Here is a 144179-nt window from a genome sequence, read left to right on the forward strand (position 1 = left end):
AGCCGGACAGGGGCAAAGGGATCCACAGGATCCCTCATCGCAACCTGGCCCTCCTTCCCATTTCAAAAGAGCGGGTTGCGATCCCGGAGCAGGAGCATTCACCATCTGAAGATGGCGAATGCTTCCGCAGTCAAGCTCAATGAATTCTGTCCCCATACTAGTATATGGGGACAGTGGGCCATTCCACAAAAGGAAGGTAAGTAGGAGATATCTGTGATATCTCCTGCTTTACCTTCTTGATGAATGGCCCGATAACTTAATTCCTACAATTGCAGGTGAAAATGTGCATTTTCCCCTGCTTTTGTAAAAATTAAGTGATGATGAATAGGCCCCTATATCACCAAAATCATGCTGTCTCCAACAAATCAGAACAACTGAGCAATATTGCTGAGACACTGAATAGTTCTGCTGGTTGGTGGATGGTTGACGGTTGTTAAAAAAGAAATCTTAGGGGAGAATTAGCCTTTATAGTACAATACATAATTGTATATGTGCACACATACTTTTATTTGGTTGGTTCCTTATGTATTTGAGACATGAGTGGAACATATATAAAATAGACTATCATGAGATAACATAGATGTCTACAGGTAAATTTACAGCACAGTGTGTTGCCTTTGTACTCTATATTCAACCTGAATGGACCATGCATATTTGTTAAATAATTATCTATCTGAATAAACATATTATGTTACTTTATGAAACATAGCAACATGCAGGGGCATAGAGAGCCACGCGGGGCCCCTGTAAAGAGGGGGCGTGGCCTAATTTCAGAAGGCGTGGCCACGCCCCCTTGAAAAAAAACAGTGTTTTGCAGCACCGCGAAGCGTGCTGTGAGCCCCTCAGCCCGGCGCAAAGCCAGTGGGGGGCGCGATCACTGTGATCGCTCCCCCCTCTGTGGCTGCTACTTAGCAGCCACAAGCAATCTCCCGCTGCAGCCCAGCACACGCTGTGTGCTGGGCTGCTGCAGAGGGAGGGAGGAAGTGAGGGGGGGGCGGCACCAGACCCCGGCCCCCGCAGGGACCCTCTGGAAGCCCGGGCCCGGGTAAACTGTATCCGCTCCCCCCCCCCTCTTGGCGCCCCTGGCAACATGCACTAGAAGATACTATACTCACAGAAATGAATCTGAACGGTTGGTTTAGGTGAACAAGGTGGGCAGTGTGAAAGATGGGAGTCAAATAAGCAGATCATATAGCACCACACCAGCCTCCACATGGCACTAATATACACCCATTTTCTTTTTTGAAGATGTACAAGAAGTAATCTGAGTGTCCAGCAGGATAGAAGAAGCTTTATTCTGCCCATTGGAATGCAGATAAATGTTTAAACTTTTCATTTGACTGAATATTCATTCTATGCCATGTGAATACAGATACTTATTTATACATATATTGTGTTATTATTGCAGTTATTTTTATTGTTACAGAATAAAATAATATAGTACATCTGGTGCCTTGATATTTCCATGCACATTTTAATATGGACTATTTCATTCATATTATTAGGTATTTGTACACTGTGTACATTATGAAGTTTTTTATTTCATTTGAATGGTATCCATGTGATAGTTATTCCTAAATTGTGACTGTCTCCTAGATCACTATTGAAAATATCACAATAAGGTTCCTGGAGACCAGCTCCTTCCTATGGGGTAGCTGCGCACATGCGTGAACTCAGGTCATGCATGCACAATTGCCGGGATCAGGCAGTGGTGTCACTGCTACTTCTGTACCATCGTTAGGCATTGTGGGGACAGCTGCTTTTCAAGGCATCTGCCCCCACACTGATGCAATACTGAAATGCTCCAGTAGTTAAGTTTCAACCACTGCAACTTGTGGCAAGTTGGATACTTAATTATCGGGCTCCCCTTTGCCCCCACAATGAATAAGCCCTTATGTGTCTTAGAGCTCTATTTACTGTAATGCAGATTGTAGTGTGATATTAACGACTGAATTCGCATTGCGAATAGAGGTAATATCACAGGGATAAAGCTCTGTCCCTGCGAATCCCCTTCAGAGCCTTATCACGGTATTTTCGCAATACCCCCCTCCGGCGCTAAGCCCCGCCCCCGCGATCGCGGCCCCCCCGTGACCCAAAGCGACCACCCTCTCCCTTACTTACACTTACCTTCATGCTCCAGGTCTCCGGTGATGTTCTCCATTCCTCCGGTCAGGTGATCTCCCATACTGCACTGGGGCCGGATCACCTGATGACCGGGCAGCAGTGCACTGTGGGAGACCAGCTGACCAAAGGGGAGACATCACCGGAGGCCCGAACACCGGTCCCTGGAGTCAGGTAAGTAATTTTTTTTTTTACTATTTTTTTTTCTTTTTTTTACAGTATTCAGCTTGCGGTCTGTTTAGACCACACAGCTGATTACAGGGACCGACTCCCAGCTCTGCTCTCCCCGTTAGAGCAGGCCAGCAGTCCGGTAACCGGGGAAGACCCTGGATAACGCCACCTCCAGGTGGCGTTATTATCACAGGGCTTTCTCCGATATTTTTTTCATATTTATTTTTAGTAACTATGGTCGGATCACATTTCCCATTACAGTTATGGGAAATGCGATCTGCTTTACTAAAAATAAGTGATACTTAGGGGTTGGAGTAGAATTTTTCTAATTCTACTCCAATTGCCCTGTAATAACTATAGATGATACTAAAATAATGTGAAAAGGGTGTGAAAACACCCCTTTTCACTTTATTTTAGTAAAAATAATGTTAATAAATAGAGCCCTAAATGTTGAACATGCCCTCTTCAACCATTGTATTTCCTAAACCCAATACATTTCAAGGTTAATATCAACATTTTGGCCCCCTATATACTATTAGGGGGCAAAAATACAGATTGTCTTTTGCAGCTCACCACATACAATATCAGATACCTCCACATTTATGAATCATCCAATTTATGGATATAATATCACCAAAGCAGCCCAGTGATGCTGGCTGGCAGCGGTAAGAGCACTGTTACAGCTTCACCAGTCAGTCCTGATACATCTACAAATTAACTGACCACTTTCAATTCAACTATTATTGTGCTTATTTGGGTACAATCACAAGAGGAAGTGCTTACTTATGACATTGCATAACAAGAAACAGGAAGTGAGTTATCACACAGAATACAGTTTGGAGTGTACTAGGTGAGTTCCTTTGATTGCGATTTTAAAGATTTTCTAGCTGCCATAAGAAGAACTGAAGGAATGACATGTGACTGAGGTGGGCTAAACCCCAAGGCTGAGGACTGGCTTGTGTATCTGTCATGTGTATTTTCATATTTGGGGGTGTGGTTTTGGGTGAGGTTATTTAAAGCTGTGGCTTAAAGGCCCAAGCCTCTCTGATTGCTGTTTTTCTCATAATACCTCTTCTTTTATTGTCGCTGTGTTTTTTTTTCATGTGTGGCTATTTTAGGGGGGAAAGATCAACAGATATAGTAATCAGTCCAGGTGCAGTAATGTAATATTGGTTGCACTCACCTTTGCTGACTGGGTAGTTGGCTTTACCACCCTAACAAGGCAGTGTCATTACCCTACCTGGTAAAACACAAAGTTGTGTTGGATACTCTGGAGTTTGTGTTATTGATTGTGTAAGGCACCCTGGGCAGTTTCCTGCAATGTATGATGTTAGTTTGTGCTGCATTGATGGGCTGTACTGATGCTGGCTGTCCTATCACTGCCACTACACAGATCTTATTTATTAAATAAGAATAGCTAACCTTTTCTGCCAAAATGTATGGACCCCCGCAGTGGGAGTATATTAGTCCTCTACCGGTATACAAACAAAGGGTAATCCGTACAGGACTCACCTGATAATGAGCATTGTGATCTCATTGCCGTATAATATATCAGGGCCGTAACTAGGGTAGTGCGACCAGCGCCATGGCACAGGGCACCACAGGGCAGGGGGCGCTGTTTGGGCCTGTCAATTTTCCTGTTTATTATAAATTCTCACTTGTAGCTTCCTCTTCTTTTATCCCCAGCATCTCCTGGCCGCCCCCACGAGGCCATGGCCATTATTAAGGTGCACAATCTTATGTCCCTATTTAAAAAATCGAGGGGGGGCGCCAATGCTCTCTCTGGCACAGGGCACCAAAAAGTCTAGTTATGGCTCTGTAATATATTAGTAAACAGTTTCCCACTATAACAGTGCCACAAATTCTTTTTAGCACCCTCACACGGCTGCAATTTTGTAGACTTGCAAACAACACACAGTGGGCCTGATTCAGAGCCGGATGCTCTGTCAGAGCGCTCGCTCTGAATCAGGGCCGGTCTTCTGTTTTTTTAGAGCGGCCTCCTGGCCACTCCAATAGCTGTGGGTGACCACCCACAGCTATAACGAGCGGCCAGGAAGATGGTCGCGATGGTCAAGACCATCGCGACCATCGGGCTTGCGACGAGACCCTTGTGGTAGGGTCTCGTTGCCGCAAGCCCTATGGTGCTTTCAGCTCGAACAGAGCCGAAAGCACTCCCACTGACATCACTTGTGATGTCAGTGGGGCCGGCCCCATGGGAACACCTCCGTTTGGGCAGCCACTCCCCCGGCCTGCCCACCAAAGGGGGCGTGCTGTCACTCAACATCGACATCACGCCCCCTTTGATACGAGACCCGGAGCGACGGTTTGCCCGTCGCTATCCTGGTCTCGCGCATGCGCACGACGGAGCGCTCAGGGCTCGCAAGCGGGTCTGAATCAGGCCCAGAGTTTATACTCACACACATAGACACATCCAGCATATACCCTTCTTCCCAACCCCTCCCCCTCTGACATATACCACATTTGCTGTGCTGTATCAGCCCCTATACACATCTTTATGTATACTATTTATTGCTATGTTTGACTTTATGACATGTACACATGACAGCTTTTCAGCCAATAGAGAATTTAGTGGCGTGTTTTCACCATTACATACAATATTATTGTTATTTTATATCCTGATGGCAAAACCGCCACAAATCAGCATATTTGAAAATCAGCAGCTTAGTAAATACAGTCCAAAGACTCAAACAAATCATCACAAAAAAGTGTCTATAGCCGTCTTTATTGGGACAAGTTTTAATTGCTTTGTTCTGAAACCTAATTTCTAGAGGGGAGACACCTACTACAAATTCTACGTATGCCCCCGGCACCTGGAGGGAGGTAGGCTGAAGCCTTGCCTAGGGTGCTGAGAAACTTTGCACCGGTCCTGCATATTCAAACTTAAATCTAAATTGCAGTCCGTCATTTCTGGGCTACATGCAAAAGTAGACAGTATTTAACCTGCACGCAAGAAAAAAAAAATTATTTGCACCCTTAGCATTGCAACATGGTTTATTCAGATGCAAAGTTACCTTTTATTTATTATTTTTGCTGCTTTGCTCCAAAATCAGAAACAGCCCTAAATGTTATACAGAATCCATTAATGCAATTTTGTACAGTAAAGTTATTAGTTTGGGCTTGTGCTTTTTGTCTTACTACTTGTTTTGCTATTATGTTAATAATGTATTAACCTTGTTTTAAATATATAAAAATTGTGTAAGCAGACTTAAGTGTAATTCAGGACTAAAGCTGCGTACACACTAAACAACGTGAGTACCCAGCGATACGATGGATGACCCCCCCGCCAATGGGCCGACATATTGGGCGGCTCGCAGACACTGGACAATCCAGTGCCCAATCGCCTGATATGTTGGACCCTGCCGCATCTATCTGCATGGGGTCATCAGCCGCAGTGATCGCGGTGAGTGACAAAATATGTGGGTCCCAGGGACCCACCACTTTAAAAAAATGAGGTCCTACCTGACCATTTCTTGGTCCCATCATAATTTATGCTTTAGAGGTCCCCATATGCCTCTCAGACCTCCCCACATTCCACCACACATCCCCACATACCCCTAAAATGCCCATCTGATACCCCCAACAGCATCAGATATCCCCACATGCCCCTTAAATGCATGTTTTAATGCCTCCATGATCTTTCAGGTAATATGACTTGTCTGTTCACAAAACCCATAGTGAATAAGTAGGCTTACCATATCATCCCTTTAAACTGCGACACTCATCGATTACACAGGTTCTGTGGCTCATTAAAACCAGGTGAAATCCAGGCATGAAGTCAGCCAGTCACAGAACTTTTGTAATTAATTCATGAGTGTCCCGTTTTAAAGTGATAGTATGGTTAGCCCATGAATAACGCTTTAGGTAATAATAGGCATATTTATCAAAGAATAAATGCCCGGTCTTTATACATTATACCGCACATTACAGTGGCAAACGCAGGATTTTGAAAGGGGGGTTTCCAAATCCTTGGCTGCTGAGTCAATGGAATAACATCTACCCACAAATATACACATATATATATATATATATATATACACACACACATATATATATATATATATATATATATATATATATATACCATGCATGCAGGCGGCACCTTGTCTCCAATAAATCAGCACAGGTAATAGTGAATGAATCACCGACGTTTCGGAGCGTTTAATATAGCTCCTTCATCAAGGTACAAAAACTGTTTGTACCTTGATGAAGGAGCTATATTAAACGCTCCGAAACGTCGGTGATTCATTCACTATTACCTGTGCTGATTTATTGGAGACAGGGTGCCGCCTGCATGCATGGTAGATTTTGGGTCAGCTGGTGCTGACTTACTTTGGAGGGTACTTGCACGCTGTATGATTAGTATTGGGAGTGCCACCCTTGAGGACTTATATATATACACACAGGCATAAATGGACGGCACTCTTGAGACTCACAAACTTCAAAAAACGACCAAGTCACCAGTCGTAATGGTAATCACCATTACCATTACGACTGGTGTCATGGTCGTTTTTTGAATTTTGTGAGTCTCAAGAGTGCCGTCCATTTATGCCAGTATGTCTATTTTTTGGAAAGGCACCAGAGTTGCTGTGTTTCATTTAGGGGTGCCGGTTATCCTGGATCTATATATAACCTATGTGTCTCTTTTTGAATATGATATTTTTAAATTTACCTTTTCAACAAAAATGTAATGACCCCACCCTTACTAAATCAAATTACCCTCCCCCTTACTAATTGCAACACAGACCCCATTCCAATCACAAACAGCAGCTACACTTGACAGTCACTATAACTTACCTTATAGCTTAGTCAGTGCACCCTCTCCTCCCCTCCAGGGTCCAGGTCAGACAGCTCATCTCTACCCTGGTCTTCAAGAGTAACTGAGGCCTCACCAAAGTGTGTATCTCAGCTGACGATTCGGCCGAGGTGTTATGCTCCTGGTCCAGCATGCTGCAGCTGCTGCGTTGTCACTCACTGGTGCTCCTCGGTGCTGCTTCTCCATACCCTCCACAGGCAGGCACATACAGAGATTGTGTGCGGCGTGATGTCGTCACGTCACGTCGAGCAAGTTCACAGTGTAAGGCCATTGATAGAGGCAACAAGCGCGGCGGAGGAGGGGAAGTACTCCTCCTAGTAGTGTCCTCAGCTCCCAGTCCTTACTGACGGGCCACGAGCCGCGGCTGAGGACACGGGAGATAAACGAGTAAGTACAGAGTAGGCACCTGCCGCGCGGCACAGTTGCCTGATCTCTGGTATTTCGCGGGGGGGGGGTTTCTGGGTACTCAGAAACCCCCCCTGCGTGCGCGTATGCATTAATGCCCTTTACACATTATGCCACACAGCAATGCCCGGCCTTTACACATTATGCCGCACATTCATGCCCTTTACACATTATGCCACACAGCAATGCCCGGCCTTTACACATTATGCCACACATTAATGCCCTTTACACATTATGCCACATATTAATGCCCGGCCTTTACACATTTTGCCACACAGCCATGCCTGGCTTTTACACATTATGCCGCACATTCATGCCCTTTACACATTATGCCACACAGTAATGCCCGGCCTTTACACATTATGCCGCACATTAATGCCCTTTACACATTATGCAACATATTAATGCTCGGCCTTTACACATTTTGCCACACAGCCATGCCCGGCCTTTACACATTATGCCATGCAGTAATATCCTATGCCCTTTAGTCCCCCTATGCATTGCCGCCAGTAATAGTCCCCCTATGCATTGTCCCCAGTAGTAGTTCCCCTATGCATTGACCCCAGTAGTCCCCCCTATGCATTGCCCCCAGTAATAGTCCCCCCCTATTCATTGCCCCTAGTAATAGTCCCCCCTATGCAGTGCCCAGAGTAATAGTCCCCCCTATGCAGTGCCCCCAGTATTAATCCCCCTATGCAGTGCCCCCAGTAATAATCCCCCTATGCAGTTCCCCCAGTATTAATCCCCCCCATGCAGTGCCCCCAGTATTAATCCCCCCATATGCATTGCCCCCAGTATTAATCCCCCCTATGCAGTGCCCCCAGTATTTGATCCCCTATGCATTGCCCCTAGTAGTGGCCCACCTATTTGCCCTTTAGTGACCTGGGCCTAATGCCGATACCTTCAATTGGGCCTAATGCCCCCTATGTAGCCCGGGCCTTGAGCCCGTCTATATACCCACAGGCCTATTGCCTGAATTTATCCCACGGACCTAGTGTTCGACAACCCTGGTGGTCTAGGGAGGGGCTAAATACCCGTGGCTGAAGGCCGCCTACCGGTACGGTGGAAGAGGCTGCGGGGGAAGCTTTGTTAGCTCTTTTTCTTTCTATCCCCGTAGTCATCTCCAGCCCTCAGCTTCATTCTTCTGCCGCTGGCCCGTCCTGGCATCTTCCTTGATTACGCCGTCTTCTGGCCTCTTGCGCGCCCGCCGGAACTGTTGCCATGGCTCTCTCCTCTTCGGTCTTCACTCCTCCCCTCTGCCACCGTACTAAAGTTTCCCGCTCAGCAGCGTCTAATACAAGATGCTGCGAGTGGGCGGGGCTATGACATGGCGAGCCACAATTGGCTCGTCGCGTCTGCCTCCTATTGGCTGCTGGACCGCGAGCCGTGTTTGGCTCTCGGACAGTGCCAAACAACCACCACCGCTTCTTGGCTTCCGGGCAGCGAGCACTGCTTAGCTTGCTCCCAGAGCCAAGCTTCTCCCGCTGCCACTTTATCGCCGATGCTGGTGGAAGGGACCAGGTGGTTCCTTCACCAGGTACCCGCCACGGCTGCTTTCCCGGCACTGGGAACAAACACACTGTCCCAGTGTCGGGCATGGATGTGTCCCGCAGGGGACACATCTCCTCTGCCTGCCTCTGCAGCTGTGCCGAAGCTGGGATCAGACACTTGATACCAGCATGGCTTTCCACAGCAGCAGCCAATGAGAGTATGTCTGACTCTCATTGGCTGCTATAACAGACAGTGTTGTGTCTTTCTCTGCAGGGGGGACATGCTGTGCTGCAGCCAGCTGTCAGGGATTGGCCACAGCACAGCGCGTCCCCGGGGACCCGGCTACTTTACAAAAGTGAGTCCCCAGTGCTCAATTCCAGGTAAAATACACACTATAGCGTGTATTTGCGAACACTGAGCTGCATCGTCTGATTGGACTGCATGTAGGGAAGATCAGACGATGCAACCGACAACCCCATTGGAGTGGGTATCGCACAGTATAGTGCATACACACTGGACGATTTTAATGATTTGTCGTTCCAATGCATAGGAATCAGGCAAATAGTTTAAAAAATCGTCTAGTGTGTACGGGCCTTTATAATGCATTAATATAAGCTTAAACAATTTTAAAAAAGCTTTACTTAGAAGAACATACTTTTTAAAGTAGTCACAAGCAGTACTTTCAGTGGTCATATTACACCAATTAGTTCTTATCTACAGTACAGGACTATTACCAGAAGAGGGCTGGGCCAGGGGGCAGGGTGGCAACTGCCCCCTGGCTGATACACTTTTAAGGACTTAGGGGCACGCCCATGTAAGGCTTGTGATGTCGGGATTTTGACTGGAGGCATCCCATCCGCCGGTCTCCTAACTACATCCCGTCTATCGGCACCTGTCCTGTCCGGACTCCAGTCCACAGTCTGTTAGACTGTCACTCTAAGCACACACAGCGAATCAGAGATGCAGCCTGAGCAGCCGCCGGCTGACTGCACTGTAAGCTGCTAGCATTAATGATTGGTGGACGGTGCTAGCCATCCACCAATCAAAGTTGTGGGAGTATCTAAACTAGGGGTGTGCACCGGCCACTTTTCGTGTTTTGAGTTTTGGTTTTGGATCTGGATCTTTCTTCGTGTTTTGGATCTGGATTGGTTTTGCTAAAACCACCCTTCCGTGTTTTGGGTTCTGGGTTTTGTTCTTTGGATCTGTATTTTTTTGAAAAAAGAATAAAAACAGCTAAAATCACAGAATTTGTGGGTTTTTCTGCTCCTATGCTATTATTAACATCAATACCCTTAATTTCCACTAATTTCCAGTCTATTCTGAACACCTCACAATAGTGTTTTTATGTTCAGAAGGTTGCACCGAGGTAGCTGGATGACTATGCTAAGAGATACGAGTGGGTGGCACAAACACATGGCCCATCTAGGAGTGACACTGCAGTGGCAGACAGGATGGCAGTTTGCAAAAAATAGGCCCCAAACAGTACATAATGCAAAGAAAAAAAAGAGGTGCAAAATGGAATTGTCCTTAGGCCCTCCCACCCACCCTTATGTTGTATAAACAGGACATGCACACTTTAACAAACCAATCATTTCAGCATCAGGGTGTGCCACACTACAGTGGCTGAAATGATTGGTTCATTTGGGCTCCCACAAAACAAGCTGGCAATTAATCTGTCCCTGCACAAACTGGCTCTACGGAGGCAAGATGTCGTCCTCATCCTCCTCATCCACCGATTCTTCACCCTCTTCACTGTTGTGTACATCCTCATCCTCACAGAGTATTAATTCGTCCCCAATGGAATTCACCACCACAGGTCCCTCTGTACGTTCTGGAGGCTGGTCTCCCTGGAAGAGTTGATCATTCATTTTTATGAACATCATCTTCTCCACATTTTGTGGAAGCAACCTCCTACGCCTTTCGCTGACAAGCTTCCTGGCTGCACTAAACACGCTTTCGGAGTACACACTGGAGGGGGGGGCAACTCAGGTAAAATAGAGCCAGTTTGTACAGGGGTCTCCAAATTGCCTCTTTTTCCTGCCAGTACAGGTATGGACTGTCTGACATCCCTACTTGGATGCTGTCACCAATGTAATCCTCCACCATTCTGTCAGTGGTGACAGAATGATATGCAGTGACAGTAGACATGTCAGAAATTGTTGGCACGTCCTTCAGTCCGGACCAGATGTTCAAACCGGCCCTTGACTTATGACACAAGTGCACGCGCGGCGCTGCTGCTGTGTTGATGCATGTGCGGCTACTGCGCATACATTTTGCACACAAACACAGAAAAAAAAAATTGTTTATTTTTTGTGGAGCGCACTTTGGGGGTTACACCACCCTTTAACAGACTTAAGGGACAAAGGCGCACGCTTGGCGCTGCTTCTTTGTTAATGCACGTACAGTGTACACAGGGCTTGATTCTGACTCGCTCGCGAGCGCTGGACGCTCGCAAGCGGGTCGATGGTGCCGAAGTGCACATAGGCATGACGGAGGGAGCTCCGTCGTACGCATGCGTGAGACCCGGCGCGCGATGGGGAATCTGTCGCTCCGGGTCTCGCTACAAAGGGGGCGTGCTGCTAATGGTGAGTGACAGCACGCCCCCTTTGGTGGGTGTGCCGGGGGCGTGGCTGCCAGACGGAGGCGTTCCCATGGGAACGCCTACCGTCTGAGTCCGGCCCCACTGACATCAGTAGTGATGTCAGTGGGAGTGATTTTGGCTCTGATAGAGCCAAAATCACTCCAGGGCTTGCGGCAGCGAGACCCTACTGCAGGATCTCGTCGCAAGCCCGATGGTCGCGATGGTCTTGACCATCGCGACCATCATCATGGACGCTAGCTATAGTTGTGGGTGGTAACCCACAGCTATGCGAGCTTCCATGAGGCCGTTCCAAAATGAGGTAGGAGGGCCCTGACTCAGAGCGAGTGCTCTGGTCAGAGCTTCCGTCTCTGAATCAGGCCCTCAATTCACAAATACAGAAAAAAAAGAATTTTCTATTTTTTGTTGAGCGCACTTTGGAGGTTACACCACCCTTTAACAGACAGACACGTGCTTGGTGCTACTGCTTTGAGGATGCAGGTGCGGCTACTGCGCATACATTTCACACACAAACACAGAAAAGAAGATTATTTTATTTTGTAGGAGCGCACTTTGGGGGTTACACCACCCTTTAACAGACAGACGCACGCTTGGCGCTGCTGCTTTGAGGATGCAGGTGCGGCTACAGCCCACACAATTCACAAAGACAGAAAAAAAAGAATTTTTTATTTTTTGTGGAGTGCACTTTGGGGGTTACACCACCCTTTAACAGATAGACGCACACTTGGCGCTGCTGCTTTGAGGTTGCAGGTGCGGCTACTGCCCATACATATCACACACAAACACACAAAAAAAGATTATTTTATTTTGTTGGAGCGCACTTTGGGGGTAACACCACCCTTTAACAGACAGACGCACGCTTGTTGCTGCTGCTTTGAGGATGCAAGTGCGGCTACAGCCCACACAATTCACAAAGACAGAAACAAAAAGAATTTTTAATTTTTTGTGGAGCACACTTTGGGGGTTATACCACCTTTAACAGACAGATGCACGCTTGTCGCTGCTGCTTTGAGGACAGTATCATATGCAGTGACAGTAGACTTGTCAGAAATTGTTGGCACGTCCTTCAGTCCGGACCAGATGTCCAAACCGGCCCTTGACTTATGACACAGGCGCACGCTTGGCGCTGCTACTGTGTTGATGCACGTGCGGCTACATCGCACACAAGTCACAAACAGATAAAAAATAGTTTTTTATTTTTTGGAGCACTTTGGGGGTTACACCACCCTTTAACAGACTTATGGGACACAGGCGCATGCTTGGCACTGCTCCTTTGTTGATGCACATGCAGCTACAGTGCACACAATTCACAAAGACAGAAAAAAAATATATATATTTTTTGTGGAGCGCACTTTGAGGCATACACCACCCTTTAACAGACAGACGCACGCTTGTCGCTGCTACTTTGAGGATGGAGGTGCGGCTACTGCGCATACATTTCACACACAAACACAGAAAAAAAGATTATTTTATTTTTGTTGGAGCGCACTTTCGGGGTTACAGCACCCTTTAATGGACAAGCCAGCCGGCCCTTTACTTATGACACAGGCGCACGCTTGGCGCTGCTCCTTTGTTGATGCACGTGTAGCCACAGTGCACACAATTCACAAACACAGAAAATAATTTTTTATTTTGTTTGGAGTGCACTTTGGGGGTTACAGCACCCTTTAACGGTCAAGCCAGCCGGCCCTTTACTTATGACACAGGCGCACGCTTGGCGCTACTTTGTTGATGCACGTGCGGCTACTGCGCACACAATTCACAAACACAGAAAAAATAAAAAATATTATTTGGAGTGCACTTTGGGGGTTAGAGCACCCTTTAACGGATGAGCCAGCCGGCCCTTTACTTATGACACAGGAGCACGCTTGGTGCTACTTTGTTGATGCACGTGTGGCTACTGCGCACACAATTCACAAACACAGAAAAAATATTTATTTTTTTTGCACTTGGGGGAGCACCCCTGATGGACAGAGCACCCCCTGGACAACACTACAGCACCCCTTTAGGACTGGGACACTGCACAGGACTTTGGAGTGGACACAGCCCCTATGGACAACTGACTGCACAACACAGTCCAGCCAGCACCTATGGACTTTGGAGGAGTGGACATAGCCCCTATGGACAACAGCAGCACAGCACAACACAGCCAGCCCCTATGGACTTTGGAGGAGTGGATACAGCCCCTATGGACAACAGCAGCACAGCGCAGCACAGCACAGCACTACACTGCACTACACTACACAGCCCAGCCAGCCCTAACTCCCACCCTCCCTCTTCATTGTCCATAGCCAAGTGAGAAAATGGCGCCGACACGGGTAACTTATATAGAATCCAAAACCCGCGAGACCCGGAAGGCGGGATAATGACGTTTTGCCTCGATTTCAGATCCGAGTCAGGTGGGAAAAGTCGAGCCTGACTCAGATCGGCCTCGGATCGGGGGGGCTCGGGGGGGTTTGGATTTCAGAAATCCGAACCCGCTCACCCCTAATCTAAACGCTGATTAGTGGATAGCTCCAGCCATTCACCAATCAATGGAAACTACAGTGCAAGTGGCCAATCAGGTTCAGGTTGAGAGCCAGAGACAGAAGAACACAGAAGAGACTGCAGCAGCTGGAGCCTGGACTAGGGTATGTAGATGTATTGGGCAGTCTCCATAGAACTGAGGTCTCATTTAAAATTGATCTTTTATCAGCAATTGGGGCATGATTTTGATTGAGGGAGAAGAGGGGTTGTCAGGTATAGGTGTGGTTATTAACAGGATTGAAATAGACAGAGAAGGGGGAGGTTGTTAGGTCTGCGGTGGGTGGGGGGACTGTTCTAGAATATGATTGTAATTCTAGGGGAAGGGGTTGTTAAGATTTAGGGGCAGTTCTGGGACATGATTTTAATTGAGGTAAAAGGAGGGGTTGTCAGTTTTAGGAGAGGCAGTTTTTTTACATGGACCTAACTTGGGGCAGCTCTGGAGTATTATTTACATTGAGGTAGTTGTCAAGTTTGAGACTGACTATAAAGTTATTGAGGAAGGAGGGGGGATTGTTAGGTACAGGGTATGTTTGCAATTGAGGGAGGAGGGTTGTCAAGTTTGGGGTATGATTATAATTGGAGGAGTGGGGGAGGTTATCAGGTATGGGGTATGATCATAATTGAAGGAGTCTGTGTGATCTGGAGTCTGACTTTAAACTAGAGAGGAAGGGGAACTGACCTGTCAGATATGGGAACTAATTTTTAATGAGGAAGGGTGGTGTCAGATTTGGGATCTACTTGTTGATGTATAAAAAATTGGGAATGATCATTTATTTCTTTTACCAATATAAAGTAGTCACTGTTTTGCTTGTGTTGTTGTTGTATATGTAGCAAATTGTTTGTTTTAAGGGTTAAATAAATGTATGTTTTAATATCAAGTCAGTAATATTCTTATTTATTTTTACCTATAGGGGTCGATTCAATTAGCCATGAGGTGGCTTGCCCCGCGAGTAAGTGTAGCTATATAATGCAATTTTGGTGGCTCTGAACACGCAGCTTTTTGTTTGCAGCGCTGTGTACAAAAAAATTGAAGTCTGGGGCGGTATTGAGCCGGGACTGGGCAAGTTCAGCTGCCATTGCTGACGTTTCTACACCATTTCAACTGAAGCTTTCTTCACTTGCAACTAATTGAATTGATCCCATAGAGTGGCACTTTACTAACTCCATGTATTAGTTGTACTATTAATTATTTATGATTTGTCCTGGTTTGTGTCAGTGCCAGCGCTCACATTTGTATGTTGTACATCTTGTGGTACACCTGACCACTAAGCATATGTTTAGCTTTTGCTAATTATCATCATCGTACATCAGACTACACTTGTTGCAGAAGATGCACCAGGCGTATTTACACTTAGGACAACTCAGTGGCTGCAGTTCCATCAATACGCCCTCACTGAACATTATCTACATGAAATTGCTCATTACAGCCCAGTTACGCCTCCTCAGCCATTAGTGGAGATTCATTTGAAATGCGTACTACCTTGTGTGAGTTACACTTGCATATGCCTGGTTTGTGCCTAATTTCTTTTGCCGTACGCTGGTAGAAAGCCAGGGCCACTTGCTTGTATTTTTCCTCCAGGCTAAACGCTGCCAGACCCTGACTATTACCATTCACCAAATAATGTAACAAGCAATCCCAGACCAAACATTTTTTTGTAATTGCCATTCTGTAGGACTTCCATAATGCAGATTACTTGCAAATGTACATGAATTAGTAACACAGATATGAAACATAATACACAAGAAAAATAAAAGAATTGTCTAATATTGGTGAACACTTGAATGGAAAAAAGGAGAGAAATTCCTCTTAAAATATAACCTTTATTGGTACAGTATAAAACATTATATACATTAAAATATAAAAAATATATAAACACGTAAAAAAGTGATACAAAGTTGGAAATGTGAGGTAATAAAATGTCACATTGAATGCTGCTATTTTTGTATTAAATTATACAGTACTGTACTAAATTGTTTGAGTAACCATGACTATAAATAGAGAATAGTGTTAGTAAGGTAAGTCCATATAACCCATAGAGAGGGAAATCCCCAATAAAGTATATAATAAAAAAAAAAGAAAACATATATATAATTATAGAGAGATAGAGATCATATATGGTTTATATACTGGAAATAACACATTTTAAACTTTTAGTTAATAATAAAATGGTCCCCATTCATGACCTATTCATCTTCCTCCTCAACATCACTAAAACCTGGCATTCTCCCACAGCTCTCTACTATGGTGACCTCTTTTCTACTCACTCAACCAGGTGATGGTGTGTTCTTCAAGGATTTCATCTCCTCCAAATCCTCCAACTACCAGTGTCTCATCACCACCTTCTCTGCCCTCCCCCACTCCTATATCTCCTTCCCTATCTGCCTATATCTCCTCCCCTATCTGCCTCTGACTTTGTCATCTATTCACCTCCAACATAGAATCTATCAGATAGGAAATCTGTACCTGCCACTTTCTAACCCTGTCTCCTATCCTACTTCTTTTCCCTCTAGCTATTACTCCTTTTACTCCATCATAGGGAACAAATCCAAGTTGTTCTCTCTTCTCCCTTGGTCCCCCTAACTCATCTCTCTCCTATTCAATCTACCCTTAACATTAGGTCATATTTCTTGCATATGCTAACAATAATATTTGCAATAATAATAGTAATAACAATAATGACAGTAACAGAGATATGTACTGTAAATTTTTTTTGTAAATAACTAAAACACAAACTGTAGGTTTTATTTTTATATGGACACATCTGTACCATGTTTTAGTTAAAACCCGGCCTCCACCACCCCTAAATAGCCGGCCAGTCACACGCCTTTGAAATTTATTATTATTATAGTTATTAGTTTAAATAATCTCTATTCTCCCCATGACACCCTAACTTCTCTCTGCCCTATTCACTCTCCCTTTAAACCCTCTCTTCAGCAATAATAGCATTAGTGGTAGTAATAATAATAATAATAATAATAAAACCCGGCCACCACCTCCCCTAAATAGCCGGCCTGTCACACTCCTTTGATGTTTATTATTATTATAATTATTGTTATTAGTTTAAATAATCTCTCTTCTCCCCTGGTCTCCCATAACTCCTCTCTCCCCTATTCACTCTACCCTTAACCCCTCCCTTCAGCAATAATAGCAGTAGTAATAGTAATAATAATAAAACCCGGCCTCCACCTCCACTAAATAGCCGGCCAGTCACACTCCTTTGAAGTTTATTATTATTATAATCATTGATATTAGTTTAAATAATCTATCTTCTCCCCTGCCCCCCCTAACTCCTCTCTCCCCTATTCACTCTCCTCTTAAACCCTTCCTTCAGCAATAATAGCAGTAGTAGTAGTAATAATAAAAATAATAACAATAATAAAACCCGGCCTCCACCACCCCTATATAGCCGGCCAGTCACACTCCTTTAATGTTTACTATTATTATTAGTTTAAATAATCTCTCTTCTCCTGTGGTCCCCCATTTCTCCTCTCTCCCTTATTAACTCTACCCTTAAGCCCTCCCTTTAGCAATAATAGCCATAGTAGTAGAAGTAATGATATCAATAATAATAATAATAATAATAAAACCCAGCCTCCACCTCCCCTAAATAGCCGGCCTGTCACACTCCTTTGATGTTTATCATTATTATAATTATTGTTATTAGTTTAAATAATCTATCTTCTCCCCTGGTCCCCCCTAACTCCTCTCTCCCCTATTCACTCTCCCCTTAAACCCTTCCTTCAGCAATAGTAGCAGTAGTAGTAGTAATAATTAAAATAATAACAATAATAAAACTTGGCCTCCACCACCCCTATATAGCCCTCCCTTTAGCAAAAATAGCCATAGTAGTAGAAGTAATGATAATAATAATAATAATAATAATAAAACCCGGCCTCCACCTCCCCTAAATAGTGGGCCTGTCAAACTCCTTTGAAGTTTATTATTATTATAATCATTGATATTAGTTTAAATAATCTCTCTTCTCCCCTGGCTCCCCCTAACTCCTTTCTCCCCTATTAACTCTCCCCTTAAGCCCTCCCTTTAGCAATGATAGCCATAGTAGTAGAAGTAATGATAAAAATAATAATAAAATTAATAATAATAATAATAATAAAACCTGGCCTCCACCTCCCCTAAATATTCAGCCTGTCAAACTCCTTTGAAGTTTATTATTATTATAATCATTGATATTAGTTTAAATAATCTCTCTTCTCCCCTGGTCCCCCCTAACTCCTCTCTCCACTATTCACTCTCTCCTTAAACCCTTCCTTCAGCAAAAATAGCAGTAGTAGTAGTAGTAATAATAAAAATAATAACAATAATAAAACCCGGCCTCCACCACCCCTATATAGCTGGCCAGTCACACTCCTTTGATGTTTATTATTATTATTATAATTATTGTTATTAGTTTAATAATCTCTCTTCTCCCCTGGTCCCCCCTAACTCCTCTCTCCCCTATTCACTCTCCCCTTAACCCGTTCCTATAGCAAAAATAGCAGTAGTAATAATAATAATAATAAAACCCGGCCTCCACCGCCCCTAAATAGCCGGCCTGTCACACTCCTTTGATGTTTATTATTATTATAATTATTGTTATTAGTTTAAATAATCTCTCTTCTCCCCTGGTCTCCCCTAACTCCTCTCTCCCCTATTAACTCTCCCCTTAAGCCCTCCCTTTAGCAATAATAGCCATAGTAGTAGAAGTAATAATAATAATAATAATAATAATAAAACCCGGCCTCCACCTCCCCTAAATAGCCGGCCAGTCACACACCTTTGATGTTTCTTTTTTTTTATTATTATTATTAATATTAGTTCCCTCCTAACGCATCTATCCCCGATTAAATCTCCCCTTGACCCTTCCCTTAGCAATAATAATAATAGTCGTAATAATAGTTAAAATGATAATAAAAATAATAGGAATAATAATAGTAATAACAATGAAATAATAATAATAGTAATAACATCTAATATATCTAAATTATTTGTAGAAAATTAAAAAATTCTAAAAACATAAACATGTTCTTCTTTTCTTCATCATGGCTCTGAAGTGCTGTATAATAACAAAAAAAAAAGTAAGACTTTAATGTGTGTTTTCTATGGTAAAAAACACACACACTACAGTATCTTATTCTGTTTGTTGCTGTGTGAACCTGCACTATGGATGCAGAAGGCCTCCAACATGCATTGTCATCTCCTGCCAATATGTCTTATTTCTATACCCAGCACCTTCATCATTAGATCTCTCATATTGTGACTATTCATGATATTAATTATCAGGGTTCAGACCCTGATAATTAAGATTCTAACTCGATGCAAGCACCGGAGCAATTCATCATTGCTCCAGCATGGAGACAGCTGATCCAAAAATCAGCTGTCTCCCCGAACTGTTTCACTGTTCCTTTCAAAGCAGTGAAACATGTGCACATGTGTAACCTACAGGTCACGCATGCACACAAGAGCCCCACCGTCTGGAGAAAGGAGTCGGACAGGGGTGGAGGAATCCGAAAGAACCCTCTTCGCTATCCGGGAAGGAGTAGGTTGTGAGCCTGGAGCCGGAGCACTTGTCATCTAAAGATGGCGAATGCTCCCGCACTCAAGCCCCGAAAATATTGTATTTTCGGAGCTTGATTAATTCTGACCCCATACTAGTGTATGGGGACAGTGGCCCATTCAGCGAGAGGAAGGTAAGCAGGAGATATCACAGATACCTTCTTGATGAATGGCCCGATAACTTAATTTCTACAATTGCAGGTGAAAATGTTAATTTTCCCCTGCTTTTATAGAAATTAAGTGATGAAGAATAGGCCCCTATATGATGAAACAAGGGATGCACAGGATGTTATTGTTCATTTACTCATTTAATCAGTATGTGAGGTAATATATTCCCTATCCTGCATTACCTGTTATCACATAGACAGCAGGCGCGTAACCAAATGGGATAGGCCATCCCCTTCCCCAAGTTCAGTCATACATTGTGTGGCTGCACAGTGACTGGGTATGAGATCTTCTTACACAGTAGCAAACTGATTGGTGGATGGTGCTGGTCATTCACAAGATGGAGTAGCTGGAGGTCTCCATACTTTAATTAGTGAATGTCTGAAACTATCCACTAATCAGAGTGCAGGCTGCTGTCACATGGCCTGTACAGTGCACAGACAGACAGCAAGACACCACAGTTATTTAATTGTTTCACCCTACAGATATGTGATCTAAGGCCCTCATTCAGAGCCGTATGCTCTGAGCAGAGCGCATGCTCTGAATGAGGGCCGCGCTCCATGAAAATGGAGCGTCCTCCTGGACGCTCGTATAGCTGTGGGTCACCACCCACAGGCTATACGAGCGTGCATTGTGATGGTCGTGACCATCGTGACCATCGAAATTGTGAGCCGGAGCCTGCGGTTGAGGTTTTCAACCGCAAGCTCCGGAGTGATTTTGGCTCTATCAGAGCCAAAATCACTCCCACTGATATCACTAGTGATGTCAGTGGGCCGGCTTTTGACGGGAGGCGTTCCCGTGGGAACGCCCCCGTCAGGGAGGCACGCCCCCGGCACGCCCACCAAAGGGGGCGTGCTGTCAATCAACATTGACAGCACGCCCCCTTTGATCGGACACAACGAGCGAAGGTCTTTCCTTCGCTCGTAGCGTCTGGCGCATGCGCACGACGGAGCTCCCTCCGTCGTGCGCATGCTCAGTCCATAACATCGACCCACTTGCGACCGGACAGCCGCTCGCGAGTGGGTCTGAATCAGGCCCTAATTCCATAATAATTATACAAATAAACTTTTGGGAGTGGGCTCAGTCCAGGTGCGTATCTATAATGGGTGCAGGGTGTGCGGGGAACATGGGCCCCTAGGTCCAAGGGGGCCACGCACCACACACCCTGCACCCATAATATTACGTAACTCTCCGGAGTCCCACGTCTGTGCGGGGGTCCTGCGCTGTAAAACGACTGGAAAATGGCCACGGTGGCCATTTTCCCATTGTTTGCGCATGCGCAATACAGGGAAAATGGCCGCCGCTGCAGTGCCCAAAGTCTATAACTCCAGCGCTGGCTGCGCACAGCTCAGTGCGCTGCCGGCCGCCGGGTGGAGAGGAGGGGGCCCGTGTCGGAGACTGCACATGGACCCCCTCCTCTCTAAAAATGGCCCTGGCTCAGTCTCATAATTACTTCAGAGATCTGATTTTATATTATATTATATAGAAGGTAGATTTAAATTATATTATGCTGTATTATATTATGTATATTATATTGTGCTGCTAGAGATCTACGGTCTCATTTAACATTATTGCAGAGATTGGTAAGGAGGGGAATATTCTACATTATATTGTCATCAGAGATATGGGGCCTGATTTTGAATTACACAGATTGAAGTATGGGGTACTCTATACTAAAATGCCAACAGAGATCTCATGAACAAACATGGCTGTGTATGAATCTAATAATTAAGACACTTTCATAGAGGAGCTGACTATAAAAACTCAAGGTTCAATATTATCATCAGCATTAATCAACTGATTTGCTGAGTGACAGACATGAGCCCTTAGATGTATAAGTCACCCTCTTAGAATTTACCTTCTTCATCCAGCGAGAAGTCTAAACTATTCCTGCTGGGAGGTGGTGACATAATCTGTAGAGCACATCCTCAGAGGTGACCTCAGAAGAATAGAAAAGAAAATGTGTTAAAATTATACTCTTAACTTATATAGAGAATATACACATAAAATATAAACATGAATACGAAAACCATCAGCTTAAAACCATCTCTTCGTTCCATAACCATCTTCCAGGTGTTAGGCCATCTCGCTCCATGCAGTTGCAAGGCTGGTGTTCTGGGGAAGGTCCTCCAGTTGGAGCCCACATATGAGAACCCTCTGAACAGCTCCTGGTCCATTGAGCTCAGTGGTGTTATCTGAGCCTCTGCTGCTTCCATCTCCTCGATGTTACATCCTCGGGAGCTGTGTTCAATGGTGGGCTACAGGAAGAAGAGACAAATAAACATCCATGTACTAAAATCTGATTTCAAATTCATAAAAGCTAAAAGTGTTAGAAAAAAGTAAGATGTGACATGTATCTATGGATCCGCTGATAGCAAAGACTAGTGTAGTGTGATTCTGCTAAGCCTGTCTATAAAGGGTGCGGGGTGTGCGGTGCATATATTGTAGGCTGCAAAGTCTACTGGGGCCCAAACCATACCAGGGCCAAAACTAGGATTTTTCTCACCTGCGGCAAGGCAGTAATTTGGCCCCTCCCCCCAAAAAAACAACAAAGAAGACATTTTTTTACGTCCAATGCATGTGCACTCCTGAAAAGGGTGTGTGATTTCATGTATTACATTACGCAACTCAGTAATGCCCACAACACATTATACCACAGTAATGTCCCTTACACATTATGCCAAAGTAATGCCCCTTAAACATTAAGCCACCTTAATACCCCTTACACATTATGCCACAGTAATGCCCCTTAAACATTATGCCATAATAATGCTCTCTTACACATTATGCCACAGTAATACCCTTTACACATTAACCCACCATAATGCACCTTACACATTTATGTCTTCCTTCCTTCCCCGAAGTCTCTCACCTTGTTCCCAGGATTTGAAGCCCCTCACCCTAAAATTTGGAGCTGCACGCCGCATTGGCAAGCTTGCTTTCCAACTAAGCATGTGGGGCCACATGCCTGCATTGGCAGGCAACCGTCCGCAGCCCTTGAGAGACAAACACCACCATCATTCTAATGTGACACCGGTCACGGGCCAATCAGAACTTGCAGACTGGCAGCCGCTGCTGATTTGCAGATGGTCCACAAGCTCTGATTGGCTCTCGATTGGCACTACATGAGAATGATTGCAGCTCTGTGTCTCTGCAGGGCAGCGGGCGGCTGCCTGCCAGTCCCGGCGTGCGGCTCCAAACAAACAGCCAGGTACCTAGGCCCCCGCTCAGCAGCCTGTTCTCAGTGCCCCCAAGACCTGCGTCAAGGGCACGTGCCCCCCTAGTAGCTGCCCTGACCATACACCCTGCACCCTTGTTCAATACCTAGCTCTCCGGAGTTCCATGTTGGCAGTGGCTGGACTCAATATAATAATGTACATAAAATCACTTACTACATATGGGTGCAATGTGATTGCAGCTATTTCACTAGCTAAATAAAGCAGGTAATGCCACAGTGATCACCATGTGGATAGGCTGAGCGATGTCCTCTCATCATAAATTGATAGTTGACCTTCATCTTTTTATTATATTTGTAAATGACCCTTATTATCTTTAAATGCACTAATTGTGCAAAACTGCTTTTTTTCCTATACTTACTGGGTCAGGGACATGTGGTGGTGGGAGTCTAAGGGCTTCCAGCGAGACCCAATCCATACGCTGGAACAAAGGATGCTGGCGGATGTTTCCGTTGACTCCCAAACGCCTGGATGGATTTTTACACAGGAGCTGCTTAATGATGTCTTTAGCCACAGCTTCTGCCTCGTGGAACCGTCTGGGATGGAAGCGACGGGTTCCGGTAATCATTTCATTAATGATGACACCAAATGAATACCAATCCACTCCAGCGTTGTACTCCTCTCCTGCCAGCATCTACCATAAGAGAGATATTATAGCACATTGTTACTCTATCATTATCTACTATACGCCATGTGTCTGTGTCTCATTGGCACTAGTTCTTTGCTATTATCATCCCACCTCTTTCAGTAGGTAACACTTTGGGCAGCATTCTATTAGCTGAGTCTTTGCCGCAAATTGCTTGAAGTGGCTAAAAACGTCACAACCATGACTAGGAATGGTCATATAGGGCTTTCTATTGATGGTCACCTTCCATAATGCCATCGATGATAACCATCGATGGTGCAAAACAAAACATCTATGGAAAACCATTGATGGTTTGCACTACTTGATGGCCACTGCTGCCTAGTAAATAGTGGGTCGCGGGCCAATATAAAACATTGGGTGGGACTTAGCAGGCTACCAGGGGGCGCAGCTAAACTCCTTGTCTCTCTGTAGAAGAAAAAGACATTGAGCTCCATTGGCTCTCTGCAATCGATAGCAAAACCATCGCCCATCAGTAGTAAACCTTTAATGCTTGTTAAATATCGATGGTCGATGGCCATCCTTAGCCATGACTTCCACGGACAGAACTCACAGTGAATCTGCCACTCAGTGATGTCATTAGGGAAGTGTGAGCAGTGTCATTGTGCAGGGCCCTTGGTAAGGCACTGTCTCTGTCCCAGGCTCCTGTATTTGGCTTGCAGGGTGCCTGGTCACTACAAACACACACCCTGCAGCCTGTAGAGCTGCCTGCAGTGTCGTAACACGATGAAGTCACATATTCAGGGGCAGGGCTGGCACAGGGTGCCACAGAGTAATTCCCCAGCACTGCTGTCACACATGCTTGCTCCTGGGTAGGCAGGTCAGTGACACTCTTATTAAGAGTACAATAAAGGTGTGATGGCACAGCTATGAACAGATGGAGGCCAGAATTATTATTTGGGGTAGGTCAGGGACATGTGCACATTCACTGATGATGATGATCACCAGCACTAGCGACCCACTTGTCAATGAATGATGGCGAATGCACCACTTATGCTGACAGGACATATAGGGCCTGATTCTAAATTGGACGCAATGCCGATGGTCACAGAGTTGGGCAATGTTTTTCTACTGCGCTTACCCGAAAATCCCTAAAACTCCTACGGCGCAGTGTTACACAGTGTGTGCGCACAAAGACACTGATGAGCCGCACACCATCAGACATGTCTAGGAGAAGTGCTTGGCATTCCTGGGTGGTGACTGGGAGGTGGCTAAACAGATGCACAGAGATGGTCTGTCTTATGGGCATGTCAGTAGCGTGTTTGTGTACATGGGTGCTCAATCACTCACAGTGAGGCCATACTTGTATAATCTGCACCTGCCATAGGGCTGGTATAAGTTTCTATGGTGTGACCGATGGTGGTGACTACAGATGCACCAGGCAGTATTACAGCATCTACATATGCCCATAGTGATGTCTCAGTCCTTGCACACACAGATGTACACCAGGGAAGGGCTGTGTAGTGGCATTACATAGTATCACATACGGGTGATCATCAAAGACACAGTCACGTCTGCTCCCACCTCTGACTTAGGCCCATAATGTTTTATTTGTGTGTGGTGTAACCATTTTTTTCTCCATATGGAGAGTTTTTTCTATGTTTTAGAAAAGATTTTTACATTTTATGCCTAAAAGTGATGTATACACTGTATTTTGCAAAAAACATTGATTAATAATGTAATAAGTGTATGTGACATCTGCCAGGCGTAAGCCGGAGCATATGCTGCTGATAGTAATAATATATTATACCCCTCACCTCTGGTGCCATATATCCAGGGGTTCCAGCGTAGGCTATGGCTGTCTGGTCACCAAAGATGTTATCGATTGCCAGGCCGAAATCAGCAATTTTCAGATGACCAGACTCTGCCATCAGGATGTTATCTGGCTTTAGGTCTCTAAATAGAAAGATTTATAATAAATGAGAACTGTTTTGTCTAGTGACAAATATATACTGTACATGAATTACTAGTAGTATTACAGGAGTCACATTTTGCAGACAGCACCACCTAGTGATTACAGTGATTTCAGTTCTTACTTTAAGCGTAATAAGAAAGTGCACATCACTGTGACCTGATTATGTATGAAATTGGAATTATTAGTATAATTACCGATGGATGACACCCTTAGAGTGCAGGTGTTGTACACCACATGTGATCTCAGCTGCGTAGAACCTTAAAGAGAGGAAATGACTGTAACTTGTTGACATTAGAAAAAGGTAGAAAACCTGATATCCCCACTTACCCCCTCATGTCATAACACTGCCCCTGTCACATGACACCCTGTTATCACTGACACATTCTCACAACTATGCCCCCACATGATCAGCACATTGACATATATGCAAGACATTCCATGATCTAATAGGCCATATGTTAGCAGGGCTATAAAGACAATGGTGGGACCAGGAGATATATAGGGGGTGTGGTCAAACCCCCCTGCAAAAAATTAGTGGAAAATACTATGTGCACCTGCAAAGGGGGGTGTTTATCCCCCCCAACAGCTGGCCCAGGTACCCTGCCAAGCCCCTCAAACAAGTCCAGGCCCCGGTAATTAGTATCTGCTCCCCCTTCTCTCTGTGCCCCTGCATGTTATTCTATCCAGGGGTAGAACTATGGGAGACAATGGAGGTGCCTGCCGCCGGGCTCCAGCTCTGAAGGGGCACCTCCTCCATTGTCCACAACATATTCACCCCACTTGAGTGGAGTGTACTGTCATGGCCCTTCCCAGCACCTGAGAAGCCACCATACACTATGGAGAGCTCCATGTCAGACCATCAGCTGCTGCCTTCGTCTATCTATAGCCTGTCTGCATGCAAATTGCTACATTACAGTGTCAGCGGCTGTGATTGGGGGGGGGGGCACCAAATTATAACTTGCCTATGGGCGTATGGGATAAACTTACACCACTGATTCTATCCATACTCACATTCCACATAAAGACCAAATTAAGGTGATCAGACCGTACCTTAATGAAAAGATTACATTGAACATTTGCCATTCCCTGGAGAGGATGGCCCAGGTATATGGGATGGGGGCATGTACATTAAAGTCTGCATTTTATTTAAGTCTAACTCCTTTCAATGCAGATGTAATGCAGCTCAAAACTGAGTATTAGTATCTTAAACAAGCTCTATTGATAAGGACAAAGTACCCCAGTAATGTTAGCTGCTGGGCCATCTAGCATCCCAGCTTTGGGTAAAGGTGTAGGGGTAGGAAATATTAAGGGGAATTTACAAAAGGAGTACAACCCTTATACTGTCCCTATCTGTGCACACCCTGTTACAGTTCATTTCAGTACATGTCTGTTGTATTTGAGGTGCTTACGTTGCGCTGGTGATGTCCAAGCGGCCTTTCCTCTGCAGGAACTGGTATAAGTCCCCGCCACTCGCATATTCCAGACCCAGAAATAGATGGTTCTGTTTCATTGGACACACACAATAGTCATATAATACATTTTATTAGGAGAACATGGCAACAACTCCAAGTGAGCGAACCGGCTCATAGTAACATTATTACCCAAGAAGAGATGAATCCTGTATATGTTAAATGTGTAAATATAAATAAAGAATCCCAACTAATGATCCTTGTCTAATAAGAAATACACTGTACCGTGGTCTGGAAGGCAAGGTGACCATGGATGAGGAAGGCACTACCAGACGCAACCTCTAGCACCCTGCGCTCCACAAACACCAGCTTCGGGTCCTTCAATAGCAGATTTCTCTTCTTGATGACCTTCACTGCCAGTCGCTGACCAGTCAAAGAGTCCTCAGCCAGCAGGACCTACAGGTGATAGAGGCATACACACACAATCATATTTCTACTTACATTTTATTACCTCCATACGTATCCAGGTAGCTCCATATCTTTAGAGGTTAGCGGTATATTGTATTTCCAGTGTCATTAAAGTAAATTTTTTTTTTAATTTTTAGATATTATTTGATTCTATAACAGAGTAGACTGTGGTTGACGTTTCTGTAAATGACAATAGTAATATGCAGTCAGCCAGCACAGGAGTAAGGCCTACCCGGCTACTTTCCTGGAATGAGACTCCAGAATATTCCCAGATTAATGATGTGACTGAGGGGAATAGTGCCATTAAGTCCTGCCCCCACTGCAGGGCCTGATTAAGGGGCGGGCGACAGGGGCGGTCGTCCCTGGGCCCTACACATGGAGGGGCCCCCACACAGGATCAGTGTGACCCTGCCGAGAACAGGTGTCCAGTGACAGTGCCGCTGCATACAGCTCAGAGCGGCTCCCGAGTCTTCTTCTCACTGGCGCCACGTGACACATTACGTCCGTGACGCTGATTGGAGGACCAGGCAGCAGCTCTGCCGGGAGGAGGTCATGCCCACACGCCGTCACTCAGGTAAGTCAGCGGCAGAGTCTTTGGGGGTGGGAGGGCAGAAGGCTTAGGGGGAAGGGGGGAAGCTCCGTGTGGCTTGAAAGGGCCCCTGCAATTTATGAGGCCCCCACAAGCCTTAATCTGGCCCTGCCCCACTGCTTTATAGTGATGCTTAATGATGTACATGGAGTGACAATGATAATATATTCATGATGCCTCTTTTACTACAATGTCTGAGTCACACAGTTGTTACCTGAATTATGTAACCACAGTCACATGACTTACCTTCCCAAAGCTGCCCTGGCCCAGTAGATGGCAGAAGGACAGCCTCTTGATGTATGTAGAGACTGTTTCTCCAGGAGCAGCTTCCTGAACAACACTTCCTCCTTATAGGGATAAAAAAGTGAACAATGTAACATTTACTATTCAGAGTTAGGGCTCTATTTATTAACATTAGTTTTACTAAAATTAAGTGAAAAAGGGTGTTTTCACACCCTTTTCACATTATTTCAGTTTCACCTAAAGTTACTACAGGGCAATTGGAGTAGAATTCGTAAAATTCTACTCCAACCCCTACGTATCACTTATTTTTAGTAATCAGATCGCATTTCCCATCATTGGAATGGGAAATGCGATCTGTGTGCAAGTTACTAAAAATAAATTGTGAAAAATATACCTGGGGAGGCCCTGTGATAATAACGCCACCTGGAGGTGGCGTTATCCAGGGTTTCCCCTGGTTACCAGACTCCTGCTCCGCTCTAACATGCAGAGCAGAGCCCGGAGTCGGCCCCAGTGATCAGCTGTGCGGTCTAAACAGACCACACGCTGATACACTGCAAAAAAAAAAGTAAAAAAAAAAATTTACTTACCTGAGTCCAGGGAACGGAGTTCGGGGCTCCGGTGATGTCCTCCCTCCAGTCAGCTGGTCTCCCTTACTGCACTGCGGCCCGGTCATCTGGTGACCGGGTCCCAGTGCAGTATGGGATGTCAGCTGACCGGAGTAATATCACACTACAATCTGCATTCACAATGCGGATTGTAGTAAATAGAGCTCTTAGAGGCACATGTAAAATGCATGTACATTATTGTATTGTATTACACCATTATGTAACTGTAATGCAGTCAGAATACTGTTGTGTACAGAAGGCCTGATTCAGAGCCGCTCGTAAGCGGCCGCTCGTTCGTTCCGAGCGATGTTTGCACAACTGCGCATGCGTACGGATCCATGCGCGAACCAGTCAGTGCGGCCGAAAATCGTTTGTTCGCTAAATAGCGAATGCCTGCTATTTTGAGTGACAGGAGGAGGCGTATGTGGGTGGTAAACAGGGGAAGGTGCTTGAAAACGGGGAGTGGAGATCAGAACGCAGGCGTGCTTAAAGGTCAAAATGGGCGTTTTATGGGTGTGCATAATTAAAACAGCAGCGTCATTGACCACGTCACTGGGTTATTTTATAGTCAGAACTGCTCGCATGATTGCGGTAGGAAAAACCAACCACAAGAATAGCAAGCAGTTCATACGCTGGTCGATGTAGTCGATTAATCTAATAAATAGCGGACATGACGTAGGATGCGAGCGGCCAGGGGGCGTAGTTTTCCAAAAAATGATCGCAAGTTTTGTTCGCACATTCAGTCCTAGAGGCGTGAACAGACCGCAAAGAGCGAACGGTTCATTTGAATAGCCACCCCTTTTTTCTGAACGAGCGAGCGCAAATAGCGTCCCAGAGAGAGCACATAAACTCAGCCATACAGAGGAAAGTGGGTCATCCATTGCTACTGTTGGAAAAATGGTCAGGGATGGGCTGTAGAGGGGTATTTGCACCTCAGGCTGGTGTCATATTGCATCACCTTGTGTCGGTCAGTTGCTTAATATTATTTGTATAATAGCTGGATGGACTGACCATCAGTGTATCTGGGATATCCTCAGTGGGCCCCATTGCTTAACCATTTAATTGGCTAATATTTTCCAAAAATGACCCCAAAATTGTTGATTTTTTTAAATGATCAAATTATGTAAATAACTATTTACACCTGATTTGGTAAAACACAATTAATAAACATGTAGATTATTAATGACATTATATTGAATAAGGGTAATTGTTCTTATTTACATAATTTGATTATTTAATAAATCAATAATTTTTGGACCAATTTAAAAGAAGAGTTTTATACAGGTAAAAAAAACTTTATAGTGATATATAGTGTGTGTGTATATATATGTATATATATATATACCATTTTTATAACTGTATAAAACATAATTTTACTTACACTTATCAGCCCTGCAAAAATCCAGCAACAGCAGTGAGTGGGCAATCCTGCGGGGCTGGCCAGGTGAGCAGTGCATGTAAATGGGGAGAGACCAGAATACACAGCATCCCTGAGCCCCTTGAGCTCAGGCTGCAGGAAGACTTTTTAAAGCAGGAGACTGAGCTATTAATTTTATTATTATTATGTGGGTTAGTAATTTAATGTTATTGGATAGAGGACTTGGCTATTTATTAGTGTGGAGATATTATTATTTAATGTAATGGGGATGTGGGCTGGGCTATTAATTTATTGTTCATTTAATGATGAGGGATATTAATATAATAGTGGCATCTTGGCAATGTCTATTCATTTAAGGTGGGGATGAGGGTTATTTACTAAATATTGATGTTATTATGGGCATTATAGGATGGAAGGTATATTTATTTATTGGGGATGGCTACATGGGATCAACAGGGGTTATGTTTATTATGTTGATCCCAGAATGGGAGATGTGAAATGACTGAGCAGTGAGCGCTGTATACCGTGATCACTCGCACCGCCGGTATTCTGTACTGACTGCCCCAAGTCCTGACAATGCGCCTGTGCTGCTGCGCAGTGTGTAACTTCCCGTATCCCCATACAACTGCATGCCTGAAAACTCTCTGTAACCCTGGTTGTCTCTAGAATATGTGTTATTTATTAATGGCAATGTGAAGGCACAATAGTCCCCTGTGGGCTATATTGCACTTTATACATTATATTGTGTAGGAATAATGTACTATAACTGTGAGGGGGGAGTGCTAGTCCCTTATTTTGCCAGGGGCCTTCACCATATTAACTGTAGGTGGTGCCTGGGTTGTAACTAGGTATTTGAAGACCCCACAGCAAAAGTTTGAGAAGACCCCTATGTAGCACTCAATGGCAGTGTAGGACTGGCCCACAGGGGTACAGGGGAAACCCCTGGTGGGCCCCACTGCCAAAGGGCCTAGCTTCTTCTCTAGTGCTCAGGTTCCAGACTGTACACTTGAATTATTAATTATACATATGTTAAATTATACTGCACAGGACTATGATGTATTTTCTACAATGCATTGCTGTTATTAATCTTGTACATTATCTTGCATGTATTAGCCAGTATTTACTATATAGATTCTTTAAGGGACCCAGACCATGCACTCTTAATGGTTAGCCAAGCCTCTATGGAGGCTGGCCACAACCCCAAATATGGGCCCCTATCACTGCATTCCCCCGGTGGGCCCTTCATGCTCCAGTCCGAGACTGCCCAATGGTAAAAAATATAACACATAACTTTGACAAGGTAGATCAGCCCCCCTCAGCACTGGGCCCTAAAGCAGGTGTACCCCTTGCACCTATTGTAGTTAGTAGGGATTAGGGATTAGCACAAGATGAGAAGTCAAGGCTAAAGCAACATACAGGGCCGGCACGAGGCATGTTCAACCATTGCAGTTGAACAGGGGCACCATCCCATTGAGGGCGCACCCCTGCCAACCTTCCCTGATTTTCAGCGGGACAGTCAAGTTTTTTGGGCACTGCCCTGCTGTTCCACCCGCGGACCGAAGTGTCTCACTGGTGGTCGGGAGGTTGGGCACTCCCACCACCACATCTGTGCCGGCCCATAGAAAAGTAATGGACAATTCAGTGTAGGAAGAGGGCTGGGGGCAGCCCAGCTACTGAAGGAGTGCTGGGCTTGCCCCCAGCCTGACGTTAAATGGGAGACGTGCCATACAGGCACGTCCCCAATTAGCGTCACTTAGGGGGCATGTTCTACGATAATTAGGCCACGCCTCCTTTTTGGGCGCTCACGACTTCACCGAGCGCAGGGTGAGGGGCATCGTATTCCCTCTCCACACAGGGGGCATGACTCCTCCTCGAGCCGGCCCTGGTAACATGCAATAGTATGTGGAGTTGCAGCAACTCAAGGGGGAGCATATTACAGTAAACAGACCTAAATACATAAAAAACGCTATAAAGTATTCAGTTATACCCCATGTATTTCATTAATGTAGAGGTCAGATTGTATGCTGTGCTCCATTTTGTTGTGGCTAAAGGGTATTGACATTTAAAATACTCCCTGGAACTACAATGAAACATCTTACAATGGAATTGTTTCCTCTATGAGTAACAAGTAGATATAGCTTATTAGGAGCATCTCCACATAATTGTGGGCTATGCAGGGATTGTGCATATGTGTAAATACACCTGTATATTCAGGAGGATCTCTTGCACCAGGGAAAGGGCTGACACAAGTGAGAACTGAAAATAATGACATCTATGACGCCAAGCATACAGATTGTAGCAGTCCCGTCACAAGGATGCATACAACTCAGCATGTGGGTGATATCTGTATTTAGGGCCTGATTCATTACAGATCACTATTGCGATCACAGCTGTGATAATGCATGCAGTTCTGCTGCGAAATATGCTAATGTTTGCAACCACTCAGCCAGCATAGAGACGCCCACTACCGCTTTCTCACATCCGTAATACCTCTCAGTCCTGCGTATAAATCGGTAACAATGGGTAACATCGGCCCCTCACACAGAATTACAGCAGGTCTGACCTGTCTCAGGAATTGAAACAAACAGATCACAGGTGCACAACCCTAAATTACTAATTATACATAAATACATTTGCAATCAAATTTTGCAATTGATAGAGCTTTTAGCATAATCATGGCCAAGGTTATGGGCCTACCCACCATATCCAGGTAACCTCTTTAGGGTAGGACTAGGGGTCAAATCCAGAGCGCAGGACACCCCCAAACTAGCCCAGCTAAGCCACCCTAGGGCACTGCCATAATAGGAAAAGTGAAGTGTAAAAGAAATAGTTAAGAGCAGCCACAGCTGCATATTATATATATATTCAGGGTGTGCAGTCCAGGAATCTTTCCTATATACTGAATCTTTCCTGTCTCAGGAATTGCAGGTTCCGTTGCATGCAGTGAGTACTCAGGCTGCATATGTCATCACAGTAGCTAATGTATGCACACCCATGTAATGGCGTTCAAACGGACAGGCACGCCTGGGTGTCTCCTACCACTCCCTCGTCACCACCCCCAAACACTGACATCCCATCACTCACTCTGCGATGGCTTTCTATCTGCGTGTGTAAATGCAATGCTAACCTTCACATGCCCACTGCGGTGCATACACATGCGCTGTATGCACCATTGACCGATATGCGTATGCAGTTGCAATTGCGATCCATGCTGTTTCAGGCCCTTAGTTCCATATATATACAATGCTGGAGCTATTATGGCCAACTCGCATTGCACTCTGCATTTAAAACCAGACACATGATCATTACCCAGCTGCATGCAGTCAGCTGTTATCATGCTTGTAATTAACCAGTTTATTTAAGGTGGTAAAAGATTATGGTTTTACAGATGCAGCAAAGTTTGTTGCAGCAAACAGAATGTATTATGTACTTATTCATATAACCCGGGTTACTGACAGCTTAACTCAGACCCTCCAACGCATACTTGTCTACTCTCCCGGAACTCACACGATAATCGGGTGCTGCTCCTGGCACCCCGCAAGACTAGGCAAGTCCCCGGGAATGGCCTCCGGCACCTCGCAAACCCGCAAAAGTGGGTGGTCCAGGGGTGCGATGACGCTGAATCTCGTCATCGTAGCCCCGCCCCCTGCCTTATAATGGCAGTAATATTGGCATTCTAAAGCGAGGGGTGGGGCCACTATGATGCGATCGTGTCGGCATGCCCCCGCTCCGCCTACCTGAACCACCGCCACCCTCCCTGCTGGACAGACCTGGCAGCCCCCTCCCGAAGCCCCCTGCAGAAAAGTCGGTAAGTATGCTCCAACGTGACCATTCCATTAGGAATAAAATGCTCTGCTCCTGGACTTCCCTCTTAATTTATGATTGCAGACACCTGTGCTGAAACACCTGTCTCATCAATTACCTAGTTCAGCACAGGTGACTGCAATCATACATTAGGTGGGACCCCAGGAGCAGAGCATTTTGTATCTAATGGAATGGGTCATGTTAACTGATTCAAGATATCAGAGGTTTAGTTGTGACAAACCATTTACTGCACTAAATCCTGCCCCATATGTAAATAACTGGATAAAACCACATACTCTTCAGTAGTAAACATATACCTATTGTAGTCAGCTGTAAGGTGCCCATGCAGGAGAGCACAATCTCTTTCTCATAGTAATTATGCCTGCTGCCCCTTTACATTAAGCATCCTATTTCCATAGCCATGTAACAGCACTGGGTGTGGTTATCATCATCTAGTCCCCTATGTCCGATATCCCCTAACAATGCATAATAAAAGGGAAATGCTGCATTTTCCATCTAGAAGGAGTAATCACCCCCTCCCCCGGACATATAGTGATTGCATTATGGCTGGTGGGGCAATTTAAGGCTAGGTGGTGCTAGGCAGCTGCAGAGGTGAGAGGACTGCAGATGAATAACATAGGGATAAATCACATACCTACAGTATAACCTAAGGCCATCAGGCTGAGGGGGAGGATATACAGATTAGGGGGACATGACAGCAGAAAAGAAGCTACAGAAGGTCACTAAGGGTATATCTTCAGTTGAGCCATGGGCAGGGCCGCCAACAGAAATCTTGGGGCCTGGTACACTGATATCTCTGGGGGCCCCCCTCGACCACACATATCTCCCCTGCATTTGCCAAAACATAAGTTACAGCTATACATTGAACAGAGATACCCCCATACATATTACAGAGACAATCAGCCTTTGTCACCCCTGTATTGCCACATAATGCCAACACCACTACTGCAAGTCATGTGTTGCAGAAGTAAACACATTATCATCTATAACTTGCCCAGGACACCACGATAGATAGATAGATAGATAGATAGATAGATAGATAGATAGATAGATAGATATGAGATAGAGAGATAGATATGATATAGGAGATAGATAGATAGATAGATAGATAGATAGATAGATAGATAGATAGATAGATATACATAGATAGATAGATAGATAGATGTGACATAGATAGAGAGATAAATATGATATCGGAGACATAGATAAATAGATGAAACAGATATGAGATAGATAGATCAATCGATAGATGTGACATAGATAGATAGATGCATACCTCCCAACATTCTAACTTAGCTAGGTGTCTATGGAAAATGGGAAACAGCCTTGCGACTTCCCCCATTTTCGTCACTTTGGAGGTTGTGCTTGGGGAGAGCGGTTTGTGCTCTCCCCAACTTCCCCCCCCACCGCGGGACACTGCGGCCCGCGGGTGGGACAGCGGGACAGTCCCAGAAAAACGGGATGTCCCGCATCCAGTTGGGAAGTATGTAGATGTGATATAGATAGATATGAGATAGATAGATAAATATGAGATCGATAGATCGATCGATAGATAGATACTGTAGATAGATAAATATGAGATAGATAGATAGAGTAGATACTGTAGATAGATAGCTATGAGATAGACAGATAGATATTAGATAGATAGATATTAGATAGATAGATAGATATGAGATAGATAGATAGATATGAGATAGATAGATAGATATGAGATAGATAGATATGAGATAGATAGATAGATAGATAGATAGATAGATAGATAGATAGAGTAGATAGATATGAGATAGATAGATATGAGATAGATAGATAGATAGATATGAGATAGATAGATAGATAGATAGGAGTAGATACTGTAGATAGATAGATAGATATTAGATAGATAGATAGATAGATAGATAGATAGATATGAGATAGATAGATAGATAGATAGATAGATATGAGATAGATAGATAGATAAATATTAGATAGATAGATATGAGATAGATAGATAGATAGATAGATAGATAGATAAATAGATATTAGATAGATAGATATGAGATAGATAGATAGACCATTTTAAAGCCACCCTCTGCTTATACCCATTTTTTTTATATGATATATATTTGGCAGTAGCAGCACAGCGTTTTTGTTTTAAATAATATCCCATAATATTCTATATGTAAATCCAATGCAAAACTAATTAAATAAATTGATTTTGCTTACCGCATCTCACAGTTAGTGCGTGTTTCAGTTAGCTGCTGCGCTGCCATTCAGTAACTGTCAGATGCTATGGACTGGTTGGGACTGCCAGCCAGGGAGGGTCAGGTGTCATAGATAAGTGTCATAGATAGGATTCTGTAGTGTGGAGGGACTGGAGCGGTGGTGCTGCAGGGCTGCATATGGACAGTGCATATGGATTAGTTTTGCATTGGACACCATTACTACTGGGGGCACCATTACTGGGGGGGGCTACTACTGGGGGGGGCTACTACTGGGGGCACCATTACTGGGGGGGGGGCTACTACTGGGGGCACCATTACTGGGGGGAGCCACTACTACTGGGGACACCATTACTGGGGGGAACTACTACTACTGGGGATACCATTACTGGGGGGGCTACTACTACTGGGGACACCATTACTGGGGGGAGCTACTACTACTGGGGGCACCATTACTGGGGGGGGACCTACTACTACTGGGGGCACCATTACTGGGGGGAGCTACTACTACTGGGGGCACCATTACTGGGGGGGAGCTACTACTGGGGATACCATTACTGGGGGGAGCTACTACTACTGGGGACACCATTACTGGGGGGGGAGCTACTACTACTGCGGACACCATTACTGGGGGGGAGCTACTACTACTGGGGACACCATTACTGGGGGGGAGCTACTACTGGGGGCACCATTACTGTTGGGCTACTACTGGGGGCACTGCATCAGGAGGGGGAACCTCTACTGGGGACTACTACTGGGGGGAAACTACTACTGGGGGCACTATATAAGGGGCTTACTACTAGGGGACCACTACTGGGGGCACTAAATAGGGAGAACCACTACAGGGGCACTGGATAGGGGGGATCGCTGCTGGGGGCCTGCATAAGGGGGACCATTACTGGGGCACTGAATAAGGGGAACTAATAAGGGGGACCACTACTGGGGGCATTGCATACTGGGGGTACTGTATAAGGGGAACTAATGGGCTGCTTAAGGGGGACCACTATTGGGGGTACTGTAAAAGGGGCACTACTATGGGCCTGCATAAGAGGGACCACAACTGGGGACATTGTATACTGGGGTACTGTATAAGGGGCACTACTGGGGTTAAGGTGCATATGGAAAGGAATGGTCAGAGTGACGATAAAGGGGTGGGTCATGTTGAAATGCCCCATTTTTAAGTGACCATGCCCATTGTTCCGACATTTTTAGCCTTCCCAGTGCTTCTCTGGCTTGAATACATACTGCTTACCTTCCCAACATGCTCCTCCGTCTCCAAATTGGAGTTTCTATAGAGGAGTGTATAAGGAGGCGCAATATGAAAAAGCTCAGGGATGGGCTATATATATATATATATATATAAATATATATATATATATATATATATATATGCATTTTTTACAAATCTGTGTCATTATACTGCTGGGAATGGCTAGAGGGACTGACTGTACAAGATCCCTCTATCCTGGTTGATTTCAGGCTGAAAGAGGGATTTTTCTTCATATGAGGCTATTCTGAGATGACATTATATAAAATAAGCGTCTACACCTTTATTTAATGTTTTGATGCTTGATGAGTTGCAAAAATGTTAAGAGCTATAGGGAGCAATGGCTTCCGCTCTACAGTGTGATACTGTGCGAGCTGGTATTAATGGAGAAGATAATTGCGTTATCTTCTCTGGTAACACTTTGCTGTATATTGGGAATAGTACTGAAAAATGTGGTAACACTCATATCCGCATTGTTTAGTAGAAATGTGTTTGCTGAATAGAGCCCCAACTGTGATATTTTTTATTAAAAGCAACAGAGATCATTATCTGCGTAAAAAAAAGACTAATAACAGACAGTCCCAGGTAGTCCCTTGAACAGCAAAGTACATTTTTTGTATTTATTAATGCATATGTTTATCCATATAAATAAAGGTTGTTTATTGATTAATGCACATTTCATCACTGTAGTTCGTTTTCATAGAATATATGAAACTCTTTTTCTTTATATACTACACTTAAGCAAGTTCTCGTTGGAATTACCACAGCCCCACTAATGGCAGTATAGCACCTCACTAGTGGTTGGCCTTAAACCTAAGTGGGACCCATGATTACATTCCCTTTAGGGGCAGTAGATGTAGTCTTGGACCATGCTAACTTGAGCAAATAGTTAGAGACCCAAGAGATGGAAAATAACAGATAAAGAAAACTTATAGCCAAATTAAACACATATTTCTAATTATATTCATAATTTCAGCTGCAAATCCTGATATTGTTATACTGCATGTGATGGCCATAAATGATTACCTCAGATAATATTGAATAAATACTTCATAAAGGTTATCATATTTACCATCAGTTCCACTTTTTATATGGCAAAAGGTACATAATTTGTCGGATGTGTGATTCTCATAGGAAATGGGTGTGGTAATTGTGGATAATGGGAGTGATCTAAACTGTCCAGATTGTTTTTGTTGTTTTCGTGTAAGGTTTGTATTATTCCAAGTCTACTGGTTGTCATGTCTTATATATTGATACGGCCATACCTGCTCGTTCCTGTCTCCTTCTAGAGTCACCAAAGCGAATGACCTCCCCAGATGTTTTCCTTCTCTTCCTGTCTGCAATCATTCCACTGTCTATGCCAATTTCTTCTATCTGATCCTCTCTCTTCCTCCTCTTATCACTCTTTTGGTTGGTATAACTATAATCCATAGAAAAAAATTCCTGGCTCCCATCATCAGAGCTGTTTTCCACATGCAGGCACTTCTTCCTTCCTTTCTTGCGAGACTCGGTGGAAATCCTCTTTCTGGCCTTCTTGATGGCCCAAGACTCCTCCAAACTGTCAGATATCTTTCTTTTCTTCAAAGCCATCATCTTCTTTCTTCTCTTGTAAAAAGAAAACTCCTCATCCTCTGAGCTCCTGGCTTCCTCCAGATGTGACGCCATCCTGCCAACAGTCCAACTGTCTCTGACTCCCAACTGCCACTCAGAGTTTTGAAAGTAAACAGCAGCAGGTGATCATGTGACAGCAGCATGGCAGCTGATGATGGCACCAGCTATGCTTTACCAGACAGCCCACCACCATAGATGATGCCCATCTCATGTAGCTACCTTGTAGCTGATACTGTTACTTACATCCTATTACAATCAATTGATGTTGACAAATGCTTGAAGTTACAAATCAGGGTAATTAAAAAAAAACCTTCATTCATATACATTTTTGAGCTTTGAAGAGGGCCTCTGTGGCATCACTGACAAATCTCCTTGCTGGACTGACGCAGATGGTGTATCGCTTGTATCTTTTATCATGGATGCTGTTTCATGCTGATTAACTATAGAAGGCTAGCTTGTATAGTAAGGAATTTAACCTTTCAGACCTAGAAATTGAATAAATTATAGAGGCTTAACTATAGAAGGCTAGCTTGTATAGTAAGGAATTTAACCTTTCAGACCTAGAAATTGAATAAATTATAGAGGCTTAAGTAGAAGTACGTATCAGCAACAGCATGACGCACAGTCACAGTGTCACTTTAGGGCCATATTCAATTTGAAGAGAAAAGTCTGAGGTCGGACTTTTCGCCATCATAGCCGTTTTTTGCAGGGATAAAGTATTGGGCGTGTGCCCGCTTATCCCCATATTCAATTTGGATCCGGCGAAAACTGGACCCGGCGGAAAGGTAAGTATCGAAAAGTGCTGTTTGGGGAAATCATGCTGTCACCCCCCAAAAGATGTTCTGACATGGGAGATCACTTTGGGTACCCCCGATTTGGCCTGCTGAAGATAGTCGGGGTTTTTACATAGCCGCGGCAGGTGCATAAACGCGCCTGTGAAGAACTAGTGAAGAATAGCACTTAGCTTTTTTTGGGGAGTAAAAATACAATGCCTGTCAAATTTGGGGCACATGAAAATGGGTATAAGCATATTTTTAAGTCCCTAAAGTTATTTTTTAAACTTCTTCAAAAATGCACCTACCGCTACCAGCCGCATATGTGTGAAACCCCCCTGAATCATTTTCGGTAGTTTAAAACTTTTTCCCCAATATTTTTTTTTTCGCCCCCAAAATGAAAGTACATTTTTTGGGGTGTCCTGAGGATTTTTTAAAAATGTTTTTTGACACAGATTACTTTTAGGGGACATTAAAAAGGCTGCAGGCTATTTTCTTTTATTCTGCACCCCAAAACCCCAATTCTGCACTTTTTTTCATCATGTATTACATGGAGAAAACTTATACCCATTTTTTTTACAAAGACTTTTCGCACCGGCGAAAAGTCTTTGAAATTGGATATTGGGATAATTGAACCAGGCGAAAATGACGTCATCAGCGATAAATTATCACCGATGACAGACTTTTCGCCCCATATTGAATATGGCCCATAGTTGTTGTTGGTGGTGGAGTTTTACAACTATTCTCTTGGTTGCACCTGAAAAACTCTTGAACACAAAGGGTTACCCGGCAGTCATTTTTCATCCCAAGGGTCTTTTTCCTCTAATATCGATGACAACAGTTTATTTTTTAAATAGCCTATTCAGTAGTTATTATATTACTCATAAACATTTGACTTTCAGTTACCAGTGGTGCACGCAGGGTGGTGCTTATGAGCACCCAAAACTGTAAGATGCGAGAGCGGGTATCTTATTATTAAGCCCTGGACCAATATGATGTGATTCCTTTCCTGCTAGGGAGAGGAGCCTAATGACATGGTGCCTGGACCTGTCTTCATCTACAACCCACAGCTGCTGCAAGGTATGTGTGTGTGTGTGTTTGTAATGCATATGCATATTTGTGTTTAGATATATATGTGTGTATGTGTAATACACTGTACACGTGTGTGTATACACATATGTATGTTTGTATATATATATATATATATATATTTCTAAAAAAGGAGGTGAGAAAAGGCGCTCTCTGGTGTAGTATTTCTAAAATACTACACCAGAGAGCGCCTTTTCTCACCTCCTATTTTAGAACTCTACTACCATTTGAGACGATACAACAACAGTCTCTCAGGAGAAAATTGGCGGCCACCTGTCATACGGGGAGAGTATTTTTTGAAGACTTCAATATAAAGGACATATACGCAGATATTTTTTGGTGTAGCGCTATATACAGTACCCTTGTTTTGCATATATATATACATATGTCTGTGTATGAATATATATATATATGTATGTGTGTATATATAACTATATGTGTGTGTCTATGTGTAATATATACTGTACATGTATGTGTGTATATATGTATATATGTCTGTGTATGAATATTCATATGTATGTGTGTGTATATATACAGTATATATATATATATATTTATATATGTTATATGTATATATATATATATATATATATATATATATACAGACAACTCAGGCTAGGCACTCCCAATAAGTCAAACAAACTCGTGCCGGTGCCCTCACTAATGGAGATACAAACAACGTGGTGGTGTGGCACTCAAGGCAGCATATAAATGATATAGACATAGGCTCCAAGAAATGGCTTCAACATTTCAGTTGTAATCAACTGTCGTCAGTCGATTACAACTGAAACGTTGAAGCCATTTCTTGGAGCCTGTGTCTATATCATTTATATGCTGCCTTGAGTGCCACACCACCACGTTGTTTATATATATATATATATATATATATATATATATATTTATATAGAGCACAATAATAGCGGATGGCACTCCAGAGACTTGAAAAAAATAGAGGCAGACTGTGTCCTTAAAGGTCAACGTTTCAGAGCTCTGGGCTCTTTTATCAAGACAATACAAAGATTACAATAAACATAACTTACTTAAATACATACCTATGTTCATACACCACTGTGCTCAATCCCACGCTGTCCCTCAGGAGTCCCAATGACATCATAGGCGTGCACCATGCTGGCGCTCGGTGACTCACTAGGGGGCATGTACCTGCTGTGAACCATCACCATAGCAACTGTGCCTGAAAACAAACAGCATGGAAATCAGCAGATAATCAAAATATTGCAACACCGCTGGGATCTAACAGGAGTATTTGTATACAATATACCATGCCTAACAAAAAAGAAGAATGGCATATAGATATAAACTGACAATCGCTGTGAAAATCCGCATAAGATAACTATATCTATTAAATATGAAACAAGGCTTATTCTAAGCTATCACCTCATTGGGATAACACATATAAGTACAATCTGCATGTGTAAATTAGCTGGACTGTAAAAATGCTGCAGAGGATAATCACCAATGTAACTCTTATAACTCTTAGAAGAGAGAATATATAGGGCTCACTGTCATCTAAACTAATAATAATCATATCACTAAACAGAATATGCTAACAGTTAGAATGAGCTAACAAAGTCCATATGCAAAAAACTACAAGAAACAATTTAGAGACAACATTTCATTGAGACCCACTGGCTGTACGGTTTGTAAAGTGTAGATCCATAGGGCTTCTCTCTGCAATAGCACACGATCCCTGTCACCTCCTCTATGACTGGGGGGAACCCAGTCAATCATTTTGTATTTTATCGTGAATACACTATGATGGAAATCTCTAAAATGTTTAGCCACAGGTTGGTCTGAACCTCAGCCCTCAATGGCTGCTCTAATATTCGAACGATGTAAGGCCATTCTCTCCTTCATTTGCCTAGAAGTTTTGCCCACATAATACATGCCGCACGGGCATCGGATAAAATACACTACATAGCGGCTTGTACATGTCATGGGATATTTGATCAAAAACTTTTTGCCTGATCTAGGATGAAGAAATGTATTCCCTGCCTCTAAAAAACTGCAGGTAATACATCCCAGGCACTTATAATTGCCTACTGGGTGGCTTAAAAAATGTGTAGTTTGGGGTCTAGCATATTGGCTAATGTCATTGTGCACAACCATATCTTTGATATTCCGGCCTCTCTTGAAGGAACGCTAGCTGTAGTGTATTGTGGAGTCCATACAACTCTATTAGACTTCTGTTTAGGTCCTGATCCGGTAAGTGCTTGGGTTCTTGAAAGTGCCAACACTCTGTCTTTAGCTTGCTTCAAGGTGCTATAATGGTAGCCACGTTTCAGAAATTTCTCAGACATTTTGTCAATTTGACTGACAACATCGCTGGGGTCACTACAGATCCTGAGGATTCTTAAGAGCTGTGAATAGGGTAATCCGCCCTTCAGCGATGACAGGTGATGACTACCGGCTTGTAGAATTGTGTTCCGATCAGTCGGCTTAAAATACATAGAGGTCTGTAATTCATAATGCTCATTTTGTTTGACAGTAACATCCAAGAAATGAACCGATTGGTAACTGCATTCATATGTTACTTTAATCGGATGGTTTCTGTTATTAACCTCCGACATCAGCTGTACAAAGGCTTCTTGTGGGCCAGACCATAACAAGAAAATATCGTCTATGTACCTTGTGTATCCAACAATATTTTGGGAGATACTGAGATCTTTAAAGAAAAAATCTTCTTCCACACCGAATAGTGCTGCATATAGAGTTTTTCCTCTTGGAGAGGCACCCGGGCATGCTGTTCCCACTAGGTTTCTGAGTGCCGGTCTACACTTGTCTTGTTTTATATATATATATATAGTGTAAACTGTGTATGGAACGGCCCAATTCAGGATCAGACCTACTTATTAGAAAAGACCACTCTTCTCTCTATTCTGAAAACATCAGCTGAACCAATATAAATAATAGCATCGGGGTCTATGGCACAGAAATGAGTTTGATAAGTGAAGCTGATTCAAGCGACTAGAGTGTCTTATGTATAATGGCGTTTTATAACCCACTGGGTTAAGAATGAAGTGCAGTAGTGTTCATATATATATATATATATCCAACAAATAGCCGGCACTCCTCCGCTGCTTAAAAGATAACTTGCGCCCGGTGCCCTCTGTATTACCTCACCTATGAGGGCGAGGATTAAATATGTCTCCAAATCAGCGGCACTCGTGGCGACTTGATAAATGACACAAACCCCGTTGTAATGTCAACGTTTCAGGGTCTTTAATGGCCCTTTCGTCAGGATATTAAGAATACATACAAAGTGTCCTACCTTAAATGTGCAAACCCACGAGTGAGCAGACGCCGGGAGCCCGTCGCAGACGCGGCTAACCTCTGACGTCATCTACAACATGTGACCACCCATCACCATGGTGATGATACAAACAAATATATGGAAGCCTGGAAGGTACAAGCAGGTATGGTAAATGCAATATCAAAGCTAACATTGAGTGATTCCTATCTCAATGATGTCCATTATTGACCAAACAGACAAATCTATACAGTTCCTAGGTAATGACCAGCTTATTCAAAAGTTAATACAGTCACCTACAAACACATTAGTTACAAACAAATTTTGCAAACATAACGTATGTCATGTTAAAGTTGATGTCAAAATAATAAACAATAACACACAGATCACCTGCTGGTTCGACAACAGGCAAAGTACCATCTAAGTGCTTGTTCTATCTTATAAATAGCATTGTAAGCCCAGTTGCTCGTTCAAGCCTTTTGGGGATAAAGTATCGAGTCTAAATATCCATTTAGACTCTAATTTTAACAGTTGTTTAGATCGATCTCCCCCTCTCAACATGCGCGGCACATGATCAATTATTTTATATCTTATTGATGCCAAATTGTGTTTGGCATCCAAAAAATGTTTGGCCACCGGTTGTTCACTGTGACCCCTCTCCAGGGCTAATCGGATGGCACTCCTATGCAGGGCCATCCGCTCCTTAAACATTCTGTCGGTCTTGCCGACATAGTTTTTACTGCAAGGACATGTAATGATATAAATAACATATTTGGTTGTACATGTTAAAAAATGCCTAATAGTATATACTTTGCCTGTCAGAGGATGATTAAAGGTCGTACCACTATTCATGTATCTGCATGTGATGCAACTGGCACACTTAAAGCAGCCCTGTTTTTTTATTCCCAAGAAATTCCCTGAAATATTTTGTATTTCAGCTGTGACATCCATTTTCACCAGCATATCTTTTAAGTTTTTGCCCCTAGTATAGCACGGCATGATTCTCTTATTGTTTAAGCTCGTCAGATTTTTATCACTCGCAATAATGGGCCAAAGACGTGTAGTTTGTTTCTTAATGTTTGTACTCTCAGGGTTAAAATGATTAACCCAAGTGATCCTGTCCTCATGTTTTTTGTTTATTTTCATGTTTGTTTTAAGAAGCTGTTCGCGTGTCAGCCTTAAGGCTTTTTCTTTCTGCTTCTTAAGGTCATTTAATTTATATCCCCTTTGTACAAATTTCTGCAGCATTAAATCAAGTTGGATTTCTACTTCATCCCTATTACTAATGATCCTACACGCTCGTAGGAACTGGGAGTAGGGAAGTCCCTGTTTAAGTCCATACGGATGAAAACTTTTAAAGTGCAAATAATTATTTCTATCCGTTTGTTTCGTAAATAAACTGGTCTTAATTGTATTGCCAACTCTCTGAATGGTAACATCTAAGTAATTAATTGAGTGTGTATGATATTCATAAGTGAATTTGATTGGATGATCACAATTATTATGTTCACTTATCACACTACAAAATTTTTCAAGTGGACCATTCCAGAAAATCAAGAGGTCATCTATATAACGTAGATATAGAAATATATGTTGACTAATATCTTGATCAGTAAAAAACAAGTCATTCTCCACTGTAAACATGTAACAATTCGCGAAGGCAGGTGCTACTGATGAACCCATTGCACACCCTGCCAATTGGAGGTAATAACTCCCGTCAAAATAAAAATAGTTCCGCGTAAGAGTTAATTCCAGTAGATTGATGATCAATTATTTGCACTTTAAAAGTTTTCATCCGTATGGACTTAAACAGGGACTTCCCTACTCCCAGTTCCTATGAGTGTGTAGGATCATTAGTAATAGGGATGAAGTAGAAATCCAACTTGATTTAATGCTGCAGAAATTTGTACAAAGGGGATATAAATTAAATGACCTTAAGAAGCAGAAAGAAAAAGCCTTAAGGCTGACACGCGAACAGCTTCTTAAAACGAACATGAAAATAAACAAAAAACATGAGGACAGGATCACTTGGGTTAATCATTTTAACCCTGAGAGTACAAACATTAAGAAACAAACTACACGTCTTTGGCCCATTATTGCGAGTGATAAAAATCTGACGAGCTTAAACAATAAGAGAATCATGCCGTGCTATACTAGGGGCAAAAACTTAAAAGATATGCTGGTGAAAACGGATGTCACAGCTGAAATACAAAATATTTCAGGGAATTTCTTGGGAATAAAAAAACAGGGCTGCTTTAAGTGTGCCAGTTGCATCACATGCAGGTACATGAATAGTGGTACGACCTTTAATCATCCTCTGACAGGCAAAGTATATACTATTAGGCATTTTTTAACATGTACAACCAAATATGTTATTTATATCATTACATGTCCTTGCAGTAAAAACTATGTCAGCAAGACCGACAGAATGTTTAAGGAGCGGATGGCCCTGCATAGGAGAGCCATCCGATTAGCCCTGGAGAGGGGTCACAGTGAACAACCGGTGGCCAAACATTTTTTGGATGCCTAACACAATTTGACATCAATAAGATATAAAATAATTGATCATGTGCCGCGCATGTTGCGAGGGGGAGATCGATCTAAACAACTGTTAAAATTAGAGTCTAAATGGATATTTAGACTCGATATTTTATCCCCAAAAGGCTTGAACGAGCAACTGGGCTTACAATGCTATTTATAAGATAGAACAAGCACTTAGATGGTACTTTGCCTGTTGTCGAACCAGCAGGTGATCTGTGTGTTATTGTTTATTATTTTGACATCAACTTTAACATGACATACGTTATGTTTGCAAAATTTGTTTGTAACTAATGTGTTTGTAGGTGACTGTATTAACTTTTGAATAAGCTGATCATTACCTAGGAACTGTATAGATTTGTCTGTTTGGTCAATAATGGACATCATTGAGATAGGAATCACTCAATGTTAGCTTTGATATTGCATTTACCATACCTGCTTGAACCTTCCAGGCTTCCGTATATTTGTTTGTATCATCACCATGGTGATGGGTGGTCACATGTTGTAGATGACGTCAGAGGTTAGCCGCGTCTGCGACGGGCTCCTGGCTTCTGCTCACTCGTGGGTTTGCACATTTAAGGTAGGACACTTTGTATGTATTCTTAATATCCTGACGAAAGGGCCATTAAAGACCCTGAAACGTTGACATTACAACGGGGTTTGTGTCATTTATCAAGTCGCCACGAGTGCCGCTGATTTGGAGACATATATATATATATATATAAATCTTGTAGCAAAGTGTAGTAAATTGCTTTGTGAAAAAAGTGCAGTGTGTGCAAAGTGTGCTACTAAAGTGCTGAAATAGACCAATAATTTAACCATTTAAAATGACCCCATCAAAATGGGGATGGTAAAGTGCTTCATAAATACCAAAAGATATACCAGTGATATGAACAGAGGGCCTGATTCAGAGCCGGACGCTCTGACAGAGCGCTCGCTCTGAATCAGGGCCGGCCTTCTTGTTTTTTAGAGCGGTCTCCTGGCCGCTCACATAGCTGTGGGTGACCACCCACAGCTATAGTGAGCTGCCAGGAAGATGGTTGCGATGGTCAAGACCATCAAGACCATCGGGCTTGCGATGAGACCCTTGTAGTAGGGTCTCATTGCCGCAAGCCCCAGAGAAATTTCGGCTCTAACAGAGCCGAAATCTCTCCCACTGACATCACTCGTGATGTCAGTGGAGCCGTCCCCAAACGGAGGCATTCACATGGGAACGCCTCCGTTTGGGCAGCCACTCCCCCAGCCCGCCCACCAAAGGGGCCGTGCTGTCACTCAACATTGACAGCACGCCCCCTTTGATACGAGACCCAGGGCGATGGTTTGCCCGTCGCTATCCGGGTCTCTCGCATGCGCACGACGGAGCCGGCTCTGTCGTGCGCATGCGCACTGGGCCACCATCGACCCGCTTGCGAGCGCATAGCGCTCGCGTGCGGGTCTGAATCAGGCCCAGAGTGCAATAAAGATATATATAGCAATTTATTTATACATGAGCAAAAATCCAAAACACAGCTAGCAATGATCACAACCTCTAATCAACCTTTAATGGGTTACCAGGTGGATACATTGCACTTTATTATGCACGACATTTCGGGGTCCGTAACCCCGTCCTCAGGTGAAAATACAATTGTATTTTCACCTGAGGACGGGGTTACGGACCCCGAAATGTCGTGGTAATAAAGATTTTTTTCTTAAGACCTGTAGTGCCGTGCAGTGCTCTTCATCCCTGGAGGGAGAACACATCTTTGTGTATATATATATATATATATATATATATATATATATAATATTTTGTGGATTTAGGCGCCAGTACAAGATGTTTAAACCAAGTGATCAATACCAACTTTGGTATAATATGCGGATATGCCCATAGGCTAGTAGGTGGGCGTCAGTTCCCTGTCAATATTGAGTAGTATTGGTGATATACTACCTAGTACATAAAAAACAAATGGGGGAATTGACCATGAGTGACAAATCCGCTGGTAAGTGCAAAAAATGCAATAAAGTGCAATGTGATATATAAAGTGCTAATACTAGAGTGCAATTGTGCTAAACAGTGTGAAACATGAAGCAGTACAATAAATATAAATATACCAATAAGTAAAGTTAAAAAACAATATACAATTTATTTCAGAGAATTTAAACAAGAGATAAATGGATAACATGTAAAAAATGGGGATGCTCAATTAAGAGATTGAAACATAGCCATTGCAATTAAATAGAATAAAAATTGCAAATTTCAAAAAAAGTATTAGCTTATCTGAGTCATGAAACAACGGAAAAACACTTTTGCTAGGACAAGAGATGTGGTTTTCAACGTGTTTCGTCTTATGGACTTCTTCATGGGGATCTTAATTGAGCATCCCCATTTTTTACATGTTATCCATTTATCTCTTGTTTTAATTCTCTGAAATAAATTGTATATCGTTTTTTAACTTTACTTATTGGCATATTTATATTTATTGCACTGCTTCATGTTTCACACTGTTTAGCACTGTTTAGCACAATTGCACTCTAATATTAGCACTTTATATATTATATTGCACTTTATTGCATTTTCTGCACTTACCAGCAGATTTGTCGCTCATGGTCAATTCCCCCATATATATATATTTATGTGTATGTTCCTGATGACGGGGCTGTGTCCCTGAAAACGTTTGAACGTTTATACACGGATTTATGTACCTGTCGTTGTCTCTGAGTGCCCTTCTTTCTGTTGGATTATATATATTATATATATATAAAACCATGTTCTCCCAAGGCTCTATTTAAAGGGCGGACCGTTAGGCAATTATCTTGCCGCCCGGGACCTGCAGGATGTGCTGTTTGCGCAGCACCGCAAAAACCAATTACAGCTGGTGGCGTCTTCTCAACCAATCGCCGCCGGCAGATTCTCTTCACTACAGCTCCCAGAATCACCCTGGCGCTTGCGGCTCCTCCTCCCTCTGTGTGCGCCTTCTGCAGCTGCCGCCCACTTGTCGCTCTCTGTTCCTGGCTTACTCAGCCTCACTCCGGTCCCTCTCCATCACACGCTGCTCCCGCCAAAGCCACTCTCCATTCACTGTGCCTCAGTGGGGATGTCGGACCCGGGCTGGGGAGGTGTGCATACCAGTTGCCCATGTGTAAACGGTGTTGGTAGAGGAGCACCCTGAAAGGTAAGGACCCCTGTCATTGGTGTTACTGGCTGGCTTTGTGGCTCCTGTCACTCCCCAGTTGTGGCCCCTTTGCCTGGTATTAATTCCCATTTACCCTGACTGCTGTGTGCACCCCCGTCCTTACCCCTAGCACTGCCTGTCCCTAACCACCTCCTTGTCCACAATACTGCCCTAGCTATCTACCCTTGTCCCCTCCCAACACCCAAGCCAGGCATAGTGTGCAATAAGGGGCCATACTGTGTGGGCATAATGTGCAATAAAGGGACATACTGTGTATATATTGGGCAATAAGGGGGCATACTGTGTACATCATGGGCAATAAAGGGGCCATATTGTGTGGGCTTAATGTGAATTGGTATTATTGTGTGGCCACACCCCCTCCATGGAAAGCTACGCCCCTTTTTGCAAGAAAGCTGCCACCCTGCTGCTACTTGATGCAACCTGGCTGCCAAAATATTCTGGGGAGAACACTGTATGAAGACTACTGCACTTCATTCTTGACCCAGTGGGTTATAACACGCCATTATACTTAAGTCATGCTAGTCGCTTGAACCAGTTTCGCTTATCAAACATATATATATATAAAACACAAATAGCGGTATACGGCGCTAGTCTTTTTCTCTAATTGATTAGTTCAATTACTTAATCATAGAGAACAGTCCATTCGATGTATATAGAGGTAAGGAAAGTGCGGCTCTCAGAGGATTTGGTATCCAAAAAAGGATTTTACTCCTGTGGTCAACGTTTCAATGAGTCAACATTTTCGTCAGGACAAAGTATACAACATAAGCTCACCTTTCCTTACTTCTATTATTGTGGGTCTGGAGTCCGGACGTACATGTGCAGGCAACGGGGTGCAGTTTGTATCTTTTCAGTGAGTGCGGGATCCCTTTGGAATATATATATATATAAATATATATATATTTGTATATATATGTGTATATATATATATATATATATATATATGTAGATATATACAGCGCTATTTTTCAGCAGGAACAAGCAGGAACTCAGGAGCTGATTCAGACCCGGACGTTAAGAAGCGTTCGCTCGTAGCTGGCCGATGTTTGCATTGTGTGCATGCATATGCATCGCAGTGCGCGTGCGCAAACCAGTGCGAAAGATCAAGAAGCGTTCGCTCGCCTAGCATAGACAGCCCAGCAGAGTGAGTGACAAGAGAAGCCGTTTGTGGGTGGTAACAGGGGCAGGCCACTAGAAACGGGGAAGTGTAGATGCGAACGCAGTCGTGTCTGACCGAAATATCGCCGTTTCAGAGGCGCGCATAATTAACAGGCAGCGTCATAGTACACGTCACCTGGTTGTATTTCACACTGAAGTGATCGTAGTGCTTGAGGTAGGGTACAGTCTACCTCAAGCGCTGCATTCGCTTCCGATGGTACACGATGTACCCATGCTTGCATACACTTCCTGAAGATGACGTGCATTAGTGGGCGGCTTAAGACAGGCTGGTGGGCGTCTACATACACAAAGTGATCACACGCCAGAACATAGTGGGCATGCTTAAGCCTTGCCGTGCGATTGCCTGCCGTGCCATCACTTGGCCAAATTTGCATACGCTGGGAGCGAAAGAACGCATCTAGCGAGTTGGTCTGAATGAGCTCCTTAGATCCTGATCCTCTCATTGACTATGACGTAATGTCCTGGGGCCAAAATGTATTTTCCATTAGAGGAGCCTAATAACATGGTCATGTCTTCATCTATAACCTGCAGCTGCTGCAAGGTAAGTGTGTGTGTGTGTGTGTGTGTGTGTGTGTGTGTGTGTGTGTGTGTGTGTGTGTGTGTGTGTGTGTGATGAATGTATGACATACATATGTTTGTGTGTAGCTATAGATATACAATATACGTATGTATGTGCAATATGCATATATATATATATATATATATATATGTATGTATATCTCCCAACTGTCCCATATTCATAGGGCCAGTCCCATTTTTCTGGGGTGTGACGGGGTCAAAGGGGGCGGGCCCGGCAGCTGACGTGGTGTTGGGGGCGGAGCATGAAGGTGTGGTAGCACAATCGCATCAACATGGCTCCGCCCCCTCTTCACAATGCCGTGATTAATGGCATTGTGCAGCCGGGGGCGGAACCACGATGATGCAAATCGCGTCACCGGCCCCACTGCTTCCGGGGTTTTTCCTTACAAGGGTGGGGGGGTGCGGACACATCGCCGGGGGCCAGGAGGATTGACTGCCTTCCCGGGAGGTCGGGAGCGGCACCCGATTTTCGGGTGGCTCCCGACCAAATCGGGAGGGTAGGCAAGTATGCATACATACATACATAATTACATACATACACACATACATACACACATACATACATGCATACATACATACACACATACATACATACACACATATATACATACATACATACACACATAAATACATACAGATACACATACATACATACATACATACATACACACATACATAGATACATGCATACATACACATATGAATTCTCACCAAGAAGACATTGGGCAGCAGCTCCTCATGTAGTGTAGAGGGGCGGAGCTTCTTTTGTGATTGACAGGCTGGGAATCCAAGGGTAGGAGGAGAGGACTTCAGGAGAGGGAAGGGGTGGCCCCCACACTGCCTGCATGTTCCATGTCAGTGAATGCATATACCTGACAGCCAGGAAGGTTATTCTGATAACCCTCCAAATCTCCCCCTGACACGACACTGAACTGCTCTGCACTCTGCATTCAAAGACATGGAACATGCAGGCAGTGTGGTGGCCACCTCTTCCTTATCCTTAGCACACAGCAGCACAGCACACATCAGAGCTGAGGCTGACAGCCTGGGTGGCCACGGCAGAGACTTGCTGGCAGCCTGGAGTGAAAAGGTCATACAGGAGTTGGGGCAGATAGAGGCGGCTAATTAGACCAGCAGCCGTCACCAGAAGGTTGTATATTTCAGAGACATCCTTTTTTTGTTTGGTGGACTCAGCAGCACCCTCCAGGGGTTGGCACTTTTAGGCAGCTGCCTAAGGCAGGGTACACATCAGAACGACCTGGGCATTATAGTGAGAGCCTGTATGTAATAGTGCAGCAAGCTGGGGATATGGGGCTTATATACTGTATGTATAGGACTGTACCTGACTTGCACTGCTGAGATATCTCTGGGACTTAGCAGCAATTATCTGTCTACTTGTTCTAGATGGGATAGGCCTAGCATTATTTTTGCCTTTGTGGAACTACAGGTTCCAGCATTACCTTTAGAAACTAGAACAGAACCACACAATCACTAATACATTGTTCTTGTGTATAATTTCCTATTGACTGTACCTACTATACATCTTGTATGCAGGGTCGGCAACAGAAATCTTGGGGCCAAGTACACTGATGTCTCTGGGGAGCCCCCCTCGAACACGCAGACACCACCACCCCTGAACCCACCACACTTGACCCAGCACCAACACATCCCTCCCCTGTGTGTGAGGGAGGCAGGGACAGAATTGCCGGGGGAGGGGCAGCATTGCGTGTAATGTCACCGCTACATCATTCATTAATAGGCACAGACGAACCAGGTGATGAGGGTACTCAGAGGGGGGCTGAGAGATGGTGCCATGGCTCATACCTTTTGTGTTCCACAGAGAGGGACACTTCGCGCGCCTAAGGCACGTGCGTGAAAAGTGGGTGAAGCTCCGAGATGCTGGGCAGCCCCCTACACAGGTGAACAGATGCGGCATCTGTTCACCTTCTGCACACCCGCTGCTATTCAGAGCATCGGTATGTGCTCTCCCCAACTTCCCCCCCACCGCAGGACACTGCGGCCCACGAGTGAGACAGCGGGACAGTCCCAGAAAAATGGGACTGTCCCGCTGAATGCGGGACAGTTGGGAGGTATGCATGGCTGGCTATAATTTGTTTAGTTGTGCAGCCGGCCAGTGTGGTCAGTCTGTATATCAAATTTAGTTGCTGCAGTGGCCCCATCATTTTCTGCACCTCTGAACCTCAGGGCACGGTACGGGTGTACCCTTAGTACCTGTTGCCGGACCTGCTTCTATGTATGTATATTGAGTCTGAATATGGTGTCATGTGTGCACATGATTATAGAATGGTCAAATAGAAATGTATTATTGGGGGACAATGTGGTAGTTTTTATAACTGTATAGGATCTAACATTTCGTGAAGGTTCATATTCTTGAAGTTCTGTAACAGGAGATTGAGTTTAGTATGAGCTATGACATTTGGGTATATGCCAATGACATAGTATGGTAATTTAGGTGTTGTATGTAGTGTTCAGCCTATCTGAGAAACACATATTGATGCTTAAACTATTATTTAGAAGCATTACCACTACCAGTGCGCAGATGAGTCACATCTTCTGTTTGGAAGTTCGATGGTTTCGCAGACTTGCCAAGTATTACGGATGTGTGTAAGGTAAAGTGAGCATCCTAATGTTTGGCTGTGATGGCATGACGATTGCAATCATTAGCATATTTTCGCAGTGAGACTGCGTGCGTAATCACAACTGCAATCGCAATAGCGATCCGTAATGAATCAGGCCCATAGTGCATACACACTGTGCAATCTACCAAACAACTGAATGATATTTTTAATTGTCTGGTGGTTAGATCATTAATTATATGATGTTAACATATCGCCTGGTCATCCGGTAGTGCATACACACTGTATAATATGCGGGGAATCGAGATTGTCAGATTGAGCTGCACGTAGGGGTGACCTGAAGATGTGACGGCCGCCGCCACAGGAGCGAGCATAGTGCATATACAGTTGACGATTTGAACAATTTGTCGTTCTGATCCATCGGAATCAGCCAAATCGTTTAAAAAAATCATCTAATGTGTACCCAGCTTTACTTTGTCATGCAGAAACGCTGGTCTTCACTTCAAGTCCCTGCAGGAAGACCGTTATAAATAAATAGAGCATCTAGTGTTAGTTCGCTGGTGGCACTAGGACTCATGTGATGCAATACAGTGCATGGATGCAGGGGCGGATTGGGATGGAAAACCAGCCTGGGAAATTTATGGAAGCAGCCCTAATAGGGACGGGGTCTGTTGAGGAGGAGGGGTCTGTCGAGGGGTGCGGGATCCATTCTCATAGGGCCCATAGCAACCAATCAGATTCTACTTAACATTTGACTAGCACCTTCTAGAAGATAATAGCTCGAATCTGATTGGTTGCTATGGGCAACATCACTTCTAAAACTCACTTCTAAAAACTCTCACTTTAGTAAATTTACCCCTGAGTTGGACACAGTTGCAGTTGTCCTTGTGTCTTTTGCTGCCGTTGCATCTGTGACTTTAGGCTAATGACATTACAATGCCCTTCCCTGGTGTACACTCATGCATCTGAATATGCAAGTACTAAGATGCCCACTGTCAGTGTCTAAGAGGTCTATTTATCAAGCAGTGAAAAGTGTGGAGAAGCGGACCAGTGGAGAAGTTGCCCATAGTAACCAATCAGCTTTTAAGTAGCATTTATCAAGTACAGTCTATAAAATAATAGGTAGGACCTGATTGGTTGCTATGGGCAACTTCTCTACTAGTTCACTTCTCCACACTTTTCACTGCTTGATAAATAGACCCCTACGTCTTTAGACACCACCATTGGTTTCACTGTTGGAACTTTCACCAACCCTATGCTAGGTGCAGATCATCCGTATTGCCTCCAATGTGAGCAATTCAGTTTCTCTATAGCCAACCCCATGTGACATACTTACCTACCCTCCTGATTTGGCCGGGAGCCTCCCAAAAATCAGGTGCCACTCCCGGCCCCCCTGGAAAGGCAGGCAAGTCTCCCGGGCCCCAGCGGCCCACCTGCGTAAACCCCGGGGCCAGTGACATGATTCGCACTGATTCGCGTCATCGTAGGCCTGCCCCCTGCATCACAATGCCATTAATCTCGCCCCCAACGACATGTCATTATCCAAGCCACACCCCCTTTTCTCCCACGACATGCCCCCTTTTTGCCGCAAGACTCCCCCAGTGTGGTTGCCTGACAGCTCCCTCCCGGAATGAGGGAGCTAAATGTCGGCAACCCTGCCATGTGACCACCTAGGAATACCCAACACATTTCTAATACACTTTGTGGTGCATGCATCTAAATCCGCACTGCAGCTCAGACACATGTGCAGATGAAAAAGAATGCACAAGCAAAAAAATAAGACACTTAGGCCCCCACATGAAAAAAATTGGTCCCCATGAAAAAATATAAAACACATTTACCTCCACAGACACATTGATACCTGACAGGAAAAAATTAAACACATTGGCACCCACAAGAAAAACACACATTAGCCTCAACAAGAAAAAAAATAAAACACACCCCGGCCTCCACAGAAAAAAATATGTACATTGGCCCCCACTGGAAAAAAATCCAAACACATTGGCCCCCACAGAAAAAAACATACACATTGGCCCCACAGGAAAAAAATACAAACACATTGGCCCCCACAAAAAAAAAAAACACATAGGCCCAAACAGAAGACAAACAGAGTGATTGAATAAGATCGGCGTGGGTTAAACTTCGAGTCTGGGGGCTGGCTTGGGTAACACCATGTGACCTAGTTGCCCTATAGGATAGGTATGTGTGTTTTAACTAGGGGTGAGCGGGTTCGGATTTCTGAAATCCGAACCCCCCCGAGCCCCCCCGATCCGAGTCCGATCCGAGTCAGGCTCGACTTTTCCCGCCTGACTCGGATCTGAAATTGAGGCAAAACGTCATCTTCCCGCCTTCCGAGTCTCACGGGTTTTGGATCCTATATAAGGTACCCGCGTCGGCGCCATTTTCTCACTCGGCTGTGGACAGTGAAGAGGGAGGGTGGGAGTTAGGGCTGGCTGGGCTGTGTAGTGTAGTGTAGTGTAGTGTAGTGTAGTGCAGAGTAGTGTTGTGTTGTGCTGTGCTGTCCTGCGCTGTGCTGCTGTTGTCCACTACTTCAAAGTCCATAGGGGCTGGCTGTGTTGTGCTGTGCTGCTGTTGTTAATAGGGGCTGTGTCCACTACTTCAAAGTCCATAGGGGCTGGCTGGACTGTGTTGTGCAGTCAGTTGTCCATAGAGGCTGTGTCCACTCCAAAGTCCTGTGCAGTGTCCCAGTCCTAAAGGGGTGCTGTAGTGTTGTCCAGGGGGTGCTCTGTCCATCAGGGGTGCTCCCCCCAAGTGCTAAGAAAATAATATTTTTTTTGTGTTTGTGAATTGTGTGCGCAGTAGCCGCACGTGCATCAACAAAGTAGTGCCAAGCGTGCGCCTGTGTCATAAGTAAAGGGCCGGCTGGCTTGACCGTTAAAGGGTGCTGTAACCCCCAAAGTACACTCCAGTCCAAACCAAAAAAAAAATTATTTTCTGTGTTTGTGAATTGTGTGCGCAGTAACCGCACGTGCATCAACAAAGCAGTGCCAAGCGTGCGCCTGTGTCATAAGTAAAGGGCCGGCTGGCTTGACCATTAAAGGGTGCTGTAACCCCCAAAGTACACTCCAGTCCAAACAAAAAAATAATTATTTTCTGTGTTTGTGAATTGTGTGCGCAGTAGCCGCACGTGCATCAACAAAGGAGTGCCAAGCGTGTGCCTGTGTCATAAGTAAAGGGCCGGCTGGCTTGACCGTTAAAGGGTGCTGTAACCCCCAAAGTACACTCCAGTCCAAACCAAAAAAAAATTATTTTCTGTGTTTGTGAATTGTGTGCGCAGTAGCCGCACGTGCATCAACAAAGTAGTGCCAAGCGTGCACCTGTGTCATAAGTAAAGGGCCGGCTGGCTTGACCGTTAAAGGGTGCTGTAACCCCCAAAGTACACTCCAGTCCAAACCAAAAAAAAAAATATTTTCTGTGTTTGTGAATTGTGTGCGCAGTAGCCGCACGTGCATCAACAAAGTAGTGCCAAGCGTGCGCCTGTGTCATAAGTAAAGGGCCGGCTGGCTTGACCGTTAAAGGGTGCTGTAACCCCCAAAGTACACTCCAGTCCAAACCAAAAAAAAAATAATTTTCTGTGTTTGTGAATTGTGTGCGCAGTAGCCGCACGTGCATCAACAAAGTAGTGCCAAGCGTGCGCCTGTGTCATAAGTAAAGGGCCGGCTGGCTTGACCGTTAAAGGGTGCTGTAACCCCCAAAGTACACTCCAGTCCAAACCAAAAAAAAAATTATTTTCTGTGTTTGTGAATTGTGTGCGCAGTAGCTGCACGTGCATCAACAAAGTAGTGCCAAGCGTGCGCCTGTGTCATAAGTAAAGGGCCGGCTGGCTTGACCGTTAAAGGGTGCTGTAACCCCCAAAGTACACTCCAGTCCAAACCAAAAAAAAAATAATTTTCTGTGTTTGTGAATTGTGTGCGCAGTAGCTGCACGTGCATCAACAAAGGAGTGCCAAGCGTGCGCCTGTGTCATAAGTAAAGGGCCGGCTGGCTTGACCGTTAAAGGGTGCTGTAACCCCCAAAGTACACTCTAGTCCAAACCAATAAAAAAAATATTTTCTGTGTTTGTGAATTGTGTGCGCAGTAGTCGCACGTGCATCAACAAAGTAGTGCCAAGCGTGCGCCTGTGTCATAAGTAAAGGGCCGGCTGGCTTGACCGTTAAAGGGTGCTGTAACCCCCAAAGTACACTCCAGTCCAAACCAAAAAAATAATTATTTTCTGTGTTTGTGAATTGTGTGCGCAGTAGCCGCACGTGCATCAACAAAGTAGTGCCAAGCGTGCGCCTGTGTCATAAGTAAAGGGCCGGCTGGCTTGACCGTTAAAGGGTGCTGTAACTCCCAAAGTACACTCCAGTCCAAACAAAAAAAATAATTATTTTATGTGTTTGTGAATTGTGTGCGCAGTAGCCGCACGTGCATCAACAACGTAGTGCCAAGCGTGCGCCTGTGTCATAAGTAAGGGCCGGCTGGCTTGACCGTTAAAGGGTGCTGTAACCCCCAAAGTACACTCCAGTCCAAACCAAAAAAAAAATTATTTTCTGTGTTTGTGAATTGTGTGCGCAGTAGCTGCACGTGCATCAACAAAGTAGTGCCAAGAGTGCGCCTGTCTCTTAAGTAAAGGGCTGGCTGGCTTGACCGTTAAAGGGTGCTGTAACCCCCAAAGTACACTCCAGTCCAAACCAAAAAAAAAATTATTTTCTGTGTTTGTGAATTGTGTGCGCTGTAGCCGCACGTGCATCAACAAAGTAGTGCCAAGCGTGCGCCTGTGTCATAAGTAAAGGGCCGGCTGGCTTGACTGTTAAAGGGTACTGTAACCCCCAAAGTACACTCCAGTCCAAACCAAAAAAAAATTATTTTCTGTGTTTGTGAATTGTGTGCGCAGTAGCCGCATGTGCATCAACAAAGTAGTGCCAAGCGTGCGCCTGTGTCATAAGTAAAGGGCCGGCTGGCTTGACCGTTAAATGGTGCTGTAACCCCCAAAGTACACTCCAGTCCAAACCAAAAAAATAATTATTTTCTGTGTTTGTGAATTGTGTGCGCAGTAGCCGCACGTGCATCAACAAAGTAGTGCCAAGCGTGTGCCTGTGTCATAAGTAAAGGGCCGGCTGGCTTGACCGTTAAAGGGTGCTGTAACCCCCAAAGTACACTCCAGTCCAAACCAAAAAAAAAATTATTTTCTGTGTTTGTGAATTGTGTGCGCAGTAGCCGCACGTGCATCAACAAAGTAGTGCCAAGCGTGCGCCTGTGTCATAAGTAAAGGGCCGGCTGGCTTGACCATTAAAGGGTGCTGTAACCCCCAAAGTACACTCCAGTCCAAACCCCCAAAAAAATTATTTTCTGTGTTTGTGAATTGTGTGCGCAGTAGCCGCACGTACATCAACAAAGTAGTGCCAAGCGTGCGCCTGTGTCATAAGTAAAGGGCCGGCTGGCTTGACCGTTAAAGGGTGCTGTAACCCCCAAAGTACACTCCAGTCCAAACCAAAAAAAAAATTATTTTCTGTGTTTGTGAATTGTGTGCGCAGTAGCCGCACGTGCATCAACAAAGTAGTGCCAAGCGTGCGCCTGTGTCATAAGTAAAGGGCCGGCTGGCTTGACAGTTAAAGGGTACTGTAACCCCCAAAGTACACTCCAGTCCAAACCAAAAAAAAAATTATTTTCTGTGTTTGTGAATTGTGTGCGCAGTAGCCGCACGTGCATCAACAAAGTAGTGCCAAGCGTGCGCCTGTGTCATAAGTAAAGGGCCGGCTGGCTTGACCGTTAAAGGGTACTGTAACCCCCAAAGTACACTCCAGTCCAAACCAAAAAAAAATTATTTTCTGTGTTTGTGAATTGTGTGCGCAGTAGCCGCACGTGCATCAACAAAGTAGTGCCAAGCGTGCGCCTGTGTCATAAGTAAAGGGCCGGCTGGCTTGACCGTTAAAGGGTGCTGTAACCCCCAAAGTACACTCCAGTCCAAACCAAAAAAATAATTATTTTCTGTGTTTGTGAATTGTGTGCGCAGTAGCCGCACGTGCATCAACAAAGTAGTGCCAAGCGTGCGCCTGTGTCATAAGTAAAGGGCCGGCTGGCTTGACCGTTAAAGGGTGCTGTAACCCCCAAAGTACACTCCAGTCCAAACCAAAAAAAAAAATATTTTCTGTGTTTGTGAATTGTGTGCGCAGTAGCTGCACGTACATCAACAAAGTAGTGCCAAGCGTGCGCTTGTGTCATAAGTAAAGGGCCGGCTGGCTTGACCGTTAAAGGGTGCTGTAACCCCCAAAGTACACTCCAGTCCAAACCAAAAAAAAAATAATTTTCTGTGTTTGTGAATTGTGTGCGCAGTAGCTGCACGTGCATCAACAAAGGAGTGCCAAGCGTGCGCCTGTGTCATAAGTAAAGGGCCGGCTGGCTTGACCGTTAAAGGGTGCTGTAACCCCCAAAGTACATTCTAGTCCAAACCAATAAAAAAAATATTTTCTGTGTTTGTGAATTGTGTGCGCAGTAGCCGCACGTGCATCAACAAAGTAGTGCCAAGCGTGCGCCTGTGTCATAAGTAAAGGGCCGGCTGGCTTGACCGTTAAAGGGTGCTGTAACCCCCAAAGTACACTCCAGTCCAAACCAAAAAAATAATTATTTTCTGTGTTTGTGAATTGTGTGTGCAGTAGCCGCACGTGCATCAACAAAGTAGTGCCAAGCGTGCGCCTGTGTCATAAGTAAAGGGCCGGCTGGCTTGACCGTTAAAGGGTGCTGTAACTCCCAAAGTACACTCCAGTCCAAACAAAAAAAATAATTATTTTATGTGTTTGTGAATTGTGTGCGCAGTAGCCGCACGTGCATCAACAACGTAGTGCCAAGCGTGCGCCTGTGTCATAAGTAAGGGCCGGCTGGCTTGACCGTTAAAGGGTGCTGTAACCCCCAAAGTACACTCCAGTCCAAACCAAAAAAAAAATTATTTTCTGTGTTTGTGAATTGTGTGCGCAGTAGCTGCACGTGCATCAACAAAGTAGTGCCAAGAGTGCGCCTGTCTCTTAAGTAAAGGGCCGGCTGGCTTGACCGTTAAAGGGTGCTGTAACCCCCAAAGTACACTCCAGTCCAAACCAAAAAAAAAATAATTTTCTGTGTTTGTGAATTGTGTACGCAGTAGCCGCACGTGCATCAACAAAGGAGTGCCAAGCGTGCGCCTGTGTCATAAGTAAAGGGCCGGCTGGCTTGACCGTTAAAGGGTACTGTAACCCCCAAAGTACACTCCAGTCCAAACCAAAAAAAAAATTATTTTCTGTGTTTGTGAATTGTGTGCGCAGTAGCTGCACGTGCATCAACAAAGTAGTGCCAAGCGTGCGCCTGTGTCATAAGTAAAGGGCCGGCTGGCTTGACCATTAAAGGGTGCTGTAACCCCCAAAGTACACTCCAGTCCAAACCAAAAATAAAATTATTTTCTGTGTTTGTGAATTGTGTGCGCAGTAGCCGCACGTGCATCAACAAAGTAGTGCCAAGCGTGCGCCTGTGTCATAAGTAAAGGGCCGGCTGGCTTGACCGTTAAAGGGTCCTGTAACCCCCAAAGTACACTCCAGTCCAAACCAAAAAAAAAATTATTTTCTGTGTTTGTGAATTGTGTGCGCAGTAGCCGCACGTGCATCAACAAAGGAGTGCCAAGCGTGCGTCTGTGTCATAAGTAAAGGGTCGGCTGGCTTGACCGTTAAAGGGTGCTGTAACCCCCAAAGTACACTCCAGTCCAAACCAAAAAAAAAATTATTTTCTGTGTTTGTGAATTGTGTGCGCAGTAGCCGCACGTGAATCTACAAAGTAGTGCCAAGCGTGCGCCTGTGTCATAAGTAAAGGGCCGGCTGGCTTGACCGTTAAAGGGTGCTGTAACCCCCAAAGTACACTCCAGTCCAAACCAAAAAAAAAATTATTTTCTGTGTTTGTGAATTGTGTGCGCAGTAGCCGCACGTGCATCAACAAAGTAGTGCCAAGCATGCGCCTGTGTCATAAGTAAAGGGCCAGGCTAGCTTGACCGTTAAAGGGTGCTGTAACCCCCAAAGTACACTCCAGTCCAAACCAAAAAAAAAATTATTTTCTGTGTTTGTGAATTGTGTGCGCAGTAGCCGCACGTGCATCAACAAAGTAGTGCCAAGCGTGCGCCTGTGTCATAAGTAAAGGGCCGGCTGGCTTGACCGTTAAAGGGTGCTTTAACCCCCAAAGTACACTCCAGTCCAAACCAAAAAAAAATTTATTTTCTGTGTTTGTGAATTGTGTGCGCAGTAGCTGCACGTGCATCAACAAAGTAGTGCCAAGAGTGCACCTGTCTCATAAGTAAAGGGCCGGCTGGCTTGACCGTTAAAGGGTGCTGTAACCCCCAAAGTACACTCCAGTCCAAACCAAAAAAAAAATAATTTTCTGTGTTTGTGAATTGTGTACGCAGTAGCCGCACGTGCATCAACAAAGGAGTGCCAAGCGTGCGCCTGTGTCATAAGTAAAGGGCCGGCTGGCTTGACCGTTAAAGGGTGCTGTAACCCCCAAAGTACACTCCAGTCCAAACCAAAAAAAAAAATATTTTCTGTGTTTGTGAATCGTGTGCGCAGTAGCCGCACGTGCATCAACAAAGTAGTGCCAAGCGTGCGCCTGTGTCATAAGTAAAGGGCCGGCTGGCTTGACCGTTAAAGGGTGCTGTAACCCCCAAAGTACACTCCAGTCCAAACCAAAAAAAAAATTATTTTCTGTGTTTGTGAATTGTGTGCGCAGTAGCCGCACGTACATCAACAAGGTAGTGCCAAGCGTGCGCCTGTGTCATAAGTAAAGGGCCGGCTGGCTTGACCGTTAAAGGGTGCTGTAACCCCCAAAGTACACTCCAGTCCAAACCAAAAAAAAAATTATTTTCTGTGTTTGTGAATTGTGTGCGCAGTAGCCGCACGTGCATCAACAAAGTAGTGCCAAGCGTGCGCCTGTGTCATAAGTAAAGGGCCGGCTGGCTTGACCGTTAAAGGGTGCTGTAACCCCCAAAGTACACTCCAGTCCAAACCAAAAAAAAAATTATTTTCTGTGTTTGTGAATTGTGTGCGCAGAAGCCGCACGTGCATCAACAAAGTAGTGCCAAGCGTGCGCCTGTGTCATAAGTAAAGGGCCGGCTGGCTTGACCGTTAAAGGGTGCTGTAACCCCCAAAGTACACTCCAGTCCAAACCAAAAAAATAATTATTTTCTGTGTTTGTGAATTGTGTGCGCAGTAGCCGCACGTGCATCAACAAAGGAGTGCCAAGCGTGCGTCTGTGTCATAAGTAAAGGGTCGGCTGGCTTGACCGTTAAAGGGTGCTGTAACCCCCAAAGTACACTCCAGTCCAAACCAAAAAAAAAATTATTTTCTGTGTTTGTGAATTGTGTGCGCAGTAGCCGCACGTACATCAACAAAGTAGTGCCAAGCGTGCGCCTGTGTCATAAGTAAAGGGCCGGCTGGCTTGACCGTTAAAGGGTGCTGTAACCCCCAAAGTACACTCCAGTCCAAACCAAAAAAAAAATTATTTTCTGTGTTTGTGAATTGTGTGCGCAGGAGCCTCACGTGCATCAACAAAGGAGTGCCAAGCGTGCGCCTGTGTCATAAGTAAAGGGCCGGCTAGCTTGACCGTTAAAGGGTGCTGTAACCCCCAAAGTACACTCCAGTCCAAACCAAAAAAAAATTATTTTCTGTGTTTGTGAATTGTGTGCGCAGTAGCCGCACGTGCATCAACAAAGGAGTGCCAAGCGTGCGTCTGTGTCATAAGTAAAGGGTCGGCTGGCTTGACCGTTAAAGGGTGCTGTAACCCCCAAAGTACACTCCAGTCCAAACCAAAAAAAAAATTATTTTCTGTGTTTGTGAATTGTGTGCGCAGTAGCCGCACGTGCATCAACAAAGGAGTGCCAAGCGTGCGCCTGTGTCATAAGTAAAGGGCCGGCTGGCTTGACCGTTAAAGGGTGCTGTAACCCCCAAAGTACACTCCAGTCCAAACCAAAAAAAAAATTATTTTCTGTGTTTGTGAATTGTGTGCGCAGTAGCCGCACGTACATCAACAAGGTAGTGCCAAGCGTGCGCCTGTGTCATAAGTAAAGGGCCAGCTGGCTTGACCGTTAAAGGGTGCTGTAACCCCCAAAGTACACTCCAGTCCAAACCAAAAAAAAAATTATTTTCTGTGTTTGTGAATTGTGTGCGCAGTAGCCGCACGTGCATCAACAAAGTAGTGCCAAGCGTGCGCCTGTGTCATAAGTAAAGGGTCGGCTGGCTTGACCGTTAAAGGGTGCTGTAACCCCCAAAGTACACTCCAGTCCAAACCAAAAAAAAAATTATTTTCTGTGTTTGTGAATTGTGTGCGCAGTAGCCGCACGTGCATCAACAAAGTAGTGCCAAGCGTGCGCCTGTGTCATAAGTAAAGGGCCGGCTGGCTTGACCGTTAAAGGGTGCTGTAACCCCCAAAGTACACTCCAGTCCAAACCAAAAAAATAATTATTTTCTGTGTTTGTGAATTGTGTGCGCAGTAGCCGCACGTGCATCAACAAAGGAGTGCCAAGCGTGCGTCTGTGTCATAAGTAAAGGGTCGGCTGGCTTGACCGTTAAAGGGTGCTGTAACCCCCAAAGTACACTCCAGTCCAAACCAAAAAAAAAATTATTTTCTGTGTTTGTGAATTGTGTGCGCAGTAGCCGCACGTACATCAACAAAGTAGTGCCAAGCGTGCGCCTGTGTCATAAGTAAAGGGCCGGCTGGCTTGACCGTTAAAGGGTGCTGTAACCCCCAAAGTACACTCCAGTCCAAACCAAAAAAAAAATTATTTTCTGTGTTTGTGAATTGTGTGCGCAGGAGCCTCATGTGCATCAACAAAGGAGTGCCAAGCGTGCGCCTGTGTCATAAGTAAAGGGCCGGCTAGCTTGACCGTTAAAGGGTGCTGTAACCCCCAAAGTACACTCCAGTCCAAACCAAAAAAAAATTATTTTCTGTGTTTGTGAATTGTGTGCGCAGTAGCCGCACGTGCATCAACAAAGGAGTGCCAAGCGTGCGTCTGTGTCATAAGTAAAGGGTCGGCTGGCTTGACCGTTAAAGGGTGCTGTAACCCCCAAAGTACACTCCAGTCCAAACCAAAAAAAAAATTATTTTCTGTGTTTGTGAATTGTGTGCGCAGTAGCCGCACGTGAATCAACAAAGTAGTGCCAAGCGTGCGCCTGTGTCATAAGTAAAGGGCCGGCTGGCTTGACCGTTAAAGGGTGCTGTAACCCCCAAAGTACACTCCAGTCCAAACCAAAAAAAAAATTATTTTCTGTGTTTGTGAATTGTGTGCGCAGTAGCCGCGCTTGCATCAACAAAGGAGTGCAAGCGTGCGCCTGTGTCATAAGTAAAGGGCCGGCTAGCTTGACCGTTAAAGGGTGCTGTAACCCCCAAAGTACACTCCAGTCCAAACCAAAAAAAAAATTATTTTCTGTGTTTGTGAATTGTGTGCGCAGTAGCCGCACGTGCATCAACAAAGGAGTGCCAAGCGTGCGTCTGTGTCATAAGTAAAGGGTCGGCTGGCTTGACCGTTAAAGGGTGCTGTAACCCCCAAAGTACACTCCAGTCCAAACCAAAAAAAAAATTATTTTCTGTGTTTGTGAATTGTGTGCGCAGTAGCCGCACGTGAATCAACAAAGTAGTGCCAAGCGTGCACCTGTGTCATAAGTAAAGGGCCGGCTGGCTTGACCGTTAAAGGGTGCTGTAACCCCCAAAGTACACTCCAGTCCAAACCAAAAAAAAAATTATTTTCTGTGTTTGTGAATTGTGTGCGCAGTAGCCGCACGTGCATCAACAAAGGAGTGCCAAACGTGCGCCTGTGTCATAAGTAAAGGGCCGGCTAGCTTGACCATTAAAGGGTGCTGTAACCCCCAAAGTACACTCCAGTCCAAACCAAAAAAAAAATTATTTTCTGTGTTTGTGAATTGTGTGCGCAGTAGCCGCACGTACATCAACAAAGTAGTGCCATGCGTGCGCCTGTGTCATAAGTAAAGGGCCGGCTGGCTTGACCGTTAAAGGGTGCTGTAACCCCCAAAGTACACTCCAGTCCAAACCAAAAAAAAAAATATTTTCTGTGTTTGTGAATTGTGTGCGCAGTAGCCTCACGTGCATCAACAAAGGAGTGCCAAGCGTGCGCCTGTGTCATAAGTAAAGGGCCGGCTAGCTTGACCGTTAAAGGGTGCTGTAACCCCCAAAGTACACTCCAGTCCAAACCAAAAAAAAAATTATTTTCTGTGTTTGTGAATTGTGTGCGCAGTAGCCGCACGTGCATCAACAAAGGAGTGCCAAGCGTGCGTCTGTGTCATAAGTAAAGGGTCGGCTGGCTTGACCGTTAAAGGGTGCTGTAACCCCCAAAGTACACTCCAGTCCAAACCAAAAAAAAAATTATTTTCTGTGTTTGTGAATTGTGTGCGCAGTAGCCGCACGTGAATCAACAAAGGAGTGCCAAGCGTGCGCCTGTGTCATAAGTATAGGGCCGGCTGGCTTGACCGTTAAAGGGTGCTGTAACCCCCAAAGTACACTCCAGTCCAAACCAAAAACAAAATTATTTTCTGTGTTTGTGAATTGTGTGCGCAGTAGCCGCACGTGCATCAACAAAGTAGTGCCAAGCGTGCGCCTGTGTCATAAGTAAAGGGCCGGCTGGCTTGACCGTTAAAGGGTGCTGTAACCCCCAAAGTACACTCCAGTCCAAACCAAAAAAAAAATTATTTTCTGTGTTTGTGAATTGTGTGCGCAGTAGCCGCACGTGAATCAACAAAGTAGTGCCAAGCGTGCGCCTGTGTCATAAGTAAAGGGCCGGCTGGCTTGACCGTTAAAGGGTGCTGTAACCCCCAAAGTACACTCCAGTCCAAACCAAAAAAATAATTATTTTCTGTGTTTGTGAATTGTGTGCGCAGTAGCTGCACGTGCATCAACAAAATAGTGCCAAGCGTTCGCCTGTGTCATAAGTAAAGGGCCGGCTGGCTTGACCGTTAAAGGGTGCTGTAACCCCCAAAGTACTCTCCAGTCCAAACCAAAAATAAAATTATTTTCTGTGTTTGTGAATTGTGTGCGCAGTAGCCGCACGTGCATCAACAAAGTAGTGCCAAGCGTGCGCCTGTGTCATAAGTAAAGGGCCGGCTGGCTTGACCGTTAAAGGGTGCTGTAACCCCCAAAGTACACTCCAGTCCAAACCAAAAAAAAAATTATTTTCTGTGTTTGTGAATTGTGTGCGCAGTAGCCGCACGTGCATCAACAAAGGAGTGCCAAGCGTGCGTCTGTGTCATAAGTAAAGGGTCGGCTGGCTTGACCGTTAAAGGGTGCTGTAACCCCCAAAGTACACTCCAGTCCAAACCAAAAAAAAAATTATTTTCTGTGTTTGTGAATTGTGTGCGCAGTAGCCGCACGTGAATCAACAAAGTAGTGCCAAGCGTGCGCCTGTGTCATAAGTAAAGGGCCGGCTGGCTTGACCGTTAAAGGGTGCTGTAACCCCCAAAGTACACTCCAGTCCAAACCCAAAAAAAAATTATTTTCTGTGTTTGTGAATTGTGTGCGCAGTAGCCGCACGTGCATCAACAAAGGAGTGCCAAGCGTGCGCCTGTGTCATAAGTAAAGGGCCGGCTAGCTTGACCGTTAAAGGGTGCTGTAACCCCCAAAGTACACTCCAGTCCAAACCAAAAAAATAATTATTTTCTGTGTTTGTGAATTGTGTGCGCAGTAGCCGCACGTGCATCAACAAAGTAGTGCCAAGCGTGCGCCTGTGTCATAAGTAAAGGGCCGGCTGGCTTGACCGTTAAAGGGTCCTGTAACCCCCAAAGTACACTCCAGTCCAAACCAAAAAAAAAATTATTTTCTGTGTTTGTGAATTGTGTGCGCAGTAGCCGCACGTGCATCAACAAAGGAGTGCCAAGCGTGCGTCTGTGTCATAAGTAAAGGGTCGGCTGGCTTGACCGTTAAAGGGTGCTGTAACCCCCAAAGTACACTCCAGTCCAAACCAAAAAAAAAATTATTTTCTGTGTTTGTGAATTGTGTGCGCAGTAGCCGCACGTGAATCTACAAAGTAGTGCCAAGCGTGCGCCTGTGTCATAAGTAAAGGGCCGGCTGGCTTGACCGTTAAAGGGTGCTGTAACCCCCAAACTACACTCCAGTCCAAACCAAAAAAAAAATTATTTTCTGTGTTTGTGAATTGTGTGCGCAGTAGCCGCACGTGCATCAACAAAGTAGTGCCAAGCATGCGCCTGTGTCATAAGTAAAGGGCCGGCTAGCTTGACCGTTAAAGGGTGCTGTAACCCCCAAAGTACACTCCAGTCCAAACCAAAAAAAAAATTATTTTCTGTGTTTGTGAATTGTGTGCGCAGTAGCCGCACGTGCATCAACAAAGTAGTGCCAAGCGTGCGCCTGTGTCATAAGTAAAGGGCCGGCTGGCTTGACCGTTAAAGGGTGCTGTAACCCCCAAAGTACACTCCAGTCCAAACCAAAAAAAAATTTATTTTCTGTGTTTGTGAATTGTGTGCACAGTAGCTGCACGTGCATCAACAAAGTAGTGCCAAGAGTGCACCTGTCTCATAAGTAAAGGGCCGGCTGGCTTGACCGTTAAAGGGTGCTGTAACCCCCAAAGTACACTCCAGTCCAAACCAAAAAAAAAATAATTTTCTGTGTTTGTGAATTGTGTACGCAGTAGCCGCACGTGCATCAACAAAGGAGTGCCAAGCGTGCGCCTGTGTCATAAGTAAAGGGCCGGCTGGCTTGACCGTTAAAGGGTGCTGTAACCCCCAAAGTACACTCCAGTCCAAACCAAAAAAAAAAATATTTTCTGTGTTTGTGAATCGTGTGCGCAGTAGCCGCACGTGCATCAACAAAGTAGTGCCAAGCGTGCGCCTGTGTCATAAGTAAAGGGCCGGCTGGCTTGACCGTTAAAGGGTGCTGTAACCCCCAAAGTACACTCCAGTCCAAACCAAAAAAAAAATTATTTTCTGTGTTTGTGAATTGTGTGCGCAGTAGCCGCACGTACATCAACAAGGTAGTGCCAAGCGTGCGCCTGTGTCATAAGTAAAGGGCCGGCTGGCTTGACCGTTAAAGGGTGCTGTAACCCCCAAAGTACACTCCAGTCCAAACCAAAAACAAAATTATTTTCTGTGTTTGTGAATTGTGTGCGCAGTAGCCGCACGTGCATCAACAAAGTAGTGCCAAGCGTGCGCCTGTGTCATAAGTAAAGGGCCGGCTGGCTTGACCGTTAAAGGGTGCTGTAACCCCCAAAGTACACTCCAGTCCAAACCAAAAAAAAAATTATTTTCTGTGTTTGTGAATTGTGTGCGCAGTAGCCGCACGTGCATCAACAAAGTAGTGCCAAGCGTGCGCCTGTGTCATAAGTAAAGGGCCGGCTGGCTTGACCGTTAAAGGGTGCTGTAACCCCCAAAGTACACTCCAGTCCAAACCAAAAAAATAATAATTTTCTGTGTTTGTGAATTGTGTGCGCAGTAGCTGCACGTGCATCAACAAAATAGTGCCAAGCGTTCGCCTGTGTCATAAGTAAAGGGCCGGCTGGCTTGACCGTTAAAGGGTGCTGTAACCCCCAAAGTACTCTCCAGTCCAAACCAAAAATAAAATTATTTTCTGTGTTTGTGAATTGTGTGCGCAGTAGCCGCACGTGCATCAACAAAGTAGTGCCAAGCGTGCGCCTGTGTCATAAGTAAAGGGCCGGCTGGCTTGACCGTTAAAGGGTGCTGTAACCCCCAAAGTACACTCCAGTCCAAACCAAAAAAAAAATTATTTTCTGTGTTTGTGAATTGTGTGCGCAGTAGCCGCATGTGCATCAACAAAGGAGTGCCAAGCGTGCGTCTGTGTCATAAGTAAAGGGTCGGCTGGCTTGACCGTTAAAGGGTGCTGTAACCCCCAAAGTACACTCCAGTCCAAACCAAAAAAAAAATTATTTTCTGTGTTTGTGAATTGTGTGCGCAGTAGCCGCACGTGAATCAACAAAGTAGTGCCAAGCGTGCGCCTGTGTCATAAGTAAAGGGCCGGCTGGCTTGACCATTAAAGGGTGCTGTAACCCCCAAAGTACACTCCAGTCCAAACCCAAAAAAAAATTATTTTCTGTGTTTGTGAATTGTGTGCGCAGTAGCCGCACGTGCATCAACAAAGGAGTGCCAAGCGTGCGCCTGTGTCATAAGTAAAGGGCCGGCTAGCTTGACCGTTAAAGGGTGCTGTAACCCCCAAAGTACACTCCAGTACAAACCAAAAAAATAATTATTTTCTGTGTTTGTGAATTGTGTGCGCAGTAGCCGCACGTGCATCAACAAAGTAGTGCCAAGCGTGCGCCTGTGTCATAAGTAAAGGGCCGGCTGGCTTGACCGCTAAAGGGTGCTGTAACCCCCAAAGTACACTCCAGTCCAAACCAAAAAAAAAATTATTTTCTGTGTTTGTGAATTGTGTGCGCAGTAGCCTCACGTGCATCAACAAAGGAGTGCCAAGCGTGCGCCTGTGTCATAAGTAAAGGGCCGGCTAGCTTGACCGTTAAAGGGTGCTGTAACCCCCAAAGTACACTCCAGTCCAAACCAAAAAAAAATTATTTTCTGTGTTTGTGAATTGTGTGCGCAGTAGCCGCACGTGCATCAACAAAGGAGTGCCAAGCGTGCGTCTGTGTCATAAGTAAAGGGTCGGCTGGCTTGACCGTTAAAGGGTGCTGTAACCCCCAAAGTACACTCCAGTCCAAACCAAAAAAAAAATTATTTTCTGTGTTTGTGAATTGTGTGCGCAGTAGCCGCACGTGAATCAACAAAGTAGTGCCAAGCGTGCGCCTGTGTCATAAGTAAAGGGCCGGCTGGCTTGACCGTTAAAGGGTGCTGTAACCCCCAAAGTACACTCCAGTCCAAACCAAAAAAAAAATTATTTTCTGTGTTTGTGAATTGTGTGCGCAGTAGCCGCACTTGCATCAACAAAGGAGTGCAAGCGTGCGCCTGTGTCATAAGTAAAGGGCCGGCTAACTTGACCGTTAAAGGGTGCTGTAACCCCCAAAGTACACTCCAGTCCAAACCAAAAAAAAAATTATTTTCTGTGTTTGTGAATTGTGTGCGCAGTAGCCGCACGTGCATCAACAAAGGAGTGCCAAGCGTGCGTCTGTGTCATAAGTAAAGGGTCGGCTGGCTTGACCGTTAAAGGGTGCTGTAACCCCCAAAGTACACTCCAGTCCAAACCAAAAAAAAAATTATTTTCTGTGTTTGTGAATTGTGTGCGCAGTAGCCGCACGTGAATCAACAAAGTAGTGCCAAGCGTGCACCTGTGTCATAAGTAAAGGGCCGGCTGGCTTGACCGTTAAAGGGTGCTGTAACCCCCAAAGTACACTCCAGTCCAAACCAAAAAAAAAATTATTTTCTGTGTTTGTGAATTGTGTGCGCAGTAGCCGCACGTGCATCAACAAAGGAGTGCCAAGCGTGCGCCTGTGTCATAAGTAAAGGGCCGGCTAGCTTGACCGTTAAAGGGTGCTGTAACCCCCAAAGTACACTCCAGTCCAAACCAAAAAAAAAATTATTTTCTGTGTTTGTGAATTGTGTGCGCAGTAGCCGCACGTACATCAACAAAGTAGTGCCAAGCGTGCGCCTGTGTCATAAGTAAAGGGCCGGCTGGCTTGACCGTTAAAGGGTGCTGTAACCCCCAAAGTACACTCCAGTCCAAACCAAAAAAAAAAATATTTTCTGTGTTTGTGAATTGTGTGCGCAGTAGCCTCACGTGCATCAACAAAGGAGTGCCAAGCGTGCGCCTGTGTCATAAGTAAAGGGCCGGCTAGCTTGACCGTTAAAGGGTGCTGTAACCCCCAAAGTACACTCCAGTCCAAACCAAAAAAAAAATTATTTTCTGTGTTTGTGAATTGTGTGCGCAGTAGCCGCACGTGCATCAACAAAGGAGTGCCAAGCGTGCGTCTGTGTCATAAGTAAAGGGTCGGCTGGCTTGACCGTTAAAGGGTGCTGTAACCCCCAAAGTACACTCCAGTCCAAACCCAAAAAAAAATTATTTTCTGTGTTTGTGAATTGTGTGCGCAGTAGCCGCACGTGAATCAACAAAGTAGTGCCAAGCGTGCGCCTGTGTCATAAGTAAAGGGCCGGCTGGCTTGACCGTTAAAGGGTGCTGTAACCCCCAAAGTACACTCCAGTCCAAACCAAAAACAAAATTATTTTCTGTGTTTGTGAATTGTGTGCGCAGTAGCCGCACGTGCATCAACAAAGTAGTGCCAAGCGTGCGCCTGTGTCATAAGTAAAGGGCCGGCTGGCTTGACCGTTAAAGGGTGCTGTAACCCCCAAAGTACACTCCATTCCAAACCAAAAAAAAAATTATTTTCTGTGTTTGTGAATTGTGTGCGCAGTAGCCGCACGTGCATCAACAAAGTAGTGCCAAGCGTGCGCCTGTGTCATAAGTAAAGGGCCGGCTGGCTTGACCGTTAAAGGGTGCTGTAACCCCCAAAGTACACTCCAGTCCAAACCAAAAAAATAATTATTTTCTGTGTTTGTGAATTGTGTGCGCAGTAGCTGCACGTGCATCAACAAAATAGTGCCAAGCGTTCGCCTGTGTCATAAGTAAAGGGCCGGCTGGCTTGACCGTTAAAGGCTGCTGTAACCCCCAAAGTACTCTCCAGTCCAAACCAAAAATAAAATTATTTTCTGTGTTTGTGAATTGTGTGCGCAGTAGCCGCACGTGCATCAACAAAGTAGTGCCAAGCGTGCGCCTGTGTCATAAGTAAAGGGCCGGCTGGCTTGACCGTTAAAGGGTGCTGTAACCCCCAAAGTACACTCCAGTCCAAACCAAAAAAAAAATTATTTTCTGTGTTTGTGAATTGTGTGCGCAGTAGCCGCACGTGCATCAACAAAGGAGTGCCAAGCGTGCGTCTGTGTCATAAGTAAAGGGTCGGCTGGCTTGACCGTTAAAGGGTGCTGTAACCCCCAAAGTACACTCCAGTCCAAACCAAAAAAAAAATTATTTTCTGTGTTTGTGAATTGTGTGCGCAGTAGCCGCACGTGAATCAACAAAGTAGTGCCAAGCGTGCGCCTGTGTCATAAGTAAAGGGCCGGCTGGCTTGACCGTTAAAGGGTGCTGTAACCCCCAAAGTACACTCCAGTCCAAACCCCAAAAAAAATTATTTTCTGTGTTTGTGAATTGTGTGCGCAGTAGCCGCACGTGCATCAACAAAGGAGTGCCAAGCGTGCGCCTGTGTCATAAGTAAAGGGCCGGCTAGCTTGACCGTTAAAGGGTGCTGTAACCCCCAAAGTACACTCCAGTCCAAACCAAAAAAATAATTATTTTCTGTGTTTGTGAATTGTGTGCGCAGTAGCCGCACGTACATCAACAAAGTAGTGCCAAGCGTGCGCCTGTGTCATAAGTAAAGGGCCGGCTGGCTTGACCGTTAAAGGGTGCTGTAACCCCCAAAGTACACTCCAGTCCAAACCAAAAAAAAAATTATTTTCTGTGTTTGTGAATTGTGTGCGCAGTAGCCTCACGTGCATCAACAAAGGAGTGCCAAGCGTGCGCCTGTGTCATAAGTAAAGGGCCGGCTAGCTTGACCGTTAAAGGGTGCTGTAACCCCCAAAGTACACTCCAGTCCAAACCAAAAAAAAATTATTTTCTGTGTTTGTGAATTGTGTGCGCAGTAGCCGCACGTGCATCAACAAAGGAGTGCCAAGCGTGCGTCTGTGTCATAAGTAAAGGGTCGGCTGGCTTGACCGTTAAAGGGTGCTGTAACCCCCAAAGTACACTCCAGTCCAAACCAAAAAAAAAATTATTTTCTGTGTTTGTGAATTGTGTGCGCAGTAGCCGCACGTGAATCAACAAAGTAGTGCCAAGCGTGCGCCTGTGTCATAAGTAAAGGGCCGGCTGGCTTGACCGTTAAAGGGTGCTGTAACCCCCAAAGTACACTCCAGTCCAAACCAAAAAAAAAATTATTTTCTGTGTTTGTGAATTGTGTGCGCAGTAGCCGCACTTGCTTCAACAAAGGAGTGCAAGCGTGCACCTGTGTCATAAGTAAAGGGCCGGCTGGCTTGACCGTTAAAGGTTGCTGTAACCCCCAAAGTACACTCCAGTCCAAACCAAAAAAAAAATAATTTTCTGTGTTTGTGAATTGTGTGCGCAGTAGCCTCACGTGCATCAACAAAGGAGTGCCAAGCGTGCGCCTGTGTCATAAGTAAAGGGCCGGCTAGCTTGACCGTTAAAGGGTGCTGTAACCCCCAAAGTACACTCCAGTCCAAACCAAAAACAAAATTATTTTCTGTGTTTGTGAATTGTGTGCACAGTAGCCGCACGTGCATCAACAAAGGAGTGCCAAGCTTGCGTCTGTGTCATAAGTAAAGGGTCGGCTGGCTTGACCGTTAAAGGGTGCTGTAACCCCCAAAGTACACTCCAGTCCAAACCAAAAAAAAAATTATTTTCTGTGTTTGTGAATTGTGTGCGCAGTAGCCGCACGTGAATCAACAAAGTAGTGCCAAGCGTGCGCCTGTGTCATAAGTAAAGGGCCGGCTGGCTTGACCGTTAAAGGGTGCTGTAACCCCCAAAGTACACTCCAGTCCAAACCAAAAAAAAAATTATTTTCTGTGTTTGTGAATTGTGTGCGCAGTAGCCGCACGTGCATCAACAAAGGAGTGCCAAGCGTGCGCCTGTGTCATAAGTAAAGGGCCGGCTAGCTTGACCGTTAAAGGGTGCTGTAACCCCCAAAGTACACTCCAGTCCAAACCAAAAAAAAAATTATTTTCTGTGTTTGTGAATTGTGTGCGCAGTAGCCGCACGTACATCAACAAAGTAGTGCCAAGCGTGCGCCTGTGTCATAAGTAAAGGGCCGGCTGGCTTGACCGTTAAAGGGTGCTGTAACCCCCAAAGTACACTCCAGTCCAAACCAAAAAAAAAATTATTTTCTGTGTTTGTGAATTGTGTGCGCAGTAGCCTCACGTGCATCAACAAAGGAGTGCCAAGCGTGCGCCTGTGTCATAAGTAAAGGGCCGGCTATCTTGACCGTTAAAGGGTGCTGTAACCCCCAAAGTACACTCCAGTCCAAACCAAAAAAAAAATTATTTTCTGTGTTTGTGAATTGTGTGCGCAGTAGCCGCACGTGCATCAACAAAGGAGTGCCAAGCGTGCGTCTGTGTCATAAGTAAAGGGTCGGCTGGCTTGACCGTTAAAGGGTGCTGTAACCCCCAAAGTACACTCCAGTCCAAACCAAAAAAAAAATTATTTTCTGTGTTTGTGAATTGTGTGCGCAGTAGCCGCACGTGAATCAACAAAGTAGTGCCAAGCGTGCGCCTGTGTCATAAGTAAAGGGCCGGCTGGCTTGACCGTTAAAGGGTGCTGTAACCCCCAAAGTACACTCCAGTCCAAACCAAAAAAAAAATTATTTTCTGTGTTTGTGAATTGTGTGCGCAGTAGCCGCACTTGCATCAACAAAGGAGTGCAAGCGTGCGCCTGTGTCATAAGTAAAGGGCCGGCTAGCTTGACCGTTAAAGGGTGCTGTAACCCCCAAAGTACACTCCAGTCCAAACCAAAAAAAAAATTATTTTCTGTGTTTGTGAATTGTGTGCGCAGTAGCCGCACGTGCATCAACAAAGGAGTGCCAAGCGTGCGTCTGTGTCATAAGTAAAGGGTCGGCTGGCTTGACCGTTAGAGGGTGCTGTAACCCCCAAAGTACACTCCAGTCCAAACCAAAAAAAAAATTATTTTCTGTGTTTGTGAATTGTGTGTGCAGTAGCCGCACGTGAATCAACAAAGTAGTGCCAAGCGTGCACCTGTGTCATAAGTAAAGGGCCAGCTGGCTTGACCGTTAAAGGGTGCTGTAACCCCCAAAGTACACTCCAGTCCAAACCAAAAAAATAATTATTTTCTGTGTTTGTGAATTGTGTGCGCAGTAGCCGCACGTGCATCAACAAAGGAGTGCCAAGCGTGCGCCTGTGTCATAAGTAAAGGGCCGGCTAGCTTGACCGTTAAAGGGTGCTGTAACCCCCAAAGTACACTCCAGTCCAAACCAAAAAAAAAATTATTTTCTGTGTTTGTGAATTGTGTGCGCAGTAGCCGCACGTACATCAACAAAGTAGTGCCAAGCGTGCGCCTGTGTCATAAGTAAAGGGCCGGCTGGCTTGACCGTTAAAGGGTGCTGTAACCCCCAAAGTACACTCCAGTCCAAACCAAAAAAAAAATTATTTTCTGTGTTTGTGAATTGTGTGCGCAGTAGCCTCACGTGCATCAACAAAGGAGTGCCAAGCGTGCGCCTGTGTCATAAGTAAAGGGCCGGCTAGCTTGACCGTTAAAGGGTGCTGTAACCCCCAAAGTACACTCCAGTCCAAACCAAAAAAAAAAATATTTTCTGTGTTTGTGAATTGTGTGCGCAGTAGCCGCACGTGCATCAACAAAGGAGTGCCAAGCGTGCGTCTGTGTCATAAGTAAAGGGTCGGCTGGCTTGACCGTTAAAGGGTGCTGTAACACCCAAAGTACACTCCAGTCCAAACCAAAAAAAAAATTATTTTCTGTGTTTGTGAATTGTGTGCGCAGTAGCCGCAAGTGAATCAACAAAGTAGTGCCAAGCGTGCGCCTGTGTCATAAGTAAAGGGCCGGCTGGCTTGACCGTTAAAGGGTGCTGTAACCCCCAAAGTACACTCCAGTCCAAACCAAAAAAAAAATTATTTTCTGTGTTTGTGAATTGTGTGCGCAGTAGCCGCACTTGCATCAACAAAGGAGTGCAAGCGTGCGTCTGTGTCATAAGTAAAGGGCCGGCTAGCTTGACCGTTAAAGGGTGCTGTAACCCCCAAAGTACACTCCAGTCCAAACCAAAAAAAAAATTATTTTCTGTGTTTGTGAATTGTGTGCGCAGTAGCCGCACGTGCATCAACAAAGTAGTGCCAAGCGTGCGCCTGTGTCATAAGTAAAGGGCCGTCTAGCTTGACCGTTAAAGGGTGCTGTAACCCCCAAAGTACACTCCAGTCCAAACCAAAAAAAAAATTATTTTCTGTGTTTGTGAATTGTGTGCGCAGTAGCCGCACGTGCATCAACAAAGGAGTGCCAAGCGTGCGTCTGTGTCATAAGTAAAGGGTCGGCTGGCTTGACCGTTAAAGGGTGCTGTAACCCCCAAAGTACACTCCAGTCCAAACCAAAAAAAAAATTATTTTCTGTGTTTGTGAATTGTGTGCGCAGTAGCCGCACGTGAATCAACAAAGTAGTGCCAAGCGTGCGCCTGTGTCATAAGTAAAGGGCCGGCTGGCTTGACCGTTAAAGGGTGCTGTAACCCCCAAAGTACACTCCAGTCCAAACCAAAAAAATTATTTTCTGTGTTTGTGAATTGTGTGCGCAGTAGCCGCACTTGCATCAACAAAGGAGTGCAAGCGTGCGCCTGTGTCATAAGTAAAGGGCCGGCTAGCTTGACCGTTAAAGGGTGCTGTAACCCCCAAAGTACACTCCAGTCCAAACCAAAAAAAAAAATATTTTCTGTGTTTGTGAATTGTGTGCGCAGTAGCCGCACGTGCATCAACAAAGTAGTGCCAAGCGTGCGCCTGTGTCATAAGTGAAGGGCCGGCTGGCTTGACCGTTAAAGGGTGCTGTAACCCCCAAAGTACACTCCAGTCCAAACCAAAAAAAAAATTATTTTCTGTGTTTGTGAATTGTGTGCGCAGTAGCCGCACGTGCATCAACAAAGGAGTGCCAAGCGTGCGCCTGTGTCATAAGTAAAGGGCCGGCTAGCTTGACCGTTAAAGGGTGCTGTAACCCCCAAAGTACACTCCAGTCCAAACCAAAAAAAAAATTATTTTCTGTGTTTGTGAATTGTGTGCGCAGTAGCCGCACGTGCATCAACAAAGGAGTGCCAAGCGTGCGCCTGTGTCATAAGTAAAGGGCCGGCTGGCTTGACCGTTAAAGGGTGCTGTAACCCCCAAAGTACACTCCAGTCCAAACCAAAAAAAAAATTATTTTCTGTGTTTGTGAATTGTGTGCGCAGTAGCCGCACGTGCATCAACAAAGGAGTGCCAAGCGTGCGTCTGTGTCATAAGTAAAGGGTCGGCTGGCTTGACCGTTAAAGGGTGCTGTAACCCCCAAAGTACACTCCACTCCAAACCAAAAAAAAAATTATTTTCTGTGTTTGTGAATTGTGTGCGCAGTAGCCGCACGTGAATCAACAAAGTAGTGCCAAGCGTGCGCCTGTGTCATAAGTAAAGGGCCGGCTGGCTTGACCGTTAAAGGGTGCTGTAACCCCCAAAGTACACTCCAGTCCAAACCAAAAAAAAAATTATTTTCTGTGTTTGTGAATTGTGTGCGCAGTAGCCGCACGTGCATCAACAAAGGAGTGCCAAGCGTGCGCCTGTGTCATAAGTAAAGGGCCGGCTAGCTTGACCGTTAAAGGGTGCTGTAACCCCCAAAGTACACTCCAGTCCAAACCAAAAAAAAAATTATTTTCTGTGTTTGTGAATTGTGTGCGCAGTAGCCGCACGTACATCAACAAAGTAGTGCCAAGCGTGCGCCTGTGTCATAAGTAAAGGGCCGGCTGGCTTGACCGTTAAAGGGTGCTGTAACCCCCAAAGTACACTCCAGTCCAAACCAAAAAAAAAATTATTTTCTGTGTTTGTGAATTGTGTGCGCAGTAGCCTCACGTGCATCAACAAAGGAGTGCCAAGCGTGCGCCTGTGTCATAAGTAAAGGGCCGGCTAGCTTGACCGTTAAAGGGTGCTGTAACCCCCAAAGTACACTCCAGTCCAAACCAAAAAAAAAATTATTTTCTGTGTTTGTGAATTGTGTGCGCAGTAGCCGCACGTGCATCAACAAAGGAGTGCCAAGCGTGCGTCTGTGTCATAAGTAAAGGGTCGGCTGGCTTGACCGTTAAAGGGTGCTGTAACCCCCAAAGTACACTCCAGTCCAAACCAAAAAAAAAATTATTTTCTGTGTTTGTGAATTGTGTGCGCAGTAGCCGCACGTGAATCAACAAAGTAGTGCCAAGCGTGCGCCTGTGTCATAAGTAAAGGGCCGGCTGGCTTGACCGTTAAAGGGTGCTGTAACCCCCAAAGTACACTCCAGTCCAAACCAAAAAAAAAATTATTTTCTGTGTTTGTGAATTGTGTGCGCAGTAGCCGCACTTGCATCAACAAAGGAGTGCAAGCGTGCGCCTGTGTCATAAGTAAAGGGCCGGCTAGCTTGACCGTTAAAGGGTGCTGTAACCCCCAAAGTACACTCCAGTCCAAACCAAAAAAAAAATTATTTTCTGTGTTTGTGAATTGTGTGCGCAGTAGCCGCACGTGCATCAACAAAGGAGTGCCAAGCGTGCGTCTGTGTCATAAGTAAAGGGTCGGCTGGCTTGACCGTTAAAGGGTGCTGTAACCCCCAAAGTACACTCCAGTCCAAACCAAAAAAAAAATTATTTTCTGTGTTTGTGAATTGTGTGCGCAGTAGCCGCACGTGAATCAACAAAGTAGTGCCAAGCGTGCACCTGTGTCATAAGTAAAGGGCCAGCTGGCTTGACCGTTAAAGGGTGCTGTAACCCCCAAAGTACACTCCAGTCCAAACCAAAAAAATAATTATTTTCTGTGTTTGTGAATTGTGTGCGCAGTAGCCGCACGTGCATCAACAAAGGAGTGCCAAGCGTGCGCCTGTGTCATAAGTAAAGGGCCGGCTAGCTTGACCGTTAAAGGGTGCTGTAACCCCCAAAGTACACTCCAGTCCAAACCAAAAAAAAAATTATTTTCTGTGTTTGTGAATTGTGTGCGCAGTAGCCGCACGTACATCAACAAAGTAGTGCCAAGCGTGTGCCTGTGTCATAAGTAAAGGGCCGGCTGGCTTGACCGTTAAAGGGTGCTGTAACCCCCAAAGTACACTCCAGTCCAAACCAAAAAAAAAATTATTTTCTGTGTTTGTGAATTGTGTGCGCAGTAGCCTCACGTGCATCAACAAAGGAGTGCCAAGCGTGCGCCTGTGTCATAAGTAAAGGGCCGGCTAGCTTGACCGTTAAAGGGTGCTGTAACCCCCAAAGTACACTCCAGTCCAAACCAAAAAAAAAATTATTTTCTGTGTTTGTGAATTGTGTGCGCAGTAGCCGCACGTGCATCAACAAAGGAGTGCCAAGCGTGCGTCTGTGTCATAAGTAAAGGGTCGGCTGGCTTGACCGTTAAAGGGTGCTGTAACACCCAAAGTACACTCCAGTCCAAACCAAAAAAAAAATTATTTTCTGTGTTTGTGAATTGTGTGCGCAGTAGCCGCACGTGAATCAACAAAGTAGTGCCAAGCGTGCGCCTGTGTCATAAGTAAAGGGCCGGCTGGCTTGACCGTTAAAGGGTGCTGTAACCCCCAAAGTACACTCCAGTCCAAACCAAAAAAAAAATTATTTTCTGTGTTTGTGAATTGTGTGCGCAGTAGCCGCACTTGCATCAACAAAGGAGTGCAAGCGTGCGTCTGTGTCATAAGTAAAGGGCCGGCTAGCTTGACTGTTAAAGGGTGCTGTAACCCCCAAAGTACACTCCAGTCCAAACCAAAAAAAAAATTATTTTCTGTGTTTGTGAATTGTGTGCGCAGTAGCCGCACGTGCATCAACAAAGTAGTGCCAAGCGTGCGCCTGTGTCATAAGTAAAGGGCCGGCTAGCTTGACCGTTAAAGGGTGCTGTAACCCCCAAAGTACACTCCAGTCCAAACCAAAAAAAAAATTATTTTCTGTGTTTGTGAATTGTGTGCGCAGTAGCCGCACGTGCATCAACAAAGGAGTGCCAAGCGTGCGTCTGTGTCATAAGTAAAGGGTCGGCTGGCTTGACCGTTAAAGGGTGCTGTAACCCCCAAAGTACACTCCAGTCCAAACCAAAAAAAAAATTATTTTCTGTGTTTGTGAATTGTGTGCGCAGTAGCCGCACGTAAATCAACAAAGTAGTGCCAAGCGTGCGCCTGTGTCATAAGTAAAGGGCCGGCTGGCTTGACCGTTAAAGGGTGCTGTAACCCCCAAAGTACACTCCAGTCCAAACCAAAAAAAAAATTATTTTCTGTGTTTGTGAATTGTGTGCGCAGTAGCCGCACTTGCATCAACAAAGGAGTGCAAGCGTGCGCCTGTGTCATAAGTAAAGGGCCGGCTAGCTTGACCGTTAAAGGGTGCTGTAACCCCCAAAGTACACTCCAGTCCAAACCAAAAAAAAAATTATTTTCTGTGTTTGTGAATTGTGTGCGCAGTAGCCGCACGTGCATCAACAAAGGAGTGCCAAGCGTGCGTCTGTGTCATAAGTAAAGGGTCGGCTGGCTTGACCGTTAGAGGGTGCTGTAACCCCCAAAGTACACTCCAGTCCAAACCAAAAAAAAAATTATTTTCTGTGTTTGTGAATTGTGTGCGCAGTAGCCGCACGTGAATCAACAAAGTAGTGCCAAGCGTGCACCTGTGTCATAAGTAAAGGGCCAGCTGGCTTGACCGTTAAAGGGTGCTGTAACCCCCAAAGTACACTCCAGTCCAAACCAAAAAAATAATTATTTTCTGTGTTTGTGAATTGTGTGCGCAGTAGCCGCACGTGCATCAACAAAGGAGTGCCAAGCGTGCGCCTGTGTCATAAGTAAAGGGCCGGCTAGCTTGACCGTTAAAGGGTGCTGTAACCCCCAAAGTACACTCCAGTCCAAACCAAAAAAAAAATTATTTTCTGTGTTTGTGAATTGTGTGCGCAGTAGCCGCACGTACATCAACAAAGTAGTGCCAAGCGTGCGCCTGTGTCATAAGTAAAGGGCCGGCTGGCTTGACCGTTAAAGGGTGCTGTAACCCCCAAAGTACACTCCAGTCCAAACCAAAAAAAAAATTATTTTCTGTGTTTGTGAATTGTGTGCGCAGTAGCCTCACGTGCATCAACAAAGGAGTGCCAAGCGTGCGCCTGTGTCATAAGTAAAGGGCTGGCTAGCTTGACCGTTAAAGGGTGCTGTAACCCCCAAAGTACACTCCAGTCCAAACCAAAAAAAAAAATATTTTCTGTGTTTGTGAATTGTGTGCGCAGTAGCCGCACGTGCATCAACAAAGGAGTGCCAAGCGTGCGTCTGTGTCATAAGTAAAGGGTCGGCTGGCTTGACCGTTAAAGGGTGCTGTAACACCCAAAGTACACTCCAGTCCAAACCAAAAAAAAAATTATTTTCTGTGTTTGTGAATTGTGTGCGCAGTAGCCGCAAGTGAATCAACAAAGTAGTGCCAAGCGTGCGCCTGTGTCATAAGTAAAGGGCCGGCTGGCTTGACCGTTAAAGGGTGCTGTAACCCCCAAAGTACACTCCAGTCCAAACCAAAAAAAAAATTATTTTCTGTGTTTGTGAATTGTGTGCGCAGTAGCCGCACTTGCATCAACAAAGGAGTGCAAGCGTGCGTCTGTGTCATAAGTAAAGGGCCGGCTAGCTTGACCGTTAAAGGGTGCTGTAACCCCCAAAGTACACTCCAGTCCAAACCAAAAAAAAAATTATTTTCTGTGTTTGTGAATTGTGTGCGCAGTAGCCGCACGTGCATCAACAAAGTAGTGCCAAGCGTGCGCCTGTGTCATAAGTAAAGGGCCGGCTAGCTTGACCGTTAAAGGGTGCTGTAACCCCCAAAGTACACTCCAGTCCAAACCAAAAAAATAATTATTTTCTGTGTTTGTGAATTGTGTGCGCAGTAGCCGCACGTGCATCAACAAAGGAGTGCCAAGCGTGCGTCTGTGTCATAAGTAAAGGGTCGGCTGGCTTGACCGTTAAAGGGTGCTGTAACCCCCAAAGTACACTCCAGTCCAAACCAAAAAAAAAATTATTTTCTGTGTTTGTGAATTGTGTGCGCAGTAGCCGCACGTGAATCAACAAAGTAGTGCCAAGCGTGCGCCTGTGTCATAAGTAAAGGGCCGGCTGGCTTGACCGTTAAAGGGTGCTGTAACCCCCAAAGTACACTCCAGTCCAAACCAAAAAAATTATTTTCTGTGTTTGTGAATTGTGTGCGCAGTAGCCGCACTTGCATCAACAAAGGAGTGCAAGCGTGCGCCTGTGTCATAAGTAAAGGGCCGGCTAGCTTGACCGTTAAAGGGTGCTGTAACCCCCAAAGTACACTCCAGTCCAAACCAAAAAAAATAATATTTTCTGTGTTTGTGAATTGTGTGCGCAGTAGCCGCACGTGCATCAACAAAGTAGTGCCAAGCGTGCGCCTGTGTCATAAGTAAAGGGCCGGCTGGCTTGACCGTTAAAGGGTGCTGTAACCCCCAAAGTACACTCCAGTCCAAACCAAAAAAAAAATTATTTTCTGTGTTTGTGAATTGTGTGCGCAGTAGCCGCACGTGCATCAACAAAGGAGTGCCAAGCGTGCGCCTGTGTCATAAGTAAAGGGCCGGCTAGCTTGACCGTTAAAGGGTGCTGTAACCCCCAAAGTACACTCCAGTCCAAACCAAAAAAAAAATTATTTTCTGTGTTTGTGAATTGTGTGCGCAGTAGCCGCACTTGCATCAACAAAGGAGTGCCAAGCGTGCGCCTGTGTCATAAGTAAAGGGCCGGCTGGCTTGACCGTTAAAGGGTGCTGTAACCCCCAAAGTACACTCCAGTCCAAACCAAAAAAAAAATTATTTTCTGTGTTTGTGAATTGTGTGCGCAGTAGCCGCACGTGCATCAACAAAGGAGTGCCAAGCGTGCGTCTGTGTCATAAGTAAAGGGTCGGCTGGCTTGACCGTTAAAGGGTGCTGTAACCCCCAAAGTACACTCCAGTCCAAACCAAAAAAAAAATTATTTTCTGTGTTTGTGAATTGTGTGCGCAGTAGCCGCACGTGAATCAACAAAGTAGTGCCAAGCGTGCGCCTGTGTCATAAGTAAAGGGCCGGCTGGCTTGACCGTTAAAGGGTGCTGTAACCCCCAAAGTACACTCCAGTCCAAACCAAAAAAAAAATTATTTTCTGTGTTTGTGAATTGTGTGCGCAGTAGCCGCACGTGCATCAACAAAGGAGTGCCAAGCGTGCGCCTGTGTCATAAGTAAAGGGCCGGCTAGCTTGACCGTTAAAGGGTGCTGTAACCCCCAAAGTACACTCCAGTCCAAACCAAAAAAAAAATTATTTTCTGTGTTTGTGAATTGTGTGCGCAGTAGCCGCACGTACATCAACAAAGTAGTGCCAAGCGTGCGCCTGTGTCATAAGTAAAGGGCCGGCTGGCTTGACCGTTAAAGGGTGCTGTAACCCCCAAAGTACACTCCAGTCCAAACCAAAAAAAAAATTATTTTCTGTGTTTGTGAATTGTGTGCGCAGTAGCCTCACGTGCATCAACAAAGGAGTGCCAAGCGTGCGCCTGTGTCATAAGTAAAGGGCCGGCTAGCTTGACCGTTAAAGGGTGCTGTAACCCCCAAAGTACACTCCAGTCCAAACCAAAAAAAAAATTATTTTCTGTGTTTGTGAATTGTGTGCGCAGTAGCCGCACGTGCATCAACAAAGGAGTGCCAAGCGTGCGCCTGTGTCATAAGTAAAGGGCCGGCTGGCTTGACCGTTAAAGGGTGCTGTAACCCCCAAAGTACACTCCAGTCCAAACCAAAAAAAAAATTATTTTCTGTGTTTGTGAATTGTGTGCGCAGTAGCCGCACTTGCATCAACAAAGGAGTGCAAGCGTGCGCCTGTGTCATAAGTAAAGGGCCGGCTAGCTTGACCGTTAAAGGGTGCTGTAACCCCCAAAGTACACTCCAGTCCAAACCAAAAAAAAAATTATTTTCTGTGTTTGTGAATTGTGTGCGCAGTAGCCGCACGTGCATCAACAAAGGAGTGCCAAGCGTGCGTCTGTGTCATAAGTAAAGGGTCAGCTGGCTTGACCGTTAAAGGGTGCTGTAACCCCCAAAGTACACTCCAGTCCAAACCAAAAAAAAAATTATTTTCTGTGTTTGTGAATTGTGTGCGCAGTAGCCGCACGTGAATCAACAAAGTAGTGCCAAGCGTGCACCTGTGTCATAAGTAAAGGGCCAGCTGGCTTGACCGTTAAAGGGTGCTGTAACCCCCAAAGTACACTCCAGTCCAAACCAAAAAAATAATTATTTTCTGTGTTTGTGAATTGTGTGCGCAGTAGCCGCACGTGCATCAACAAAGGAGTGCCAAGCGTGCGCCTGTGTCATAAGTAAAGGGCCGGCTAGCTTGACCGTTAAAGGGTGCTGTAACCCCCAAAGTACACTCCAGTCCAAACCAAAAAAAAAATTATTTTCTGTGTTTGTGAATTGTGTGCGCAGTAGCCGCACGTACATCAACAAAGTAGTGCCAAGCGTGCGCCTGTGTCATAAGTAAAGGGCCGGCTGGCTTGACCGTTAAAGGGTGCTGTAACCCCCAAAGTACACTCCAGTCCAAACCAAAAAAAAAATTATTTTCTGTGTTTGTGAATTGTGTGCGCAGTAGCCTCACGTGCATCAACAAAGGAGTGCCAAGCGTGCGCCTGTGTCATAAGTAAAGGGCCGGCTAGCTTGACCGTTAAAGGGTGCTGTAACCCCCAAAGTACACTCCAGTCCAAACCAAAAAAAAAATTATTTTCTGTGTTTGTGAATTGTGTGCGCAGTAGCCGCACGTGCATCAACAAAGGAGTGCCAAGCGTGCGTCTGTGTCATAAGTAAAGGGTCGGCTGGCTTGACCGTTAAAGGGTGCTGTAACACCCAAAGTACACTCCAGTCCAAACCAAAAAAAAAATTATTTTCTGTGTTTGTGAATTGTGTGCGCAGTAGCCGCACTTGCATCAACAAAGGAGTGCAAGCGTGCGTCTGTGTCATAAGTAAAGGGCCGGCTAGCTTGACTGTTAAAGGGTGCTGTAACCCCCAAAGTACACTCCAGTCCAAACCAAAAAAAAAATTATTTTCTGTGTTTGTGAATTGTGTGCGCAGTAGCCGCACGTGCATCAACAAAGTAGTGCCAAGCGTGCGCCTGTGTCATAAGTAAAGGGCCGGCTAGCTTGACCGTTAAAGGGTGCTGTAACCCCCAAAGTACACTCCAGTCCAAACCAAAAAAAAAATTATTTTCTGTGTTTGTGAATTGTGTGCGCAGTAGCCGCACGTGCATCAACAAAGGAGTGCCAAGCGTGCGTCTGTGTCATAAGTAAAGGGTCGGCTGGCTTGACCGTTAAAGGGTGCTGTAACCCCCAAAGTACACTCCAGTCCAAACCAAAAAAAAAATTATTTTCTGTGTTTGTGAATTGTGTGCGCAGTAGCCGCACGTAAATCAACAAAGTAGTGCCAAGCGTGCGCCTGTGTCATAAGTAAAGGGCCGGCTGGCTTGACCGTTAAAGGGTGCTGTAACCCCCAAAGTACACTCCAGTCCAAACCAAAAAAATTATTTTCTGTGTTTGTGAATTGTGTGCGCAGTAGCCGCACTTGCATCAACAAAGGAGTGCAAGCGTGCGCCTGTGTCATAAGTAAAGGGCCGGCTAGCTTGACCGTTAAAGGGTGCTGTAACCCCCAAAGTACACTCCAGTCCAAACCAAAAAAAAAATATTTTCTGTGTTTGTGAATTGTGTGCGCAGTAGCCGCACGTGCATCAACAAAGTAGTGCCAAGCGTGCGCCTGTGTCATAAGTAAAGGGCCGGCTGGCTTGACCGTTAAAGGGTGCTGTAACCCCCAAAGTACACTCCAGTCCAAACCAAAAAAAAAATTATTTTCTGTGTTTGTGAATTGTGTGCGCAGTAGCCGCACGTGCATCAACAAAGGAGTGCCAAGCGTGCGCCTGTGTCATAAGTAAAGGGCCGGCTAGCTTGACCGTTAAAGGGTGCTGTAACCCCCAAAGTACACTCCAGTCCAAACCAAAAAAAAAATTATTTTCTGTGTTTGTGAATTGTGTGCGCAGTAGCCGCACGTGCATCAACAAAGGAGTGCCAAGCGTGCGTCTGTGTCATAAGTAAAGGGTCGGCTGGCTTGACCGTTAAAGGGTGCTGTAACCCCCAAAGTACACTCCAGTCCAAACCAAAAAAAAAATTATTTTCTGTGTTTGTGAATTGTGTGCACAGTAGCCGCACGTGAATCAACAAAGTAGTGCCAAGCGTGCGCCTGTGTCATAAGTAAAGGGCCGGCTGGCTTGACCGTTAAAGGGTGCTGTAACCCCCAAAGTACACTCCAGTCCAAACCAAAAAAAAAATTATTTTCTGTGTTTGTGAATTGTGTGCGCAGTAGCCGCACTTGCATCAACAAAGGAGTGCAAGCGTGCGCCTGTGTCATAAGTAAAGGGCCGGCTAGCTTGACCGTTAAAGGGTGCTGTAACCCCCAAAGTACACTCCAGTCCAAACCAAAAAAAAAATTATTTTCTGTGTTTGTGAATTGTGTGCGCAGTAGCCGCACGTGCATCAACAAAGTAGTGCCAAGCGTGCGCCTGTGCCATAAGTAAAGGGCCGGCTGGCTTGACTGTTAAAGGGTGCTGTAACCCCCAAAGTACACTCCAGCCCAAACCAAAAAAAAAATTATTTTCTGTGTTTGTGAATTGTGTGCGCAGTAGCCGCACGTGCATCAACAAAGTAGTGCCAAGCGTGCGCCTGTGTCATAAGTAAAGGGCCGGCTAGCTTGACCGTTAAAGGGTGCTGTAACCCCCAAAGTACACTCCAGTCCAAACCAAAAAAAAAATTATTTTCTGTGTTTGTGAATTGTGTGCGCAGTAGCCGCACGTGCATCAACAAAGGAGTGCCAAGCGTGCGCCTGTGTCATAAGTAAAGGGCCGGCTAGCTTGACCGTTAAAGGGTGCTGTAACCCCCAAAGTACACTCCAGTCCAAACCAAAAAAAAAATTATTTTCTGTGTTTGTGAATTGTGTGCGCAGTAGCCGCACGTGAATCAACAAAGTAGTGCCAAGCGTGCGCCTGTGTCATAAGTAAAGGGCCGGCTGGCTTGACCGTTAAAGGGTGCTGTAACCCCCAAAGTACACTCCAGTCCAAACCAAAAAAAAAATTATTTTCTGTGTTTGTGAATTGTGTGCGCAGTATCCGCACTTGCATCAACAAAGGAGTGCAAGCGTGCGCCTGTGTCATAAGTAAAGGGCCGGCTAGCTTGACCGTTAAAGGGTGCTGTAACCCCCAAAGTACACTCCAGTCCAAACCAAAAAAAAAATTATTTTCTGTGTTTGTGAATTGTGTGCGCAGTAGCCGCACGTGCATCAACAAAGTAGTGCCAAGCGTGCGCCTGTGCCATAAGTAAAGGGCCGGCTGGCTTGACTGTTAAAGGGTGCTGTAACCCCCAAAGTACACTCCAGCCCAAACCAAAAAAAAAATTATTTTCTGTGTTTGTGAATTGTGTGCGCAGTAGCCGCACGTGCATCAACAAAGTAGTGCCAAGCGTGCGCCTGTGTCATAAGTAAAGGGCCGGCTAGCTTGACCGTTAAAGGGTGCTGTAACCCCCAAAGTACACTCCAGTCCAAACCAAAAAAAAAATTATTTTCTGTGTTTGTGAATTGTGTGCGCAGTAGCCGCACGTGCATCAACAAAGGAGTGCCAAGCGTGCGCCTGTGTCATAAGTAAAGGGCCGGCTAGCTTGACCGTTAAAGGGTGCTGTAACCCCCAAAGTACACTCCAGTCCAAACCAAAAAAAAAATTATTTTCTGTGTTTGTGAATTGTGTGCGCAGTAGCCGCACGTGCATCAACAAAGTAGTGCCAAGCGTGCGCCTGTGTCATAAGTAAAGGGCCGGCTGGCTTGACTGTTAAAGGGTGCTGTAACCCCCAAAGTACACTCCAGCCCAAACCAAAAAAAAAATTATTTTCTGTGTTTGTGAATTGTGTGCGCAATAGCCGCACGTGCATCAACAAAGTAGTGCCAAGCGTGCGCCTGTGTCATAAGTAAAGGGCCGGCTGGCTTGACCGTTAAAGGGTGCTGTAACCCCCAAAGTACACTCCAGTCCAAACCAAAAAAAAAATTATTTTCTGTGTTTGTGAATTGTGTGCGCAGTAGCCGCACGTGCATCAACAAAGTAGTGCCAAGCGTGCGCCTGTGTCATAAGTAAAGGGCCGGCTGGCTTGACCGTTAAAGGGTGCTGTAACCCCCAAAGTACACTCCAGTCCAAACCAAAAAAAAAATTATTTTCTGTGTTTGTGAATTGTGTGCGCAGTAGCCGCACGTACATCAACAAAGTAGTGCCAAGCGTGCGCCTGTGTCATAAGTAAAGGGCCGGCTGGCTTGACCGTTAAAGGGTGCTGTAACCCCCAAAGTACACTCCAGTCCAAACCAAAAAAAAAATTATTTTCTGTGTTTGTGAATTGTGTGCGCAGTAGCCGCACGTGCATCAACAAAGTAGTGCCAAGCGTGCGCCTGTGTCATAAGTAAAGGGCCGGCTGGCTTGACCGTTAAAGGGTGCTGTAACCCCCAAAGTACACTCCAGTCCAAACCAAAAAAAAAATTATTTTCTGTGTTTGTGAATTGTGTGCGCAGTAGCCACACGTACATCAACAAAGTAGTGCCAAGCGTGCGCCTGTGTCATAAGTAAAGGGCCGGCTGGCTTGACCGTTAAAGGGTGCTGTAACCCCCAAAGTACACTCCAGTCCAAACCAAAAAAAAAATTATTTTCTGTGTTTGTGAATTGTGTGCGCAGTAGCCGCACGTGCATCAACAAAGTAGTGCCAAGCGTGCGCCTGTGTCATAAGTAAAGGGCCGGCTGGCTTGACCGTTAAAGGGTGCTGTAACCCCCAAAGTACACTCCAGTCCAAACCAAAAAAAAAATTATTTTCTGTGTTTGTGAATTGTGTGTGCAGTAGCCGCACGTGCATCAACAAAGTAGTGCCAAGCGTGCGCCTGTGTCATAAGTAAAGGGCCGGCTGGCTTGACCGTTAAAGGGTGCTGTAACCCCCAAAGTACACTCCAGTCCAAACCAAAAAAATAATTATTTTCTGTGTTTGTGAATTGTGTGCGCAGTAGCCGCACGTGCATCAACAAAGTAGTGCCAAGCGTGCGCCTGTGTCATAAGTAAAGGGCCGGCTGGCTTGACCGTTAAAGGGTGCTGTAACCCCCAAAGTACTCTCCAGTCCAAACCAAAAATTACATTATTTTCTGTGTTTGTGAATTGTGTGCGCAGTAGCCGCACGTGCATCAACAAAGTAGTGCCAAGCGTGCGCCTGTGTCATAAGTAAAGGGCCGGCTGGCTTGACCGTTAAAGGGTGCTGTAACCCCCAAAGTACACTCCAGTCCAAACCAAAAAAAAAATTATTTTCTGTGTTTGTGAATTGTGTGCGCAGTAGCCGCACGTGCATCAACAAAGGAGTGCCAAGCGTGCGTCTGTGTCATAAGTAAAGGGTCGGCTGGCTTGACCGTTAAAGGGTGCTGTAACACCCAAAGTACACTCCAGTCCAAACCAAAAAAAAAATTATTTTCTGTGTTTGTGAATTGTGTGCGCAGTAGCCGCACGTGAATCAACAAAGTAGTGCCAAGCGTGCGCCTGTGTCATAAGTAAAGGGCCGGCTGGCTTGACCGTTAAAGGGTGCTGTAACCCCCAAAGTACACTCCAGTCCAAACCAAAAAAAAAATTATTTTCTGTGTTTGTGAATTGTGTGCGCAGTAGCCGCACTTGCATCAACAAAGGAGTGCAAGCGTGCGTCTGTGTCATAAGTAAAGGGCCGGCTAGCTTGACTGTTAAAGGGTGCTGTAACCCCCAAAGTACACTCCAGTCCAAACCAAAAAAAAAATTATTTTCTGTGTTTGTGAATTGTGTGCGCAGTAGCCGCACGTGCATCAACAAAGTAGTGCCAAGCGTGCGCCTGTGTCATAAGTAAAGGGCCGGCTAGCTTGACCGTTAAAGGGTGCTGTAACCCCCAAAGTACACTCCAGTCCAAACCAAAAAAAAAATTATTTTCTGTGTTTGTGAATTGTGTGCGCAGTAGCCGCACGTGCATCAACAAAGGAGTGCCAAGCGTGCGTCTGTGTCATAAGTAAAGGGTCGGCTGGCTTGACCGTTAAAGGGTGCTGTAACCCCCAAAGTACACTCCAGTCCAAACCAAAAAAAAAATTATTTTCTGTGTTTGTGAATTGTGTGCGCAGTAGCCGCACGTAAATCAACAAAGTAGTGCCAAGCGTGCGCCTGTGTCATAAGTAAAGGGCCGGCTGGCTTGACCGTTAAAGGGTGCTGTAACCCCCAAAGTACACTCCAGTCCAAACCAAAAAAATTATTTTCTGTGTTTGTGAATTGTGTGCGCAGTAGCCGCACTTGCATCAACAAAGGAGTGCAAGCGTGCGCCTGTGTCATAAGTAAAGGGCCGGCTAGCTTGACCGTTAAAGGGTGCTGTAACCCCCAAAGTACACTCCAGTCCAAACCAAAAAAAAAATATTTTCTGTGTTTGTGAATTGTGTGCGCAGTAGCCGCACGTGCATCAACAAAGTAGTGCCAAGCGTGCGCCTGTGTCATAAGTAAAGGGCCGGCTGGCTTGACCGTTAAAGGGTGCTGTAACCCCCAAAGTACACTCCAGTCCAAACCAAAAAAAAAATTATTTTCTGTGTTTGTGAATTGTGTGCGCAGTAGCCGCACGTGCATCAACAAAGGAGTGCCAAGCGTGTGCCTGTGTCATAAGTAAAGGGCCGGCTAGCTTGACCGTTAAAGGGTGCTGTAACCCCCAAAGTACACTCCAGTCCAAACCAAAAAAAAAATTATTTTCTGTGTTTGTGAATTGTGTGCGCAGTAGCCGCACGTGCATCAACAAAGGAGTGCCAAGCGTGCGTCTGTGTCATAAGTAAAGGGTCGGCTGGCTTGACCGTTAAAGGGTGCTGTAACCCCCAAAGTACACTCCAGTCCAAACCAAAAAAAAAATTATTTTCTGTGTTTGTGAATTGTGTGCGCAGTAGCCGCACGTGAATCAACAAAGTAGTGCCAAGCGTGCGCCTGTGTCATAAGTAAAGGGCCGGCTGGCTTGACCGTTAAAGGGTGCTGTAACCCCCAAAGTACACTCCAGTCCAAACCAAAAAAAAAATTATTTTCTGTGTTTGTGAATTGTGTGCGCAGTAGCCGCACTTGCATCAACAAAGGAGTGCAAGCGTGCGCCTGTGTCATAAGTAAAGGGCCGGCTAGCTTGACCGTTAAAGGGTGCTGTAACCCCCAAAGTACACTCCAGTCCAAACCAAAAAAAAAATTATTTTCTGTGTTTGTGAATTGTGTGCGCAGTAGCCGCACGTGCATCAACAAAGTAGTGCCAAGCGTGCGCCTGTGCCATAAGTAAAGGGCCGGCTGGCTTGACTGTTAAAGGGTGCTGTAACCCCCAAAGTACACTCCAGCCCAAACCAAAAAAAAAATTATTTTCTGTGTTTGTGAATTGTGTGCGCAGTAGCCGCACGTGCATCAACAAAGTAGTGCCAAGCGTGCGCCTGTGTCATAAGTAAAGGGCCGGCTAGCTTGACCGTTAAAGGGTGCTGTAACCCCCAAAGTACACTCCAGTCCAAACCAAAAAAAAAATTATTTTCTGTGTTTGTGAATTGTGTGCGCAGTAGCCGCACGTGCATCAACAAAGGAGTGCCAAGCGTGCGCCTGTGTCATAAGTAAAGGGCCGGCTAGCTTGACCGTTAAAGGGTGCTGTAACCCCCAAAGTACACTCCAGTCCAAACCAAAAAAAAAATTATTTTCTGTGTTTGTGAATTGTGTGCGCAGTAGCCGCACGTGAATCAACAAAGTAGTGCCAAGCGTGCGCCTGTGTCATAAGTAAAGGGCCGGCTGGCTTGACCGTTAAAGGGTGCTGTAACCCCCAAAGTACACTCCAGTCCAAACCAAAAAAAAAATTATTTTCTGTGTTTGTGAATTGTGTGCGCAGTAGCCGCACGTGCATCAACAAAGTAGTGCCAAGCGTGCGCCTGTGCCATAAGTAAAGGGCCGGCTGGCTTGACTGTTAAAGGGTGCTGTAACCCCCAAAGTACACTCCAGTCCAAACCAAAAAAAAAATTATTTTCTGTGTTTGTGAATTGTGTGCGCAGTAGCCGCACGTGCATCAACAAAGTAGTGCCAAGCGTGCGCCTGTGCCATAAGTAAAGGGCCGGCTGGCTTGACTGTTAAAGGGTGCTGTAACCCCCAAAGTACACTCCAGCCCAAACCAAAAAAAAAATTATTTTCTGTGTTTGTGAATTGTGTGCGCAGTAGCCGCACGTGCATCAACAAAGTAGTGCCAAGCGTGCGCCTGTGTCATAAGTAAAGGGCCGGCTAGCTTGACCGTTAAAGGGTGCTGTAACCCCCAAAGTACACTCCAGTCCAAACCAAAAAAAAAATTATTTTCTGTGTTTGTGAATTGTGTGCGCAGTAGCCGCACGTGCATCAACAAAGGAGTGCCAAGCGTGCGCCTGTGTCATAAGTAAAGGGCCGGCTAGCTTGACCGTTAAAGGGTGCTGTAACCCCCAAAGTACACTCCAGTCCAAACCAAAAAAAAAATTATTTTCTGTGTTTGTGAATTGTGTGCGCAGTAGCCGCACGTGCATCAACAAAGTAGTGCCAAGCGTGCGCCTGTGTCATAAGTAAAGGGCCGGCTGGCTTGACTGTTAAAGGGTGCTGTAACCCCCAAAGTACACTCCAGCCCAAACCAAAAAAAAAATTATTTTCTGTGTTTGTGAATTGTGTGCGCAATAGCCGCACGTGCATCAACAAAGTAGTGCCAAGCGTGCGCCTGTGTCATAAGTAAAGGGCCGGCTGGCTTGACCGTTAAAGGGTGCTGTAACCCCCAAAGTACACTCCAGTCCAAACCAAAAAAAAAATTATTTTCTGTGTTTGTGAATTGTGTGCGCAGTAGCCGCACGTGCATCAACAAAGTAGTGCCAAGCGTGCGCCTGTGTCATAAGTAAAGGGCCGGCTGGCTTGACCGTTAAAGGGTGCTGTAACCCCCAAAGTACACTCCAGTCCAAACCAAAAAAAAAATTATTTTCTGTGTTTGTGAATTGTGTGCGCAGTAGCCGCACGTACATCAACAAAGTAGTGCCAAGCGTGCGCCTGTGTCATAAGTAAAGGGCCGGCTGGCTTGACCGTTAAAGGGTGCTGTAACCCCCAAAGTACACTCCAGTCCAAACCAAAAAAAAAATTATTTTCTGTGTTTGTGAATTGTGTGCGCAGTAGCCGCACGTGCATCAACAAAGTAGTGCCAAGCGTGCGCCTGTGTCATAAGTAAAGGGCCGGCTGGCTTGACCGTTAAAGGGTGCTGTAACCCCCAAAGTACACTCCAGTCCAAACCAAAAAAAAAATTATTTTCTGTGTTTGTGAATTGTGTGCGCAGTAGCCACACGTACATCAACAAAGTAGTGCCAAGCGTGCGCCTGTGTCATAAGTAAAGGGCCGGCTGGCTTGACCGTTAAAGGGTGCTGTAACCCCCAAAGTACACTCCAGTCCAAACCAAAAAAAAAATTATTTTCTGTGTTTGTGAATTGTGTGCGCAGTAGCCGCACGTGCATCAACAAAGTAGTGCCAAGCGTGCGCCTGTGTCATAAGTAAAGGGCCGGCTGGCTTGACCGTTAAAGGGTGCTGTAACCCCCAAAGTACACTCCAGTCCAAACCAAAAAAATTATTATTTTCTGTGTTTGTGAATTGTGTGCGCAGTAGCCGCACGTGCATCAACAAAGTAGTGCCAAGCGTGCGCCTGTGTCATAAGTAAAGGGCCGGCTGGCTTGACCGTTAAAGGGTGCTGTAACCCCCAAAGTACACTCCAGTCCAAACCAAAAAATAAATAATTTTCTGTGTTTGTGAATTGTGTACGCAGTAGCCGCACGTGCATCAACAAAGGAGTGCCAAGCGTGCGCCTGTGTCATAAGTAAAGGGCCGGCTGGCTTGACCGTTAAAGGGTGCTGTAACCCCCAAAGTACACTCCAGTCCAAACCAAAAAAAAAATTATTTTCTGTGTTTGTGAATCGTGTGCGCAGTAGCCGCACGTGCATCAACAAAGTAGTGCCAAGCGTGCGCCTGTGTCATAAGTAAAGGGCCGGCTGGCTTGACCGTTAAAGGGTGCTGTAACCCCCAAAGTACACTCCAGTCCAAACCAAAAAAAAAATTATTTTCTGTGTTTGTGAATTGTGTGCGCAGTAGCCGCACGTACATCAACAAAGTAGTGCCAAGCGTGCGCCTGTGTCATAAGTAAAGGGCCGGCTGGCTTGTCCGTTAAAGGGTGCTGTAACCCCCAAAGTACACTCCAGTCCAAACCAAAAAAATAATTATTTTCTGTGTTTGTGAATTGTGTGCGCAGTAGCCGCACGTGCATCAACAAAGTAGTGCCAAGCGTGCGCCTGTGTCATAAGTAAAGGGCCGGCTGGCTTGACCATTAAAGGGTGCTGTAACCCCCAAAGTACACTCCAGTCCAAACCAAAAAAAAAATTATTTTCTGTGTTTGTGAATTGTGTGCGCAGTAGCCGCACGTGCATCAACAAAGTAGTGCCAAGCGTGCGCCTGTGTCATAAGTAAAGGGCCGGCTGGCTTGACCGTTAAAGGGTGCTGTAACCCCCAAAGTACACTCCAGTCCAAACCAAAAAAATAATTATTTTCTGTGTTTGTGAATTGTGTGCGCAGTAGCTGCACGTGCATCAACAAAGTAGTGCCAAGCGTTCGCCTGTGTCATAAGTAAAGGGCCGGCTGGCTTGACCGTTAAAGGGTGCTGTAACCCCCAAAGTACTCTCCAGTCCAAACCAAAAATAAAATTATTTTCTGTGTTTGTGAATTGTGTGCGCAGTAGCCGCACGTGCATCAACAAAGTAGTGCCAAGCGTGCGCCTGTGTCATAAGTAAAGGGCCGGCTGGCTTGACCGTTAAAGGGTGCTGTAACCCCCAAAGTACACTCCAGTCCAAACCAAAAAAAAAATATTTTCTGTGTTTGTGAATTGTGTGCGCAGTAGCCGCACGTGCATCAACAAAGGAGTGCCAAGCGTGCGTCTGTGTCATAAGTAAAGGGTCGGCTGGCTTGACCGTTAAAGGGTGCTGTAACCCCCAAAGTACACTCCAGTCCAAACCAAAAAAAAAATTATTTTCTGTGTTTGTGAATTGTGTGCGCAGTAGCCGCACGTGAATCAACAAAGTAGTGCCAAGCGTTCGCCTGTGTCATAAGTAAAGGGCCGGCTGGCTTGACCGTTAAAGGGTGCTGTAACCCCCAAAGTACACTCCAGTCCAAACCAAAAAAAAAATTATTTTCTGTGTTTGTGAATTGTGTGCGCAGTAGCCGCACGTGCATCAACAAAGGAGTGCCAAGCGTGCGCCTGTGTCATAAGTAAAGGGCCGGCTAGCTTGACCGTTAAAGGGTGCTGTAACCCCCAAAGTACACTCCAGTCCAAACCAAAAAAAAAATTATTTTCTGTGTTTGTGAATTGTGTGCGCAGTAGCCGCACGTGCATCAACAAAGTAGTGCCAAGCGTGCGCCTGTGTCATAAGTAAAGGGCCGGCTGGCTTGACCGTTAAAGGGTGCTGTAACCCCCAAAGTACACTCCAGTCCAAACCAAAAAAAAAATTATTTTCTGTGTTTGTGAATTGTGTGCGCAGTAGCTGCACGTGCATCAACAAAGTAGTGCCAAGCGTTCGCCTGTGTCATAAGTAAAGGGCCGGCTGGCTTGACCGTTAAAGGGTGCTGTAACCCCCAAAGTACTCTCCAGTCCAAACCAAAAATAAAATTATTTTCTGTGTTTGTGAATTGTGTGCGCAGTAGCCGCACGTGCATCAACAAAGTAGTGCCAAGCGTGCGCCTGTGTCATAAGTAAAGGGCCGGCTGGCTTGACCGTTAAAGGGTGCTGTAACCCCCAAAGTACACTCCAGTCCAAACCAAAAAAAAAATTATTTTCTGTGTTTGTGAATTGTGTGCGCAGTAGCCGCACGTGCATCAACAAAGGAGTGCCAAGCGTGCGTCTGTGTCATAAGTAAAGGGTCGGCTGGCTTGACCGTTAAAGGGTGCTGTAACCCCCAAAGTACACTCCAGTCCAAACCAAAAAAAAAATTATTTTCTGTGTTTGTGAATTGTGTGCGCAGTAGCCGCACGTGAATCAACAAAGTAGTGCCAAGCGTGCGCCTGTGTCATAAGTAAAGGGCCGGCTGGCTTGACCGTTAAAGGGTGCTGTAACCCCCAAAGTACACTCCAGTCCAAACCAAAAAAAAAATTATTTTCTGTGTTTGTGAATTGTGTGCGCAGTAGCCGCACGTGCATCAACAAAGGAGTGCCAAGCGTGCGCCTGTGTCATAAGTAAAGGGCCGGCTAGCTTGACCGTTAAAGGGTGCTGTAACCCCCAAAGTACACTCCAGTCCAAACCAAAAAAAAAATTATTTTCTGTGTTTGTGAATTGTGTGTGCAGTAGCCGCACGTACATCAACAAAGTAGTGCCAAGCGTGCGCCTGTGTCATAAGTAAAGGGCCGGCTGGCTTGACCGTTAAAGGGTGCTGTAACCCCCAAAGTACACTCCAGTCCAAACCTAAAAAAAAATTATTTTCTGTGTTTGTGAATTGTGTGCGCAGTAGCCGCACGTGCATCAACAAAGGAGTGCCAAGCGTGCGCCTGTGTCATAAGTAAAGGGCCGGCTAGCTTGACCGTTAAAGGGTGCTGTAACCCCCAAAGTACACTCCAGTCCAAACCAAAAAAAAAATTATTTTCTGTGTTTGTGAATTGTGTGCGCAGTAGCCGCACTTGCATCAACATAAGAGTGCCAAGCGTGCGCCTGTGTCATAAGTAAAGGGCCGGCTAGCTTGACCGTTAAAGGGTGCTGTAACCCCCAAAGTACACTCCAGTCCAAACCAAAAAAAAAATTATTTTCTGTGTTTGTGAATTGTGTGCGCAGTAGCCGCACGTGCATCAACAAAGTAGTGCCAAGCGTGCGCCTGTGTCATAAGTAAAGGGCCGGCTGGCTTGACTGTTAAAGGGTGCTGTAACCCCCAAAGTACACTCCAGCCCAAACCAAAAAAAAAATTATTTTCTGTGTTTGTGAATTGTGTGCGCAGTAGCCGCACTTGCATCAACAAAGGAGTGCCAAGCGTGCGCCTGTGTCATAAGTAAAGGGCCGGCTGGCTTGACCGTTAAAGGGTGCTGTAACCCCCAAAGTACACTCCAGTCCAAACCAAAAAAAAAATTATTTTCTGTGTTTGTGAATCGTGTGCGCAGTAGCCGCACGTGCATCAACAAAGTAGTGCCAAGCGTGCGCCTGTGTCATAAGTAAAGGGCCGGCTGGCTTGACCGTTAAAGGGTGCTGTAACCCCCAAAGTACACTCCAGTCCAAACCAAAAAAAAAATTATTTTCTGTGTGAATTGTGTGCGCAGTAGCCGCACGTGCATCAACAAAGTAGTGCCAAGCGTGCGCCTGTGTCATAAGTAAAGGGCCGGCTGGCTTGACCGTTAAAGGGTGCTGTAACCCCCAAAGTACACTCCAGTCCAAACCAAAAAAAAAATTATTTTCTGTGTTTGTGAATTGTGTGCGCAGTAGCCGCACGTGCATCAACAAAGTAGTGCCAAGCGTGCGCCTGTGTCATAAGTAAAGGGCCGGCTGGCTTGACCGTTAAAGGGTGCTGTAACCCCCAAAGTACACTCCAGTCCAAACCAAAAAAATAATTATTTTCTGTGTTTGTGAATTGTGTGCGCAGTAGCTGCACGTGCATCAACAAAGTAGTGCCAAGCGTTCGCCTGTGTCATAAGTAAAGGGCCGGCTGGCTTGACCGTTAAAGGGTGCTGTAACCCCCAAAGTACTCTCCAGTCCAAACCAAAAATAAAATTATTTTCTGTGTTTGTGAATTGTGTGCGCAGTAGCCGCACGTGCATCAACAAAGTAGTGCCAAGCGTGCGCCTGTGTCATAAGTAAAGGGCCGGCTGGCTTGACCGTTAAAGGGTGCTGTAACCCCCAAAGTACACTCCAGTCCAAACCAAAAAAAAAATATTTTCTGTGTTTGTGAATTGTGTGCGCAGTAGCCGCACGTGCATCAACAAAGGAGTGCCAAGCGTGCGTCTGTGTCATAAGTAAAGGGTCGGCTGGCTTGACCGTTAAAGGGTGCTGTAACCCCCAAAGTACACTCCAGTCCAAACCAAAAAAAAAATTATTTTCTGTGTTTGTGAATTGTGTGCGCAGTAGCCGCACGTGAATCAACAAAGTAGTGCCAAGCGTTCGCCTGTGTCATAAGTAAAGGGCCGGCTGGCTTGACCGTTAAAGGGTGCTGTAACCCCCAAAGTACACTCCAGTCCAAACCAAAAAAAAAATTATTTTCTGTGTTTGTGAATTGTGTGCGCAGTAGCCGCACGTGCATCAACAAAGGAGTGCCAAGCGTGCGCCTGTGTCATAAGTAAAGGGCCGGCTAGCTTGACCGTTAAAGGGTGCTGTAACCCCCAAAGTACACTCCAGTCCAAACCAAAAAAAAAATTATTTTCTGTGTTTGTGAATTGTGTGCGCAGTAGCCGCACGTGCATCAACAAAGTAGTGCCAAGCGTGCGCCTGTGTCATAAGTAAAGGGCCGGCTGGCTTGACCGTTAAAGGGTGCTGTAACCCCCAAAGTACACTCCAGTCCAAACCAAAAAAAAAATTATTTTCTGTGTTTGTGAATTGTGTGCGCAGTAGCTGCACGTGCATCAACAAAGTAGTGCCAAGCGTTCGCCTGTGTCATAAGTAAAGGGCCGGCTGGCTTGACCGTTAAAGGGTGCTGTAACCCCCAAAGTACTCTCCAGTCCAAACCAAAAATAAAATTATTTTCTGTGTTTGTGAATTGTGTGCGCAGTAGCCGCACGTGCATCAACAAAGTAGTGCCAAGCGTGCGCCTGTGTCATAAGTAAAGGGCCGGCTGGCTTGACCGTTAAAGGGTGCTGTAACCCCCAAAGTACACTCCAGTCCAAACCAAAAAAAAAATTATTTTCTGTGTTTGTGAATTGTGTGCGCAGTAGCCGCACGTGCATCAACAAAGGAGTGCCAAGCGTGCGTCTGTGTCATAAGTAAAGGGTCGGCTGGCTTGACCGTTAAAGGGTGCTGTAACCCCCAAAGTACACTCCAGTCCAAACCAAAAAAAAAATTATTTTCTGTGTTTGTGAATTGTGTGCGCAGTAGCCGCACGTGAATCAACAAAGTAGTGCCAAGCGTGCGCCTGTGTCATAAGTAAAGGGCCGGCTGGCTTGACCGTTAAAGGGTGCTGTAACCCCCAAAGTACACTCCAGTCCAAACCAAAAAAAAAATTATTTTCTGTGTTTGTGAATTGTGTGCGCAGTAGCCGCACGTGCATCAACAAAGGAGTGCCAAGCGTGCGCCTGTGTCATAAGTAAAGGGCCGGCTAGCTTGACCGTTAAAGGGTGCTGTAACCCCCAAAGTACACTCCAGTCCAAACCAAAAAAAAAATTATTTTCTGTGTTTGTGAATTGTGTGTGCAGTAGCCGCACGTACATCAACAAAGTAGTGCCAAGCGTGCGCCTGTGTCATAAGTAAAGGGCCGGCTGGCTTGACCGTTAAAGGGTGCTGTAACCCCCAAAGTACACTCCAGTCCAAACCTAAAAAAAAATTATTTTCTGTGTTTGTGAATTGTGTGCGCAGTAGCCGCACGTGCATCAACAAAGGAGTGCCAAGCGTGCGCCTGTGTCATAAGTAAAGGGCCGGCTAGCTTGACCGTTAAAGGGTGCTGTAACCCCCAAAGTACACTCCAGTCCAAACCAAAAAAAAAATTATTTTCTGTGTTTGTGAATTGTGTGCGCAGTAGCCGCACTTGCATCAACATAAGAGTGCCAAGCGTGCGCCTGTGTCATAAGTAAAGGGCCGGCTAGCTTGACCGTTAAAGGGTGCTGTAACCCCCAAAGTACACTCCAGTCCAAACCAAAAAAAAAATTATTTTCTGTGTTTGTGAATTGTGTGCGCAGTAGCCGCACGTGCATCAACAAAGTAGTGCCAAGCGTGCGCCTGTGTCATAAGTAAAGGGCCGGCTGGCTTGACTGTTAAAGGGTGCTGTAACCCCCAAAGTACACTCCAGCCCAAACCAAAAAAAAAATTATTTTCTGTGTTTGTGAATTGTGTGCGCAGTAGCCGCACTTGCATCAACAAAGGAGTGCCAAGCGTGCGCCTGTGTCATAAGTAAAGGGCCGGCTGGCTTGACCGTTAAAGGGTGCTGTAACCCCCAAAGTACACTCCAGTCCAAACCAAAAAAAAAATTATTTTCTGTGTTTGTGAATCGTGTGCGCAGTAGCCGCACGTGCATCAACAAAGTAGTGCCAAGCGTGCGCCTGTGTCATAAGTAAAGGGCCGGCTGGCTTGACCGTTAAAGGGTGCTGTAACCCCCAAAGTACACTCCAGTCCAAACCAAAAAAAAAATTATTTTCTGTGTGAATTGTGTGCGCAGTAGCCGCACGTGCATCAACAAAGTAGTGCCAAGCGTGCGCCTGTGTCATAAGTAAAGGGCCGGCTGGCTTGACCGTTAAAGGGTGCTGTAACCCCCAAAGTACACTCCAGTCCAAACCAAAAAAAAAATAATTTTCTGTGTTTGTGAATTGTGTGCGCAGTAGCCGCACGTGCATCAACAAAGTAGTGCCAAGCGTGCGCCTGTGTCATAAGTAAAGGGCCGGCTGGCTTGACCGTTAAAAGGTGCTGTAACCCCCAAAGTACACTCCAGTCCAAACCAAAAAAATAATTATTTTCTGTGTTTGTGAATTGTGTGCGCAGTAGCCGCACGTGCATCAACAAAGTAGTGCCAAGCGTGCGCCTGTGTCATAAGTAAAGGGCCGGCTGGCTTGACCGTTAAAGGGTGCTGTAACCCCCAAAGTACTCTCCAGTCCAAACCAAAAATAAAATTATTTTCTGTGTTTGTGAATTGTGTGCGCAGTAGCCGCACGTGAATCAACAAAGTAGTGCCAAGCATGCGCCTGTGTCATAAGTAAAGGGCCGGCTGGCTTGACCGTTAAAGGGTGCTGTAACCCCCAAAGTACACTCCAGTCCAAACCAAAAAAAAAATTATTTTCTGTGTTTGTGAATTGTGTGCGCAGTAGCCGCACGTGCATCAACAAAGGAGTGCCAAGCGTGCGTCTGTGTCAGAAGTAAAGGGTCGGCTGGCTTGACCGTTAAAGGGTGCTGTAACCCCCAAAGTACACTCCAGTCCAAACCAAAAAAAAAATTATTTTCTGTGTTTGTGAATTGTGTGCGCAGTAGCCGCACGTGAATCAACAAAGTAGTGCCAAGCATGCGCCTGTGTCATAAGTAAAGGGCCGGCTGGCTTGACCGTTAAAGGGTGCTGTAACCCCGAAAGTACACTCCAGTCCAAACCAAAAAAAAATTATTTTCTGTGTTTGTGAATTGTGTGCGCAGTAGCCGCACGTGCATCAACAAAGGAGTGCCAAGCGTGCGCCTGTGTCATAAGTAAAGGGCCGGCTAGCTTGACTGTTAAAGGGTGCTGTAACCCCCAAAGTACACTCCAGTCCAAACCAAAAAAAAAATTATTTTCTGTGTTTGTGAATTGTGTGCGCAGTAGCCGCACGTGCATCAACAAAGTAGTGCCAAGCGTGCGCCTGTGTCATAAGTAAAGGGCCGGCTGGCTTGACTGTATAAGGGTGCTGTAACCCCCAAAGTACACTCCAGTCCAAACCAAAAAAAAAATTATTTTCTGTGTTTGTGAATTGTGTGCGCAGTAGCCGCACGTGCATCAACAAAGTAGTGCCAAGCGTGCGCCTGTGTCATAAGTAAAGGGCCGGCTGGTTTGACTGTATAAGGGTGCTGTAACCCTCAAAGTACACTCCAGTCCAAACCAAAAAAAAAATTATTTTCTGTGTTTGTGAATTGTGTGCGCAGTAGCCGCACGTGCATCAGCAAAGTAGTGCCAAGCGTGCGCCTGTGTCATAAGTAAAGGGCCGGCTAGCTTGACCGTTAAAGGGTGCTGTAACCCCCAAAGTACACTCCAGTCCAAACCAAAAAAAAAATTATTTTCTGTGTTTGTGAATTGTGTGCGCAGTAGCCGCACGTGCATCAACAAAGTAGTGCCAAGCGTGCGCCTGTGTCATAAGTAAAGGGCCGGCTGGCTTGACTGTATAAGGGTGCTGTAACCCCCAAAGTACACTCCAGTCCAAACCAAAAAAAAAATTATTTTCTGTGTTTGTGAATTGTGTGCGCAGTAGCCGCACGTGCATCAACAAAGTAGTGCCAAGCGTGCGCCTGTGTCATAAGTAAAGGGCCGGCTGGCTTGACCGTTAAAGGGTGCTGTAACCCCCAAAGTACACTCCAGTCCAAACCAAAAAAAAAATAATTTTCTGTGTTTGTGAATTGTGTGCGCAGTAGCCGCACGTGCATCAACAAAGTAGTGCCAAGCGTGCGCCTGTGTCATAAGTAAAGGGCCGGCTGGCTTGACCGTTAAAGGGTGCTGTAACCCCCAAAGTACACTCCAGTCCAAACCAAAAAAAAAATTATTTTCTGTGCTTGTGAATTGTGTGCGCAGTAGCCGCACGTGCATCAACAAAGGAGCAGCACCAAGCGTGCGCCTGTGTCCCATAAGTAAAGAGCCGGCTGGCTCATTTCTTAAAGGCTGGTGTAACCCACAAAGTGCACTACTCTCCAGCAAAAATAAAAAATTATTTTCTGTGTTTAGCCGCACGTATATATCAAATCGATATAACATAAATGGAGGACCAAACTTTCTCCGATAAAAATAAAATAGAGAAAGATCAAGAACCACTTCCTCCTAGTGCTGAAGCTGCTGCCACTAGTCATGACATAGACGATAACATGCCATCAACGTCGTCTGCCAAGGCCGATGCCCAATGTCATAGTAGAGGGCACATACAATCCCAAATGGCAAAGTTCAGGAAAATGACCTTGAAAAAGACATTTAAATCAGCTGAAGAGAAACGTAAACTTGCCAATATGCCATTTACGACACGGAGTGGCAAGGAACGGCTAAGGTCGATCCCTAGTATGTTCATGACTAGTGGTTCAGCTTCACATGACGATGGAAGCCCTCCTCCCACTAAAAAAATCAAAAGATTTAAGCTGGCAAAACACAGTGAAGAACTGTGCTTTCTAAGAAGATATCACAAATCCCCAAGGAGAGTCCAAGTGTGGTGGTGGTTGCGATGCCTGACCTTCCCAGCACTGGACGGGAAGAGGTGGCTCTTTCCACCATTTGCACGCCCCCTGCAAGTGCTGAAAGGAGCACCCACAGTCCACTTGCTGATATGCCAATTGAAGATGTCACTGTTGAAGTACAACAGGATGAGGATACTGGTGTAGCTGGCGCTGAGGAGGAAGTTGGCGAGGAGGATTCTGATGGTGATGTGGTTTGTTTAAATCAGGCTCCGGGGGAGACAGTTGTTGTCCGTGGGATGAAAAAGCCCATCACGGTCATGCCTGGGCAGAAGACCAAACATTCCACCTCTTTGGTCTGGCAATATTTCTATCCAAATCCGGACAACAACTGTCTTGCCATATGTACCATATGTAAAGGTGAAATAAGTAGGGGTAGGGACGTCAACCACCTAGGAACATCCTCCCTTATACGGCACCTGCCCGTTCATAAAAAGTTACTGTCAAGTTCAGAAACTTTGGCTAAGACCGTAAGCAGTCCAGGGACACCTAAATCCCGTTGTCCTGTTGTATCCAAGCGCCTGCAAACCACACCGTAAACTCCCTCCTCGTCAATTTCCTCCTTAGTCAGGATCGGAAGTAGTCCTGCAGGCCATGTCACTGGCATGACTGACTCTCTTATCCGGGATTCCTCCAGAGGATCCTGCATTGCTACGCCTACTGCTGCCGCTGTTGCTGCTGCTGGGAGTTATTCATCATCCCAGAGAGGAAGTAGGAACACCACTACTTTTACTAAACAATTGACCCTCCAACAGTCCTTAGCGAGGAGGATGAAGTACGACAGCAGTCATCCTGAAGCAAAACGTATAACTGAGGCCTTGACTGCTATGTTGGTGTTAGATGTGCGTCCGGTATCCGCCATTAGTGCAGTGGGATTTAGACAATTGATGGAGGTAGTGTGTCCCCGGTTCCAAATCCCGTCTAGATTCCACTTCACTAGGCAGGCGATACTGAGACTGTACAGAAACGTCAGAAAAAGTGTCCTCAGTGTCCTGAAAAATGCCGTTGTACACAATGTCCACTTAACCACGGACATGTGGACAAGTGGAACAGGGCAGACTAAGGACTATATGACTGTGACAGCCCACTGGGTAGATGTATCACCTTACGCAGCAACAGCAGCAGCGTCACCAGTAGCAGCATCTCAGAAACGCCAGCTCGTTCCAAGGCAGGCTACACTGTGTATCACCGGTTTCAGTAAGAGGCACACCGCCGACAACCTCTTAGAGAAACTGAGGGAAATCATCGCCCAGTGGCTTACCCCACTTAGACTCTCCTGGGGATTTGTGATATCTGACAACGCCACCAATATTGTGCGGGCATTACATCTGGGCAAATTCCAGCATGTCCCATGTTTTGCTCACACAATAAACTTGGTGGTGCAGAATTTTCTGAAAAGCGACGGGCGTGCAGGAGACGCTTTGGGTGGCCCGAAAAATTTTGGCCCTCTTTCGCCATTCAGCGACTGCGTGCCGAAGACTGGAGCGCCAGCAAACACTCTTGAACCTGCCCCGCCATCACCTGAAGCAAGAGGTTGTGACGCGGTGGAACTCAACCCTCTATATGCTTCAGAGGATGGAGGAGCAGCAAAAGGCCATACAAGCCTATACATCCACCTATGACATAGGCAAAGGAGGGGGTATGCACCTGACTCAAGTGCAGTGGAGAATGATTTCCGTGTTGTGCAAGGTTCTCCAGCCCTTCGAACTTGCCACACGTGAAGTCAGTTCAGACACTGCCAGCTTGAGTCAGGTCATTCCCCTCATCAGGCTTTTGCAGAAGCAGCTGGAGAAAGTGAAGGAGGAGCTAAGACGGAGCGATTCCGCTCGGCATGTGGGACTTGTGGATGAAGCCCTTCATTCGCTTTGCCAGGATTCCAGGGTGGTCAATCTGTTGAAATCAGACCACTACATTTTGGCCACCGTGCTCGATCCTAGGTTTAAAGCCTATGTGGTGTCTCTCTTTCTGGCCGACACAAGCCTGCAGAGGTGCAAAGACCTGCTGGTGAACACACTGTCAGCTGAAGCGGAACGTGACACGTCAACAGCTCCTTCTTCATTTTCTCCCGCAACTGGAACTTAGGTATCCTAAGCAACCCGCTGGCGGTGATGCAGGGCAGGCAGGACCAAGTTTGGACATCTGGTCCGGACTGAAGGACCTGCCAACAATTTCTGACATGTCTACTGTCACTGCATATGATACTGTCACCATTGACAGAATGGTGGAGGATTACATCGGTGACAGCATCCACGTAGGCATGTCAGACAGTCCATACCTGTACTGGCAGGAAAAAGAGGCAATTTGGAGGCCGCTGTACAAACTGGCTCTATTTTACCTGAGTTGCCCCCCCTCCAGTGTGTACTCCGAAAGAGTGTTTAGTGCAGCCAGGAACCTTGTCAGCGAAAGGCGTAGGAGGTTGCTTCCACAGAATGTGGAGAAGATGATGTTCATCAAAATGAATTATCAGCTCTTCCAGGGAGACCAGCCTCCAGAACGTACAGAGGGACCTGTGGTGGTGGATTCAAGTGGGGACGAGTTAATACTTTGTGAGGATGAGGATGTACACACTGAAGAGGGTGAGGAATCGGTGGATGAGGAGGATGAGGATGAGATCTTGCCTCCGTAGAGCCAGTTTGTGCAGGGACAGATTAATTGCCAGCTTGTTTTGTGGGGGCCCAAACGAACCAATCATTTCAGCCACAGTTGTGTGGCAGACCCTGGCGCTGAAATGATTGGTTTGTTAAAGTGTGCATGTCCTGTTTATACAATATAAGGGTGGGTGGGAGGGCCCAAGGACAATTCCATCTTGCACCTCTTTTTTTCTTTGCATTATGTACAGTTTGGGGCCTAGTTTTTCAAACTGCCATCCTGTCTGCCACTGCAGTATCATGCCTAGATGGGTCACGTGTTTGTGCCACCCACTCGTGTCGCTTAGCATAGTCATCCAGCTAACTCGGTGCAACCTTTTGGACATAAAAACACTATTGTGAGGTGTTAGGTGTTCAGAATAGACTGGAAATGAGTGGAAATTAATGTTATTGAGGTTAATAATAGCATAGGAGCAGAAAAACCTACAAATTCTGTGATTTTAGCTGTTTTTATGCTTTTTTTCAAAAAAATACAGATCCAAAACACAAAACCCAGAACCCAAAACACGGAAGGGTGGTTTTGGCAAAACCAATCCAGATCCAAAACACGAAGAAAGATCCAGATCCAAAACCAAAACACAAAACACGAAAAGTGGCCGGTGCACACCCCTAGTTTTAACAAAGCCTCTTTTGTTCCTGTCTTCTGGCAGAGATAAGGGCTGTGCTCATTGCATTATTGTGACATATATATTTGGTTATTGCTTTTTCTCCCTGCATTTCATTTTCATTTCTTTTCAGTTTCTATCCTCCCTCACTGTTTCTTCTGCTCCCGTTTTTTCTACATTCCTTTTCTTTCCCTCTCCTCCTGTGTCATCTCTTTTCCTGCATCTGGCTATAGCACTGTGCCCATGTCCCGCCCGCAGCGATCAAAATACCCCCCTAGCCATTACTTTGATGGTGCCGGGTCCCCTCCCGCGACCACCGCCTCATTTGGCTTGTCTGCAGGCCCTAGAGGCCGTGAAGCGCGGACGCGTGCCCACCGCGGCGATGCCGGCTTCTGATGCTGGCGGCTCCCTCATAGCCATCGCTCCGGGGCCCGCGGCTGCTGGCTCTGGTAGGCGGGCGGGTCAGCGCACCTCTGTTACAGTGCCTGCCTGCCCGCATGTCCGGGCTCGCGGCTGTGCTGAGGGCCGCGGGCGTGCTCGCCCCCGCCTGGATACCGGCTGGGGTGCATTTGGTAAACGAGGAGGTGGCCATGGGTTCGAGACCAGTTCGGTCTCGGGCCCCGGCTCAGACCTCCAGGGCAGTTAGGGCCGCAGAGGTCCTCAGGCCCAAATTACAAATGGCGGCCCTGCTCAGCTCCCTGAGCCTGCTCGGGGGGTGGGGCTTAGCCACCATTTTAGTGATGAGACTCAGAGTTTGCTGCAGGTGGGCTCTGCCATCAACTCTGCCCAGGCACAAGGGGCTAGTCAGAGTGGTGGGCCACAGGCACAAGGGGCTAGTTTTAGTGTAGGGTCCCCCAACATGAATGCGCTTACAATGCCCTTAAGCTCAGGGGATCCTGCAGGGGTTATCAATATCATGTCCTCCATGGCCACATTATTTGCCCTGATTGTGGCTGATTTATCACTACTGCCTGCAGCCGGGTCTCCTGCTTGTGCGCACCTGGCAGCTTCTACATCTCAATTACCCATGTCCGAGCATTTCTGTCAGCTGTGCGTGCATTTGGGTCCTTAATGGCACATTTTACCTCAGGAGCGGTCCCTTCCATGATTTCGGCCAATTCAGCTGTTCCTTCTTCTGCACCTTTGTCTGCATCGGGGGCTGCGACAGTCCCGAGGATGCAGCTGTGGACGAGGAGCTGACTTCGGCCAATTCTTTGGGCGATGAGCAGCCGAGTACATCAGGTGGGTCTACTTATGACGAGAACGATGACAGTAGCAGCTGTTGTTCCTCTTCATCGCTAGTGTCAGATGCCAGCAGCTCTGCCAGGGCGCGCAAGCAGACCGCTAAATATGCTAAATGCGAGGCTGACCGGAGAGATGAGTCATCTAAGCGCCGTCGTTCCCATTCACATGTCGCTTCCCGCAAACGTTCTAAACGGTCCCTGGGGGTTCGCTGTGATAATACGGCAGATTTGCGCGGCTTGCGCCCATGTTGTAAGCGTAAGATAACTAAAGGCCTGTTTTGTTTTGTCGGAAGCAGGATGGCAGGCCTGTCATTGAGTTTGGCGGTAAGGACGTGGAGGTGTGGCTGGAAGTCACTCAGCCACCGCATCTTCGAGTCGGCGTCCACCAGGATCGGGTCATTTTTCCGCTCAGAATAAAGGCAAATGTTTTGCTTTTAACAATGCCACCTGTACTCAGGGGCAGCGGTGTCGTTTTCGTCACCTCTGTTTGCGCTGCGGCGGAGCCCATCCGGTGTCCAGTTGTTCCCGACCGGCTGGACAGCAGTCTTCCAAGCCACCTGGGGCTAAGTAAGGCATCATTCCCAGTGCGTTTGGATGCTATGTCCAAATGGTTGGGTTGGTATCCAAACCTTGAGGATGCACGTTTTTTTATTCCGGTTTCACTTTTGGTTTTCGGTTACCCATTAGGGGTGAGGTTAGGGTTGGCCCCCCGAAGCATTTGCGGTCAGCGCGTGAGTTACCTGATGTCTTAGAAGCCAAAATTCAGAAGGACGTGAGTCTAGGGCGAATAGCAGGCCCATTTGAACAGCCCCCGCTGGGGGATTTGATTCTTTCTCCAGTGGGTGTTGTCCCCAAGAAGTCTCCTGGTAAATTTAAGCTCATTCAGCATCTGTCATACCCATCAGGGTCATCAGTGAATGGTGTAAGTCATTTGATGAGGCTTTGGAGATGGTTAGGTCGTATGGACCTGGTGCTCTCATGGCTAAGATAGATGTGGAATTGGCTTTTTGTCTACTTCCCCTGCATCCTGACTCCTTCAGGTACATGGGGATTTGCATTGGCGACAGATATTTTAGAGACAAGTGTTTGCCTATGGGATGCTCTGTTTCCTATGCTTTTTTTGAAAAATGTAGCACCTTTCTTCTCTGGTGCGTGGAGACTTCTTATGGGTGTCACGGGATAGCTCACTATTTCAATGGTTTTTTGTGCGTGGGTCCTGCAAATTCAAAACGTTGTGCTTTTCTTTTGTTTTCTTTACGAGCTCTGTTTTTCCATTTCGGGGTACCGGTTGCCGATGAGAAAACTGTGGGTCCTCTCGCTTGCCTATCGTTTTTGGGCATCGAGATTGACACCTTGGCAGGGGTTTGCAGGCTTCCTCGGGACAAGGTGGTGAAATTGCGCAATGCGTTTGCTACATGTTTGGCGGCTAACAAAATTTCTTTGCGGCAGGCACAATCGATGTTAGGTCTGCTGAATTTTGCCTGTAGGGTTATCCCGATGGGCAGAGTTTTCTATCGAAAGCTGGAGCGGTCCACGGCTGAGGCATCCAGACCACGCCACATGGTTCGCCTGTCCTCCGAAATCAAGAGGGATCTGTCCGTTTGGGCATCTTTTCTTGACAAATTTAATGGTGTGGTGAGTTGGATGACTCCGGTTCTTGACAGCTTTCAGCTGCAGCTTTTCACCGACGCGGCGGGTTCAGCGGGTTTTGGTTGCTACCTTGCCGGGTCCTGGTTTTCGGCACCTTGGCCTGAGGAATGGGTGCGTTTGGGTCTCACACGGGACCTGTTGCTCCTCGAACTCTTTCCAATCATGGTTTTCATTGGAAGTGTGGGGTGAGCATTTGCGTGATCGCAGCATAGTGCTCAGGTGCGATAACCTTGGCGTTGTGCATGCGATTAATCAGCAGCGTGCCAAATCGTTGCTAGTATTGCGAGTTTTGGCGCAGTTAGTCCTAACTTGCTTGCGCTGCAATATTTCATTTAGATCGCGGCATATTCCTGGGGCAGAGAATGAAATCGCAGATGCGTTATCACGGTTTCAGTGGCCTAGGTCTCGCTCTTTGGCCCCTGGGCTGATGCTACTGGTGTGCTTTGCCCCTCTTATGTTTGGCAGGTCATCAAGCCGGCATGGAGGGCTTAGCTCAACGGTCACTCGCCCGGGTACTTTGAGAGTTTACAGCCAGGCTTGGGAAGAGTGGGAAGAATATTCCCGTCGCCACAGACATGGAGGTAAGAGCAGGCATCAGTTGATGCTTTCTTTTACTTGGCATCTCTATGTCTCTGGCAGATCCAGAGCGGTGGTTTCGCGTTATCTGGCCGGTATTTAATTTTTCTTTAAGTTAAAAGGCCTTCCGGACCTGACAAAAAGTTTTCTGATTCAGAAGGCCTTGAAAGGTTGGGCTTGTTCGGTTCCGGTTGCGCCCGACAAGAGACGTCCTATCGATATTTCCCTCCTTCCATTACTCCTCGCGGACATGGCGGATTCGGTTTTTGAAGTTGATTTGCGCAAACTAGCTTTTTCGATGGCCTTTCATGGGGCTTTCAGGATTTCGGAGTTGGTGGCGGCCTCCAAGCGAACCAATTCTGCGCTCCTTCGGGCCGGATGTTCTGGTAGGGGAGAGGTCGTTGCTTTGTAGGCTTAGTTGCTCCAAGACAGACAAGCTGGGTAGGGGACGTTGGATTTCGCTTATCCCTTCTGAGGACTTGAGTATTTGCCCCATTGCCCTGGCCAAACGTTATCTTCAGGTCAGGCCTGCTACTGCGGGCTCTTGGCTTCTGCATGAGGATGATTCGCCATTAACCAAATACCAGTTTGGTTGGGATTTGAAGCGCTGTGACTCTCGTGTCGGCCTCTCCCCCCAGGATTTTGGTACGCACTCGTTTCGTATCGGGGCAGCAACTTCCACTGCTTCAGCGGGATTTTCTGTATCCGAGATTAAGGCTTTAGGCCGTTGGAAATCCTCCAGTTATAAGCGTTACATTCAGCCTCTGCATTGATTGCATTGCGCATTTAATAATGTTATGTTTATTCGTTTGTCATGATATTTCTTTGTTTACCTTCAAAGTATGGTCTTGTCTGTCTTGTTTGTCCTGTCTACCCGATTCGGGGATTAGCTACTTGCCGCTGTGGCAGCGGAAGTCTGGAGGCATTTGACCTTTTCTTTTTGCCTGAACTGACAGACCTAATTCGGCTTATTGACATCACTAATTACAATTAGTATGTCCCTCAGCAGGTTTTTCGTTTTTTCCTCCAGCCGAGTAATCCGTTTATCCCTGCTTTCCCCCTCCTCCCCCCCTCCCCTCTTCCCCACCCCACTTTTACCCCATGTGTCTTTATGTTTGCCTCGAATTGGCACTGAAGCTTGTCTAAATTTCAGCCTGACAGCTGGTTACACAAACATTTTTCTTTTTGGCAGATCCTCCGTTACTTAATTATAATTGCAAATTAATTTAATTTTGCATTCTTTTTCTCCCCCTTCAGGTGTTAAAATTGACTCTCTCAAAATAGGGATTGTTGGCCACTCCTATGTTTTCTGGGCTGCTAAGTTCATGAATGCTTGTGGTGCTCCTTCCTTCCCTTGCTCTGATTCCCTTGCTCTGATTGTGTGTGGTGGAGTGGTGTGAGAGGAATGTTGTGGCAGGCCTGTCCTGAACTTTTAAAATCTGCAAGGCATTTTGGGACTCCCGAGGTTTTACTGATTCACTTAGGTGGAAATGATCTTGGTAAGACGACTGGGTTGGAATTCAGGAGATCCACGGCTGACGATGTTGCTAGGATTGCGTTAGCATGGCCTTCTTGCAAGATTGTATGGTCATGTATTGTGCCTCGGCTGGTCTGGCGTGGTGTACAGAATGGTAGGACAATTGATGAAGCCAGAAAGGAGGTGAATGCAGCAGTCGCAAAGCAGGTGTTGGCCTCTGGTGGTGATGTTGTTGGGCATGACAAGATACGTTTCCGGCATACATATCTGTATAGGAGAGATGGCGTACATTTGACTGAGGAGGGGGTTTCGATTTTTGTTGAGGATCTGTTCCAGGTTGTTTCTTCAGTGTTTTAGTTAAGGTATGGTGGCGGTGCGTTGGTTCTGTAACCAGACCTTCGCGTTGGCGGGAAAGAACGGCAGGTCATCGCTTGGGGTGCAAATAGCTTTCAGTTTGTAGTTTTATAGTATTTGGGTGCGCTCACCCTCTTTGACTCGTTTAGTCGCTGGATCACCCTGCCGGGGATAGCGTCATCACCCTTCCGGGTGGGTAGTCATGTTAGAGGGTTGAGTGGATAACTTTTGTTGACAGTTTAAGTTACCGGTTGCTCTGCACCTTAGGCGGTTTCCAATTGGTATGCATGTCTGTGTGCTGCATGGCTGGAGTAAGCTGTATGTTGCCGTCCTTTCTTTGCCACCATATCTCCAATCAGTTTAGATTAATTTAATACTCATTAGATAATTTTAATAAATTACCAGCTAATTATTCTGCCAAATCTCATGTCTTTATTTCATATAATTTATTAAGAAAGTGTTTTATCGCATGGTGTTACACAAGGCACCCCTCTGACGATTGAAAGTTTAAAAAAATAAAACACATTGGTCCCCACTGGAAAAACAAATACACTGGCCCATACAGAAATCAATAAAATACTATGGCCCCCACAGGGAAAAAAAACACATTGACCCCAGACAGGTAAAAAACAGGGATGCGGTGAGTAGTGTATGTCCCTGGCCTGGGGGTACTGTATATCTAGAAGACTAAAGGGTAGAGTGGATACGGGTAGAGGGGGTTGAATGGGAGTAGTAGTAGTGCAGACCAGGGGGCAGGATGGAAGTAGTAGTAATGGCAGAGCAGGTGCAAGCTTGGAGTGGTAGTAGTGTGGGGCAGAAGGGGAGTAGTAGTAGTTCAGGGGGCAGGATGGGAGTAATAATGGAAAGCAGGGCAGGATAGGAGTAGTAGTTTGGAGTAGCGGGCAGGATAGGAGTGGAAAAAGCTAAACAAGAATCACCTCCACTCCAGGGTCACCTCAGCTCACCGCAGCTCATGGGTCCCAGCCATACTTGCCTACACTCCCGGAAGTAGTGGGAGGCTCACGATTTTTCAGGTAGCCCCCTGCACCCACTGGAAATGTAGGCAGATCACCCTCATCCTGCCCACTTCCTAGTGAAGTGGGCAGGATGGGGAGATGTAATGGGGAATTCATTTGTCCATGAGGAGGGGGTCTAGGCTAAATGGTGCAATTTCTGTAATTTAGCCCCGCCCCATCCTCACAGGTCCGCGAATCATGGACTTTTCCTGGAAAGGGGCGGGTCTAATTGTGTAATCAGTCTGGCCCCGCCCCCCGAACTGGCCTCTAGGGGCAGCTCTCGAGGCTGTTCCCAGAAAGGACGTCTATAAAGTAAGTAAATTTGGTTCTGGCCGCCGTCCCTTTCACAGCACTGACAGCAGCCTCACACAGCGAGGGTGAGCTCCTGTCATTCGTGTCCAGCTCCTCCGGCTGCCTTCTATGTCCAGCTACTCCGTCCCTGGCACAGCTACACACACCCTGCCCCCTGTGTGGTCCACCTCATCTCCCGCAGCCTGACTTGGCTCCGACCGTCCCACAGAGAAAGGCGAGTTGACGGAAGGCAGCAGAAGCTGAGGGAGGGATGGGATGCTGCACATTCATTGTGGAGCCCGGAGCTTCCAGTTTATGTTCCATATCGGAACGCAAATTCCAGAAGCGCGGCAGCCAGCAGGCAGTGTTGGCCAGCAGCAAAGGGGTTAATGGGGCTGGCCCAGCGGGAACTTTCCCACTGTCCCGGCGGCCCTATCCGCCCCTGCATGGATGTCAGTATTTTATAACTCACTTTTTCTTTTAGTGGGTCTGTCACTTTAACGGGAGGTTACCAGGAGCTGTGCAATGATTGTCTATGTATATTATGTAAAACATCAATGCTGAAGAAAAAGGGAATATAAGCAGATTTTACATGAGGACAAAAGTCTCTTGGCATTCCTATCTTTAGTTTTAACTTTACAAAACGTCGACAATAAAAGCAAATTGCAAATGCATAAACCACGCAGCCTGAAAGTGGTCTTCTCAGCAGAGGCGTCACCGAGTGTAGTGACACCCAGTGCGCATTCCGCATCCCCCTCGTGCAGTGGAGACGCGTGCACCCAAAAAGGGGGCATGGTCTAACAAAATGGGGGCATGGTCTAACAAAAAGGGGGCATGGCCTCGCGGGAAATCCCCCACCCTAATGACTAATTAGGCAGAAAGGTGAAAATTTAAAAAGTGTTAGAAAATAGGTTGAATGTACTGGGTCAGGTATTTTGGGGGGCTGTATGGATGGGACAGGTGTTTTTAGGATAGCAGGTGGCTGCAGAAGGTGTATTTTTTACTTTTTTTTTAAACTGCACTTTATAGACACATAAATATACTAACACCCATTTTATTGTACCTCCAATTTTACCTGCAGTAATTATTTTCTCCCATAAATTTTGCTTTTTATCAATCTTTCACACTTATGCAAATATGCATATAACAACCTTTTCACACTATTTAAGTACCCAAAATACTTTTATTAGGGCTAGTAATACACTTCTATATTGATTTCCTAAGTCAGTTATGGGGTACAGACTGATTTTCCCAAAATGTGCTGTACTTTTCACTAGCTTCGCTATGCACAATTATCGCACATATGCGTTTTTGTGTGTTTTGTATTTGGATAGGGCGAAAAAAGGGACCGCGCATAGCGAAAAATACGTGTAAATATTGCACCAAAACTGGTGAATAGTGCGAAAACGGCTAATTGTATCCGGCCCTCAACCTTAATATTAATTATTCTCTTTTAACCACTTGCCTTGCATAGTTGCATCCTTTGCGACCACACCAGGCTGTCCGTTATCTGATCTGGTCACAAACGATGCAACCAGTCAGATACACAGTGTGGGCGGCTGCAGGAGAAGACATTTTCTGCAGCTGCTGCTCTCAGAAGGACCTTCTGGTCCCTCTGCTTCCCTGCACCCTACCTCCCAGTGTCTGACCTGCTGCCGATCACTGCTGATCAGTCAGCACAGCAGGACCCACCCAGTGGCTGCAGAGTTTAGCAGTCACTGGGGAAAAGTAAATTAACCACCGCTCAGCCCTCTAGTGTGTTCCTGGTGGCTGAAGCCACTGGAAAAAGGAAAGCCATGATGGTCGTGATGTTCCCAATGTTCTCGATGTTCCGATAGTGGCGATTCGAAAAGAAAACAAAGAAGAAAAAACTTATTTTTTTAATAATGAAATTGTTTTGGATAAGCTGAGATACATGTTCTTCACCTAATTCACTCATAAAAAAGACAATTTCTGAGCGTTTTTTAGAAATAAAAGTTGTCAGTTAAGTGGCTAATATACAGAAACATTTTTCAGCGTTCAAAAGTTACGTTCAGCAGCCTACAGAATAAAAATGCGGTGTGTTCTCGCTATAATTCAGGTAAGTACAGCAAAAAAGCTCTAAAATATTTTTACATTGGATGTTTTAAAATGTAACATTAGGATTACTAGTAGAAAGTGAGTGGATTGTTATCACACCTCATATAGGGGCCTATTCGTCATACATATTAGCAGCACATTCCCTGAAAATACCTGTTTTCGGGGGATACCTGCAAATATTAAGTATCCTCAAGATGTACTATGGAGGGATCGCAGTAGATGTCTCCGATATCTGATGTGGTCCCTCCATTTCTGACAGCAGGCTGCCCACATACAGTAGGTTTCTATGGGGGATACGATGCTTTCAGGATAACCAAGCTCCAGAATGCTAAGCATTCCGGAGTTTGTCCCCTGCAGCCAGGGGCGTAGGGAGGGCGGTTCCACTGGAGTGCGATCTCCAGGCGCCTTCCTTACCAGGGGGCGCCCTGAAGTCGGACTCCCGAGCAGCTGTCAAGTAGCTGACAGCCTGTGCCGGGTCCACAGCAGCTCCTGTCCTGCCTTCCTGCTCTAGTGACAGACTCCTGGTCACTAGAGGAGCTTGTGCTGAGCCCTGATTGGTGGAGCTCAACACATGTTCATCTGACCCCAGCAGGGGGCGGGGCTACAGCAGCATGTCACGGAAAAAGCTGCAGGGTCCACATTAAGGTAAGTGATGTTATACCCCAGTAGTTATGTCTATCACCCCCATGCTTGTATGTGTGACCCTTCCTGCCTGTATGTACTGTATGTGCGTATGTATGTGTGACCCTTCCTGCCTGTATGTGTGTGTCTATGTATGTATGAATGTGACCCAGCCTGCATGTGTATGTATGTCTGTGTGTATGTATGTTTGTGACCCTGCCTGTATGTATGTGTGACCATTCCTGTATGTGTATATGTATGCATGTATGTATGACCCTGCCATGTATGTATGTGTATATTAGGGGTGAGCGGGTTCGGATTTCTGAAATCCGAACCCCCCCGAGCCCCCCCGATCCGAGGCTGATCCGAGTCAGGCTCGACTTTTCCCGCCTGAATCGGATCTGAAATCGAGGCAAAACGTCAACATCTCGCCTTCCGGGTCTCGCGGGTTTTGGATCCTATATAAGGTACCCGCGTCGGCGCCATTTTCTCACTCGGCTGTGGACAGTGAAGAGGGAGGGTGGGAGTTAGGGCTGGCTGGGCTGTGTAGTGTAGTGCAGAGTAGTGTTGTGCTGTGCTGCGCTGTGCTGCTGTTGTCCATAGGGGCTGTGTCCACTACTTCAAAGTCCATAGGGGCTGGCTGGACTGTGTTGTGCAGTCAGTTGTCCATAGGGGCTGTGTCCACTCCAAAGTCCTGTGCAGTGTCCCAGTCCTAATGGGGTGCTGTAGTGTTGTCCAGGGGGTGCTCTGTCCGTCAGGGGTGCTCCCCCCAAGTGCTAAAAAAAATTATTTTTTTTCTGTGTTTGTGAATTGTGTGCGCAGTAGCCGCACGTGCATCAACAAAGTAGTGCCAAGCGTGCGCCTGTGTCATAAGTAAAGGGCCGGCTGGCTTGACAGTTAAAGGGTGCTGTAACCCCCAAAGTACACTCCAAACCAAATAAAAAAATATTTTCTGTGTTTGTGAATTGTGTGCGCAGTAGCCGCACGTGCATCAACAAAGTAGTGGCAAGCGTGCGCCTGTGTCATAAGTAAAGGGTCCGGCTGGCTTGACCGTTAAAGGGTGCTGTAACCCCCAAAGTACACTCCAAACCAAATAAAAAAATATTTTCTGTGTTTATGAATTGTGTGCACTGTGGCTGCACGTGCATCAACAAAGGAGCAAGAACCACTTCCTCCTAGTGCTGTTGCTGCTGCTGGGAGTTGTTCATCTTCCCTGAGAGGAAGTAGGAACACCACTACTTTTACTAAACAATTGACCCTCCAACAGTCCCTAGCGATGAGGATGAAGTACGACAGCAGTCATCCTGAAGTAAAACGTATAACTTAGGCCTTGACTGCTATGTTGGTGTTAGACGTGCGTCCGGTATCCGCCATTAGTGCAGTGGGATTTAGACAATTGATGGAGGTAGTGTGTCCCCGGTTCCAAATCCCGTCTAGATTCCACCTGCATCCTCAAAGCAGCAGCGACAAGCGTGCATCTGTCTGTTAAAGGGTGGTGTAACCCTCAAAGTGCGCTCCACAAACAATAAAAAAATTCTTCTTTTTTTTCTCTTTGTGAAATGTGTGGGCTGTAGCCGCACCTGCATCCTTAAAGCAGCAGCGACAAGCGTGCGTCTGTCTGTTAAAGGGTGGTGACACCCTCAAAGTGTGCTCCACAAACAATAAAAATATTCTTTTTTTTTCTGTCTTTGTGAAATGTGTGGGCTGTAGCCGCACCTGCATCCTTAAAGCAGCAGCGACAAGCGTGCGTCTGTCTGTTAAAGGGTGGTGTAACCCTCAAAGTGCGCTCCACAAACAATAAAAAAATTCTTTTTTTTTCTGTCTTTGTGAATTGTGTGGGCTGTAGCCGCACCTGCATCCTTAAAGCATTAGCGACAAGCGTGCGTCTGTCTGTTAAAGGATTACATCGGTGACAGCATCCAAGTAGGCATGTCAGACAAGAAGAGAAGATGATGTTCATAAAATGAATTATCAACTCTTCCAGGGAGACCAGCCTCCAGAACGTACAGAGGGACCTGTGGTTGTGGATTCCAGCGGGGATGAATTAATACTCTGTGAGGATGTACACAACAATGAAGAGGGTGAGGAATCGGTGGATGAGGAGGATGAGGACGACATCTTGCCTCCGTAGAGCCAGTTTGTGCAGGGACAGATTAATTGCCAGCTTGTTTTGTGGGGGCCCAAACGAACCAATCATTTCAGCCACAGTTGTGTGGCAGACCCTGGCGCTGAAATGTTTGGTTTGTTAAAGTGTGCATGTCCTGTTTATACAACATAAGGGTGGGTGGGAGGACCCAAGGACAATTCCATCTTGCACCTCTTTTTTTTCTTTGAATTATGTACTGTTTGGGGCCTAGTTTTTCAAACTGCCATCCTGTCTGCCACTGCAGTGTCACTCCTAGATGGACCACATGTTTGTGCCGCCCACTCGTATCTCTTAGCATAGTCATCCAGCTACCTCGGTGCAACCTTTTGGATATAAAAACACTATTGTGAGGTGTTCAGAATAGACTGGAAATTAGTGGAAATTAAGGTTATTGAGGTTAATAATAGCATAGGAGCAGAAAAACACACAAATTCTGTGATTTTAGCTGTTTTTATGCTTTTTTTAAAAAAAAATACAGATCCAAAACCCAAAATACGGAAGGGTGGTTTTGGCAAAACCAATCCAGATCCAAAACACGAAGAAAGATCCAAAACCAAAACACAAAACACGAAAAGTGGCCGGTGCACACCCCTAGTGTATATATATAGCGGTTATATTATAAAGCGCACACTTTTTTTTTGGGGGGGGGTGCGGTAGCACGCTCGTGCTCCGGGCACCCTACCCACATGCTACACCTCTGCCCGCAGTTAAAGACACTCTTGGGAGCGTGCCTGGCACTTACGGACGTGCCGGGTAGCTCCCAAGCGCTACTGACAGAATAGATGCCGTACGCATGCGCCCAGGGTCTATTCACCGGCGGTGACCAGGTGACTGCACATTTCCCCACCTGTGGGACACTGCGACCTGCGGGTGAAGATGGCACCCGCAGACTGTCTTAGCGGTGCGCTGCGCGATGAGGGCAGGGCGCTTTTTGCCCTCCAGAAGGAGGGCAGGGCACAGAGCCCCGCTAAAACAGCCTAGCGGGAATGCTAGTTATTGATAAATGGGCTGTAGAAAAAAATTTACAGGTTTAATCAAGCTAATGTGACATAGGCAGTATAAGGAACGGTTTTTGGAACTTTTCTAAAAAATAATTTAGATAAAATATTTGGGGTTAATGAAGAGATGTTTCTGGTGGAATTTTGGTTTGCCATCATTGGCATGTACTAAAATGTTAAATCTCCCAAATAAAAATGAACTTTTAGTACGTTTTCTTGCAAATATTTTTATTTTACTGTAAGGCGAGTGTGGATGACCTAACTTTGTAGGCAACTAAAAACAAGAGGAAATAGTCTGGTTTTTGTTCATGTTGTAAATATGTATATGTCTAATTATTTGTTGTGGCTCTTTTTTATTTTCTCTTTTGTTCCAGTGTAAAATGTATCTGGTGACAATATTTCTAATACTAGCAAACACATTAGATGGAATAAAATGGTATTGTGGACTTTGAATATTAGGTGAATTTGTGGAGGAAGGATAGTTGCATTTACACGTGGACATTTTGCTATATGGCTCAATATGTGTAGGAGGACTGGCAGGTGTGCATCACAGGTGTGTACAGTGCCACCATTAGTAAGTATACAGCCTGAGTCTAGTATAGTTATGCAGAGGGCCTGATTCATTAAGCTGCGATTACACAGTCTCACTGAGATGATATGCTAATGCATTGCGATCGCTATGCTGCTGCAGCACTACATAAGGATGCCCACCTTACCTTACACACATCCGTAATACTTAGCAAGACTGCAAAACCATCGGTAACATAGGCCCTCATTCAGAGCCGTACGCAAACAGCAGTACGCTCGTTGCGTTCCGATGTTGACTAACCACGCATGCGTCGGTGTAACACTGCGCATGTGCGTACGGCAGATTGCGAGCTTTTTTGGTCTCGTTCGTCAAATAGCGTACAGGAAGTGACATGTCAAATGTGATTGACAGAACAGGGCGTTTTTGGGTGTTGACGGGGGTGGAGATGGAAAAACACAGGCGTGGCGAGGCGTTTTTGGGGCGTACATACATTAGCAGATGCGAGCGTAAAATGTGTACGGACCGACTCATACGTCACTGGATGATCCTCTTTCCCTTCAAAATGCTCGCACAGCTTAGGGTCTGGATTACTCGACCACATTGGCGATGGCCTTCTCCTCCATCCCGGCACTCCACGATGTTGCAGCGATTAATCGCGGGTGGTCAGAACAGCAATTAGTGTTGGATTGAAAACCGGCTTGGTATGTGTTTTGAAAGCAGTTTTTTGTGTTAGCACAAAAGCGTACGCAGGTGGAAATCATAGCTGCTAATGTGATGATTACACAATCAATTTCCGTACATTTGTGGTTGTTTCTTTTGGGCTCAATTTGTTGGTTAGGGCCTATTGTAACAATAATGTCATCATGTTTTTTTTGTTTTTACCTTTTTCTTTTGGCCTGTTGAATTTGCATCGTTATGTTAAATTTGAAACGTTCCTTAAAGAGCCCTTTTTTTTTTGGCATGTAAAATGTGGTTTTTGCCAGTTTGTGCCTTTTGGCCCAGGATTAAATGTAATCCATTTTGACAATAATGTGAGAATACAATGTCAGTTTTTTTATTTTTTTTTATTGCTCAAACAAAAAATAAAAAAAATAACCGATTTGTGGCAAAGTTTTTTTGCAGGGTTCATTCCCAAAGTTACAATAATTGGGCCAACATAAAAGATTTATGAAACGTAGAACACAAAATTAAAAACAATTCACAAGAAAGGAGAGGGAAGTTTTGACCAGAAAGGAATATAAGCCAAGCACAGAAGGAGTGTGGGAAAAGTCGCCATTGCTGTCACCGTTTTTTCACCCGTTTGGCTGGGGGAGGGAGGGCGCCAGACCGGGTCCGGGATGTCATCGGGCTGGCCTGTCCAGAGGCAGATGTGGCCTCTGGACTAGGCACAGGGCTAGGCACATTTGGAGGTTTGGCTGATGTTGTGTTATAGGTGGAGGATCCTGATGTTCCAGCAGGAAGGGAGGTCGGCTCCACCATGTGCTGGCGAACGAGCTGCTCCAGGGCATTGGCGATGCGGATGTTGGCCCTGGTATTTTCCGCCAGGGCCCGACCAATGGTCACGTTGGCCGCAGCATTTTGCTCCAGGGCCTCAGCCACCCGTAGCAGACTGGCGTCCATCCTCTGCAGAATCTCCGTATGGAAATCCGATTTGAAATTGAGTTCTGTGAGGAGGGCCACTGCCTGCGAGGGGGATTGCCCTGGACTGGCTTCTGCAGGGTCCTCAGCCGGATGTACTGGTTCCTCCCCTGCAGAGCCAGCAGAAATTTGGCGGCCAAGGCTCCCCTCTGGAGCAGACTCATCCGCCTGTGTCTCTGTTAGGCAAAATGAGAAAAGACTCACATTAGAATCTACATATTGGCCCAATAACATTTCAGAGTTGGTGACATCACAAGATTTACCTGGGACAACATGAGGAGCCGCAAAGTCTGGCATGTCCGTATCCATGTTGGACACGCCAAACACCTCCACAGGCTGCACACACCCCTGTGCCAGCTCTTCTAAATCCGTCAACTCCAATGACACAGGGGTGGGACCCCCACCTGTCCCCCTAGCATGCCTAGCCCTGTCCTCGAGTTTTTGCTTTAGGCGATATTTGAAGTCGCCCCATCTGTGGGATAAAATGGGAACCTTTATCCTTTTGTTTAAAATGGGGTTTGTTTTTAGGGGGGGCAAGTGTTTACTTACCGCCGTTTGACATCCCGGGCTAGACGGACATAATCACCCACCCTATTGACAGCAACGGCTACCTCTTCACACATTCTCCACTTCTGGCTTGTACTCATATTCCTGTCTGCCTGTGGCAGGATGTCCACACACTTCTGAATCAAAACCTCCATCTCCTTTCTTGTGAAATGTGGCTGCCTTTTCTTTTTGGCAGCTTTGGCCGGAATACTGGGCCCAGCAGCCTCTTCCATGTCATCCTCCTCACCTATTTGTGTAAATATGCAGATTTCTCAAATTCACAACTTGCCCAATCTTATGTTTCAAATTAATCATTGAGACAAAATGCATGAAAGACTTACCGCCTGACTCTTGTCCATTGTTTCCCTGGTCTGTAGCCATGTCTGAGGTTCAAACAAGAAATACACCAGAATTTAAATGTTGTTTTGTGACGTATTTATACATGCGTCCTTATTTTGCGGCCGCATCATTGATTGTGCGTTCCTATGATCCCTCCTTAATTTTTGCGGGAAACGAAACACTATTTATGGCTTGGTGTGTCTCGAGTCGAGGTGGCGTTTTTGGATTGTTGGAGGTTACCTTGGTTGGAGTTTCTTGTTTGCGGATTAAGGAGTTGGCGTTTGGAGTTTATTTTGTTTGCTAGATTTGCGTTTTTATTTTCCGTTCGCTTTTTTTTTGGATATTTTTTTGGCCTCGTTTCTTGATTTGGTAAGTTTTGTGAAGTCTAACTTTGGTTCAATTGGTGTCTCCTTCTGTTTGTTATTGTTCTTAATTTTTTGAACCATAATTTCATCTCTTTTAGGTTTTTTTTTCTTTCGGACCCAAAGACCTTTTGATTGGGAATCTTATATATTTGCTCTTGGTAAGTCCATTTTTTAACTTGTATTTGCGAACTAATTAGCGTATTTTTCTCTGTTTGTATAGTGACTTGTATTTGCGAACTAATTAGCGCATTTTTCTCTGTTTGTATAGTTACTTGTATTGGCGAACTAATTAGCGCATTTTTCTCTGTTTGTTTTTTAACTTGTATTTGCGAACTAATTAGCGCATTTTTCTCTGTTTGTATAGTGACTTGTATTTGCGAACTAATTAGCGCATTTTTCTTTGTATAGTTACTTGTATTGGCGAACTAATTAGCGCATTTTTCTCTGTTTGTTTTTTAACTTGTATTTGCGAACTAATTAGCGCATTTTTCTCTGTTTGTATAGTGACTTGTATTTGCGAACTAATTAGCGCATTTTTCTCTGTTTGTATAGTGACTTGTATTTGCGAACTAATTAGCGCATTTTTCTCTGTTTGTATAGTGACTTGTATTGGCGAACTAATTAGCGCATTTTTAAATGCTTATTCATCCTGTAAAATTGTTTGTGGTTGCCCTTTAGCATTTTTGGCTTGCTCTTTGCCCAAATGTGTGTTTCGCCTATTTTATGTTTTGTCTAGCACCAAATTTAGAAACATAAATGCACAGACTAAACTTTTACAAATTAATATTGGGATTATTTTCAGTTTGGACGTATCATGACAATACCCCGGCATGTAAGCAGCAATGGATGGTATCATCAAGCTAAGTTGTTTTAATTTTCTTTTGGGGTGGGTCCAAAGCCTTACATTCAAATCTTGCCATTTCAGGTTGATCTTGGGCGGATTGTTCTGGCCATGCTCCCGGAAGCCGACCAACCTCAATCTCGTCCCAGGCATAGGCATCGTAGGCGTGCAAGGCCCCAGATATTTCGAACACGTGTCACCCTTTTTGGAATGCCCGATGATGTTTTAAGACGCTACCGTCTTCTTCCCAAAATCATCATAGACACTCTCTCATTAATAGAGAGTGATCTTGAGCGGCAAATTGACAGTCTAACAGCAATACCACCACTTACGCAATTTATGGCGGTGTTACATTTCTGTGCCTCAGGATCGTTTCAAACAACGGTGGGAATAGTGGCAGGCATCTCCCAATCCTCCTTTTCCCGGATCCTGAGGGCAGTGATGGAGGCACTTTTCAAGCACCTCCATCATTTTATTAAAATGCCTTTGGATATGGGTGCCCTTAGTGTGGCCAAGGCCAATTTTTACCAAATAGCTGGCTTCCCACACATCATAGGGGTTGTGGATGGTACTCACATACCACTTCAGCCTCCAGCACGACTGGAGGCAATATTTCACAACCGTAAACACTATCACTCCCTGAATGTAATGGTGGTATGTGATGCCTCCCTCCAGATCCTGTCCCTGAATGCAAAATTACCAGGAAGTGCACATGACTCCTTCGTCATCCGGCAATCAGGAATATGGCACAAATTAACCAACCTACAAGCTGGTGATGCGTGGCTTCTGGGTAAGTGGAGACCTTTAGTACATAACAATGTTAAGCTTGATACACAGTGATCCTGATGTTGTCTATTCTTTTTCACAGGAGACAGTGGATACCCTTGCATGCCCTGGCTGCTCACTCCTTATTTGGCTCCCACACCAGGCCCACAAAGTGAGTTTAATACCGCACTTACAGCCACCAGGCAAGTGGTGGAGCGCTGCATCGGCCTTTTAAAAGGCCGATTCAGATGCCTCCACCGCTCTGGTGGCGAGCTCATGTATTTGCCAGATATGGTTTCGAAAATTGTGGTCCTGTGTGGGATATTTCACAACATTGCCATAAGGAGTGGTGTCCCAATGCAGCCAGAGGATGCCTTACCTGAGGATGGCCCCCCCGAGGTTGGTCGGAGGTCAGTATGTGGGGGGGCCATACGCGATGATGTGGTGGCCCGATATTTTAGGTAATTATTGACCAAACAACAGTGTTTATAGTTATACCCAATGTGTTACGGTTTGTTTGCGTTCATCTTTTTTGATATTAATTCTTGCACCATCTTCTGTTTGTTTGCATAATCTTTGCCACTCCCATGATGACTACTTCCTGCTACCCTTCAAAAACCTTTATGTGGAAACTTCTGGAATATATTATAACACCCATATTGCAACGCCATATTTTTGAAATCATGTGGGCATGGACCTTCGTCAACCAGTTCTTGATTTGTTGTGTGTTTGTTTCCTGTGTTTGGTATGTGGTGTATTTCTGATTATCACTGTGTGTTTTGTTTGTGAGTGACCACTTTGTTTTTTGATTTCTGTTGTGAATAAATATTTGGAGAGTGTAATTTGTTTCCTTTTTGGGCACGTTAGAAGCAAGTGTAACCAAACTCCCAAACTTTAAATTTACCTAAGGGGTAACCCAGTAATGAAGCAAGTGGAGCTAAAATGTAATATGTTTTCAGGGTACTAACCAACACACCAAGGAATCCTGTACAATCAGTTGCCTTCGTAAGATTGGCCTAAGCAGATTGGCCACCAAATAGGAACCTGTAAAATGTTGTAAACTATCATGTTGTCCACCCCAAAAAAGGAAAATGACATTGGTACTGGTAGGTGTTTCTTGTGCCTGTTTGCCTCTGTTCCTCTGTGGGTGACAAAAGTTTGGGGATTAATACATCAATAATGAAGCAACATTCAAAAAAAACACAAAACAAGCAAACCAAAACTTAAAAGCTTGTGACAAAAAACAACATTGCACGGATAAAACCCAGCACCCCAAAATGTCGTAGGCCAAAAATGCAAGGGCCCAAAAAAAATGCACACAGGTGTGATATGTGTATAGTGAAATCAGCAGGAACAGGTAAAGACAACCCCCAAAAATACCCTAAGGCGACAGAAAGCCAACAAAAATGGGGACGACACATGATTACATACAAACAGTTTGTGGTGCCCAAAAAAAAGAAAAAAAAACATACCGTTCGGCAAAACGCCAGAGCGAGAAGCCACTCCCTCGACCACCTCGGAGGTGGCTACATTCCCCAAACCTAGGGGCAGGGTGTTGGCAGAATCCTGGGAGGGGGTATTTGGAGGAGGGGCGGATGGAGGAGTGGGGGAATTGGGCTGGAGGGGAAGTAGACCAGAAATCTCGGCCACAGGGTCTGGGGAGGAGGTGGTAATTGAGGAATTGGGGGTTGGAGAGAGGGGCCGGGACCGGCGTCTTGTCTGCCGATGACGCCGTAGTCTTTGCTGTGCCCCTAAAAGATGTAAAAAATATTGTGGTTAGTTTCAACAGGAATCCAAATACAAAAAAAAATAAAAAATTTAAAAAACATGCAGATATGAGTACAATGACTAAATAAGACAGACATGAAAACATGCACATGCAGATATGAGTACAATGACTAAATAGGACAGACATGAAAACATGCACATGCAGATATGAGTACAATGACTAAATAGGATAGACATGAAAACATGCACATGCAGATATGAGTACAATGACTAAATAGGACAGACATGAAAACATGCACATGCAGATATGAGTACAATGACTAAATAGGACAGACATGAAAACATGCACATGCAGATATGACTACAATGACTAAATAGGACAGACATGAAAACATGCACACGCAGTTAGGGCCCACAAGATAAACTTGAAAACCACAGTCCCTAAAACTTACTTTCCTCGATCTGCATGCGAAAGCATGCCAGCAAGCGGGGCGTACGCCGGTGCAGGTCCGACCACCTGCGCTCCAGCTGGCCAATATGTCGGCGTGAGCCGAAGGAGCGCAGGCGGCGACGTATATGCGGAATGCTTTCTGCTATTTGAGATGGGTGGAGGCTGACTGGTGATCCGCCTGTCCATCACCTCCGTGAGCACCAGCAGTTCGCGCCTGGTGAATGCGGCGGATCTCATGATGGCAATGGTGTATTTTTAGAAAATTATTTTTAATAAAGCACCAAAAAAAAATTTGATTGGCTAATGTATTTGGGAAATTAACAGGACAAATTCTATTGGTTAGTGTATGAGTCATGTGTTCGACAGGGCCACAAATCTCTTGAGAGTTATGATAGGCTTGATGCAGTGACATGCGTAAGCAAATTTAAATAAAGAAATGAACCACAGAAAATTTGTGGGGATACAAACAAATAGAACAATTGTTTAATTGGGGCTAACATGTCTTTTGAACAATAAAAGCGAATGTTTAAGCCGTACATAATCTGCGAGTAAACACAAACACGGGCAAGATTAAAGTTTATTGCATTGTGTTGAAAAAAAAACAACAATTAAGCTAATTGATACATTGATTGGCATGATACGATTGAGGGAGGTAGGCAGAATAAACGAGCAGGTAATCGGAATCTGACAGGCCCATTTCCGGTTTGTACTTGTGCGTGCGTTCCCTTCAAGCCATTTCGGGGATGTATGCTCGCTATTTGGCACGCTCGTTAGTTAGAGGAGGGGTCGCCTGAGTTTGGGGCGGATTTTTAGCTGCGTACAAAAATACGAGCGAGTGCTTGAATTTAAATATTTTTTTACGTACGCCGAACGTACGTACGCCCACTTGCGAGTGGGTCTGAATCAGGGCCATAGAGTACAATTGGAGCCACACGCACACCTGCACAAGGTCTGACCTTACTCAGATATTGCTAACCTCATTGCACGCTGTGAAAGCCCAAGCTGCATATGGCATCGCAGTGCCTAATTTATGCACGCCCCTGCAACGACATTCAAAAGCACTGGCACGCCTGTGTTTTGGCATCACCTCCTACAAACTGTACTTCCTGTCAATCCCTCTGCGATGGGTCTGCGTAGTCACTGCGATCGCAGTCCCGATCGCAGCGGCTGGTTCGCGCATACACACTGCGATGCATGCGCAGAATGCAGCAATCCGATTGCGTGCATAAATGCAGTTGCGATCCTTGCTGAATCCGGCCCAAAGTTGGGATAGGTGCTGATGCAACTGGGTCTAACAAAATAATTTCCAATCATCACCTACATGGACAAGACACATTGGGCCTATTAATCATCAATTAATTTAAAAAAAAACAGGTGAAAATTAACATTTTCACCTGGAATTGTAAAAATTAAGTATTCGGGCCATTCATCAAGAAGGTAAAGCTGGAGATATCACAGATCTCCTACTTACTTTCCTTCTCCGGAATGGCCCAGTCTCCCCATACACTAGTATGGGGACAGTATCATCAAACTCCGAAAATACAATATTTATGGAGCTTGACTTCAGATGGCGAATGCTCCTGCTCCGGGCTCGCAACCCGCTCCTTCCCTATGGGAAGATGGTCTGGGTTACGAAGAGGGATCCTTTAGGGTCCATCCGCCCCTATCCGGCTCCCTCCGCCGGACGTCAGGGCTCTTGTGCGCATATGTGACCTGTAGGTCGAGCATGCGCACTCCCGTCACTGCCTTGAAAGGAGCAGTCAAAAGAAGCCGCTCGCGGGGACTGCTGATTTCGCCTCAGCTGTCAACGTGCCGGAGCAATGATGAATTGCTCCGGCAGCTGCGCAAGTTAGAATGTTAATTATCGGCGTCCGGACCCTGATAATTAACATCATGAATAGGCCCCATAATGCTAATTGATAAGATGGTTGTTATACCTCTAAAAATATAATAGTAGCTCATCACCTAGTGCTCCAGCTTGTACTGAAGTGTCAATACAGCTATTAAATGTAACCTAAACTGAGGAAAACCCCAATTAACTTTTTTCTTTCTTGTGGTATTAACAGCTTGGTGTAGATATCCTTCACGTATGTCTGCCCCAAGGGTGCCGTGAATAAGAGGTCAGTGGGCCTGATTCACAATGGACACAATGGCGATTATGGACGCAATTCAAGCTATTGTTTGCCATCGCGCATGCGTATAAGCCGCACAACAGCTGCTCAGCGATCGCATTGCGATTAGGGGTGCACAGATGAATCCATTGCAAAGTAAGTGACAGGCTGTCAGAGTTTGGGGTGGTGACTGGGGGGGTCCTGAAAAAACACAGACTTGTCCGTCCATTAGAACCATGAAGTGGGTAGATAACAGCAGTAAATGTTACTGTTAATGCCATCAGTTACAGCTGCAGTTAAACATAAACACTGGGGGCAGAATTCAATTGTTTCGCTCCCCTACGCGCCCGACAGGAGCTATTCAATTGTTGCCCCTGTCGGGCACGATCAGCTACCGGCACACCATTTCAGTTCGCACCCTCGGCGGTGCAAGCTCAAATGGGCGGAAAGTGACCTGTTTGGTCACCCAAATTGCACCCAGCACTTTGGTCGAGGGTAGCCGTTTTACATGGCTAAACCCGACCTCTATGAGTGCGATAATAGGCATAAATTCAGGGCCAGATTAAGGTCTGTGGGGGCCCCTGGGCAACAAACATGTGGGGGCCCCTATTACGTGCCCTTTATGCAGTGCAACCAGTAGTAGTGCCCCCAGGAGTGTTGCCCCTTATGCAGTGCCCCCTGTAGTTATACCCCCCGTAGTAGTGTTCCCAATAGTAATGCCCCCTGTATAAATACCCCCAGTAGTAATACCCCTGTAGTTGTGCCCCCTGTGGTAGTGGCACCAGTAGTAATGCCCCCTGTGGTAGTGGCACCAGTAGTAATGCCCCCCCTGAGTAATGTCCCCTGTAGTAATGTCCCCCAGTAGTAATGCCCCCCCGAGTAATGTCCCCAGTAGTAATGCCCCCTGTAGTAATGCCCCCAGTAGTAATGTCCCCCCCAGCAGTGGAAAAGCCGCTTGCGCTGAAGAGAAAAAAAAAATCATACTTACCTTAAGCCCCGCTCCCGCTGCCTTCTCATCCACTCGGCTAGCGCTGCTCCTCTGCACTATGGGAGAGACGCATGACGTCTCTCCCATAGTTCACTGCCGGAAGCCGGAGCTCACGAGTGAGCTCTAGTCTCTGGCTGCCGCTGCGGGGAGGGAGCTGGGTGCCCGCTGGTTACAATCTCAGCGGGCACCTGGTGTTCTCCGTGTGGCACCGGGGTTAGGTGTCCGGAGGAGGCGGAACTGGTTCCGTCTCCTCCGGTTCACTTTAACCCGGATGGCTGGGTGTGGGGGCCTTCAGGTGTGGGGGCCCAGGGACGATCGCCCCTGTCGCCCCCCCCTTTAATCCGGCCCTGCATAAATTGAATAGTGCCCCACGATCTCCTGTCACTTTAGATGGGAGATCAGGCGTGCTAAAGCAATTGAATCCCACCCTTAAAGTATAAGAATGTGTTTAGCCCTTTTCAGAAAGTGTGACGACCTCCCACTTGCATCAGACAGTAAATGTAGAGTCTGTCCCTACCTTGCTCTAAACCGGATAATCTCTTTAGCACCTCAGCCTGTGTTCTGAAAGCTGTAATTTGCAGTGTGCTGTCAGGCATTTGCTTTCCAGAAGCTGCGGGGAACACAGAGGGAGCCTGGCAGCATGGCTGCCACAACAGCATGATGGGACATGTAGTTCTGCACATATTGATTGCCCTACAGGGATATAGCAACAAGACTACAACTACCAGAATCCCCTGCAGAGCCATAAGCCAGGTAACTAGGGGGCAGAGTAGTCTAGCTGCTGCTGCAGTCCAAGCAGGGGAAGAGATAGATCCCCTTCCGTTTCTGTACGATGACGTCATCTGCCACTGTCCAACGTCTTTCCCTACCATCCAAGTGGGCATAGAGGGGGAATATAATCATGTGGCGAGCCACCGAGCCCACAAGGGGACAACTTACTTATTTTTGTAGAAAGTGTGGGCAGATTGTGGGGATTTATACTCTTCCGTCCCAGCAGCCCCCCCGTGATGGCGGCCCCGTGTGTATGTATCTGTGCAATGCTTGCCTACCCTCCAGAATGGCTGGGAGGCTCCTGAAAATCAGGTGGCGCTCCCAGCCACCCAGAAAGGTGGACTAGTCTCCAGGGTTTGGAACCACCCAGCTGTGCACAGGTGGCCGATGATGCGATCAAGTAATTATGCCCTGAGCCCTGCCCACCTCTGCTGAGCCCCGCCCACCTCCACCCAGTCCCCCACAGTGCCAACCTGGCTGCCCCCTCCCAAAGGAAGCAGCCAAAAGGTTGGCAAGTACAATCTGTATATATTTATAGATGGAGATATATAGATATATCTACAGTATATTATAAAATGTGTAATCATTTTTTAATGAAGATGGTAGAAGTATAAACTACAGTTTATATTTGAGATGAAAAATGGGTAAAAAACACTGAGGAGGAATTGTAGAGACTATCTACAACTCTAATCGTACTGCTCTGAGGGCCTCATTCAGAGGCGGTCGTAGGATGCAAGCGGTCGCTCAGAAACAGGGCGGCCACTTGCATCCTGAACGGCCGCCTCCATGTCGGTCATTGGGCTGTGGCTTAACACCCACAGCTCTAACGACCGCTAAGGGAGATGGTCGTGACGGTCAAGACCATCGCGACCATCAGGGCTTACGACGAGACCCTAGGGTAGGGTCTCGTCAACCTTAAGCCCCAGGGAGCTTCCTGCTCTGTTTGAGCAGGAAGCTCCCCACTGATATCACTGATGATGTCAGTGGGGATGCTCACAAAACGGCAAGCGTTCCGAAAGGAACGCCTCCGTTTGGCCGGGCATGCCCCCTGCCCGCCCAGCAAACGGAGCGAGCTGTCAATCAACATCGACAGCTCGCTCCGTCTGCTTCAAGCCTGCTAACCACGGGTGATCCGTCGTTAGCGGGGACTCGCGCATGCGCACGACGGAGCCGTCTCCATCATGCGCATGCCCTGTGGACCAAAATCGAGTCGGTTGCGAGCGCTCAGCGCTCGCGACCGACTCTGAATAAGGTCCTGAATGCTGCCAAACAAACATATTTCCAATCTCTTATCTCTGCTCAAGCCTTTAACTCCAAGCGACTTTTTAATACATTTAAACTGCTTCTTACCTCTCCCTCACCCAAACCACCTTGCTGCTATCTGTGCGCAAGATCTTGCTTCCTATTTTAATGACAAGATTGATAAGATCCAAAATGAAATGGTGGGCTCTTCCTCAGCTAGTGACCTGCTCAATTCCCTACCTGAACCCTCTGGCCCATTCTCTTCATTTGACCTCACAAATGAAGGTGAAGTATCTACACTCTTCTCATCCTCCTACTCTATTATCTCTCCTCTTGACCCTCACAAATCAGTAAAGCTCTGGCTCCTGTGCTCATCCCAACCCTAAACTAAAATCTGTAATCTCTCTCTCTCTACTGGCATCTTTCCATTACTGTTCAAGGATGCAGTGATTACTCCCATTCTGAAATAACAAAATTCTGACCCTAACACACTCTCAAATTACCATCCTATCTCCCAGCTCCCATGCCCCTCCAATCTACTTGAGAGACTTGTCTACACCCTCCTCACACACTTTCTAAACTCACACAACTTATTGGATCTACTTCAGTCCGGCTTTCGTTCCCAACACTCCACACAGACAGCACTGACTAAGGTAGTTAATGATCTGGTCACTGCCAAGGCTAAAGGCCATTACTCACTCCTCATTCTTCTAGATTTCTCTGCTGCTTTTGACACTGTTGACCACTCTCCTCTCATACAAACACTGCAATCCCTAGGTCTTAAGGACACAGCCATTTCTTGGTTTTCTTCCTACCTATCTGATCGCTCTTTTACTGTTCGTTTTTCTGATTCTGCCTCCTCTTCGCTACCTCTATCAGTTGGAGTACCACAAGGCTCTGTCTTAGGTCCTTTGTTATTCTCAATCTAGCTAAAAGAGGATGTTGGAGACTTTGAAGGAGCAGATGCTGAAGGCAGAAACGCAGATTTTGATCTTGCCAACGTGTCAACAGTCTTGTCCAGGTCTGGACCAAACAAAATCTACCCATTATAGGGTAAGACCTTTCTTAGAATCGGTATCTGCGCTCCAAGAGCACAGCCACAGGGAAAGGCAAGCAGACACAGACGCGGTCGAAACCCTGGAGGTCAGTAGACTAGCATCCAGAGCGGCCTCACCGATATATGCAGCCACATTCCGGATGTGACCAACCAGTGACAATTGATTCTCCAGAGCTTCCGAGGGGAAGGAGTCCTCATGTCCATTGGCCCAACTCTCTATGGCCTTAGATACCCAGGAGATAGCCATGGACGGGCGGGCAACAGCCCCTGAAAGACAGTATATTGATTTCAGGCAAGTTTCCACTTTCCTATCTAAAGGATCTTTCAAGGAAGAAATGGAAGGTATAGGTAACGTTGCACTTCTAATCAATTGTGTAACGTGGCAATCCACTGCAGGGGGTAATTCCCACTTTTTACAATGAGCCTCAGGAAATGGGTAACATGAGGACAAACATTTTTGAGGTTGATATCTCTTACCAGGTGATTGCCAGGCAGCAGCCATGTGATCCACTAGCTGATTGACAGAGGGAATACTGCTGAAGTCACCTTTATCTGTTTAAACAGAGGGTGTTTGGATTTAGGGCCTGGCTTGTCATCCTCTACAACTAATACGGATCTGACTGCACGCACCAAGGCAGGAATATTAATCCTTGACTTAGTCTTCGCCTATTGCAAAGGGGAGTCTGGGTTAGAGGCATCAGCCACTTCTCCGTCATCAGATAACATCTCAGACTCTGATAGCTGTGTGGACTGAGATGACAACACAGGATGCTTAGCTGGCAGGTTTCTCACTCTGCAACATGGTCTGTAGAGGAAGCTGCCAGACTCTGCACTGAAGAAGAGAAAACATCCACCCATGGTGGAGGTATACCCTGTGGTAATCGCGGTGTGGGAATGACAGCCTGCTGTGACACAGGAGGGGTCTGCATAATTAGCAGTAGTCCCTGCGAGGAATGACAGGCTGCTGTGGTAACCCCATAGGAGGAAAATCAGCCAGGACCGCTAGACAGCCCGCAATGGAGGCCAGCATCTGAGAAAAGACCGCCCAAGGGGGCTCCTGTACCGATGTCAGGGGGTTTGAGGTACCTGGTAGATTATAACATTTCTCACATAACCCATCCCGAACCAAATACTCCTCATTGAAACCTGCAGTACATAATCTGTATTGCAGAATGGGTGCAGAAATGTGTTCATTACCCTTATCGGACATCTAAGATAACACACAATATGGCACTGGGTACAATGCAACCACGAGTATGTACTAATACTAGCCGGGAAGCAATATACTGGTCCTGTCTTATGCTTGGGTAAACTGCAGGGACCTGCTGCCTAAATATGACACAGTGCAGCACACAACAGTATGGGACAGACCTCACAAATTTTGTTTATATATATATATGAGGTTATGTATGAAAAACCTGTATTAGGGCATGATATAGAAAAAGGGTATAGCCATACCCTGACAGATAGAAAAAAGAGGCACAGGCAGGCAGCACTAACATAAGTCACATACAATGCAGGAATTACTGTAATTTGGCACTACACTCAACTACACAGACTCAGTGTCTGGTAGGAAATAGTGCTACATACGCTGACCCTGAGGAGAGGTATGTAGGGGGACCAGACCACGCACTGTCCTGGGAGAGCTGCGACTGCACCATGAAGAAAATGGCAGCCAGAGACCTCAGAGGGCACGTGGCCAGAGGAGGAGAACAGCTCAGAGAAGCCAGACCTCTAAGGAAAGGCACCCTGAGCTAAGGGGAGGAGCTGCTTAAACAGGGAAGCTGCCTGCCCTGGCTGATTATTAAACCCTGGGACGCATGTCTCCCGCACCAAAATGTCCCAGGTGGTCTAGTGGATCGTGATGGCTGGAGCCTGCGTCCACACTCAGCCACCTCCGGTCTGTCCCCTGAGACCGGAGGTATCGACTGCCTTAACACTCTGGTCACCACGTGCGGTGACCTGCCTTACCTGTTCCGGTTGCAGTATGGGTCCTCTCCGGGGGCCCTGGCTAGCGCTGACCCCCAGAATGCCTGCCGATCGGTACTGGCGTCGCGGCCAGGAGGGGTGACAGAGCGGCAGTGCAGACGTCCCTCGGACAGTATGCTGCTGCACGCTCTAGTTGAAGAAAAGATAAAACAAATCAAATCATAAAAATAATAGCTTAAGGGCTGCCTAAGCAGCCCCCCTGCGTAATGGTGACCCGACTCCGGCCATACACCAACGAAACTGAGTTGCCTCTGGTTCGGGGGCGGGGTATAGGGAGAGTGGACCAATGCATCCTGGGAGCTGAAAGCTTTTAACTGCATGGTGCCCGGATTCAGTTCCATCACCCACACCCCAAGGTCTCCCTGTGGAGCCTATGGAACCTGAATAAATATATATATAGTAAACCAAACTGTGGTACAGTACCTTATACACACACTGCCCGGTCACTGTGGCCTGCAGTGATCGGACACATGGGGAAGTGGAGCTAAGGCTGGAAGGAGTCGGCGGGGGGCACCGTTAGGCTGCCCGTATACATAGCAGCATGCAGCGCGGCTCCACCTTCTAGAAGTCAGTGATCACTAGTGTGATCACTGACTGTTGCTCCAGAGCCACAGCAGGAGGGTGTCCCACTGGTGGCCCAGGTACATAGCAGCAGCCTCCTTCTTCTAATCAGTGATCACTAGTGTGATCACTGTTACTCTGGAGCCACAGCGGGAGGGTGTCCCACTGGTGGCCCGGGTACATAGCAGCAGCCTGCTTCTTCTAATCATTGATCACTAGTGTGATCACTGTTACTCTGGAGCCACAGCGGGAGAGTGTCCCGCTGGCAGCCTGGGTACATAGCAGCAGCCTGCTTCTTCTAATCATTGATCACTAGTGTGATCACTGTTACTCTGGAGCCACAGCGGGAGAGTGTCCCGCTGGCAGCCTGGGTACATAGCAGCAGCCTGCTTCTTCTAATCATTGATCACTAGTGTGATCACTGTTACTCTGGAGCCACAGCGGGAGAGTGTCCCGCTGGCAGCCCGGGTACATAGCAGCAGCTAATGTGAATGAAGGTCAAGCTTTCACTTTCACAGAAACAAACACTTTTGTATTAACAGCCTCATATTTTTGTCCCCCATTCATCAAGGATGCATAACCCCTTTAGAGCTCGCTAAATGGGTTATGTCATCCTTTCTGGATTTAACAAACAGCGGTAATCTAAGATTACCGCTGTTTGTCCCAGCATTGTACTCGTCATCTATAGATGGCGAGAGCGATGCGGTCCCCATTGATGGCAATGGGGATCCGGCTCTGCCTTTCTGGCTTCAACGAAGCCTTCCAGGAACTGCCATGTCCCGGTGTCATGCACATGTGCAGACGGACTGTCACGCATGCGCATTACACAAGACTCCCGTTGCTGGCAGCGTTAGGCTGCCAGCAGCCCAGCGGAGGACCTTGCCCATGAGGTGGACTTTGCTGGACCTGGTCGAAGGGGTAAGTATTGGTAAATACCAGTGGATTTTCCATTTGTATCACAGTGATACTAAATGAAAAATGCCACTAGTGTTTACCTTCATTGATAAATGGGGTCCATAATTTTCTATTGTTATCCTGACAATAGGTTTCCTTGTGCAAGTCGAGACCTGAACATATGTATGAGCAGACATGAGGTACAATTATTTGTTGCACGTGCACATCTTAAAAACACTGATAGTTTGATTTTCACTTTTAAGCTCACATAACTGCAATGTCAGCTTCAGCCACGGTACTCCCTGGTTAGGGGGTCCTACCTTCTTCACCTTACAGTTCCTACTTACATGTCCCACTTGGTTGCAGTTGAAGCACCTTCGTGAGTGGGGTGGGTGAAAGGGTTGCTGTGTGGGTTGAGCGGTAGGGAAAGATTGTGGGTGTGGATAAGGATTTTGAGGGTAATATGGTAGTTGCAGATAGTATGGGGTTTGTGGCTGTGTGTGATAAGTGGGGTAGGGTAGTGTTTGAGGTGGTGCAGGATTGGGGAGGACATGTGCATGTGTGTCTGGTGGCTGTGATGTTACAGTCATTCCTTCTAGAGCTTGAATACTAACAGCCATTAGCTTCTCGCTCTGGGTCTCTCTCTTTTTAAGGATGTTTTTATCATGTTCAATAGCGGATTCTATAAGGGTGTCTACAGTAACTCCTCTCCAGCCAGGTAATGAGGTCTGTACTCGGGTCTTTAGATTGTCTTTTAGACCATCCATAAGTACCGTAATGATCATTCCCCTGTGATGAGTGCTATCTTTAATATCCTCTATCCCAGTGTACAGGGTGATAGCCTGCAGAGCTCGGTTACAATAATCCTCTGCAGATTCACTCTCTCTTTGTTTTACGGTGAAAATTTGATAATATATATATATATATACTGGATAATATACACCCAATTGAGTTATTATGCGGGTAATGTTACCTTGGTTACTCTCCTCTGTTAAGGGAACATCTCCATCCAATACGCAATCCATGATAAACTTTTTCAAGTCGGTATTGTGTGGAAGACAAGCCCTTAACACCACTTGCTAATCTTTATTGGTTGGCTCGTGAGCACTACCCACATTTTTCAAAAATCTTTGGCATTTGGATAATTCCTTTTTAGGATCAGGGAAATCATTCATTATGGAATTTAGCTCCGCTCTTGTCCAAAGACAATGCATTGCTACCTCCCTTGAGGGCACTACATCGTTCGCATCCGCATTCCCATTCGGGACAGTTATTGTCCGGATGGGATGCAGACCGGCCGCACTGGTACTTTTGACCTTGTTACCTGGCTGGGGATTTAGTCTACTACTGCTACGTATAGGGTTAACAATTTCCTCTATGGGTGCAGTGGATGTTAACAGTTCCTGTACTATCACTGATGAAGACGGGCCACCACTTGTGCTTGTTGTGATGGAACATCTAACATGTGTACAGCGTGGGAAATGGCAGACATAACAACAGGTTCATCATCCATATCATAAACATTTTCTTTGTGATTACTCAAGAGAGGGTACAAGGTACTTGTTACATTTTTTGGGTTTTTCAACAACTGTACCTGCACCCCCATCCGAATAGGGCAGTGGTGGTGCGCGTGAACCACTGGCACTACCTTCTGCAATGCTACCTTGGTGCACATGCGCACTATATCGCGACACGCTGTGCGTGCATTCTCCTGTAATGTGCTCACGACGCTAGTTTGCGTTGCGTGTACACCTTTAAGCCACGCATCCCCCTCATGCTGCCACAACTTTAAACACTCGTTATATTTTACCTATTTCATTCGAGAGTGCACCATACAGATGCTATCTCGGACATTGTTTAGTACCTCCTTATCAAAGCTGCCAATTCTGGGGAAAGGTCTAACACTCCCTCATCGTCATTTTAAACCATACATCACAGTACCTAGTTGCATAAGCACCGTACCTAGTATGCATAATATGCCGTGCCGACCCAAGCGGCACTTCCAAAAGCAGTACATCATTTAACATCTCTACCGTTTGCTTGGCCCCCATCTGTGAGAACCCTAAGCTTTTCAATAGAGATTTAGACTGATGAAAGAAAGTCAAGATACTTTCACTTTACCTGTGGACAATATTAACAGGATGTGCCCACACACCTATGGAAGAATAACCAGGCTGCTTCCACGCACCTAATCCCTGTTTGACTACCTTTCAACTGCTAGCATGTAGGCATTCCAATAACACCTACCCTTTTCAGTGATTTCATCCACCCTCTACTCAGTTCACAATCACAATTTAGCCAAACCTGTGTGGTTCAATTACAATGCTCAAATAACCCTAACTGATCAATGAATACTGTAATCACACTGAGAGCTGAAACTACAACAAAGACAACAACTACACCTGCTTATGTGTATAGACTGCGGTATCTACTACCGAGCCACTAGGCCGACACCAGGCGCCTAGCACTTAAGGGTTCTACAATACCCTTAACTAGGGAACATGTTACCCCTACCAACAAATATTCACTGTTACACACCCTTTTCCTGCGCAGAAAAATACACGTTTTCCCAGACTATGGCAACACTGATCAAGATGCTTACAACAATGCTATCTATCAATGCAATCTCAACGGCTTTGTTTGAAACACGTGGCAGCAATACAGGAAATACGTATACACTATTGTGCGACTACTACACAAAACGTATTATTACCCTTACACTATTGTGCGACTTCCCCTTTTTAACATACAAAAAAATCTATCAATGAAGGAAAACAAACTTTTTCCTCCCTTGTCCCTGGATTCTTAATCAGCGTTCCTTAAGCCACAATAACGGGTAGCGGACTCTCGGCAACAAAGTGGTAGCAGATTTTCGAAGGCACAATGCATTCTCCTGCTATGGCGCCTCCACCCTTTTGCTGAGAGATCGCTGACCGAGTGTTACCAAGTGACCAGTAGCGTGATTTCACACTGCGGGCCCCCAACTATTGATTCTTGCCTGTCTATACCTTCTAACTATCGATTCCTGCCTCTCTATACCTTCTAAAATTGTCGCTATTTAGCGTTATGAGTCGCTCAATAAATAAATGCTTTCAGACTTTGAGTGTGGTTCCAAAGCACAAAAAGTTATTATTCAATATAAAAACAGATGGTTACACGCTGTGATCTAAATACAATTAGCGCAAATAAATCATACAGACCCAAGGTACAGTTGTTACATACGCACGCAATCTGGACCCAGATTCCGGCATCAATATAGAAACCTCCATCCACAGCATAGTAAGAAGACTGGTATCCAAGTTTAGAGAGCCCACATATATACTCTTACAGGGATAGGCAATACAATAGAACAGTTTGGCATGATTCCATTGGTTCTTCTTAAAGGTTCTTCTGTTACAGGATAGTTCATAGGTCAGTTCGTATGGACACAAACCAGCCTCCAACAGCCCTTTGTGTTCTTTTTCCCACTGCATAATAAATCTAAGCTGGTCCATAATTTGCAGACACATATTGCGATCTTCTCACTGATGTTACCGTAAATCTGTAGAGACACAGTGGATCAGTACAACACCACACACGGTCTGCTTACTACCGTATGTACCAAACCTTAGATATCAAATAACCTTTATTTCACAACATTAATATAACTGAATAAACCTTGAAAATTACACTTTAATGCTAGAGAACCTTTCATGTAAGTGTGCAGTGTGTAAGTATTGGGCTTTTGGGAAAAGACACTAGTTAGCGTTGTGCAACTACGTGTTTGTGGAGTACACCATGGTACGTGTTTTGCAGGGTTGCTCATTTTATATGTTTTAGTGACTGTCTGTATTTATATGATGAGGACTTTTAACTTCTTTCTATTGTGTGGGAATCGCACAATGCTAAATAATAGCATCGCCTTATGTACTTATAATGGGCGAGATTCACTAAAATGGCGCTGGGCGGCCAGTCACAAAATGGCGTCTTGTTGCCATTCGCAAAATGCACATTAGCGAATACAAAACATACATACATGCACAACGCACATTATCAGTGTAAACGTACACACCAGCACAACTCATATTTGCATTGTACACATACTCATACGCATATTAGCTAATACATATAAAATACTATACGCACAACGCATACTAGTGAAATTACACAATTATCTCACACATGCACGCACTTATTAAAAGGTTCCCTAGCATTAAGCGTAATATTAGAGGTTTTGTTAGCTATTATGTTGCAAAATGTACTTATATCATATTTAAGGTATAGAAGATAGTAGACAAGTCATGTTTGGTACCATTCTAAATCCCTGTTTATTCACAGATCTCCGGTTCTATCGGCAAGGAGATCGCATCATGCGTCTGCAAGTTATGATTTATAGGTTAGAATGTATATCTGTATGTAGTGTCTTTTTATTAGTTTAAAACCAGTTCTTCGGCGGGAAAACCACACAAAGCAACATCTGAAGATCTGGGACATACTCCTAGTGATGCTGTATGAACTGACCTATGACCTGCATCGTACTAGAATGACAAAGACCAAGAAAAAAAATAATCTCGTTTGCTAGTCTCTATTTTACCTGTGACCTGTAAGGTACATAACTTGAGCCAGTACTCAGTCATGCCCTTTTGACCACACATATCAGGTTTGATAGCTGATTAATGGATCCAATGCGCATGCGTAAGTACCAGCTGTACCTTTGTATTTAATTGTCTTTTGCGCTACTTGTGTTCGATCAAAGAATTTAACTCTCTTTTTATTGCAATGAGAACTTTTGTGCTTTGGAACCACAATATAAGTCTGGAAAGCAATTATTTCTGTTTAGCGATTATTGGGTATTCATAGCGACTTGCAACACTAAATAGCGACTATTATGAATCAATAGATGGGGGCTCGGCCTTGAGGCCATACTACCGGAAATTACTCAAAGCGACGACCGGATTTCGATCCCTCAACAAAGGGTGGACGCGTCACATACGGGTAAGAACGCAATGTGTTTTGAACCTGTTTTGTACTCAGTGTTGTGAAATCGAATATCCGTTCTTTGGGTGATCTAAGGAGCGCTGATTAGAATCCAGGGACAAAAGAGAAAAAGTCAGTTTCTTTTATTGTCACATTTGTGCTGCAATAGGCGATTCACAAATAGCGTATGTGTCTTCCCTGTATTACTGCCGTATGTTTAAACAATCGTTGTAATAGATAGTCTTGTATCACTTGTTAAAATCCTCTGAATAGGTATTGCCACTAGGGAAAGCATTTTTCTGGCCAGAAAACAAAGGTATATGAACGCATGCTTGTGATGTGATAAAGGATAAAGGAAAAACAGAAAAGGTTTTTGATTGTTGAACTGTTTGTAATAGACAGGGCCAGCTAAGGTGTCCAAGAGGCGGATAGGGCAACCTGAAGCAGTATACATAGCAGGTATAACTGGGTGAGGAACCGGAGCGTGTTTCTCGGTCGACTTCCAATTGTAATCGCAAAGTCCATTGATAGGTTAGCGTCACTGGGCAATGCGATTGGACCGCATGGTTGTGTAAAAACCGTGATTGTGGAATTGGTTGTGGTGGAGGAAATCACTGGCAAGGCTAAGTGTTGGAATACTTAGATGCTACCAGTGGAAAGTAACTCAAAGAAGGAAGCGGTAGACGAAGCTTGGTATCATTTGTCTGGAAAGCAGAAGTTTAGCATAGGCTAGATTTTGTTTCCTCATTGTGTACAACTGATAAAACACGCTTAGCGGTTGTTTGTACACAGTGGGTGGAAGTGAGTGGACGCAGCTTGTGTTAATTCGTCCACCAGTCGAAATCTCTAGCGAAAGTAGCAAAGCGTTGTTCCAGATGTGTGCTATGCAGTCACTAAGGATGGTCAATGAGATGCTGCTTATGAATGGGCCGACCGGGTCGGCAAGGTATATAATGAATGTGAAGTATGGCAAGTACGCTACTGCATACTGCGACATATGGGTCAAGATAACCAAAGGATGTATGAAACCATTTCCTAAAGTTGGCAGTTTCGATTCGGAGGTACTGAATACTGTTAGAGATAACATATGTTTAGTCAAATCTTTAAAGAAAAGAGTAAAGTATAATGATTGTTTAAAGTTATGGCAGCACGAGGGGAACATGTGGCACGGTGGTGTATGTGCATCGCAAAGCAGTGTACTCACACCGCTAGGCAGCGTGCACATGCTGCAAAGTAGCATGTTCACAACACAAAGCAGCACACACACGTGGAATAGTAGTATGCCGCAAAATAGTGTACTAATGCTGCAAAGCAAGATGCCGCCCAGTAGTGTACCCACGCTGCAAGGTAGCGTCATTGTGCATAAAGAAGAGAGCGCATGCGCACCTCTGCCACCTTATGCGGCTGCAGGTGAAAGTACAGCCGATACCGAAAATAATACAAAAATCGTAACAAGTAACCTATTCCCTGTTTTAAGTCACGTCAAGGAAAATGTAATTGTAGAAGATGATGAACCTATTGTAATTTCAGCCATTTCCCAAGCTGTTAATTTACTAGATGTTCAACAGAGACCAGGAAAGGCAGTGATCCAACCAACAGGGGCAGCAGCTGAAATTCAGGTCATACCTTTAGTCTACAGCCAGTCAGGTTAACTGAGAATACTAGGGAAGAACCTACAATGACAATTGATATATCTGGTATTAAACACACTTTTCTTGTAGATTCAGGGTTGACCCGATCCGTGATAAATTCTCCATTTAATTTACAGGTTACCAACAAGACCATAGCAGCAGTGGGAGTAACAGGGAGGGTACAGCATTACCCTCTAACCAGATCTGCAGAAGTTACTATCGGGCCACTGCAAACCAAGCATTCCTTTCTCCTGGCAGCGGCGGCTCCTACTAACCTGCTGGGAAGGGATTTGCTGTGTAAAATGGGATGTGTCATATACAGTACCCCTGATGGTATATATCTAGATATACCGGAGAAGGTTGTGCATGAGGTACAGGATATATTTGAATAAACCACAAAGGTTAATGTTGCACTCTGCCGTACTAGAACAAAGTGCATCTCAGGTAAAAGAAATGTTATTACAAATACCAGGTTCCCTCTGGACCAAAGATGGACAGGACACTGGATTGATAGCAAATGTAGCTCCTGTAATGGTTAACTTGAAGAGTGGTAGGCAGGCTCCAAAAATCCCTCAGTACCCATTAAAGCCAGAGGTGTAGCTAGGGGTTTATCCCATAATTGAAAGGTTGCTGCAACAAGGGATTTTACTTTGTACAGCTAGTCCAGCCAATAGTCCCATTTTTCCAGTAAAGAAGGCTGGGGGGAGGGGCTATAGATTAGTACAGGATCTTAGGGGGGTTAACAAAGTTGTTGAAAGCCAATTCCCTGTAGTGCCCAATCCAGCTGTCATCCTCATGCAGACTCTACCGTC

At 45.8% G+C, this 144179-nt stretch overlaps 1 protein-coding gene and 1 pseudogene across 1 annotated transcript; one reads left to right on the top strand and one right to left on the bottom strand.

Annotated features, from left to right (window-relative positions):
• Nucleotides 1–21713: 21713 nt before the first annotated feature.
• Nucleotides 21714–39307, bottom strand: LOC148521943 (protein kinase C delta type-like). The gene is made up of 9 exons (XM_088474312.1): nt 38908–39307; nt 28373–28473; nt 27355–27525; nt 27070–27161; nt 25855–25917; nt 25503–25641; nt 23464–23736; nt 21891–22124; nt 21714–21779 (listed from the first exon to the last, which is right to left on the bottom strand). The coding sequence occupies exons 1-9, from the start codon at nt 39305–39307 to the stop codon at nt 21714–21716; spliced, it is 1539 nt and encodes a 512-aa protein (XP_088330438.1).
• A 12438-nt stretch (nt 39308–51745) lies between these two features.
• Nucleotides 51746–111756, top strand: LOC148521944 (uncharacterized; annotated as a pseudogene).
• Nucleotides 111757–144179: the final 32423 nt, after the last annotated feature.

This window comes from Taudactylus pleione, unplaced genomic scaffold (genome assembly GCF_031769625.1).
Source record: "Taudactylus pleione unplaced genomic scaffold, aTauple2 ptg000154l, whole genome shotgun sequence".
NCBI classification, from domain to species: Eukaryota; Metazoa; Chordata; class Amphibia; order Anura; family Myobatrachidae; genus Taudactylus; species Taudactylus pleione.

Excerpts from the sequence above, each read along its gene's own strand:
- LOC148521943 (XM_088474312.1), bottom strand. The coding sequence starts at position 39,307 with ATGGCGTCACATCTGGAGGAAGCCAGGAGCTCAGAGGATGAGGAGTTT. Across the intron at positions 22,125-23,463 it reads CACCACATGTCCCTGACCCA|CCCACCATTGAACACAGCTC; the intron begins GTAAGTATAGGA and ends TTCTTCCTGTAG. Across the intron at positions 21,780-21,890 it reads GTTTTAAGCTGATGGTTTTC|ATTATGTCACCACCTCCCAG; the intron begins GTATTCATGTTT and ends TGTGCTCTACAG.